Source organism: Platichthys flesus, chromosome 18 (genome assembly GCF_949316205.1).
Source record: "Platichthys flesus chromosome 18, fPlaFle2.1, whole genome shotgun sequence".
NCBI lineage: Eukaryota > Metazoa > Chordata > Actinopteri > Pleuronectiformes > Pleuronectidae > Platichthys > Platichthys flesus.
This window is the reverse complement of record NC_084962.1, coordinates 10,340,765-10,455,498: the sequence shown is the minus strand read 5'-3', so window position 1 is coordinate 10,455,498 and position 114,734 is coordinate 10,340,765. Positions and strand designations below refer to the sequence as shown.

General features: G+C 42.1%; 2 protein-coding genes and 1 non-coding gene across 3 annotated transcripts; 1 reads left to right on the top strand and 2 right to left on the bottom strand.

The window, feature by feature from the left end:
* Positions 1-5,956: 5,956 nt before the first annotated feature.
* rnf217 (ring finger protein 217) lies at positions 5,957-20,116 on the bottom strand. Its single transcript, XM_062410807.1, has 7 exons — positions 18,866-20,116; positions 14,325-14,546; positions 13,875-14,039; positions 12,789-12,886; positions 12,584-12,687; positions 11,586-11,657; positions 5,957-10,794 (listed from the first exon to the last, which is right to left on the bottom strand). Exons 1-7 carry the CDS (start codon positions 19,802-19,804, stop codon positions 10,718-10,720), a joined length of 1,677 nt encoding a protein of 558 aa, XP_062266791.1. The 5' UTR covers positions 19,805-20,116; the 3' UTR covers positions 5,957-10,717.
* A 1,832-nt stretch (positions 20,117-21,948) lies between these two features.
* nkain2 (sodium/potassium transporting ATPase interacting 2) lies at positions 21,949-98,207 on the bottom strand. The gene is made up of 7 exons (XM_062412125.1): positions 96,854-98,207; positions 62,556-62,693; positions 61,302-61,382; positions 42,183-42,383; positions 33,038-33,098; positions 28,560-28,641; positions 21,949-25,436 (listed from the first exon to the last, which is right to left on the bottom strand). The coding sequence occupies exons 1-7, from the start codon at positions 96,905-96,907 to the stop codon at positions 25,427-25,429; spliced, it is 627 nt and encodes a 208-aa protein (XP_062268109.1). The 5' UTR covers positions 96,908-98,207; the 3' UTR covers positions 21,949-25,426.
* Positions 47,970-48,042, top strand: trnat-agu (transfer RNA threonine (anticodon AGU)). The gene has a single exon. It is a non-coding gene; the product is annotated as a tRNA-Thr (tRNA).
* Positions 98,208-114,734: the final 16,527 nt, after the last annotated feature.

Here is a 114,734-nt window from a genome sequence, read left to right as displayed (position 1 = left end):
GTCAAATATAAATATAAGTTTAACATATATTGTTGTTGCAGCATAAGTTTGCTCTGAATTGTATTATAAAAAATGTGTAAGAGAATTGTTTTTTTATAGAATTTGGTGACTTTTAATCGTCATATTTTTTCTGCATTGTGGTACGCAGTCCTTATCTTTAATAAATATCGTTAAAAACTATAGCACTCAGTATTTTTATTTATTTTTTCAATTTATTAAATTTTTATTTTTATTTTTATGATTTATTCATTAACGTCCCTATTTATTGTTTTTACTAAATAAAATTATATTTTCATGTTAAATGTATATACTTGTAATGCACTCTTTGTTCACTCTAGAACTGAAGATGATGTGCTGCTGTGGTACGCTGGCGACCCCTGCTGGTATAAAACTGTAGTCACTACTGTGCTGGAGCCCCCCTAAAATGTTCTTCAGCCCCCCCAAATTATTTTTTTTAAAATTAAACTATTGTTTTACACATGGACAAGTTATTTATAACTCTAACATGCTACATATGTGAGTGCGTTTCTGGTTTGTATGTTTTCTTCCCCTTCAAATTAAGATCCAATAGCCTCTCATCATACTTAACAATAAAAGGCCGGGCACTAGGACCTTGGGGGTCTGCATCGCTGCTGCTCTGGCTTTCTCACTCTTCCAAGTAATGTCTCTCTTCAAGACAGCAGGATTACAGCCAAGGAGTTTAGCTCATAGTAAATGATGCACAGAGTGAAATTGTAAGTACAGGTAGTTACAAAATGTGTCTATCTGTAGTTGTTAACGATTGTTACCTGCTTAAATTTAGGTTTACTTGAGGCAAATGAAAGGGAATATTGTAATGAGCTATGTTAAATTCAAAGGAAATTTTCGATCTCAACTTTTTCAATTTTGGAGTAAAATGTCTTCTTACATATGGCATTTTTGTATGGAACTGCATTAGTTCCACTCAGTGTACCTACGCATTGGTTATGAAATTAGGCATTGCTGTTTTTCAAATAAACACATTTTCAAGGTAAAACTGGAATTGAAGATCTCTCACTTAAGATGGAGCACAAAAATAAGGGAGCATCTAAATTCTGTGATATATTTATATACAATTTCCATAGTTAGAGGGCCTCAAAATATGTTATATGAGAATATGAAACAAGGTTCGTCATCAGTATTGAGGTCTATTTCTTGAACCTAATTAGAAATTGAACACACTCATGTCAGATGCTCAAACCCCCCCAAAAAGGGCACCCATCGCCAACATTATTTACCAAATTAAAAATAATAATAATAAATAAATAAAAAACACAGTAGGATATTTACAACTTATATATTTATTTTGTTAACAAACTAACTCTAACTATCAATTTGAATAAATAAATGAATAACGGGCAAAAAAAGACAAAACAAGGCCATATTGAATAACCCAATAATATGTAAGGGTTAGGGTTAGTGATGTGATGGGCTCCTCTTGACCAGGTAGGGTTAGGTACTGCAGTACAAGGTCGATCCAAGTGGAAAGCGCAAGCACATGTATTGTCTGTGAAACAAAAGCCTAATACCAGACTAATGGATATAATAGTTCAATGGGTTATTATTGTGTAACAGTCAAAGTTGAGGGGCGTGGCTTATTGTCACATCAGAGTTTCCATTGATCTATTAGTCCCATTAGCTTCCTTTAACCCCCTTTGCTTCAATTCCTCTAACCCCCGTTTGTTTCAATTCCTCTGATCCCATTTGCTTCAATTCCTTTAACCCCCTTTGCTTCAATTCCTCTAACCCCCTTGGCTTCAATTCCTTTAATCCCCTTTGCTTCAATTCCTCTAATCCCCTTTGCTTCGATTCCTTTAACCCCCTTTGCTTCAATTCCTTTAATCCCCTTTGCCTCAATTCCTAGTATCCACTTTACTTCATTGAAGAATCAGTCTGCAGCAACCAGCCAGTTGGTAGAACAAAGAAGAACAAGAGATTTTTCATGCAAAACACATTTCGAACAGCGAAAAAAACAGTCACAATGGAGTTCACTCAGAAAGTTAAACAAATGGACATAAATGCAGAGACTGTTCGCCCGTACTTTGAAAGCTTTTTTACGAAGCTCACAGCAGAGCAGTGGGAGAGGTTGAAGTCATGCAATCCGGATGAAGCTACAACATTTATGTTGGCAGAACTTCTGCTGAACTTAATGACGTCTGTTTCAAATGCCATTGTAAAGCAGCGTCCCTATTCACCCGTGTCTGAGGATAAAGTTCGGTCCATTCTGGGCGACACTCTCAACAACAGTCTTTCACCAGGCAGCACAAGAACGTCTGAGAGTTTGGATAAGCTCACAGACTTGGTTGTAGAGGAGGTGACGGAGACTGTCAACTCCATCTTTTCTGCAAGCTCCAGCTGTGTGAGCTCTGAGAATCCTATCCCAACCCGCCTCATTAACCCCGCTAAAGTCCAGAAGATGATCTGTTATGCCTGCGAGTCGTTAAAGACAGATAGACGAATCAAACAGTTGGTCAAGCAAAGTCGGGCCATCTCCTCAGAGGAACATGACCCTTCAGATGATCCCATTCTGGTTTCTAGGACTTCTTCAAGCTCCTACTCTTCACGAGTAAGCTCCAAGTCAGGTAGTTCCTCAGAGGGAGGTTCAACAACAAGCAGTGTGGACAGTGTGAAGAGGCTTGTCCAGGAAACAATCAACGAGAGTTTGACTGACATCACAGACTTCTTCAGTGAGTTCAAAGACAGCCTCTCTCTCAGTTCCCCGTTTTCTTCAGAGATTGATAAGGCTTTAGATGAAATAATTGAGTCAATCAGTGAGGAAAGCATAAATGGAAAGGAATCTCCAGAGCCAAACTGCTCAAATGGTAAAGCGATGAGAAAGATCAACAGGCTTTTCATAAAGACTTTTGCCGCAGCAGGGACGCTCCAAATATTGTCAAAGGTCGCGAAAAAATTCAATCAGATTCCCAAAGTCACTAGCAGGAAGGCGATGCAGTCGTTGATTGCTAGTATTGATGCTGTGCTTCTGGAGAAGGAGAAGTCTGGAGGTGGAGATGAAAGTTCTGCATTCAAAACACTGGAAAAGCCTCGATCTGAAAAGGTTATTGTATTCACAAAACGGCTTTCAGATCTCATCTATTCGCACATTGCACCTGGCAAGAATTCAGACAGGGGTTCAGGTCTATTGAAGAAGGTTTGTGTTCCTACTTCACACAGGGGCATATATGCAGACATTCAGACCAGGGTGTTTTGTTTTCTGTCCTTGATAAGCTGGTGGCTGAACAACAAAGTTAACCGCCACACAAACAGAGTGTCAGTCGCTTTAATGACCATTGACTCATCGCAGTCATCATCATTAGAGGTCAACAGCCTCGAGGAGAAAAGATCAGAGCAGTCTTCACCACCAGCAGTGGTCACCAGCAGTGTGAGTAAAAGATCGAAACTGTCTTCATCCTCAGAAGTCAGTAGCGGGGGGAATGAAAGACTGAAGCGGTCAACCCCAGCAGTGGTCACCAGCAGTGGGAGTAAAAGTTCGAAGAAGTCTTCATCCTCAGAAGTCAGCAGCGGAGGGAATGAAGGACTGAAGCAGTCAACTCCAGGAGCGGTCACCAGCAGTTGGAGTAAAAGTTCGAAGCAGTCTTCATCCTCAGAAGTCAGCAGCGGAGGGAGTGAAAGACTGAAGCAGTCAACCCATGCAGTGGTCACCAGCAGAAGGAAGAACATATCTAAGCAGTCTTCATCCTCAGAAGTCAGCAGCGGAGGGAATGAAGGACTGAGGCAGTCAACCCATGCAGTGGTCACCAGCAGAAGGAAGAACATATCTAAGCAGTCTTCATCCTCAGAAGTCAGCAGCGGAGGGAATGAAGGACTGAGGCAGTCAACCCATGCAGTGGTCACCAGCAGAAGGAAGAACATATCTAAGCAGTCTTCATCCTCAGAAGTCAGCAGCGGAGGGAGTGAAAGACTGAAGCAGTCAACCCCAGCAGTGGTCACCAGCAAAAGGAAGAAAATATCTAAGCAGTCAACACCAGCAGTGGTCAGCAGCAGTGGGAGTAAAAGTTCGAAGCAGTCTTCATCCTCAGAAGTCAGCATCGGAGGGAATGAAAGACTGAAGCAGTCAACCCCAGCAGTGGTCACCAGCAGTGGGAAGAAAAGATCGAAGCAGTCTTCCTCATCAGAAGTCGGCAAAGAACCTGAGAACTCAGGATCATCAGACAGGCGGGCCAGGGAGAAGACTGAAAAGATCCAGGCAGAGGTCAAATATAAAACGTATGTCAGTGTTCTCTCGGACAAGCTCGTCACACGAATCTATAACAAGGCAAAGCTGACCTGTAATGATGATGACACAAGGCATCATCTGCTGGAGAGAATATGGGCCGAGGTCAAAGACATTGACTCACCTTACATCCCTAAAAGAATATTTGACATGGACATTTACAAGGAGCTGTGTAAGAAGTGGCCTTCTCCAGCGATGCTAATGTCTTCCCTTCTTGGAAGAGATCCTGAACTTGAGATATCAATAATCTCCATTTTGAGAAGACGCCTGTGCAAAAAGCCTGGCTTCTTCTCCTCTTTCAAAGCAGGCATCTCTTCCTTCTTCAGGAGATAAAAGGTGGATGATGTGGCGGTGGTGCATGCCACGGGGCTCTCCCACAAAAAGCCAGAAACGGAATGTTTGCTTGTTGATTTATTGTACACCAAACACGTGAACACACAAACTTAACACAAACTTAACACAAACACAAAGTGACTCGCCTTTCAGTGTGAGGACCAATCAGCTAACAGCTCTCACCTGCGCTGATTGATCCTCTGTGGTGCAGGTACCCTCATAATAATTTTCAGGCCAGGGATTTTCCGGCCTGACCTAGCTTTTACAAAGTCTAAAGTTTTGCAATGGGTTTTCTCAAGGTGCTCCTGTTATCCCCACATTTATAAAAATGAATAAAATTTCTAAAATGGAATTATTTGTTCTCAGTATTTATTCCACTCAGACTAAGGTTTTGCTGTTTTACAAGCTGAAAATTCACGGTTTCTCAAGTGCAAGTTTCTTCCTTTAATTCATCAGCCATCGGCACCTTCACCTGAACTTAGCTCCCAAAAGCTGTGTTATGCGGAGGAGGGTAACCTCATTATGGCTGGTGATCATATAGCAATAGTAAGCATCTAACTTCCAGATATTTTCCGAATAAGAGTCACAGTTGCTGCACAGAATCAGCATAAATGGATACTATGTTACTTGATTGTGTTTGTCTTAAACTAAGCTAGCTAGCTAGCTATTTTGTTAGAAAATGTCTCCAGTGAGCAAGAGTGATTATATTTTCTAAAAATCTCCTGTGCATTGGATTCTATTTTTGAAATAATTTGAATGTATTTTTGTGTATTGTGTATCTTATTCCCTTCTGCTCATTATACAACAAATAAACAACTCAGAAGTTCACACTGGCAGGTCCTTTCTCCATCCATTGTGTGTGGTCCCTTTAAGAATTAGGATTTGGGAGTGACGCAGATATGAAAACTAGTATATCCGTCTTTCCTTTACAAGCAGGAAAATTATTTCTCTCTATTTGAGAAAAGTTCATATTTGTGTTGTCAAATTACACAATGACCCTGAAATTCTGTCTCTGCTGTTATCTTATACTGAATGAATGCAAGCAAAGATACAGAGAAAAATCACATTCTTTCTGATTGAACCAATCTATGAACTGTCTGAAACAATGGATATCCGCAGCCCCAAATGAGCCCCCGTGCAAACATTCTGCATCCGTAGGGGCTAGGCCCCCCTTTCTTTCAATCCTAGAAACGCCCCGGCTGGTGACATACCAACAGATGTTTATCCTGAAAGCCACCAAATCTTAGAATCCTATATAATGTTATTAAACAATCATTAAATCAGACAGAGAAGATGTCAACAGTCAGAATTTGTTCTCTCTTTCTGGTGTCATATATTCACATCAAATAAGTCAGACTGAGACGTTTTCACTTTGGATCCAGTTGTATTTATTTTCTGTCAGATCTTTGTGCCTGGCTAAGTGAACAGTTATAATAATAACATCAGCAGACAGATTTATCAGGGGCAGCAGGTGGAAGAATGTGGGTTCTGGGTGCAAACAAGGAGCACTCACATCAAGTTTCAGTCATTTCTTTGAATAGAAACACCCTTGATAAAAAGTGTCGTACATGTACATTTAAGATGCTGTTGTTTTTCCAGCAAGTGCATATCTAGAGAGGGGGAGGGAGTACACTGAGTACTGCAGACTGAACACCCACAGGCCTCCTGAGATAAAAATCCCCCTGTGTGATTGTCTTGAAAAGGACATTTGATTTCCTGCAAATGACACACCTTTTTGTTTTAATCACCATGCTCACTTAGCACGTTAGTCCCATACCAGCCTCATGGCAACTATTAATATAGGGGGTGTTTCCTCCTTTTAATCCAAACAGTCAAAACAGTGAGGTTAGTATGAGCCAAAGGTGAAAGTCTCACTGGGAAGTGGCTGACACCCTGGATTGTGGTACCTGTAAAGATAATTCATCGTTTCACTTCTAGTTTAATTAATTTTCTCGTCAGCAATTTCAGAAAGTATAAATGTATACATTCTATACTAACTGTTTTGGGGCTTGATTGGCCAGCCAACCTGCCTGTATTACTGTATTACAAATCATTTTTTTGATTGATCTTAGAATTATTAGAGATTCTGGATTTTGGATGTAAATGAGCTGTGAGCCGCAATCATTGATATCAACAGACATATTTTGCTCTACGTCTAATGAATCTAGAATATATTATATGTAATGATAATAGTTTGAATTAAATAATGGGAAAAACTAACTTTTCCATGATTCAGATTTATTGAGATTCACCTGTACATACCCAATCACAACAACATGGTGGGTTTTGCTTTTGTCCTATGTGTATGTCTGTGTGTCATCTTTGGCAGCTGTTAAATGTCAGTGTGTCTGTTGACAGATTTTGTCACAAGCATCACAATTGCAGGCATGAAACTTTATCGGTGTGTTTAGATCAAAAGACAGAGTTTAAAGATTAGAGTGCTCCAACCCATTAGTACTGAGTAATCTGAGTAATCATTAAATATACTAAAATACTCATGGATTGGAACATCCGGTGTCTCATCACAAGACGGTCTTCAACTTTGCTTTTAAAACATCTGTTCAAAGCTGTAACTCCCATTTTCAATCTGAACCCCAGCTTGTCAAACCCTGATCTATTGTGGCTGTGAAGGCACCATTGCATATTTACAAAAACATCACTGGGACTGTAACACAAACTAAAAAAGTACCGGGGGCATCAGCCTGCCAACACACCCCGGCACAGAAAAGTAACAGGCTAAAACAACTCTCACGTCAATGAGAGAATAACATTGAGCTTTTTTCTGCTTTTTTTTTAAAGCATGTAAAGCTTCAACCAAACAGTTACTTATTGTTCAGGTAAATGTTGGTGATGAAGTCAGTAATATGTGGTAATCAGAGAGTAAAACAAAGCAAATCTATGTGGCGTCTTTACATTGCAACAGTGGGCAGCATTCTGAAGCATGAACAGACATGAACAGAGGAGAGGGACATCAGATATGGGTGGATGAACTGTGACAAAATACCAAGGTGTCAGAAAACCATATTCATTTCCATTTGTCCTGCAGCTAAACAGATGGAACACATTCGTAACTTCCATAACTGTGACAGTAAACCCATGCTCGTGTGAAGCTGCGGAGGAAATGATAAATTATGCGTTTCTTGCTAATTTTCTGGGGATGATCACAAGATTACATCCGTCATGCTCCACGCTTCAGTCACATGTCAGTCAAACCAACATGTCAGTGTGGTGCGAACTGAGCAGTTAGACATAACACATTAGGCGACAAAAACATTTCAAGTCAACAACAGTTTGGCGCACAAAACGTACACATTCGATTTTCCAAGTGCTGACTCATCAAAACACATTTTTTTCTAGTTCCCATTGTCAGTGCCGTATCACAACACGGCCCGGAAAAAAAAACGCTGAGTCAGGATGACTTTTTTTTTTTTTTTTTTTTTTTACTTCCTGGAATTCACATGGTTGCTAAGCAGCTCTGGGTAAATATATCAGTCAGCATATTTCAATCTCTGGGATTTTTGTGGCACAGCTCGAGTATGTGTGTGTGTGTGTGGAGTGTGAACAGAAAACAGACTCCCTGAGAGTTCGTTCAACCCACCAGATTCAGGACCTCTTGGGAAATCAGTGTGTAACAGTGCACTCTCTGTCCTTCAGGGACATTGAATGTCCCATGTGCACAACGTCATCGTCAACATCAACCCTGCTTTTCCTTCACACCTTAAATCCTGGATTACGTGAGGATTGAGAGATGAAACATTCTGTAACATATTCCACAGGTGACCGACGTTAGTGCCGCACCACTCTGGAAAAACTGAGAATTTCTAATCACGATTCTCTCCCGTTCATCAGCGGTCTCTTTGTCTATGCCACTGCCGGTTTACTTTTATTCTTCATCACGTGGGCGCAACACTGCATTGTCATTGGCTGAGGGAGAAAGGAGAGATAATGCAGCATTTCTGGGGCTCTTTAGATTCTTTGCGGGGGGGGGGGGGGGGGGGGTGAAACATAGAAGCACTCGTCTCTCCATTAAAATGTGCACAAAGACCTCTAATGAAATAGGGACATAAAAAAAGACAGCTCAATGAAGTGAGGGCATAAAAACAAACACCTCTTTGACTGATGGACTCGACCGCAGCGTGCACCACATGTAGCTCTGTGTTATCCCCACATACCAGAGCCTCCAGCCTTTCAGCCACTGCTCCAGTGGACGTGCACCTACCCTTGTGAATAGAGCCTTTTCGTAATGTAACTGTCAGTCTCCCCCGCCTCCTCTCACGGCCAAGGTCAGAGGGATGTAAATTCCAGGTGGACAATAGATGTTGAGTAAAGTGAGAGATCAGAGAAGAAGTAGAGATAAAGTGAAGGACAGAGAAGAGGCTGCTGCCAGGTGACGACCTTTAAAGGTTGAAGATCTCCTGATTCAAACCCGCAAGCAGAAAGAAATCCTATCACCGTTAAAACCTCGAGAAAATCCCAAACTTTGGATTCTTGAAAAGCTTGAAAGGCTGATCCCCCTCATAATTTAAAACCAGATATCCAGTGCACAGCAACCTGATGATGACCTCTCTACGCTATTAAATATATATGCATGTATTTTCTAAAAATCACCTGTTTACTGTTCAGCAAACCACCATCCACACTTAAATAAAAAGCTAATTAAAACCTCAAACACTGCATTCTGTGTTTCGACAGGCACCATTCGAAGCATTGCGATCAGTCATTTGAATTCTTTGCATAAGTGCGTCTGAATGGTTTCCAGCTGCCTCGTCCATAATCATGTCTCCGACCTGCGTGATCTTGTGCAGACGCCACAACACCGACAGCGACACCACCCGAACCTCTGCAAAGGGCAACCACCTAAAAAACGATAACAAAAACCTAAGCCAACAAAGAGACGGGTTCGACCGTCTGTCCTGCCACGTTCAGCGTTTTGTTTTGGCACAATCACCACACAGCAGCTTTTTTTTTTATGATGATGCAGATACTGGTATACAGCGTTTAGATTTGACAGAGATGAGCTGGCAAGCTGGGAGTGTGTGTGTGTGTGAGTCTGTGTGTACTTCTGTTACAGGCTACTTTGGGTCAAAAGCTGTGTCTATGCCAACAATTTGGAAAAAGCTGTTTTTTGTGTAAAGGAAAATAATTTAAGTCTATACTATAGTGATCTGTGTGTCTGTGTGTGTTTGAGCCACCATCCAGCGAGGAAGAATGAAAAGAATGTGAGGAAGACAGAGGCACATAAGAGGAAGGAGCTGATAGAAATCCTCAACAGAAAACAATGGAGTTTCACTAAAAATCCACAAATAATTGTGTTTTACAAAAAGCCACACAAAGCAAGTCTCACGTCTTCTAACAAGAGCGTGAGCTCAGGCAGAGTTAGTTTGATCCGGATTAGCCAATAACAAAAGCACCAGAGTCTAATCATCTCTCCATCCATCGGACTTTAGTTATTCTACCTTCCAGTGTGTGCTTCTTTTAGATATCCGTATCCAAACTCTGTCTCTAGCAGAGAAAGAGAGTCCAGTTCTCGGTGAATCAGTTAAAAGGAATTTCTCCATCATGGCTTGTTCCAAATTCACATTCCATTCTCACACTGTTTCCTCTCTATCTACATTATTCACCCGTGAGAGTCTCCGAACATTCACCAGTTGTTCCAGCAGTGAGTGTTCCTTGAAGACTTTTTTCCGGTATCCAAACATCTCCTCTTTCAGCACATTCTCACATGTGCGGGTGTAAACAAATCTGCCTCCGTCTGTTACCTGTGTGTTGATTCGCTCTCCAGAAAGACAGCTGTAAATGTGAGACTGGAAATGTGTGAAGTGCTGAGACCTACAGTGACGTGACCGGTAAAAGAGCAGCAAAGTCCTCTTGGCTGTGAAATGTTATGAAGCTGATTTGAACAGTTGTTCTCCGTTACGTGACCACACAGCGATTCCTCCAGAATTCGACTTACATTTGTGTGGGTCTCTTACGTCTTTTTCAGTTTGATTATCCTCGTTCTCATTTACTGCTCATTTTCCGATGTTCCTCTAAGTATTCTGCGATGACTCGGCATGGCACGTCTGTCCCTGAGGGAACTATGGGCGTTGTCGTTTCAAGCTCCTCGGTCTGGATGTAGTGCAGCGGCAGATTTCAGATCCACCGTCCAGAGCCCTGAGTGCGCTGCTTCTTCCTCTTACACACGTAGTAGACGGGGAAAGCCACCAAACCTGTGGACAAGCACAGTGTTTTCCCCCTGATACTTTCATTGTCTATCCATGTTAAACTCTCGTGACATTTCCAGATGGATTGGATTTGATTATTCAATAATGTGGTGCCCTGTAAACAGATTTGTCATATGTCAAATTAAGTGAGCTGAAAGAGAGAGAGGGATTGAAGAAGCTGATTCTATTAACGATGGAAATAAATATGAATCTGCCATCACGCCATGTTAGACCTCGGGAGAACATCTGTCAGACACAGGGAAGAGGTTCAGACTAATTACAGCTCAGCTGAGGCATCGATGGTTCTGAGAGAGCGAGAGAGAGAGAGAGAGAGAGAGGGAGAGGAGAGAGGAGAGAGAGAGACATTAAGAGAGAGAGATGAGAGAAGAGAGAGAGAGGAGAAGAATCAAAGAAGCAAAGAGAATGAAAGAGAGAAAGAAAAACAGAGAACGAGCAAGAAAGAAAAACAGAGAACGAGCAAGAAAGAAATACAGAGAGAGAAAAAGATAGAGAGAAAGAAAAACAGAGAAAGAGTGAGAAATAAATAAAAACAGAGAAAGAGAGAGAAAGAAAGATAGAGAGAGAGAGAGACAAAGATACAGAGAGAAAGAAAGAAAGACGGAGAGAGAGACAAAGAAAGAGAAAGAAAGACAGAGAGCCACTGCACTAGTCTCTAGTTTGAGTTGTCATCAACAGTGTTGCTGTGTCCCTGGTTGGAACAAAATGTCGCTGTTATCTGTTTACTGCTCTCCCCTCTGATGAATACTCATGTGTGTTCATGTGTGTGGTTGAGTTACCTATCACCAGTGCGAGAGCTCCCAGCACCACCACCAGCACAATGACCACTGGAGCTATCAGCACCTTAGTGCCTGCAGAGAGAAAACAGACAGAGGAGAAAAAGACTCATTCAGAATGATCTCCTGCTCTTTCGGCACAAACACTGCGTGGCTCAATTTTAATGATTTGTTTTGCTGTTGCAAAACAAATCTATTTTGCTGTTTTGCTATTTAAATCTTAATGCATCCCTGCAGAGTTTGTTAAATGTTTGGTCACCAGTGTGCAGTTACAGAAGCTGCAGAGTGCCGAGCATGTTTTAGTGAAAATGATCGGCTCGATTTACAGTGAAATCATTCATATGAAGTGTAAAATCCGTGGTGCTAAACCTCCGTGGCGCCTTGAGAGCTGTAATGGGTAAATTATTCTTGTTAGGGGGCAAATTAGCCGCCAGTCCGACAGGCTCCCGCTGGTATAACTAGCTGTAGCTGTCATGGAGAACAGAGTCAAACGGATCTATCAGAGGAGTTCAAACTCCTGCAGGCTCACTGCGCCAATCATTTGATAAACGTGAAAAGATAATTGTGGATGATATAATCCGAGAGAGTGTGTGATTCATTCACACGTCATTACAAAGCTTTACTCAGTGGCCTCCGCAAGTACAGTCAGATGTGAATGTGCTCTCTCACGATGCAGCTATAACATACAGTATGTTTTTTGTACAGTACATTTTGCAAATGGCTGTTTTCAGCTTGGCTCGAGCTTTGGCTCCAAGGAAAGAAATGTTGGTCTGTTTGATGAATACAATGGCTCATCAGCATCATATAATACATAATACATGTCAGACCATCTGTGTGTGTTACAAGTCTTTGTTTTTGTAAATCACTATCTCGATAATACTTCCTTACAATAAAGGGGAAATAGTAAGTTGTTGACAGAATGCTAACAAAAGAAAATCTTCTTTAATAAAAATCTTCTCACGGTGCAGATCCAGGATTCACAAAGCATAAAACCAACATACCACAGACGGAGCCTCTGATGAACCGTCTCAGATGAGGTTTATCGGGCAGATAGCGATACTTGCAGCCAAACACGCTGAGGTTGGATGTATGGTCCCCGAAAAACCTAAAAATAAAGATGGTGGAAATTTAAATCCGAGCCGCAGGAAAGAAAAGTGGAAGCAGAAGGAAGAAAGAAAAAAACAAGAAAGAAAGAAAGTTTCTAACCTGAGGTGTCGATAGCGCTCCCCACAGCGGTAACAGAAGTTTGTGTTACATTGTGTGCATGTCATGTGGTCACATCCCTCTGTACGCTGTATATGGATCTAGAAAAGCACAATGATAGTAAAATGAGAACACTTTCCGAATTTGACTGACATTTGAAATGCAACTCTGGCAGGCATGTCTCTCGTTTCCACATTTTAAACTAAAAGACTTTGGTCCCGTATCAAATGAAGGGCACGGCAGCATATTACAGCGGCTAAGCTAATGGACCTTCACCTCTCGGCTCCTGTATCGCTGAGCAGTTTTCCTGTAGCTGCTCGCAGCCTCCTCGTTCTCCTGACCAAACACAGCCTGACACCAATTTGTGGGCTTCACAGTCAAACCCTCTCTCGCTGCTTCCAGAGCAGCAATTCAGAGACATGGGAGCCGCAGTGTGACAAACACAGATGGAGGGCGTTTGCTCCTGTGAGCAAACATTTCCCATGTACCGGTAATGAGCTGTATTCATGTCTTCCTTTTCTCATCCCCTGACAGTCCCATTAGATACTGTAACGAGCCCGAGAGGTAAGACCCGGCTGACTTTATGACTGTGACAGGCGACCAGATGTGATTCTGTGCGGCACAGACGTGATTATTTTTTCCAATATGTACGTTATCTGTGTGTCTCTGATCTGTTGCAGCCCATGCACTTTAAGTCTCGAGCGCTACAGCGCCCCATCCATCACCCCCTTTCTGCTTTTAATGCTTCTTTACCTTCATCGATTTATTCATCTACTCTGATCCCACGCTCCATCAGTCTACTCCCTTTCCATTTACACACACGCCCACCTTCTGTTGCAGCAACAGCGAGCAACTGTAATACAGACTATGATGCTCTACAGCACAAAGAAAGACTCATACTAGCTATATAAATCCGGCACATGTCCAAGACACTCACAATCACAAGCATATCTTATCACTGGTACAGACAATGTAATGTGAAAATAATTCCCAGTGTGAAATCATTGAAATCATTTTATTTCCAATAGGTTGTATGAATTTTCATCTCCAACATCTGACGACCCCCCCAGACATGATCCTGGATCTTACCCTGCACTGTGGACACTTCTGGGCGTTTCTTTGTCCATGTTCTACGACACTAGCCCACGTTCGTAGCAGCTTGTCTCCTCTCCTGTAGTCGCGGCACTTGAGGCCATTGTGCCAGGGCGCGTGGCATCTAAAGCACCACACAAACTGGCAGTTCCCACACTGAATCTACAGTCAGGACAGAAGACAGGACACTCACTTAGATGGCTTTTTAAAAAGATATTTCTGGAGCTTTTTTTTTGCCTCTATTTGATATGACAGGTACAGTGTGAAAGGGGGAGAGGGGAGTGACACACTTCTATGTGGCACCAGTAGATTACTTTTATTACTTTAGTAGGTGATATATATCAGCTGTTAGTGTTTAATTTCATGTATTTCACTGAGTATTGCTTCTGAATGTTCTGCTCCTCCTCTGTGCAGCTGGTGGAGCGATTATTGTAACCGTCTTCTTACCTTGTACTTGTGCTCGGACTGGTTGTTGTCGTGCTTCTTCAGAGAGGTGAAGTCACTGCACTGGGGGCACGGCTTGGTGCTCGAATCCAGCTGATTCAACTCCAGGAAGTAACGGTACTTGGCCACGTCCTCATTGGCCAAGTGGGAAACCACCACGCTTTCCTTCAGGTAGCCACTGCACTCTGGGATCGGGCAGCTGATGTGTGGTTTGGCCACTCGCACCTGGGGGGGAAGGAAACAGAGAGGTTGACTGATAGCGACGGAATTTGAATCCCATCGCAGTCTGTACGTGCATTAACACTTAATTAAATAAATACGAGGACATAAGATAAAATACACGTTTGGAATCTGTGCCACACCAACTGCTCCATTGTGTGTTCGGGTTGGTGGTTTTCTCTGATAGAGAGACAGACTATCAGCACCAGAGATAAATGAACATGTTCACACCACTGATGGAAGATGGTTAATAATTTACCAAAGAATGGAGGGAATGATTTGCAGTTGAACAGAAGACGGGAGGAGGCAGTGGAGAAAAAGGAAGTATTTCACTCACACACAAACACAAACACAAACACACAAACACACACACACACACACACACACAGTCAATGAGTACCAAATAAAACCACTTTCTTTCACCTAAAAGAAGGAAGACCTTATCACACAGATGCTATAGAAATGTAGTAAAGCTTCATGATTGTTCGTGATTGTATCGATGGGAACTCGATACCATGGCACCAGCCCCCGATCGCTACTGCACAGACTCAGGTTACAATTGCGTAAGCGCCACAAGCAGCATTCAAATTCGGGATATTTAAGCTTCCTTTACGAACAGTGGAAGGAAGTGGAGACGCATTGTGCTTATTTACACACAGTCTATGGTTAGTCCTCGTCTAATGTTACCGATGATAAGTATTTATGGTAGGATGCTGAATCACTAGGTTCCACTGTGAACCTCTTATTCTTTTGTTTCCCTTTCACCATCTGTCTCTCGCTCTTATCATATTTTTTGGTTTCTGGGAATCTCTTCTTCTCTTTTCCTTCTTTCTATCTCTTCCTCATTTAAGATTGTCTTTTTCTCGCTCACCCCACACTTCATCATCAAAGCCAGAGCGACCGGTTGTGCTCACACATGATATGGCATCTTGTCAGTATGTGTGATGTGACAACAGAAAGCACCGCCCTCTGACGTTGTTGTATCTAATATCCCCTACGGCACGTGCACACACCCAAAGACTATTTATTACCGGATTATAAAAACATATCCTCTGCAGGCATGACAGCTGATGTGTTATCAATGTTGCCACAACACGCTGTGATATTTGATCGACAAAGCCTGACTGGTTGGACTGGTTTGGATAGCACCGCCACCCCCATTCTCTGTATGACACACTCACATCTGTGCAGCCAAACGAAAAACCTTAACCAAATTCAAATTCACTTCTTATCCCTAACCTTAACCTGGACCTCAGCAATTACGTTTTGCCAAATTAGTGACTGGACATTAGACCTCATATACCGATAATCCCCAAAATGTATTCATAGTATATTCCAGTCAGCATATGTTTTCTATTGTGTGTTTGTTCAGACCATAGCCTTTAAATAAAAAACCAAGTGACTGCTCCACAAAAGTGAAGCTAAAGCGTCTCAATCGCCACCTGGTGGATGGCTGCAGTATAGGTAAAAAATCCTGCCTCCTCTATGTTAGTGGATGGGACATGAAGCAAACTAAAGAGTCAAAGTACATGTCAAATACATTTTTCTCCAAGATAGTTTCTGTCATTGAGGGTAGCTCTTATCACATTAATGTGTGTTCAAGTGGTGATTATTATTAACTTTGGCTTGAACTAGTTATTTGATGCTATAAAAAAAAAACGGTGAAAGGTCACGATTTGACAGCTGTGATGGACTCATGACTCATCAAGCGCTTGTATCGACAGGACCTTGCTTCAATAGCTCCATCCCCGGATCGCAACTGTGCAGACTCTGGCTCCAAATGCACAAGATGGAAGGGGTTCAAAAAGCGTCGTCCATCTCTATATACAGTCTATAATCGAAAAGTGTAAAAAAAATTTGTGAACTGTAGTTTGTCACTTCAAATAAAAAGAAAAAACAACACCTACTTAATACCAAAAAAACAAGATTAACAACATGGACTTGATGTAAACAAGTTACTGATTTAACCTCTGGCAGAACAGTAAGAAGTAAACCAGTGCATTCAACCCTCCTACTGCATCCATTAACCCTGCCTGCCCTCCTTGCCAAAGTGCCCTGGGGCAAAGTGCTACATCCCCACTTCGGGTTCTTTCTCTGATCACACACTGTGATCTCTCTGACTTCACACTCACTGTACTTACCGAGTGTCGACACTGAGCGTGTCTGCCGCACATGAACAGAAGCAGATTCAACCCACACAGGAGAGTTTACATGACCCTTATCTCATCCTCACTGTACTTATCACAGTCTGCCCGTCTCTGCGTTTGTATGCATGATCACCCATGCATCGCTATCAAAGAAAGATAATAACAAGTATAGAGTAGTCCCCTGTTATATCGAAACAGATTACAGACGATTACAGCACCAGCTCACGAACAAGGCACTTAAATACAAAACATTGTTTTAATCCATCATGAGACACTTAAGCTGCAGTGGGAGGCAGCCGTTAGCAAAGTGCTTTTCAATGCTTAGACCCTTTTTCCATGGCAGCTACACTAAAGATTAATGGAGGTAAATGTTATATTTATCAATTATTAATTTTCCTGATGTATCAGTAAATCAACATCAGGATCAATGGATAAGATCTCTGAGCTGCCTCTTTACTCTGCACCAATATTCAAAAGTCATGCACAGTGGAAGAAACTGCTGAGTGCCTCCCCAGTGAACTATCTCCGCCAGAAGGCCATGTAGCTACAAGGCATGTTGTCTCCTTTGAACTGACCAAACAACTAGAATGTCACTCAGTAGAGTACATGCCTCCGCCACGGCCCAACAGTCCCCTTCATTTCATATTAAATCGCACCAAATTGCACACACATAAGCTGCTTTCACACATGTGCTCAACTCCAGATATCTCCTTTAAGTTTTTCTGGAGGGGCTTTATGGGAGAACCCATGTGTCAGTTGCTCTGGTCTTTTTCACGACCTTTTCCTGTCAAGTAAAATGTCTAGTAAAGTTCAGAATGTGAGAATGCAGCAGGAAAATGTCCAGAAAAAATGTACAGTGAGCAAGTGGGAAGGACGCAAAATTTAGAAAAACAGAAATAAAAAACAATATCTTAGGATGAAAAAGTGAGATTTAGAAGACGCAGACAAATATGTAAATTTGTACAGACAATGAGATTCGAGTGCGTTTGGTGATTAGGGCCGACGGGGAACATCTCCTGCTGCACTCTTCAGATATATGCATGCTTTATCTTCCAAGATTCATCCATAATTTCCTTACAAAAAAGTCCTGCCTCACAACGCTAAAGAAAATGAAAAAAATTTTTTCTCGATCTGCACCAAATTGCCATCGGTTCCTTCTCAGCCCCCTGTCCCATACTTCCACTAAGTTTTGTGGAAATCTGTTGAGTCGTTCTTTGCGCAATCCTGCTGATAGACCAACAAACAAACAAATGGACAGGGGTCAAAACATAACCTTGTGCATATTTTCAGCATTGTTTACATACTGCATTGACAGAAAACCTTTGGTCAATGCAGTAGTTAAGTAGGTAAGGCAGTAGGCCAGCCAAGACGAAGTACAAACGAAGAACAGTGTTGAATTTGAGTGGAAGGACCTTCCTCAAATAGTTGATCCTCAGCAAACTCTACTGATAGCCAAATATCAAACACACACAAGTGTGCAGTTGTGAGAAGAGTTCCTGCGAAGGTCCCAATTTTAGTGCAGAATGTGTCTGTGACCCAGATGCTGAGAAAACAACATTTATCACAAGATGAGGAGACCTGCAGATGTTGAGCGGTGGGATTAGAGTCAAATTTGTCCTGATTATCAGGGAGGAGTGAACTTCAAACTCTTAATCCTTGTGTTCTTTTCTTTAAGTAACTCAAACATGTGGTGTCGACTTGTTGCTGAGGGATCAGTATTTTTCCACACTTCTCTGAATTCGCAGTCATGCCCCTGCCTGGGGGCAAACAAGATGGCAAACACAAGACATGAAAGTCTGACTGAGATGAGTGTGTATATGTGTGTGTGTGTGTGTTACTTGCTGGTGAAGGACACCTCAATCTGGGACACACACACACACACTCATCAGTGTGACACCATGCTGTACTGCATGGTATACACCCCAGCCCTTTGCCTATCATCCCTCTCACCAACCTGGGGCACGCGCACGCACACACACACGCACATCCTGCTGCATGATATACTGTATTTATCCTCACTCAACAACTTTGCCCACCACACACACACACTGCTGCATTTTATACTGTATCATCCTCACTCCATAACTTTGCCCTCCCTCCCTCTCAACAACATGGAACACACACACACACATACACACACACACTCTCTCACACACACACACACACACACACACGGACCTGGGAGCTGACGTAGAGTTTCAAACACTCATCACACACGGCCATTCTGCAGCAGAGCAGGGGCTCGATGGTTTTGTCCTCCAGGCACACCCGGCAGCCCCGCACCGTGCTCCCCGCATCGTCCTGATCCTTGTACAGCTGGTTGGAAATGTCCCCGAAAGGGTCCACCAGGTCGTCCAGGGTATACAGCGGCGGCTCGGGACTCGAACCCGCTTCCGTCTCTGTCTCGGAGCCCGGGTCCGCAGGGTCAGGTGCGTCCGCCTCATCGTCGCGGCGGTGTGCGGCTTCAGTGCGGAGCACGTCGTTGGCAATGCAGTAAACAGTGCAGTAGACATGTTGTTTGACGCCATGTGACTCCTCTACACGCACAGTGTTACAGTCACTGTCGCATGTTCGATGCCGCTGATCCGCATCAGAAGCCGTCAACTCGCTCGGGGTTGGCTCGTTTCTGATCCCCGCGTCGCCCGTTTCAACGTCCGACTTTTTGTCGTCGCCACAGTCGCCTCCATGGCCGTCGTTGTTGACGCTGCTCTGGTTGTTGTCCTGCATCCGCCGGCCTGCGGTGAACCGGAGGGAGGGAGATTTCACGACCCCGAAATTCCTCCTCAGAATCTCCACGGCGCTCGCCCTCCTCCTCCTCTCTCCTCCTCCGTTGCAGTTGTTGTTGTTGTTGCCCCCCGCATCCTTCCCCCCCTCGCCGCCGCTCCTCCCGCCGCCTCCGTCGAGCGACAACCGGGAGTCTGTCCTGCCCACGTCCCGGTGCTTGTCTGCGACCCGCCGCTCAACTTTGCCGTCTGCGAAGGAAGTTTCCAGGCTGCGGGACAGTCTCGCCCTCCCCTTCACCTCCTCCTCCTCCTCGAAGCAGCCGATGAAGCTCGGCATCCCGCAGGCGTCAGCTACCGGTCCGTCATCTTCCATCCCCGGTTGGACTCTCCCCATGTGAAGAGCGTCCCTCTCCCGGGGCGACCTCCGCCTGTCGCTCGCTTACACAACTCCCGACAACCAAAACAAAACAAAGCAGCTGCAGCGGCGGCGGCACTTCCGGGTCTCGGCGTCAGCGTGCGGGCGAGCAGCGATAGGCAGAGGGGAGGCCTAGTGGTGGAGTCATGGTGACTGCAGCAGAGCCGAGGATCACTGAGGATGGACCCACAGCTGACCCGGGTCCACAGGGGCCCCACAAGACCCCATGCTCTGTATGTAAACTAGACTGTGATAAGGGCCTCAAAGGGATAGTTCACCCGAAGAATGAAAATTCCCCTCGTGATCTACTCACCACTAAGTCGATGGAGGAGTATAGGTGAAGTGTTGTGAGTCCACAAAACACTTTTGGGGTTTCTCTGTTAGAACAGCGTTGCATCCAAATCCAATACAATCAAAGTTAATCGTGACCACCGTACAAATTAAACAGTTTGTCAGAAAGTTAGGACCAGACGATATGTCCCCACTGTTCTTACTGTGAGGTCTGAGCTCAAACTGGTCCCTTTAAAGATATCTGTGCACTCACAAACAGACGTGTTTCCCTGACCTCAGAGGCCATTACATTAACTTACATCCATTTCCTGGAGATTCACTTTCAGCCTTAACCATAGTTATTGCTTGCCTAACCCTCACCTAAACCAAATTCTAACAAATGGTGATTGCCATTGTCCCTGGTAAAGGTTGTGATCTCATACTTAAACAACTTAGTGTTGGTGTGTTTTGGCTGTAGGTGGTGCGAGTATGACTTGGGCTGCGGTTCTAAAATGGTTGATAAGGTTTTTGTTGAGTCACATCAATGACACCATACGTTTGCCGTATGTGGCCCAGACATTAACCTGGAGCAATACACTGTGTTCCTCTATTTGAAGGACAGTCACATTTTGTACCTATTATTTTTAGCTGGTTTAATTATCCCAAGTGGTAGTAGTAGCAGCTAGACAATCGTATACGCACAGTACTTGAAAGGCTGGATTCTCATCTACTCTGTAACGTTCCCCTTTTAAACCAGATCACATTTTATAATTGATGGAAAAGTGACACTTGAACAGAGAACAATGAAAGTAATTAGGACTGACATACTTTTAGCTGAGGCGCTGTTGGCACAGCTTTCAAATAAACCTGACCGGGGCGCCTGTAAAATGGGTTGTTAGGTCCGCTACAACTCCTAATTAACGCCATAGGCCACACAACCACAGTAATTAGTTTGCTTGTACTGGCTGTCCCCACTTGGTTTTAGTGGAGAATGCCCGCAATGTTAAAAACAACCGTTACAAGTGCGAGTCTCTGCTTATTACATAATAATCCAAAAAGCCATCAGACGTTCTCGGGAGTGTGTAGTTCCTCGCTAAGCAGATCAAAAGAGGAGATTGTGTGCCGTCTACGAATAAATATTTAAACTACTTCCAACCGCGAGCGTTTACTCTTATCAGGCAACACAGCAGAAGGCATCTATATCGTTTTATACACACGCTCAAGAGGTTTTTAGTCTTAATTGGGTATTTGTGTCTTGTCTTATTTAAACACTCTATTCTCATAACAATGAATTTACCTCAGAGCACCAGCATATTTCCTCAGCAAAGGAAGGAAAGTGCTTCCTGGCAATGATCTGGCTGTGTGTTATAAAGGAGACACTGATGTCCTCGTCAGGATGTCTGTGATCAGGGTTTGGATTTTGCCTGCAGCAGTCTTTCAGGCTCTTGTTTCAGTGGGGGACAGGTTTGGCTTAATTTCATTCATTTTAGGAAGTGAATATTCCTCAGACCTGAAATACCTGGAAAACAACTGGCCGGACAACAAAGACGACCCCAACCACCCGAAATAATTGCAAACAGTCAATACTTTAGTCATTTGCATGCATAATGTAGCAGACATGAATCATTTGAGAACAAAATCTCCCTGCAAGGTGTCAGGAAACAGAGTACACAAGTGTAGACTTGACTTCTTCACTGTCTACTTTATTCCCAACTGTCTATTTTATGTACAGTCAGTCACTGGTGGGAAACCATCAGAAAAAGATGAGGTAAATCAACGTGGTTCTCGTCAGTGGTGAACGTTAACAAATCAACCCAGAGTCAGAGAGGAAGATTGGAGTTTTTTCCCCACTGGCAGTTAGTACCAGCAGCATAATCCTGCATTAGAGCACTGACAGTGGGGTTGTTTCTTGATGTATCAGGATTATGTGTTATTGCATTCTGAGAGCTGACTTATATTAATCGCAGATTAAATGAAAGCAAATGCACTTTTACAAAGCGTGAAACTCATGCATTTACACTCTCTACAATTAGCACCAGGTTGCTAAATTAAGAAGCTAAGCTGGTTGGAGTGCCTCAGGGTTCATTCGTGGGTACCAAACACTTATTTAGCTTGTGCGTAATCATGTAGTGCAAATTATTAACTTAATACATATTTCCCATTTACATCTATATTCCCATATAAACCAATTGAACAAGCACCATTGGCAATACTTTCAGTCCCTAAAAAGTAATCTTCTTTAATTAGGGATAGGGATGATGAAAGCTAACAAATCTGAATTCAATTCATAAAATGCTAATTTTGTTTTTAGTCATAATACAATCCTCAATGGGTTCTTCCTCGAGTTGAAATGTGTGTTGAGTTCAGAGCAGGTCATTACTCAGGAGTTTCTGGGTTAAGAGTCGTTGAGTTCACCAAGACACAATAAATAATATCCCGTGGTCTCACACACACACACACACCCACAAAGACACACACACACTTAGTGGGGTCACATCATAAATCTGAAATGCCTTCTGTTTAGGTCAATATTCCACAATGCCAAGTAATTTTTAATTGATCTAATCACATTAAGACAAATAAATTAACTACACTTTCAATTCAAATAGTGCAATTTGCTAATGACTTAAACAACCATCTTTTTCAATAAAGTCTCTTAATTACAGACGTGTGACCCTTTTCACAGTTGCTGATTTGAAATTTCCAAAAAGACATTACAGTTGAAGTGATTTAGTTTATTAAAAAGTAATGTGTGTTTATCAACTTTTATATAAATTAATACATGTTAATTATGGACTGACGTGACAGAACGTTTAATGAAAATATCGTAGACTATAGTGCAACTAATTCTCTTTCCTCCCATTCTCCTCTTACTCTCTCCTTTCAAATAACTGTACAATTAGAAGAAATTAAACATAGTAGTCCCACTTGTACACAACATCATACATTAGTAGTCAACTAGAAAAAACAGTAAACACGGCCACATGTTATTAAAAAACGTCTAGAAGTTCAAAGTTACATTTTGTGTGTGTTTTACACTGTCGTAGCTATTTTTCCTCCGTTACTCGACGGACATTTTACGACTGTTATTTATAGAAAAAAATCACAAAGTTCACATTTAGGACTCTTTGAAGAGAGCTGAGGAGCATTCGACAAACCAAACAGTTCCCATTTTTAAGTAGCTAGTTAGTCACACGCAGCATGAGATTAAATACGCGACAGTTTTGGAAACACCTCATGCAAACACACAACATGTTGTTTCTGTCCTCCAGAGCGACCGATAAAACCGCTCAAGATAACTGGCGGAGGAAGGTGGACGGTGGACTTTGATATCAGTTTGGAAAAGGGAAAAGCTCTGTTAGTCTGTCTTTTCGAGAGCAGCCGCTGTTTTCCCCACAAAAATGTTTCCTCTGTTGATGGAGAAGGCCTCAAATGTTTTGTCCAGTTATCGCAACACAAATGCAACATGTTTAGCCTTGTTTCTAGAAGGACTCCTTGATTTTCTGAATAGAACAAAACAGAAACAGAGGATCTACTTCTAATTTTAGATGTCCTTGTTTTTGGGGGGACCAGAGAAAACGGTGAACTCGAGGCCCATTATTTAAGGACCCAGTCTGTGATGTTCATAATCCAGGTGTTACAGATGTCCATGTGGTAATTCAGTTGGCACTTTCGACATTATAATATGAGTGGAGAGGGGAACGGGTTCAGCCGCAGTGTGTCTGACTTTTTTCCGGTACCGTTTTTGTCCTTGTGAGACTGCAGGGTTTGAGTTGCATTATTTATAAACAATGATAAATCAACAATTGAATAATTGTCAAAGTTGGAGGCCTCACTGTTCCCACATGACAATACCATTCAGCTTTTTCGTTCAATTTTTTAAGATAGAATTTCAAATCCATGACAAAACTCCAGCCGATTTGACTGTGATTGTCATTTGTGTAGAAGATGTGTTTTCCTCTATATGTGAGCATTGCCTGTGGATGATTTGAGCTGTTTTATAGCTATTTCTATTATTCAAAAGAGCTGGATGCTGCAGATGATACGGCTGAACAGTTGTATCTGGCTTCCAATGTCAATGTTGCTGAAAGAGCTAGGTGAGATGTCTCCAAGAGGGCCGGGGTGGAAGGAGAAACTACTGCCTGACCTTGGTTGCTCTTCAGCTGCTCTTACGGTTGGTCTCTATGTCCCTCTACCCGTCTGTCTTGGATGGAAGACAAAATCGGAAGACGTCTGGAGCAACGGCCCTGTCCTAACCACTGTGAGAGAAAACGTCCACTGGCCTTTATGGGATGCTGCAGCTAAAAAGTGTCTCTTCACCTGCTGCCTGTCTCTCAGTCGTTCTGTCCACTGTAAACATTAAGATTCACATTAAAAAAGTTAAGTGGTTGTATGTAAGTTGTATGTTATAAGCGTGTGTGTGCGCGTGTGTTAGTGTGTGTGTCTTCATGCATGTGTGTATTCACATATGCATCTCTTAAGGTCTATCTGTGTGTATGTGTCTGCTGTACACATGCACATACTGTGTGTGATGATATTTAACATTCAGAGCAAAATGTGTGGTGTGTACTGACGATCGTGAGTCCAGCCGACTCTCACATCAAGCCTCCATCTTTGCAGAAAGTCTTCTCCAAGTGCACCATGAAGTAATCATAGAAAAATGAAGTCTGACATTCCTTGATCGGTCGATCTTTTGACGGAGGTGCTCGGCCAGTGGAGTTGAAGTCCTGCAGTGTCTAATCTATGAGGCACAAAGAGTTCCAGAGATGGTTAAACAGGCTCTTTTGTGCACACAGGGATGGTTCTCTGTGTGTTTTTTTTACTCTTTGGTGACGCATATCTGCACTTGAGAGCTGCTAATATATCCCAATAGTAGTGTGAAGGAACAGGGCTCCATGTTAACGATTCTCTGACGGCAGAAATCCACGAGTTCTCACTGGAAGCCTGAGGAACACACGTCACCGGGGAGTTGTGCCCTCTTTGAATCCCTTTGGTTGCGCAGATATCCAACGGCAGAAGAGGAGAGACGAGTCATTGGCTCCGCATTGTGTCACCCAGAGACAGAAAAAAAACATTCGTCCTACAGTTACCACGTCCAACCACACGAGGCCAGTGTATCATCAGGAACATACATAACTGCAATTAAAAACAACAGGCAGGCAGATGAGGGAAGCCTTAGTACAGGGGAGGAGGGGGGGGGGTGTAAGTTGGATATTTAAGTGTCATTGTATCCCGGAGTGTGTTTCACTCTTAAAAACAGTTGGAGTAGTAAAAGCAGGATGTTGAGCGGTGGTGGTTGGTAAGGCAGCACTCCTGAAGTGTATCCTGGGTTTACTTTGACCTGGAGAGGAGGAGAAGAGAGGACATTGTTTGACAGAGTATTGACAGAAAGCCTTTTATTGCTTTAGTATAGATTCATGATAACATTTATGTTAACCTCTTAAAATGCAACGTCCTATATTTCCGGGTCGTCTACGTGTATGTCACCTTGTTTTCATTCTGAGATATTTGTATTCTTTCAGCTTCTGTGTTAAAAATGTCATCAACGCTGGTTATACTTCAGTGTGTGTGTGTGTGAAATCAGCTTATGTGAAGTTGTGACGTTGTTGTACGATACACCATGAGAAATATATTTTATCTAACTTAAAAAGTACTTGAAATTGTTGATGTATAATAGAAACCACTGAAGGTTCAGGAGTTTAGGATGAAATGTGAAGCCGTGGTTTGCTCAGTATTGTCCTTGATAAAGTAAGTGAAACACATAATAACACTTGAACTGTGTATTTTATGGAACAAAATATCTCTCAATAGGCCGATTAACACTCTGTAAATATACGGGCTCTCTGATACCTTCCATACAAAACGACACAGCTGAATACTACACAAGAAAAATAAAGCTTTGTCTGTTCGTTCGCCAAACAACCATAATCAGTGTTGACACAGTGTAAATGACGGAGCTTTGCAGACACTCGATGTACCTTTATTGTGAGGAAATTGTTTATTGTTCTTCTTATGAATGAAAAGTATGTTCAAGAGTGATAAACACGCTGCAGTGTTTTGTTTATTTATTTGAGTGTGTCATGAGATCGCGGCATTTACATCAATTGTAGACAAATAAATGTCAATAATAGGGTCAGTTAATTAGATGGTTAAATGATAATACTCCGGTAATCCAGTGCCTTTCAAATGATTATTACTACTACTGCTGATGATTATAATAATAATAATAATAATAATATACTAGAATAACATGTTTCATCTCTAAATTTTTAATACTGTCATTATGATTATGATTATTATCAGTAATATTAGTAGTAGTCGTACAATAATTAATTGTTTTCCTGCTTGGTTAAGTATATATAATAGCAGTAGACAATGTATGTGTTTATAAATTAGGGTTGTTTTACTATCACAAAAAAGGGATGGGGCCTAGGAAATGGAATGACAAAGAAATAAAAATAAAAACATTTATATGAGCTATGAATTATTCTTCACTGCAAAGAAATGCATATCTCTACAATAATCTGGATGTGGTGATTGCTGTGCCGTTATTTATGTGATGTGTGTGTTTGTGTGTGTGTGAGAGGTGAGGTGGTAACACAGCTGATGCCCTTTTATTGGTCCTTGTGGCCTCAGCCAATAAACACCAAAGTAGGGACAACAGCTGGAGAACAATGATAGCGTATTGATGATCTTTGTGTTGGTGTGTGTGTGTGCGCATATTCATGTGTGTGTACATTAATGTGTGTATAAGCACACCCCGTCAGTGTGTGTGTGTGCATACTGTAGACATGTATATCCGTACTCCAGCTCTTGTGTGAGTGTGTGTTTGTGTTGGCAGCCATTATCTTGGGGGTCGATGATTTATGATCTATGTTATAGCTTCCACTGGGGACGTATAAAAGTACAGAATGGCCCTTTATTGCCTTTCTTCTTTGGTTAGTCCTATGGTTCATCCATCACTCTGTGTTTCCCCATCATCCTGTCTCCCCTCTTTCTCCTTCTCCCTCCCTCTTTCTGCTATTCTTTCTTGACCGTCTTGATCTCAATTGCTCTTTGTCTGTCTCTCTCTCTCTCTTTCTACACGTTCACCCATATCTCTCTCTCTAATTCGCCCCGGCTTTTCTTTCTAATAAAAGCAGGTATCGATGACCTGTCGGACGCACATCAATGGAATCACCATTATTCTGCCGTGTTGTTTGTTACAGTGGGGAAGCTTTTCTCCGTATTGTTTGCTCTGCACAGGACAAAGCGAGATTGAGAGATTGATGCAGGGCCGTCGGAGCCCGGACTCAGACTGATTTCGTGTTGTCCTACTGGATCCTTGGGCTTAGAGTAACTGCGGATCTTGTCGAAACTGGCATCCGAGGTTTGACCGTCAGGAAATCCCCGTATTGGATACAAAATCAAACCCATCTGAACCACAATCCATTTCACAACGCAAGACTTAATCCCCTGGCGGATACCTTTCCAGTCACTGTGGGGTAAAGTAGTTAACGGACGATTATGAAAAACAGCTTGAGCGAGATCGAGGATACTCCGGTTTTCCTCACACACCCCACCGTTATTGGCGACGTGTGAGGGGAGTGCTAAAAGCGCTACAGCAGTGATAAGTGATGGGACCTTGGGCTGATAAATGGTGAGACCTTGTGCTGACGCAGTGAAAATGTGCTTAAAACTTCTTATTCAGACCTCATGGTATCAAACACTGGTACAAATTAGTCTCTAAACACAGTTCACTGTTGATGGCAGGGTTTGATTTAAGAAGGAGAGATTTGTCAGCCTCCCACACTCAAAAACTTCAATCAACTTCTTTGCTCAGTGGGACAACTGGATTTAGGTTTGTTAACATTCAGCATAATTAATGCAGCATAAAGGTTCCCTGTTTGGATAGATCAGCCTGGGGTCTTTCTGTGGGGAGTGTGCATCCTCGTGTATGTGGGGGTTTTCTCTGGATACTTCACCTTCATACCCACAGTCCAAGACATGTAGAATGGGGTAAGGTTACTTGGAGACTCGGACACAACTGCAGATATTTTTTCGTATGGATATTTTCTCGTTCCAGGCTGTGACCACTAGATCAAGCGTCTCGGGCCAGTAGGTGGTGATAAAGTCCACAGCAACGATCAGTCAAATACCAGAGAAGAACATAGTGAGCCGGCTCTGTGAGCTTTTTATTTGTTTTATTATAATATAATATTTTTCTGGGGCATTTTTGCCATTATTCCATAATTGAGGGTGAACAGGAGAGAGAGAGGGTAAGCACCATGTACTTATAAGGACCTGTAAAAGTCTTAAAACAGTGTTTTCAATGGGATTGACTCCAGTTCCCCCACGCCCCTCAAGAGGATACGCGATTAATATAATGAATGTAAGGATAACGTGTCCATGTATTAAAACCACCAGTGAAGTTTTCACACTGAGCACTTACACAGACTTGCTGATGGAGTGTAACCAAACTTACATGTACATGGGCTGTAGCTGGAGGTGGGAGGTCTTCTGAGGCCCCTGGTAACCGTACGAGTCGAACCCGCCTATAAAATCAACTTCACGAAACAAACAAACAAGAAGAAACAAACAAAATTAATTAGAGAGGACGTGTATACTCATGTGGGAGCCTCCCACCACAGATGATTCACTGCATTAGGCCTCCCACGCCTACACGGATCTCAACAGTTGTTTGTACAAGAATCACCGCCTCTGCCTCTGTGCTAATCAGATTTGTCGGGCATGAAACAGCTTCTGGTGAAAATCTGGCTTCATCATCGTACAAATCCCGCACTGAAAATCTGATTCCATTTAAAGAAGATAGACTGTATATTTATGCCTCGAGAATACCCTTTACTCCTAAATTATCCAGGATAACGGCACATATTTCCCCGCGCTGTGGAGCTGCCAGCAGGTGGTTGCCTCCCACCGACTGAGGCTGAGAGTCTGGACTTTTGAAGAGAGGCAGCCGTGATATGATTTTTTTTTTTAAACTTTGATGTTGTAGAGCTCAGAAAAAGGGCACTTCCTCGCCTTGATCAGCAGCATACACTCTTATTTATTCAGTGAGATTTCATAACTTTAAGTACAATGTGGAAGCTGGCTGAGATGAGAGTCACTGTTAATGCAATAGTAATCTAAAAAGGTGCACGATTTACCCAGATTAGTTTGTAAAAACCTATATTGAAAACATCATACCTTATATAAATTTAAAATATATATAATGTATCCTTTAAAAGGGGTAGTTTAACATTTTGGGAAACATGTGTTTTCATTTTGAATATTTAGATGAGAAGACCAATAACACTCTATTTACTTTTCAGCAAGACAGCAAATAAACATGTTTATCGTAAAAAATGCAAACAAGTAGATGTTTTATTAAATTCCATCATACAACTGAAGAAACATTTCATGGAAATGTATGTGGAAATTTAGCATAAAGATGATTTGTCTTGTTTCATCAAAGTGTTGGAGGTGTATCTACAATCATAATTTATTTTTTCTTCTGAATTATGTTGGATTTTTTTAAATAATTTTGTAATATAAGTAAGACCATCTTATCTGTTTGCTTTCACACTTGTCTATTAGCAGTTTTTCTGCACTGCTGCAGAAGAGTGGTAGTTTATGACCACCAGGCTAATAATTGTTGTTTAAACAGAGAGTGCAGAGCCATTGTCATCTTTACGTATTGCTTCTTTGTGCTGTGACATCCTTGATTTGACCTGTTTCTGCTTCCCTCCTTCAGGCTGCTCCTGATCACCTGACTTCCTCCCACCTCACCGAAGGACATCACCTGTTTTCCAGCCTAAACCAACTATGTTTGTTTAACATTGCTCCTTTACTTTTTTAACTTATACCACTACCGGCCAATAACTCTGCACTGGTTATTGCCCTTGCATAGTTTCAGATCTGGTTTGTAGTGAATTAGAAATTGGGTGTCTGTTGCTTGCTGGCAATTCAAAGGGAACAAATTATCCTGGGAAATGACTTGGCTGCAGTGACGAGGGTGCGGAAAAAAGGTGGATGTGAGTTCACCTTAACTGGAATGTGAAGAACCAGATGAAAGTGGCAAACGGCCCCCTGAAGTACAAGGAGCAGAGCTAGGTGGGACGAGTTTAATGTCTCGGTACAGAGTCCGATGCATCAGTAAGAAAACTTCCAAGTGAAAGGAGCATTTTTAATTGCTTTCAATCCTGATCGCCTTCTCGAAGAGTGTATTAAAGAACAATCTGTGGATCCTTCATTGATATTCTGACTAATAGGTGAATGTTATTTTCATATGTTGTGTTATCCTTAGTATTTTCTCATTTGCTTAAATGGTCGTTTTGTGGACCCCCTTTCGTTGTTATTTTCCTCAACGAGTCGGGCGTAACTGTATGAATCCCTGGGTGGAAGAAATTACCCTGTGTGAACGGTAAGCGTTTCCTGCTGAGTCATGCTGCTGTGAAATAGTCTCAGCAGAGTTTCTGACACACATGACCCTTTGAACACAAGCGGAAAGGAAGTCCCTTTACCTTTTACCTTTTCTGTGTGCTGCAAAGCAAGCTGTAGTTTAAAATATTTGTTCCTTTATAGTGGTGTTCTTTGTCTCTGTGTGTGTGTGTGTGTCTGTGTGTAATTCATACACAGATTTGCTGATTTGCACCAGACCTGGTAGGAAAACTACTTTAGAGGTTATCTCCTGATGATTAACTTTTAGAACTGATAAGTCAAAGGTCAAGGTCATAGGCCAGCCAAAACATGATCCAAAAACACATTATCTGAGATATCTCAGCAAAATAAAGGGTTCAGAGACAATCTGCAGCTTATGAAGATCAGAAAATGGTTCCTCATTAAATGATGTGACATAATAAGTGACGTCAAAAAGAAGCCACATAGAAAATTATGTCATGCCTTGGTCTATATGAAGCTCGATGCCATTTCATTTTTAAATTGTGAATTTTTGCCATTGGCTTAAGATCCAAAACACATCTGTTTACACAAGGATTGATTGCTTTAGTAATCTCAGGGTGAGCGTGCGTCGTGTATGTGCTCACGAGAGTGTGTGAGACTGTCTGACACCTTTGAGTAGCTGTGAGACATAAGATTGAATATAATGATTAATCTCCCCACACAGACAGACTCACCCTTGCACATGCACAGAATAATTATCAGAGTAATTAGCTTTCTCAGCAATTTAAAGTCTTCATCGGTCCTCAGTGAGTACTTGCTTCTTCGCCCAAGGCTCTTTTCCCTACTGAGCTCCCTGCTTATTGTTTAGTCTCCCACACTGCATTATTGCTCGGCCACTGTCCACAGACACATTCAGAGGGTAACACTCGGCAGCAGGAAGCTTACAATGGATCGCAAAATAATTCGGGAGAAAACGATCCTTATCATTATGTGAAAATTACTCGTCTGACATGATGCTACCATTGTGTGTGTATTCATTAGGCCTCATTAGTGGCCCAAAACCTCAATTTGAGTCCTGATTCCTTTTGATAACATTCGTCCCATGAGGGGAGGAAGGAAAATGACTCATGTGGCTTATTATCGCTCATCGGTGTGTGAATGTTTTTCCCAAAGTCTCATTGTGTGGTCTTGGTTACTCCCGTTGACTCGATGTAAAGATGGATGACATGACAGCTCCCCTAAAGTGAAGCCAAAGTTTTGTGATCGCCCCCTAGTGGCTTGCTGCAGTCTAGGGATAACATTATGCCTCCTCCATGTTAGTGGATGGGACATGGAACAACCTAAAAGTCAAATCAAATTCTCTCAAAGATGTCATAATAAATAACCGAAATAAAACCATTAAAGAAAATAACATAATAATAACTGTTAGTTACTAATTATTTAGGCAAGTGGCAGTTGAGTTTTTTTGTCATCAAAAAGCCCATTCAAATGCAGTGTTCAAAATCTCTCCATCTTCCCTGAATCTCAATAAGTCATAAATAACTGATAAAAGTGGAATATATTTAGTGTTTTGAATTGCTCTTTAACGATCAGAAACTTAATATTTTACTGTGACCTGGATGAACACAGAGGTTGTTTGTCACATGAAGAGCCTTTAGAAAGTAGATGCTCTTCTATCCAGTGTAGTTTTACACCTCCGTAACAGCTGCTGCTCAGGAAATAAATGTAAATCCTTCGACAGAGTCAACCCTCCATTTGCTTTAAGCAGGATAACTTGTCTACCCTCAGTCTGCTTATATTACCTTATCAATATTTCTGTGATCGTAAAGAGCAACTTCAATCCAGTGTTGAATGAGACATGCTTAGGTATTGATCCCCTGCAGAATAGCGGCAAGTACTTAAGTTGAATAACTAACGGGCTCAGGTAAAAGGGGCCCTTTAAGACCTCACACACGCACGTATGAATGCACAAACACACACACACACACACTGCGACTGCATCAAGGATACAACATGTTGATTTGCCTCACTTTCCTCACCGCACTTCAAAAGCGATTCATTTAGGCTGTCAAAATGCCTCCAATTAACTCAATGAATCCTTTCACTACAAAAACTGCACACTTCCCATTCCACACTCTCGAATTGATGAACTGATCCACGGATAAAAGGCTGAATAAAGGTAAATGATGAGTGTATAGGTGTGTGAATATATTTTATTGCTCTTTGAGGCTCTACTCTATGTTTGATGGTAGTTGAACGTTGACTGTGTTTGAGCTTGAATCTAAGCAGCTCTAATAGTCCTCCACTCTCACATTCTTTTCTTTTATCCCTCCGTTTATTTCTGAAAATGAATGAGCGCAGCTGTGAAACCTGGAGGCTGTAAGTGTAACACTGAATAGAAGTATCCATAAAGGCTGTCAGTCCGGGACGGCTTCATTCAAACCTGCTGCTCTATTACAAAGAGAATGAAGAACACGGCGATCCAGGGTGGACGGATGGAGAGAAAGAGGAGCTGCAGATTAATTGGTATTTAATTGTCCATGTTTATGACTGTTTACTTACAGCTATCCTCTTCTTCAGAAATGAGCTTGACCACATAGCAGGCGTAGATGAACCCCACCAGCTAGAAACAACACAGAGAGCAGAGGAGACAAGGCATTATTTGGAGAATGGATGAATGGATGGAGAGAGAGAGAGATAGAGAGAGAGAGAGAGAGAGAGAGGGAGAGATAGAGAGAGAGAGAGAGAGAGAGAGCATGGATACTGAACATTTACTTGGAACACACAGAGAAAACATTTGTTGGTGTAAGTGGAGCAGAACAACACAGTGGTATTCTGCTCTGAAATTGAGCACTTGAATCAGTGGCTACACACACACAAAAAAAACAAAAAAACACACATACACACATGACGCCAATCACGACTACTACTTGCCTCTTTTAAATCCAAACTTGAACCTATGGACCAAACTTCAGAACACCATGACTTGGATCTAGGGAACTTTCTTTTGGTCTCATAAGAACGACAAGTCCCCATAATGATACCATGTTAACAGATTAAGGTCCCTACAACATGAGTAATACCTAAACACACACACACTGAATGTCCGGCGTCGGCAAAGACAAACACAAGGTTGCGGTTTTCAGGCTGCACTGACAAATACCCATCCTGCAAAACCAAAAGAGAGAATCGTCGAAACCTCCTCTCTGTTGTGGCACTGTGGGTAAACACGAGTGAGATTGTGATCACTGAAATTCAATTTTCATCATCCCTCTGTTGCTGTGGTATTCCGATGTCAGGGCGAGATAGTTCCATGTTCGCCGCTTTTGTGGAGACCTAAAGCCTTGCACACCGCCACACACTCCGAAAGGGCTTTGTTGTGTCGGCCTCACGTTGTTCTACCTCATGGTCTCACATCTGTTTGAGGCCATTGAGAAACCTGAGAGCAATGCTCGGCGGCAGAGAGAACCAGCAAAGAGGAGGGTACAGTGCTGCTATTCTGTGTGCTGTACTCGTTCAACACGTGTGTCTGTGTGTTTGTTATTTAGACAGTGACATGGCAGTCCATATTAGCTGAACACCTTTGGTCTCTGATCCACTCTATCATTGGTTGTCTGTTACCAGGGCAACGGTAAGAGGCAGCTGATTGGAGCAAAGATGCAGGAAGGTGCAGTCAACTTAGGGTAGGCAATTTTATGACTTTATTACCCCGCATTGATAAAGGAGGAAAGAGGGGGAAAGCTATGTGGGAAGAGAGGAGGATACGGGCAGAAAGTGATGGAGGTAAAGTGTGTGTGTGTGTGTGTGTGTGTGCGTGAGGCATTGAGCTAACATGTTATACTGAATACATTAAGCCTTATTGCTGCTGTGTAGGAAAAATGACATTGACTTTGTTGGTATTCCATTGACTACACTCACACACACACACAGACACACACACACCAGCAAGAAAACGCACAGCGAGCCGCAAATGCAGCATTTGAGATTCAGTGTATATCTCAAGGTCTTGACCTCATTTAGTCTAAATAATGTTCCGCTCCCGAAGCACATCTCTCCTCCATCCTTTTCTCTACTCTCTCCCTCGCCCACTTCCAGCTTCCTACATTTCTTCTGTTCTCCCCCCCCCCCCCCCCCCCCTATACATCCCTGATTTCCTTCCTGCACCTTTTCTTCTCATTTCCCTTGATCTCTTCTCTCCAGTCTCTGACAAGTAAATGAAATATAGTGCTTTTCTTAGTGGGGGGATGAATTTACCTTAAACTGAGCCAAATGCTCGCAGCCGACAATGCTGCCAGCAGCACGGTGATCGGCGATAATGACAAAATCAATTTGGATAAAACAGGAGACTTTATGTTGCAGAAATGCCTTTGAGAAATTACCAGTGGTCAAAGAGGGCAATAAACCTTCCAGGCTACAACATCTTTGATGCCAGAATTGTTGAGAGGAATTTAGCACAACACATTCATTGTGAGAGTTAAAGGAGACGTATTAGGCTTTTTAGTTTTTTTTCTCCTCTAGTGTGTTGTTTGTGTATTAAAGCCCATAGTCCGCGGTAGAGGGACCTCCTCCTGCCCACAGAAAACTCCGCTTCTGACATCACAATGCTCCACATTTGCATAATGCACAGCTAGCGGCTAGTCTTACATGCCCTCTAACAAAGCCAGGTAAGGCAAGAGCCGAGTCCCACTATAGGCTGTGATGGATGGCACGACTCCATGTCCTCCCACTATCCAGAAATGAAGCTTAAATACCCAGGATACGAGCGCCACCATTTTGTAGCAGGAGCCTGTGCAGTAGGGGCCGTAAAGCAGTGAGGTGTAAGTGATCTGTCATGTCGTCCATCTTTATCTTTTATGAGTGGGCTAACTGGCCAATTGGAGCAGCCTGAACTTCTTCAGGAGGGGGGTCTGAAAGAGACATGAGCTAAAACCATATTCAGACAGATGATGAAAAGAGGAGCTGCGGCAATGGACACTATGATCGAATTGATGTGTTGACTGAACATTACAGCCTTTAACATTGGAGTGTAAGTCTTTCCATGTAATAACCCAAATCAAAATTACGATCATGAACCTGTCTCGTTAAAGATGGCCTCACTCGAGCTTCAGACTGCCTCCCCTTGTCCACTGCCACTCCAGCTAAAAGGAGTACGACCATTCATTCTGAAGGAGACGTTAACTGGTACAAAGTCAAAACATTGTTTAAAGGACTTTCAAGAGTCGTGAGACTTTTCAGTCACACGGGGTGAGAGCGGATCCAGAGCTCATTCTGGCTTCTGCAGGCTCATTGCCCCTGAAAATGGCTTTTGGGTGCAGTTTCACTAGCACCAGTGAACAGAGAGCAGGGAGCTGCGTCCACACTGCAATAGAGAACATCTGATCAGCTGTGACAGAGCGTGTTCCTAGGCACATCAATATCCTGTTAATATTCAGGATAGTCAGGAATTCAGTTTTGGTGTTGATGCATGTAAACCTAATATCCTGTTTACAATAACCCAGATTACATCTTCTGCCAATAACTAGGCTGCACCAGTATAAGCTATGACGTGTGCGCTCTGTCCCGTGCTTATTGCTGGAGTTCCGGCTCTGGGTTGGTTAGGCGCCTGCAGTCATATCTGGACAATCTCGCTCATGACAGGCCGTGACAAGTATTTAGCATTTTGAGCAAAAAAGTTCCCCAAAACATATCTCACATCTAAACGACATAACACCATCTCCTGGAACAAGTGCTGTTGCAAATGAGATTCAGATCGAAATTCATCCAAACAACGATCCGCAGCTCTTTGCCCACAGCGCTGTTTCCAGACGACATTGACATTCTCCTTGAAGGTAACTTAATTTATTTATTCTCGTGTCTATTTCACTCCCAGTGACTCATACATTGAAGCTCACAGCATTCAGACCTTTATATATTGCTGCGGAGTCAAATAAGAAAACAAGAAAGAGGGGGAGTGAAGGTTTTTTATCAGGGTTTATGCTCGGGGGGAAAAAATGCAGTAGGGTGAATTAACTGAAAGGCTCATCCGCTTTAGAAGGATATGCTTCAGCTTTGGGTGTATTTGAACTTCGACTGCTGCAAACTTCCTTTTAGTCTCAAACTATTTCTGTCGAGTAAGTGAACGATTGACGACTACAGAGTGGCAACAATGGCGACTGACTGACGATAAAAGGTGTTTGTTGTTCCAAACATTTCATCAGACAGAAGGAATTCAAGTTTCTCAGACAGAAACTGGTCCTTTTTCACATTTTGTCCGTGGGACAAAAGGATGTGGTGGTGCGAAGATCAGGAATGAAAATAGCACAACTTCAGCATGAACTCAGACAGGATCCCTGACCCGACGGGCCTGACAAGCAATAACTTGTATAGGTTCACTACCTCACCTCACAGACACACTTACCTAATTCACCGTTTTTATGGGGCTTTATGTGCACAGTGTCACACTCTATCCCAGGAGGCAGGAAGACCGTCTTTATCCCATTTCTTTAACACCCTGTTCAGTCGGTGCTTGTTGCCATGGCAAACACAGCAAATGTAGATAGTTATGCAACAACAATCCAGCCAGAACCAAGTGCCATTTTCTTAAGGCAACAGGAGGGTAATGGTATGGAAAATCATCCGTCAAGTGTTCATGTTCGTGCCGCTCGACAACAGACCGCAACATCTTTCCCATTCAGAGCTTCAGAACAGAATGTTCCGGGCAAATGTTTGGAGGGATGATGGCTGCAAATTGGGCTTCCTGCACTTCAGTTACACTTTATCAACGTCTTCACGCTGTCTTCTTCAATTTTACACTGAGGCATAGTCACTGTTTTCAGCCTACACCAATTGGCAACTCACTGTGACGTGACCCATTGATTTACCCTGAATTTGGTATTTTGGGCAGCACCATCTTGGAGCTCAAGGATAATGCAAACCCACCTGGACCAGCACCCATTGGATGGTGCTAGCTGTCAATCACACAATATCCACTCCCCGATGCCCAAGGTGCCTTAGTGTCTGTTTTACTCTTAATGGGACCATAACAAAAACAATTACATCATACTTTATTAAAGAGGACTTGAAACTAGGGATTTAGACCTTAATCTCCAGATGAGAACATACTGATATTGTATATATCAGACATTGCAGGTTTCAGGCACTCCCTCATTGGCTTCACTTTCCAGAACCGGACTACATCCATTTATGGTGCCACACCCCAAAGTTAGGAATGGCTCCCATTTGTTTTAATTCCCCTTTTTTGTATGCTATAATGGTCATTTGATAAAGTGAGTGTGTATATATATATATATACAAAATCAAAGATAAGGATTTAGGCAATAGTGCCAGGATACCTGCTCAGATTTATTACTAGCTTTAACTACCGTCTTGCAGGTACAAACACTCCTAAAAAAACCTTACAGATAACAAGGTGCCCGAAATGATCAAGAGGCCCATAAAAGCGTAGGGCTACATTACCCAAGTAGAGAGGAAATGTCATTAAAGTAGAAAAAGATAACTGAATCATCATTCTCTCCTACAATAATCAAGTCCCAAATAGTCCCTGAGCAGAGATCCCGAGAACACCTGGAAGTTCGGCAAAAAGGAGCTAAGGGAGAAATTAGTTGAATGTCAAACAGCTGGTGTTTGATAAGGAAGGGAAAACCTGCCCTCTGCATAGCCTCAGACCAATGAACCCGGGGAACACACCAGGGGAGGAGACCTTTCAGAAGAGCAAGGACAGATGCCAGGGGAAGGCAGCTATAGGTCAGTCACCCAGTGACGCAGTGTGTCCTTTGCCGAGGAGGAAGGTGAGGTGACGCATTTTGCCAAAACAATCATGGTACAAAGTGCTGACGCCGCGGAATCGTCTCCCTCAAGGTCTGTAAAACTTGTAAAACGTAATCATCTCCCAGGTTGATCTACGATGAACATTTCCGTAGATCGTGATGTTATTTAGATCCATAATTAATTCTGTCCCATGTCCGTCCTTCTTTCTCCAGGAAATGTAGACTTCTTGTCTTTCTGTATGACAATCTTGCTTTGTATCAAAAGCATTGTTTTCATCTCAAGTGAAAGAATCCATTACTGCTGCATCATTCTGCACCAAATTGTGCAGTGATGAAGGTGTCACCTCCATTAGATCAGAACTGTTTGTGCTGATGACGCCCAGTTAACGGACCAGTATGTGGGATTCAGGGGATTTATCAGAAATGGAATACAATATTCATAATGATGTTCTAATAAGCGTATAATCACCCAAAACTAAGAAACATTGTGATTCATATCTACATGAGGAGTTGACCCTCTTCTATGTCGTTTGCCATGTTGCACCACCATGTTTCTACTGTAGCTCAGAACAGATAAACCCAACGCTGATTCTAGAGAGCCTCTTTTGCATCTGTATGCAACCTGCAGGCCCCTGTGGGTTCTCCCACACACTTGAAAAAGGAGAGGTGAGGGGAGGGGTATCAATCGGATGCAATCAACAACTAGAAAAAACTAGAACCCATTTATCGTTCATAAACACTGACATATCTGTATCTGTTTTTGATGTTTGCCGATATGCTCAGAGTTGAACTATTAAAACTATAAAAAAAATAAACACTGCAGAAATCATGTATGTTTACAATTTTCGTAAAATAAATCTTGACTAAACTTGTATATATTTGGTAATTTATGTGTTTAAATCTGAGTTTATGCTATTGGATGCAAGTACACACATATTACAGCAACAAGTATCAACCTCACTCACCCGAGAAGGATGTTTATTTTCAAAGTATGTCACAACGCTAATGTACAACAATTTTGCAGCTGACATGTAGCCTCCCTGGTTGCACTCCTCTGTTTAATTGATTTAAGAATTGCAGGGTTACCTGTCTTAATTTAGAAAAGAAACACACAAACAAAGGAGAGGTTTTACTTATTCAGCAGATATGGGATTAGTGCTGTAGAGCACAGCGGTGGCCTCGGCTGACTGACATTCAATTCTCATACATTGTTCTTTTCCCTGAGCAACAACAGCTATGAAAACCAATCTGGTCCCAGTGCTGCCTCCCTGAATACAATTTGAACCTTGCATGACATCACTGTGCGGTGTCAATGACAACAATGTCACATTCAATTCAGGCAATAAAAATGATAATAGAAACAACGCTTCATATGCTAATGACTCAATTTCTAACTTCACCGATGATGAATGAGAAAATTATAGAACAGGTCTCAGTCACCTTTTCCCTAGATTTAAAAAAAACTGCAATTTGTGAAATGTTTATCTGTTGATATAATTTGAGATGGATTAACTGACAGAATGCGGAGTGTGTTTCCTTTTCGTTCAGGACCCGAGAAACCACTGCCACCACAGACCTCAGGTTGCCTAAAGCTTTTCCCTGGATTCTTCTAAATGTGCGTCACACCTGAAGCTTCATAGTTTCCTCTGAAATCAAATCATTAAATGAACAATGTAAGTGTGTCCCATTTCTTTTAAATCTTCAGAGACCTAAGAAAAGAGACCTAATAACGTTTTTACCGACAGCTGGTTACAGCCTATTCTGACAGAACTATCTCAACATTTTGGATTTGACACCAGAAATATGTCAAGGACGTGAGCCCATTTGGAGCACAATGTATGTGATGATGGATGTTGAAATTGTAAAGTAGTTCACAGGGACTGTAATCGGTGCTTGTTCTCTGAGCCAGTCAGCTCGCTCGGTGTGGATACCAGGTGTAGAATGCTAACAAGCAGGCGTAGCTAATGCTCATTTCCTTCACGTGAACCTGTGGCGTTTCAGCTTCGAGGTTATGTGGACTGCGTGCTTTAGAAGGCTGAGTGTATCCCGGTTTTCCTTCCTACCAAAAACAACATTAGGTGATTTCACTGATTAGTTTTTCCACTCTAGTTGAAGTTATGTAAATTACTGTAATTACTTACTGCCATGCACTCTAGACCACTGTGCAAGCAGGAAGCCTAATCATTGATGTTTTTTATGAAATACCATTTAATTATCAGTCGATCTGAGCTATTAGCAGATAGAATAAATTGGAAGAAACTGTAATTGCAGAAATAACTGCGCATTCCCCCACTTTCCTAGACGGAGGATTCTGTATCTCTATGCTTGGCTTGAGCTTAGATAATCATACTGTGCACCAAACTGAAAACAGCAGAGATTGTATATAAAGCTGAATGATCGACTCCACTTCATCCCAGTATCCAGAAATGAAGCCAAAGTATCCCAAACGCTGCCATCTTGCAACAATGACGCCATTCAGCTAACAATTCAACATGTATCCCTTATGAAATACAAGTTTCATTTTTACCTATTGTCTGTAGAACCCAAGTGTGATTTCCTCTAAAGATAGATGTTCTTATCTCATGTAAAAATAACAAAAAAAGATTTGGTAGTAGTGAGACCTGTACTCCTGCAACATATGAATTTGTAAATCAGTCAGGCAGAAACACAATCACCCGGTCAGTGACCCAGTAAGACAGACAAACCAGTCCATCACAAACACAACTGACCACCCGACCAAACAAAAGCATGCTCTGCTGAGGACTTTGACAGCTGCAGATGCCTCAGAGCTTGTTTTGACTTTATGACACATCTTCATTTGAGATTCTTTTTTAATCACGCCAATGCAAAAGATATTTCTCGTATTGTAACTACCCCACCAGTCAGAACTGGCTGATCACCCTTCATCTCTTCACTAGAGGAAGCAGTTAACCAAAAAAAGCCATAAAACCAGCCACTTTACATCCCAACCCACCCAAACCCTCATTTAGTCAGCCAGTTGCCTGGCTGGATGACGTATGTTACTAAGCACCCTGACATTGTTTCCACCAATTACAGTAAAACCAGGCAGCCAGGCAGCCAGTGAACCAGTCAGACTGCGGTGTGTGTGCTCATGGGGCATGACAGTGTTTCCACACACCAATTACAGCGACGCCGTGGTACAGCTGTGTGGTGGCTTGGCTCTACGCCACACTAGAAGTACCACTATCGATTGACAGAGAGACGCGGCGAGTGGATGAGGAGAGTGGGTGAGAGAATGCTAAGTGAGGAGGGGAAGATGCAGAGTGAACAATAAAGGAGACAGGCAGACAAAAACTCCCAAACTCCTTTCTCTCTGTTTTCTGTTATGGTATAATGATGCATGCATTCACATTTAAGTGTCAGTTTGTTTATTGCGTCTGCATTCTATGTGTAAACCCGGAATAAACTACAGTGCAGAGACGACTGGAATGAAAGTGACAGGCCTCCCTCACTCGGGCTCTTTATTTCCCATCCGCTGTCTCTCTCTGATCCTGCTAATTATCACAGTTTGACAGTGCAGTGGAGGAGGGAATTCGAGGGCGAGGGTAAATGACAGGCTGAGGAAAACAGAGAGAAAGAAATATTGTTTGCGAAAAATGAAATGAGACGAAGAGAGAAAGAGAGAGACACATTTGTTCCTGAATATTAGATTATGTCATTCAATATGATTCATCAGTCTTAATGACTAGTATGAGTGAAAAAGCAAAAAAGAGTATATGTAAAAAGTGGTACTATTTTTTTTCAACAAATTCACATTTGCAACATACATTGTATTAACAATGGCAGCGACTGTGACCAACAGGCACTCCGATTTGTCAGAAGGACATTTAAAGCCGTGAGCCCATTTTTTCCACAATCGGGTACTTGAGTTTGAAATTACAGTGCATACCAGTAGGTACTCATTCAGCTTAAGTACTTACAGCCAAGAGTATCTGCAGCGAGGAGTGGGCCACCTCTATGAACTGGAAATCCATCAGACAGCCAGCTATTGATATATACCGGTGGTCCTCAGGTGCCCAGGACGGCGGAGGGGTGATGGGAGTCACCCTGCACCCGGGGCCGTTCTCCATCCACCAGGAGCGATGCATGGAGAGGTTAAAAGTCAGCACAAGGTCAGAGTCCTGGCAAGAGAGACAAAGAGAGAGAGAGAGAGAGAGAGAGAGTCAGAGTGAGTTGAATTACGTCCTCTGAGGAACAAGCCCGGGGGTTGAATATCAGGGCGGCTTCTAACCAAGTTTTAATTAAAACCAAAGTGTTTGTCATACCCCGGTCTGAGAGCTAGAGAGAAGGCTAGAGCCAGGACTAAATATAGATCTTAGATTTATGATCCCAGTGATCTGGGATTCCTCAGATTAGATCTGAATCATACACATGCAGGGTAATGATGAGGACAACGAGGGAGGGAGAGAGAGTAGGCTAGACAAAGAAAGGAACAGAGGGAAGGATTGGGAGATGTAGTTTGTACGATGCTTCCCGCCTGAGAAAGAGAGAGAATTGTGTTGTGGTGTCATTGAAGGGTCAGTTACTAAAGTGTTGATGTTGCGGTTTTATGCCACATAATTATAATCAGTTCTTCTTTATTTCTCATTAAGCAGGAAAACCCAAAAACTATGGGAGCTATAAAAAAAGACTGGGAGGTAACATTACCAATGGGGTTTAGAACCAACTCAGTTAATCTACCTCCTTGGAGATTGAGATTTAAAAAAATTCAAGAAATAAATTACCATAGAAGCTTGTGAAGTAAGTGACTGTTCCCAGAAGATGAATCTTTGTTAATCCCTCCACTTTTTCTTTAATGCTGACGTGATGCTGACGTTTCTGGTCTATTACACAATAGTTTACATTTAGTTCCGGCCATAGATTATGTATAAAGATAATTATGGCGGGACCTTGATGCAGCGGCTCCACACCACCATCACTGTAGAATTTGAGTTCTCCTTAAAAACTTTGCTTTTGTATACTTTTACACAAATATGAAGACATTTTATTTGCTCACATTGGCCACCACAGCATGAACAACCCCATCGCAGAGAGAGACAACTTCAAGTTACAACCAGAGGCTGCAAAAACTAGCACAACAGACAACCAGTAAATAAATCAACACTTTCTGTTCCTCAGTGTTTGAGTTCTACTTCGCAGCAGCACAGAGAGACCCCCATGCAGTAGCATAGGCCCCTGCAGTTACAGTGTCTGCTTTGGTTCCTCCTCAATCTTTTGAACTCTCAAAGAGGAGAAATGCACAGTAAATCAGTTACGACAGTCGTCCTGGTTTCAATAATGCACATATTAATGACTCCACTTAGCAAGGAGAGACGCAGATCATCCATCAGACGTCCATGCAAATCAGAATGGCAGTACATAGATGCCTTAATACACAGGTCCACATATTCAATCACACACACATGTTTGTTGCTTTGGAATGTGTCAACAGAAGAAATTATTTTTAAGTGGGCAGAATGAAGAAAGTAACTTATACAGTACAAAAGTATTGGTAAATGTTTGATTTTACTGCCTTTGTCCACCAAAAGTTTAAAAATCTTGTTTTTCGGAGTCGACATCTTCGTTGGTGCTTCCAAGTGTATGAGATATATGTTTTATATACGTCAGTTACACATTACAAATATCATTAATACGCCCACTCGCTCGATGTGATTTTTCCTGCTGTACTCTCACATGGGAACTGGAAGTTAAAGATCCCTAAAATGTGAATTCCACATTTGGGTCGTCACGTAGAGCCCTTCTGGAGAATTTCAGGAAAACGTCAGGACTCCAGTGTGCGTCGGAAAAGCAGCTTTACTGAAACTTAACATTGAAGAAAAAACCTTTTTAATGGGAGTGACTGGTAACAACTACAGCATACTAGGATTAATGGGCAAATGGTCCCTTGAACGGAGGGCAGATCACTTATTTTCATCCGGAACCACGTCGTCAGTTCCTCACTTAATCACGTGACGGACACAAATCTTTAAATAGAGCTTTATATAGAGACGCTGCTCTTCCATCAACACTGAGTCAATATGGTCTGTTTCCACACTGTATAGCCCGCTTCATCTTTGTCTTTACCTCGTCTTCCCACCACATCCACCCTGCACTCTGTCACCTCCCTCCACATTGATGGTTAATCCCCCCCCCCGTTCTCCACTGTTAATTTATATTGTGCTCTCTCTCTCTCTCTTTCTCAGTCTCTTACTCTCTCTCTCTCTCTCTCCCCCTCCTTTATTCTCCCCTCTTTTTCTTCCTTGGCCTCTCTCTATTCCAGCGTAATGAGTAAATGCCTCATTAGCACAGAGCTTTGATTAATGCCATCTCCCCTTGTTGTGCTCCTCGTTTTAATGAGTGAAATCTCCTTAAATTTCTCTCTCGCTCCCTCTCTGCCATCACTCTCCCGCCGTCTGCCTCGTGCTGTTACCCTCCTACTTTCTCTCTCCTTTTATTATATTTCTTCACCTCTTCTCTTTATCGCTCTTGTTTCTCCGCAGTCTTTCACCGCTCTTGCCATGTGATCGGGAGAGAGGGGTAATAATTATTTCGGTGCAGTGTGTATCAGTACTCTCCTAATGAGGCTCCCGAACAAACATAGTTTTGGACATTTTTCTGTTCCCGAATGCTAATCCGAGCTTTGCGTCTCCTCTGAACTTTATGTACCTGCCCTGAAACAACGTCAAGGGGATGGCAAGCTGTCCTTGTGGTTACACTGATCAACTTCAATACAAAAAGCCACCGTATCGAACAACAGATGAGACCTATAAGAGCAGGACAGAAGATTTTCTTTTCCATTCCACTGGCTGTGAAGAGTTCGCTGAGGTTACATGGTGTGTTATCAGAAATAGGCTGGTGCTAATTTGAAGAAAACGCTTATCTCCTTTCTATTCATCCAGCGGCAGCACAATAAGCCTCCACCAGCACAGATAGAGACAATGTGATAAAAAAAACAACAGAAAAAACACTTGGAAATTAACCCTATTTTTCTAAAAAGCACAAGTGTTTAGAGGAAGTTGTTTTCGCATCAACAAATAACCCAAATACAGGGAGTTGTAGGATTTGTGGACCAAACTGAAATTACTCACGAGTGGAATGATAAAACTTTAATTAAATTGCTGCTGTGAAGAGGAGTTGATGCTTTGAATCCAAACCACCAGGATGATGAAGCCATGGCGCCAAAAAAATTTTGAGATATTAATCTGCCTGGTGATGAATGGCCTGTTTGGATTGTAGGCTTAAATAAGAACGGTCAGTGAGACTTGTGTTAATACTTCTCACTCTGTCTGTGTCTGTGTTTTGTAATTTTTGAGTCTCTCCACATCTTTCTTTCATATATTTCCTCTCCTTTTGCCTCTGTTTACCTTACTTGCTTTCTCTTTACCCCCCCCCCCCCCCCTCTCTCTCTCTCTCTCTGACTCTCTCTCACACACACACAGTGTAATTTCGAGTGTGCTAGTTGAGGATCATGCACTCATGCTCTCAGGTCTTTGTCTCTGGCTGTGGGCTAGTGACGCTTCACTGAACCACGTCTGCTTTTCCTCTGCCTCTCCCCTCCTTCTGCTGCTTCCATCCTTCTCTCTCTCTCTCTCTCTCTCTCAATTTCCCACATCTCTATTTTCCTTTGTCTTCCACTCCCAAGAGATACAGGGATGGAAGGAAGGGAAAAGACCACTCCTCTGATGATATCATCAGCTCAGGAGGAGGTGATGCCATTGTGAAGCTACCTGAAGCAAAATTAGAGGCTAATTTAACAGTTAAAAAATACACAGACAATTTGGGGAAAAGTTGCTTAAAACCAAAAATAAATGAAGCTAAAAACCTCTGCTGTATAAGAAAAGGGGCACTGGGAAATAAAAGATTAAGCTACATGGTGTTTCGAATTATATATATGTGTGTGTCTGTGTGTGTCTGTGTTTAAAAAGTCCATCCTAGTCTGAAGTAATAATTTAATAACTTAAGAAACAATGTTTAAGTCAATATATTTCTCGGCCTCCAAGGATGGATGCATGAATGGATGGATGCATGGGTGGATGGATGCATGGATGGATGGATGGATGGATGGATAAATGCATGGGTGGATGGATGCATGGATGCATGGATGCATGGATGGATGGATGGATGGATGAATGCATGGATGAATGCATGGATGAATGCATGGATGGATTGTTGCCAGAAGGGTGAAAGTGCTGGATTTTCCCCATGAGTAGCTTCAGCTAGCATCTGCTCCCTGGACACACAATGCTCACATTTTTTAACACAGAGACAATCTAGCAGCTTTTTACCCACAACCCTAGCTCCGTCAGTCATTTAGTGAACCAAACAGACAGTATATTCAACATACAGACTGAAATGCAGACAGACAACAGTGGTTTTGGTCCGTCCAATTGGCTCCCACAGAGATCATCAAACTAAAAGGCAGAGAGTCAGTGAGGGGACAATATTAGCTTTATTCTCTCTAAAGTCAATTTTTCACTCTATTTAACTAAACCTCTATCTGTGTCTTCACCTCCTTTCCTATTACTTTCTCTCTCTCGGCCCCCTTTCTCTGTGTCGCTCTGTCTGTGTTATTTCACACCAATATCATCAGTCACGGTGCATCTCCCTACATTGTTTTGCTGTGATTTCCCATGGGTGTTAGATGAAGCCTTAACCCATAATGCCTAAAGCACTTCTCCTATCAGATTGGTTGGGGGTATGTTAGGGAATTGCCTGTCTGTGTGTGTGGTTGTGTGTGTGTGTGTGTCTTCATGGTGCATAGAGATGAAGTCCACATCCTAACCCTGACCGTAACCACAATAAACCCATTACCAATTCTCAGCAAATGCCTCCTCACAACATTTTAACCCCTTCGATCTTGCGGTTGGCAACTACAAGGTTTCTCCCCACAACCCAGGTTGGATCCACAAATTGCATAAGGGGTGGGGGGAGGTATTGATTGCAATAAATCAGAACCCTAGTGCATTGGTGTTTATTTGTTACATTGAAAAATTAACAAGACTCACACACGTGTTAATGTTGTGCACATACAATATAACACATATTAACATGAAACAAATCACACATAACTCAAAATTTTAACAGATTGCGTGTGCATGTGCGTATGAACCAGTCGTTAAGGCTTCACTTGCATGTCTGGGAATGTCAGAGAGGGCGTGGAGTATGGATAAAGAACCCGGTATAGCAGGTATGACCTGCCCCATTAAGGAAGGTTGTAGTGTGTGACGTAGTGCACCATGGGTATTGTGGGTAAGGCGGTAGATTGTGTGGAATAACGAGAAGTGAAAGACCACCTAGAGGTGATGAGCATGTTTCTCCTGCTGTATAGCCAAGAAATAAAGTGGCGGTGTTGAAACTATAGAAACGTCTCCTCCTCCTTTTTCACGGAGTGGTGCGGACGGCTGGTTACTGGCCAGACAGCGATCCAAAATAACCAGTGAGCTTCCAACTACGGTTGGGAGCTGAGATACTGGCCAGAGAAGGTGACACTGGCAACATTCAACCAGTGATGTCAGGTGCATGAAAGTTTAGTCATGGGAAAAAGGTCGTTAACGAATATTTTTGGTCATAGTTTTCGTCTAAAAAATTCACACTGCTCCCTATAACGTAAAAAGCTCAAGATGGGGGCACCCGTACCAAGGTGTTTTGTCTTAAGTTACTCTCAACAGAAGAGGTAGTGTAGTTTTGATACATACTTAATCAATTCCAGTTACATGTATATCACATCAGGTGCTGTGGCTTAGTTGGTAAAGCGCCTGTCTAGTAAACAGGAGATCCTGGGTTCAAATCCCAGCAGTGCCTTATTGTTACCCAATTGTATCTTTTATGCAAGTTTCATCTTGTCTTAACTTTCATGTTCTTCTCAACAACTGCTATTTCGCTGACCAATAAAATGTGAAACGTCACGGCTGACAGCTGAGGCTGGCTCACATTTGGTCACGGGTGTGTATCAGCAGGAACTTGCTATACACGTTGGATTCAAACGCACAAGGTGAAGGCTTTCGTATCTGGGATATTTGAGCTTCATATGTGGATATTGTGAGGAAGCTCTTTATATACACTTTATGGTTCACCCTTTCCGCTAGCATCAAATGTGTATGCAGCCAAAGCAGGCAGCTCTGAAAGAAACAGTGTTAAACTACTTGTGCTACATCTCCTTCTTGTGTAGAATGAGATAAAACTGCCGCCACGTGTCCAGACTCCAGCAAAGCAGCGATGCCAATGATGGATAAAACTTTAAAAAGGGAGCCACATTGTAATGAAACCGAATTTTATCCTCCTCAGCTCAGAGGAAGCTCATAAGACCCAAACCCTCAGAAAATACACATTAAACAGGTTTTACTGTATCAGCAGTTCAGCCGTTTCCTCTGGCTTGTACAATAAAAACATTACTGTGATCACAGCCAGGCTAAATCATCACAATCAAGCCTTGACATGAATACCAGCTTTCATCCAGAAACCTGGAGGAAGTATATAACTGTAGCAGTCAAGTCAATCAAATCTATTATGTACTGCGGAAACACAGACAATCTCTGTTAAATCACCTCGTTCCATTTTGGACAAGTAAAAAGTATTAAAACGGTGCTCGTTGCACATGAATCTATAAATGATAACAACGAAAAATCCATAACGACTTATCAGTAATAACAGCTCAGGGCTAATGTGATCAGATTGGCTGATGGGAATGTCCCACTGGAGACGTGTTGAAGGGGAAAAAAAAGACAATTTCATGCCATGATTTCAACAAATGCATCCATTGATCAAACACAGTCAGAGTTGATGCACTCATGTCTCAGTCGTTGGCGGATGAATACTGGGGCTAGTCAAATTAAGTGACTATTAGAATTCAGACTGGCCCCAGCAATCTGTTTTTGTTTTTGCTTTTTCTTCGGGGATGAATTGGGTGGTTTGCAGTTTGATTTACTGTCATATTTCTCCTACAATTTATCCCGCAGTAAAAGCGCGCCCTGCGTCGACATCAGCGACTATTGATGTTGATGTGAAGTTGATATGAAAGGGATATTTTTTTTTTCTCTCCCGTCAGATAAGCAATCCTATCTTCCCGCAAGGCTTTGTCATTCTAACTTTCTCTGTTTCTTCCACCTCTTTCTTTTCCCCCTGTCCCCTTTCCCCCTCTCTTCTCTCTTTCCTATGTTGAAAGCAAGACAGATTCCGCGGTGGGTCCATCCCACGGCACATCATCCTCTGAAGCTGCTATCATACCTTTACCTGTCGAAACCTCTCTCTCTCGTCTCCCTGTCCGCCCCTGACGCCTCGTTCTCCACCTCCAATCGTTCAATATTCTAAAGTTTCTCCCTCTTTCCTCTTTCCACTTTTCTGCTCTGTCGCGGTTCCATTGTGGATGTGCGGAGTGAGATGAGATGCGTGGACAGACGTGGGAATTGTTTTGAGACTGTCTAGATTTGGTGCGTGTGTATATTTCAGCATGTGTAGGTTCTCTTGTCACAAATATCATGATTGACAGGTGCTCTCACCTCCGACAGAGCAAACAGACACCAACGCATGCACACTCACACTTACAGACACACATTTTCACACATACAGTATGCCAAACGGCTTTCGGGATCTCCCGTGCCGCACAACCCGCAATAAATGACTGACGTTAGTGTGTATTTGTGTCTGTATCTGTGCATCATCCGACGCCCAGGAGGTGGGTTGCATCTTTTATATGACACAGTGGACTCCCGACCGAGAGCTGTCTAAGACTGTGAGAGAGTTGATGTGAATATCCAAGTGTGTTTGTGTGTTTGCGTGTGTGTGTGTGTGTGTCTGCATGTTTTGCACCATAGTGACAGTTCTCTCTCCACAGGCTCCTCTCCAGATCTGTCAGGAATGGCACATCAGAAATCTTTTAAAAGATTCATTCTGTGGCATCGCTGCTGTATTAGATAGCAGCGGCAGCGACAGACAGGGAGGTTGGGAGTGTGACAGACTGGTGGTATATAAGACTCTGGCCTTAACTCAAATTACTGTCAAGTAAAGGATGTACACCTTATCTTGCCTCCGTGGCTCTACAGGAGTTGGATGGAAGGCAAAGATACAAATTTAAAAGAAAATGTCTACTCAACAGAAACGAATGGGAAGACAAACACATCACAACAAGTCTGATGTTGACAGGACTTAGCTAAAACTTGTTTGTGAGAAAATCTATGTTTCAGTATCAGTATTTTTCAGTTCTTTTAATGAGTTGACTCAGAGATAAAGACGGACCATGAACCTCCATTTTCACCAGCTATGCAGAAATTAACCCAAAATATTCCGGATCCATAACACTGTCATGAGTCTGTGCAGTATGGATCCGGGATGGAGCCTCGGTATTGAAGTCCATCAGGCGGGGCATTTCACCCTTTGTTATAGTATCAAATATCTTATTTAATCCAAACTTACCCCAAAAATTAACGCATTTATTTGACATGTACTTTGACCTTTTTATTTTGTCCCTTTTGTGAAAGAGCTCCTGATAACACTGATGAAGGTCTGGTACCAAAACGTTGCATAAAACCTTTCTGATTTCGAGTAAGACAGTGTGCAGCTCTTTCACAAGTTTTGATCTGCATGATCTACTTGGCCTCACTTTTGGGGAGGTCTCATGTCTTCCATTTTTAACTACAGTCGATGGTGGAACTCTTGAAACTCCTAAAATAGGTAAAAGCTTCAAACACAAAGAAATTATTTTATTCTGTCATCACAAAAGCTGTTTTTGTCGCTGGTCACAGCACATTAGCAATTCCAATGGATTAATGAGTTATGCTTGAAACAAACTAGTTCTTATACGTGTGGTCTGAAAATAACTGCTCTGAGGGGTGGGATTCAAAGGCACAGTGAAAAGCTTTAACTTTCAAATGAGGATTCGCAGTGCACAGCTTTGGTCTCTTCTCAACAACACATATGAGAATGGAACAATAAAAGTTCGGGTCCAGTGTAATGTCACACCTCCACACACCGGGTCAATCTCTGCCTGGAGTGGGCCTTCGTGTTGGACTGTCACTTTCCAAAAGATTTTCTGACTCCAGAGCCAACGCTGAGAGGCTGGAGGGGCTTTTATAAGATTTCTGACAGTGAATTTCATTCCTTTCTTATACTGTGTACATGTCTAGCAGATGGAATGAGATTCTTAAAATATATGTATGATAATACATACAATAAATACAGTGATTATACTGCATGGATATTCTTAAGATGGGAGGGTTTATTGTGTTGAAATGGGTCATTGGTTTCTCTGTGCTGAACTGGCCGAGAAAACAAAACTAAGTCTTAAACTAAGATTAGGGCTGCCATTAACGATTACTTTCATTACTGATTAATCTGTTGATTACTTTCTTGAGTAATCGATTAGTTGTTTGGTCCATAAAATGTCTGAACATTTAAAAAAATGACAATCTTTGTTTTCTGATTCCCAAGATGGCCTCTTCAAATGTGTCGTCCAAAAAACAAAGATATTATAGGTTATTATAGGGATATAAAAATTCCTGTCATTATAGGAGCAAAGAAACAATAAAATATTAAATATAGTTGATTATGAATTACTGATTGATATATTCGGTTATTGTTGCCACTGTAGTTAAGATCTCTATAATGTTGGTCTATAAATCTTGTATTTTGTCTTTTTATACACAAATAACCCTCAAACAATCGCGCAATGCAATGACATATATGAATGTGAACATTAAATTCGTCTCATACTTCAGTTTTCGGTAACGATATAAAGTGTTGGAGATGCATAATGTGTCTATCGAGTGTCTGTTATAGACGGAGCAGTGAATTAGTGAATGAGGGAGTATTGTTGGAGACAGATGCTCAGAATTATGGACAGTCTGGACATCTGCATGTCTGTGGCAAATGACAGACGCAATCTGCTGAAGAGAACAATGAGCTATGGTGAGAGCGGATCTCGAGATGAGGTCCTCGTCGACTGCTGCTTCTCATCTCAACAACAACCTGTCAAGCTCAAAATAATTGACGAATGAAAAAAAAGTGAGAACATCAAACTTTCAGTTCGAGCCCCTCTACATGCGTGGGACACTGTCAGTGAGTCATCGCTGACATGCCACACGCTCCCCGCTGCGTCTCCTTACCTCAGTGTCACAATGTCTCATCGAACCATTATCTCAACCGTCAACAAACGTCCATCTGCTCCACGCTGACGTGTGGACTTCAAACAGCGCTGACAAACTCTGACACATTCCCCCCCCTTCCTCGCTGCCTCCGCCAACTTTCCTCTCGCCGCCCGGGATTTACTTTCTTTATCAAGAAGAAATGTTAAAGTGGAAGTGTTTGGCAAACCTTTACAAACCTAATCTTTCTGGATTTCCGGCTGCTGTGGCGCCCGGTGTGCTCAGCACACTTAAATTGATGCATTGCACCACAAACACGTCTGCCACTGCGCATTAAATGGGATGGATTTGTTGTCTTTGCCTGCAAAATGTCCTCGTCTTTTAATACAATACAAATGTTATCGCATTGATTTTTAGTCCGAGCCTCCACTTACTAGCCTGACAGTGTGATCATTGTTCTAATGAACGTATACTGCTGGCAGTTGGGATGCACAGTGTGGATATCATGTCTATTCATGGATAATACAGGACTGGAAAATCCTATCAAAGCTGCAGAACAAATCCAAATCACAGATAAAAAGTAATAAATCAATAGAGGGTGATTTTCCGCCTCTTTCACAGAATGGCATATGCAAATGTCTTCCCTGTGACCCCAGAGTAAATTGCCTGAGAGTGTAAAGTAATGCATTGAACTGGCCCATAGCCCTCAACTATGAATTCCTATTGACTATAAATATAGCAGCGCCTTCTCAACAGGGACACATTTCCTCAAGTCCTCACATTGAAAGTATTGAGGAAGTGAGTGAATGGAAAAGGAGGCGAGAAGGTGAAGAAGAGCGCGGGACGGATTCGTGCTGCACTTTGCAGAGCGACACAAAAAAAGTCTTGATTACAGGCTGAGCAGAGTGAAAGAAGGGATGAATTACATGGAGATGAAGAGGGTGAGACACAGGGGGGAGGGCGAGGGACCAGAGAAAGAGGAAGCAACGGAGAGGGAGACATGAGAAATTTCTATCTTGAGGCGGAGAGCACGCCATCATCTCCCTTCTGAACGACAGCGAGTTATTCTGATCCAGGGAGGGCGATACATAGGAAGAGGAGAGACAGGGAAAACATGCCACCGTGGTCATGGTTAAAAAGGAGCACCTGCCATTTGTCAAATGAAAGTGAAATTATCCTCCACGGGCAGGTTGATGAAATAGGCTGACGGTACAGCTCGAAACGTGACAAGGTGAAAGTGTCATTTCTGGGACCGGGGGTTAGCAGCGAGCGCTAATCGGTAAGAGGGCTCACAATTATGTGGCAGCACATTACCAGTCTCTCATCACGGTTAGGGCAAAACCTTAGAAAATCAATCAAGCCGATCGATGACTTGCCCAAGCAGGCGTTTAGTTCAGTGGGAGGTGACGACACGTCTCTCTCCTCGGCCTCTCAGGGTTAGCTGAGCTCTTATCCCGGATTTATTCCCCGTCAGTCACAAGTCTACAACCACCTGAGCTAATCGACACACTTTACGGCTGACTGAAGTAACGTAGCAATGGGATCAACGTGCTTGCTATGTTGTTGAGTGAAGCTGTGGAGACAATGGTCATATCTATCCACTATTCATTCACAATTTACCCCCATAGAGAGAGAGGCAGATTAGGTTCTCTTAAGAATGGACAGATGAGGAGAGAGACGAGAGGAGAGAAGGCGAGCAGAAGAGATGAGAGAAAGATGAGAGAAAAATAAAATCTCAAAATATAGAAGATATGGGTTGGGCCCGAATCGCTGATTTTTCCATTTTTTGTTCAAGCGGTTTTCATTTTGACAAATCTTGAGAGAAGCTGTGGATGAATATAAGTCTTTATATAAGTTTAATTTCTCCTTCAAAGAAGTTGGCTAACATTACTGACAGCCTCGTTACTCTGATAACATTTAAATGGCAAACAATATTACGACTTTTGACCTTATTCTAGATAAGATATTATTTTGAACATGGTATTTACATGAGTTCCTAATTGAATATTTCATTCATATTCCTGTTCACGTTGATTATGACTCAGGTCAACATTAAGACCTACTACTTGTTTACACTTGGAATCAGGGCATGTGTGGTCAGGCAGATGGTAATTGCCATATGTCGATTGTGTGAAATGCTGTAAAAAAAAAAAAGTCTACATAATGTGCTTAAGGTCAGACTACTCCACATGTCTTCATTAGATTATTGCTTATTCTGGGTATGACTTTATTCGGGTTAAGTTAATCAGAAAATGCTGTTAACAAGATATCAGTAGCCAATGTTTTTGTTATTATTGTAATTGTAGAATGTTAGTGTCGTTGTAAATGTGTCTAGTCCTACAGTCTATGGTCTAGTCCTGGAATAAAATGCTTCTTATTATTAAATAAATCCTATCAACCCTAATTTTCAAAGTAATATTTATTTATTCATCTGGTTTTGAACTTGGTATAATTTAGATTCTTGTTTTCGGAGGTGACTTTTGTTAACTTTAATCTTGTTTTTGGTGCAAACAAGAATTTAATTCTTTCATCATAAAATTAATACTGCAATAACATGGTGCTAAACTGAACACAGGCACAAAACTAACAACAGCAAATTAACCTTTCTAATTTGTGTACATCTGGTTTTGTTCATATTTTGCAGGGAATTTTTGTTGTTGATTTTGAGTTGAGTGACAGGCATGCTTGTTTTACATGTGAAAAAAAAAAGGCCCTTGAAAGGCAGGTGACGGATTTGTATCTTAACATCAGCTGGAGAGAGAGAGAGAGAGAGAGAGAGAGAGAAAGGGGAGGGGGCATTTGTGGCTCCCGTCTCCCTCAGTAACTGGGTCAAGGTTGATTTGCCCTTGAGCGAGGAGCCCACTAACTGTTCCGGTCATAAAACAAGCTGTGCAGCATCTGGTTCGAGCCTGCTCCTCTCTGATTGGCCAGCAGTTAATTGACAATGGTGTCGTTAATTAACTGGCCGAAAAACCAGATGTGTTGAATTCGGTCGGGGGAAAATGAGACCTTCAAAGCAAATGAGGAGAAATATTACACTCAAACTGTTTTGTAATGAGATTTGATTTCCGATTGTGGTGCTATTATCAATGCCATTCGGTTTAATTAACCTGTGACCAATCGTAAAGCTGATTTTCCAGATGTTACCGGCTTGTTCTCCGACTTCCTCCCAAAAATGGCAGACAGTTGTACTTTTAGTGTGAAAGAGATAAAAACCGAAACAGCACTTTCCAGCTGTGGCGGCTGCTGTAACTGCTAATGCTCGTCCTCAGGGGCAGTGAAAGATGACGATGTATCATTCGAATGAGAGTTCAGCGAAGGTGGAGAGCGGTAAACAGAAGGTGGATGGGTTTAATATATGAGATATGACTGTTGACTCGCTGTAAAACTTTTGGCGATAGCTTGTAGGGCAACAAAACTTTAACAAGGCTCACTGTCAACGTGTGGGTGTGTGTGTGTGTGTGTGTGTGTGTGTGTGTGTGTGTGTGTGTGTGTGTGCGTGCAAAGAGCCAGAGGAAACAGAGAATCGAGCTGAAGATTATGCACCACATTACGCTTCAGTCCAAACTAGCGCTGATGAAGATCGAAAAGCTGCTGATACCAATGAGATGAGGATAAGTGATGATGATATGTGGTGCTGCTACTGTTGTGAAATGGATAGAAGGTATGTTACATAACTGTCCAATAGAAAGAGTAATTACCAGCAAACTGTGGTGGGAAAACACTACGCCACAGACTGTAATCATCCACAATCAGCTCCCCCATCAACTGAATTATTCTGTTTATAATAGCACTGATTGGCCCTGATTAATTTTCCAAGTTGGTATAATTGACAAAGTTGACTTCAGAACAGCAACACGACTGTTGAGACTTTAACAACCTTTGTGCTGATGTGTAATGCCAATGCAAAGAACTGACATGCTTATACATCAGTGCAAATCATATGGTGACACACTAAAGCTGCTTACAGGCACGCTCTGAACTCCGGATAATCTCCTGACATTCTCCGTAGGGGCTGCAGGTTAGAACCCAAATGCCAGATAATGTCCAGATCCTCCACAGGATTCAGTGCGAGCAAGTGGTTATGTTGATGATGTTTTTGAATACGAAGATGAAGAATAAGCCTTACATGTTAAGATTAAGATTAGTTGCATTTATTTGTCCCAAACACATGCACAGACATGCACAGGCACACTCATGCAGGGAGGGAAATGTAACCTCTGCTTTTAACCCATCTGGTGCAGGACACACAGAGCAGTGAGCAGCCATGTACGGCGCACGGGGAGCAGATGTTGGGGGAGTAAGGTGCCTTGCTCAGGGACACTAGGCAGGGTAGGGAGAATCCTCTTGGATTTTTGGACAGATCAATCCAGGTTTGTCTTTTTGTTGTTCCTCCAAGGAGTCGAACCAGAGACCTTTTCTGCCACTAGTGCACCGCCTCTGAAGACACCTTTGAAGCTGTCAGAATTGTTTTGATGGTAGCAGTATTGATGTGCAGGAACAAAGACACATGATATCCGCAGTGGAATTAATACTGTCTCCTGCTACACCCCTCCCCTAAAGGCTCAGATTTCTTAGTTGTTGTGAACACGTCTGAGCAGAGAATCTCCTGCTGGATTGTTCATATGTGAGTGCAAAACTGAAACTGCTGCAGTTGATTCATGTGAATCACACTGCTTTCTGGTGGCAAAAAAGTAAATCTGTATTACACCGGAGAAACGCAGCGATCAAACTGCTCAAATGACCAGATTTCCACTAGATGTTGCACATGCTCAAAGGAATCCATCTTTCCGAGCTGCGCACCTCTTCCTTACTCCTCTCTTATGTAACCATGTCAGCGAGTGGTCTTTGGAAGTCGCCCCTGACAGGGTCTTGCTCCCATGATTATAGTCGCTGAAGTCCCTCTAAAATTGCTCTGGAATTATGTGACCCTCGCTGTCAGAGGAGACAGGAAGAAAAGCCGTTTCAGAGATTTCAGCACTCGCGGTCAAAGTAGGGGCATCACGCCACAGTCTTATATAGAGAGAGGTCTGTGGAGGACAGAAACACACACCCTGCACCTGCAATTGTTTTGCGAGTGAGAGTAGGTGAAGACACATCCCTTGCAAAAATTACATTGCAAAAGGGCGTAATGTGTCGCATCACTCTGCTAAAGCCTCAGATGCAATCAAGCTGCTCCAAAGACACACACTCATAGATATCAGCCATCTATTGATGCCAAGAGATCCTTAAATCATCATTTCTTTGAGTCCTTGCAAAAACGGAGTGGGTTCCTCCTTGACCCATCCTTGATTCTTCCGACAACTAGGGATGTCGACGGGTAATGAAACCCATGACAACCCCGGTGTTACCGATTACATTGGACATTTTACAAGAGTAGATTGTATTAGATTTCACTGCGAGCAGCTTCACTATTCTGTTATATTGGAATTCCCATTAACATTCTACCCTGTGCAAGTCGAGTTAATAATATATCTAAGAAGTTTTGCTCTGTTGCTTCGTTGAGGAGTGTGTGGCGCTTTGCACAGCTGTCTCTTGATCACTCACTTGCTCGCTCTTTCTCTTACACTCTCCTGTGAGCCGGTGGACCTTTAGAACATATTTACCTCCTTTCATCACTAAAATCCTTCCCCATAATTATCCTTGTCATGTCGGGAAATACACAACGTGCAACTTTTAATCTAAAAATTATTTTGTGATTTTGCATCTTAGCAAGTGGATCAATACATAGGATCGCGTATATTGAGGGTGCGTACTGGCGCACTGACTGCATCCAAACTTTAAATAAGATAAAAAATGTAACTGTACAGTCATAGTCACATAAATGCCACAACCTTTAACTTTGCCAGCCCGCCCACCTAACGTTAGCTCGCTGATCGCTGGAGTGAAAAAAAAATTATTTCATTACTGACAATGTTGCTGTGTGAAAAGAGGATGCTGACAGCTCGTGGACAGACAACAGATCAGCACAGCAACCGCCAGTTATTTGAGTCCATCGGGGGGAAAGTTAGAAATATCAACAAATCTGTTAAATTGTAATTTCTGCCCGTACATGCAGCCCAGAGCGGTCAGCAGTGCCTCACTCTCTCACTCACTAACAGGCAGGTGTGTGAGTCAGCTACCATGGTTACTGGGATGCTCGTGATTCCCAATAACAGATTACAGAATAAAGAGATGAATGATTGTGACTGTTTTTCATTAATCTAGTTATTGATAAGATAAGATAACACTACAGAACATACCAGAACATAGCATTGCATAGCATAATATAACATAACATAATATAACATAACATAACATAACATAACATAACATAACATAACATAACATAACATAACATAACATAACATAACATAAAATAACATAACATGATGTAACATGACAGTTGGATTAGCTTATCTACGACACTAGAAACACAATCATAAGTTTGAAGTTTCATCTAGCATTTAGTGTCAGAAGATGAGTTACCTACCTATAATCTATTCAGCGAATGTTGTGCCAGCTCAGATAAAATCAATACCCATTCAGCTAGGCCCTTATCTATTTCTATTTCTAGGCTGGTTTTCCAGTTTAATAAAAACAAGTTTGTTTGTCAAAACTGTCCTGTGGGATCCAATGTCTTCAAATAATGTGGATTTTTTTTTTTTTTTAGCAGACACAAGAAGATGCAACAAGGCTGAGGGCAGAGGTCCATTGGAAATTTTACAAAACCTATTGTCCTTGTTATATTCAATCAAGCGAGAGAGACGGGAGGAGCCGCAGAGAGTGAGGTGAGGGCAGAGACCAGCGGGAAATGAACAAATGCAACTGGGTGATATTTGAAAAAAGCTGCCGTATTGCCCTGAAAAAAATCAGGACCACCACACAGTGACCAAAAGCCATTGTTTTCAAATGCTCTGAGTCAACCTCCATTATAAGATCTTGAATGTTCACACTCCAGAGATCTCCGTGCACATCAGCCCCTGTTGCTTTCAATACATCGAAGACGACAGCAGAGCAGAGCGGGGAGTCAAATGAGATGCTGCTGTTAAGTGCAGGGTAACTGCATTGAGGCTTGAGGCGGAAGCTTCAGGCTCATTCCTACACCTAGTCTAAAGTATGATCTCTCTACCTCTCTCTCTCTCCCCCTCTCTCTCTCCTACTGCATGATTTCATTACACACAGTGCTGTTGTGGATGATGTAGAAACGTTGCCTCGAAATGCCCCAGTAGCTTTGTGCTGTGTTATTACAGCTCAACAGTTCATTATTGAAGTCATCTCTGTGCTCATCAACACTGTTGCATTCACTACATTCACTACAGCAGAGGAGGGAGAGTTCAGGGCCAAGTGTTTCATTTTAAAGCACATCGACTGTGGCGGGAGAGGGAGCTACTGACTCAGCCCCAAATAATTGGAGCATTTGGACGTATCTGCAGAATCAACAAGGGTCGTGAGTGATCTGCAGGCAGGCAGAAAGGAGCAAGAGCAGCGACACTATGTGCAAATGTTGCATGTTAGGAATGTCATCAACACACCTACTTGTGTGCTGCGGACGTTACGGACATTTTACTGTGTCCCAAAAGTTTGCGTTGTCACATACAGCCCCTCAGGGACACTGCATGCAAGTGTCTGTACTTCAGTGGATGTCTGAAAGCAACTAAGTGCAGTGTATGGATGCTTGGTTTGAATTGTTTTTCATAGCTCCCTTAATCTTTCCAATCTAGAAGAGTGACTGATTCGTATCTCAATCCAAGAGACTTGGGAGTGTAAACATGTAGAATATTCATATTTTCCCCCTATTTCAAAACATATCCAGGTGCCATGGATGAGCTGGTTTAAATTATGAAATTAGAAATCTACACAGACACTGTACGATTTGTCATCTGGCTAAGGAAGAAAGCAATAATGTGGATGAATGTATATAAAAGCAGATTTAAAGGGATAGTTCTCTGAAAAATGAAAATGCATTATCTACTCACCACTATGCCAATGGAGGGGTGGCTGAAGTGTTTGAGTCCACAAAACACTTCTATAATATTAAGGGTTAAACAGTGTTTTAGCCCAGGCGGCCTCTCCTTCAGACATAATAAAACCACAGAAAAAACCATAACATGCCTCCTGACTGCTCCTGTGGTGTCATCTAAGTGTTCACATGCGCAGATAATCATATATTCGACTCAAACAAGGTAATTTAAACCATCTTTTAAGCATAAATGTCCTCTATGGGAAGCGGTGATGCTAACGGGCGTAGCCACAAGATGGTGTGCCCGAGGTCCCTCTGGTGTACCCCTGAGATTCCAGAAGTGTTTTGTGGACTCAAACCCTTCGCCCTCCATCGGCATACTGGTGAGGAGATAATGAGTGAATTTTTCGGTGAACTATCCCTTTTTATAATTTGGCTATTTGAACTGTCTTTTCCTTCTCCTTTTAGAAGGAGACAAATAAACTTTTATGGACGACGTGACTCTTAAAACAGATATAATCTAACAGGCTGGAGCAGCTGGGCCCTGAAGATTTTAATACATATTATTCAAACAGCAGTGAACGCATGAGTGCACATTTGGGTTAAAATTTTTTCGCTGCAGATTAATACACATCAGACTTGCTAATGAGTATTAATGACAGCAGGACAGCGAATGTGGGATCGACTCAAAATACATTGCAGCTCCCACACTCATAGTAATGAGGGGACAAGTCACTCGGTGTAACCGTTTGGCTCACTGGAGAGTATTTCATAGTTTTGGGACTATAATTGGGGGCATAGTTGGGGCATAGTTACCTTTATTAGGCTTTAGCTCAGTTTTTGGACTTATAAAGGGATTTGTGGACCAGAGAGACAATACCGATTGTTGCCAGCCTGGATTTAGACACTTGGAATGCAGGTGGGAATGACAGCCTTGGAGATCGAAAACACCTAAACTCCTTCCAGAGGTTGTATTTACTCTTGACATGTACAGCAGAAAAAGTTGACAAGGATGCAGAAATTGCAAGAAAATGTTTTCTTACTCTGGACAGATCCCCAACCTCCAGGTAAAAACAGATGATGAAAACATTCCAGGTCATCCACGCTACGAGCCAGGCTGCGTACTGCCGAGAGACACACAGGGAGAGAGAGAGAGAGAGGAGGAAGTGAGAGGCAGACAAGGTTTGACAGGCCTTTGCTGGAGAATTATAAGAGCATGTTCATGTCTTGCATTCGGAGCGAGAGAGACGGAGAGGGCAGACAAGGGGAGGCTTCACTTTTGATGTTGTTAATATGTAGGGAAACAGAAACAACGGCGGGGAGAGCAACCAATCACCTGAATCAAACCAGACAGGGAGAGAAAATGGATAGCAGGATAACAAGAGTGTGTACGGGCATCAAAAAGGCAGGAAAGAATGAATGAATGGTGTAAGGAAGGAGGCAAGGCCGAGTTTATAAACTATACAACTTTCATTATCTGAAGCTTATAAATTATAATTCAATGTGCGCACGTGTGTGCATGTGAGGGTCCTCAGCAGGGGGTCTTTGGACTGCATGTAGCCCTGCATCCACTACGGGAACCTAAGATTATCTCAAACGTAAATAATTTTATCGACAAGCCCCAGAAACAGAAAAGTGCAACCCATAACTCCCCTTGGTAAAATATTCCTACTCCCACTCTGTATGCTCCTTTATATTCAAATTGACTTTGTCTTCTTTCAAGACTTGGACCCACCAGTCGGAAACAAATCAATAATTAATGAAGACAGGCTCGTATTCCTTGTTATGTATGAACAGCTTTGCTCTAGGTATGAATGAAGTGCTTCCAGCATTGAGGAGAGGATCAGTTGTTTAGCTGTTGCACTGTATAAACGTGTTCTATACACACAGTGCAGTTCAAGATATGAGAATGATACAGGTTTCATGAAAACCATGAAAAGGACAGATGCACCCTCTGAATATAATAAGTACTTTCCAAACAGTCGATTTTCAGAACCTCCAGTGTGTCAGCGTAAAATGGAGCATTTAAGGTCGATGACGCTATTAGTTGATTTGTGTATTTACCAGATAAATTTCACTCTCTGATATTTGATGGATTGTTAATGTTGACTTTATTTCCACCTACTGGCACGGCACGCTTGTGTATCCCCAGTAGTGTAGACTAGGCCTGAATACAGTGAGAAAAGGGCTGTTGCTAAATCTAGTGCACGACATATGGAAAATGGTTGCGCCCGCAGAGAGAGAGAAAGCAAGAGAGTGTGTGTGTATTTCAGTGTGTGTGTGTGTGTTCAACTCACCCCAGTGACATATCTCGGCCTGAACTGAATCGTGCCGAATAGGCCCAGGATGACGACGATAATGTGGAGGAAGTTGGTCAGGATGGGAGCCCACTGGTAGCCCAGGAAGTCTATCACCTGACGCTCCAACACGCTGACCTGAGGGGAGAAGAGGTGGTGGAGGAGGAGGAGGAGGAGGAGGAGGAGGAGGAGGAGGAGGAGGAGGAGGAGGAGAACAGATCAGTGGCAAGCAAACATCAAGTTTCTTTCAACAGTTGTGGGTTTGTATTATATCATTACTATACTTTAATAATAATAATAATAAAAACATGAGAACATACACATTTATCCAGTTGAAGACAACCCTGTTCACAACAACATATATTCATTTCTTATTTTAAACCTATTTAGGATCTTCAGAAACCTCAGGGTTAATTAGAATTCACACAACGTGATAAGTATATATTCTATAGCAGTAGACCTAGTAAAGAGTATGTGAGGTTAAAGAGGATGTATTTACAATTAGGCCTTTAATCATAAGGAAGTACAATGTAATCAGTTATCTATTCATTTGTGTCAATATACCAGTGCTCTGAGTGTGTGTGTGTGTGTGTGTGTGTGTGTGTGGTGTGTGTGTGTGTGTGTGTGTGTGTGTGTGTGTGTGTGTGTGTGTGTGCGTTAGATCATTATCATTCAGGCTCTGGCGCTTCATGCTGAGATGGTTAATGAAGTCAGTGCAGCATATGATATGGCACTGCTAAATATATTAACACCAGGGCTGACCCAAATGCTTCCAAGCCTCCATGGTTGCTATGGGGACAGCTGTGCGATTCAGTGCTCGGATTATGCATTATTGGTTTATTAAGGAAGGAAAGAAAAAACGAAGAGACATATACATTTAGAGATATTAACTGTTCACAAGTAGAAGTGTTTAAACACCAACAGCTCAAATCAAGACCATTGTTTCCTGTTAGTCTTACAGATTCACTCTCTCTCTCCACACTCTCTCAGACACACACACACACACACACACACACACACACGCAAACACACACACACACACACACACATGGCTAAGTTTTGTGTGTCCTAATGTGAGACCATATGGCAGCACTACAGCCCTTCGCAGCCAGATACAGATACAGGGTACACACACATTAAGACACACACTGACTAACACAGGAAACAAACACATTGCCTGTAACCTTGTATTTAACTCGACTAGACTTTTGCAACATTAAGTTTTAAAGAGGAAGCTGAAAGAAAGGGCGTGAGGTGTGATGACATATGTGCATGCATGCATGTGTGTGTGTGTGTGTGTGTGTGTGTGTGTGTGTGTGTTTCCGTGTCATGACAGGTCGTCTGGGCGTGCACTTGACAGCACCTGCTGTTATTGGACACACATGGGCTCAGCTGGCACCACAATGTTCGAGTGTGAGACACACATTGTGTTTCTTTGTGTTTGATAGGCCCCATCTCTCTCTCTCTGTCTGTGTGTGTTTGTGTGTGTGTGTGTGTGTGTTTCTTTGTTTCTTTCAGTTTATTATGTAAAAGTGTGTCCTCCTTTTGACAATTACAGAGTGCCGCAATTGCGCCGCTCTCACAAACACACACACACGCGCTCACATAGAGAAGCCATTATAAGAAGTCAGAGGCCTCCCAGTCCATTACTAAGGCCCCTGGGGGCCCCTTTTCCTTCACCAATAATATAAACAGTCTTCACTCCAGCTGGGACACACACACACATGCACACACACACACACACACACCACCCCCCATAATACACAATAAATCACATGAACACAATTGGAGGAAAGGAAATGTGATACAAGGATAAAGAACTAGTTTGTGCAGTACAGGTTATAACCATATTGATTTCTCCAGGTCGTTACAACACACATCCTTAATGATCAGTCAGCAAAAATCTCTTTTTAGCTGGAGTGTGAGTTCAAACTGGAGTTAATATGGAGGCCAATAAAGAGCAATATCCAAAGCCGGACCATCTGTTCCTTCACACCACTCTCAGCTTTTGATGCGGAATTCTCATTACATGGCTCGGCTGCAAAACAACTAACCTCAGCTGCTTCAGTACATCACCCCTGGTAATTAAGTCTCAGAGTTCTCCTGACATACAGAACACAGAGCATGCGTGCAGCCCCCACTGCCGTGAACCCAGCCTCCTCTGCACGGGTCAAACTTGGAATAAAGGTGTGAAATCGGCCAGCCTTTCAACAGCTCTGACTCTTGGGGGGGGGGGGGGGGGGGGAGATGCGCGCTGGGGAAAGTTGCGAGCAGCAGCCATGTTAGCAGAAATGGCAGTTTTGTGATATGTGCGGCTGATGAAAGCCTCAGCGTCGTACAGGTGGAGCTTCAAGCTGGCGAGCCGGGTCCTCTGGGATCTGCAGCGACAGGCTTTGATGCTGCTGACAGAGACGTTCATTTCAGTTCCGCTGCTTAGAGCACAGGAGCAGAGGGATGTTCACACTCAGCTCGTCGATCTTGGTATATACTGTGCAGTGCATCCACCTGTGGACATGGTGAGGCTTTTTAAAATTTTTAATTTATCCGTCACGAAGTTGGCAAGGCTACGGTGGCAAGATAGAAGTATATTAGAGATAAACAAATACAATGAATGTCTGTAAAGCATCTAGAGCGCCCACTCTGTCGAACTCACTCCCTGAGGAGATCACACTGACTGGCTCCTTATCCTCTTTAAATCATGCTGAAAAACTAATTTTTGTAAAAGTGCTGTAACTGGGCGTGTTGTCATTTATCTTATTTGATTATTGTCTGTTATTCTCTTTTTCTCCCTTTCCTTCTTTCTACATTTGACATTAAAGCCATTGTTAAATAGCTTGTAGCCCCATTTCTTGTTAAGAACTTTGTACATTTGTTTTTAAAAGTCTGATATTAATGAAGAGTTTTCCTATTGTTATTGTTATTATTATTAATAATAAAGATGACATGATAACAACAATGAATTATCTATGAATTCATGTAGTGCAGTATGGAGGCCTCTGTGTGTGTGTGTATACATTTTATAAAAACACAGAAGAGGTTTGCAGCCTTCTGTCAATCTGTCTATTGCCAAAACAGAATCCCTCTGGGGACCAAGTGTGTTTGTTCCTCCCACGGCTTTGTTAGCATGCACTGCTGCTACTGCTCTTGTTAGCATGGCTTTCTAAAATGCAATAGTTAGCTGAGGGACTTAATGAAGAGCTGCAGTGGAATCCATAACTGTGTCATCACCTGCTGTGTTGTCTTTTTTCACAGCCAACCCCCTGAATTGGTTTAGTTTGTATCAAGTCTAATTGCAATAAAGAAGAAAAAAAACCTGCTCCATTTAAAGGGAAAAAGAGTAATAATCTTCTTCTTTTTTAGCTACATCTGACTAATGATTTTTTTCTCATCGCAAGAGCTTCAAATTTATTAACACAATTAAAAGTGTGTTAACATTCTGTAGGGTGAAAGGTTTGGTCATTAACAATTTTTTCAGTCGCTGTAATGACATATTTAGTCATCTGTTGCTAATTTGATTGTATTGTTCTATGATGATCACCTTAAAAGCTCTGAATCAAGACATCAACAGCTCAGGGCTATGACACAGTAAGATAATGTGAGCTTCAGTCTCTCTGTCATTGTTATCTCCGCTCATACTGTATACATAAGGATGGATGACGCTTCTCCACTTTCTCCCACTATCCAGAAATGAAGCCAAAATAAACTGGAAACAAAAGCTGCCATCTTCTGCCAGGGTCGGCAATCACCAGTCAGTCTCAGTTGTCAATCATGATGCTTGAACTAGTTTGTATGATATTAAATTACTAATTGAAACACAAGTTTCCATAAAAATGAACATTTGAACACATATCAGTTTGAAAATGTTATTATGGACCTATGTATTTTGACTATTTAGAGTGTCCAATGTCCCATCCACTAACATGGAGGAAGCAGAATTTGTGACCGATGCTGCCACCAGCCACCAGGGGGTGATTGTTAGATTTTGGCTTCCCTTTCGGGGGGCAGTCATGTCTTCCATCTTAATACTTAATATACAGTTGAAGTCCTAACTGAACAATTACACTGCTGTTACCAATACATATGACACTGCACCTGACTGTCACAATAACATTTAAATAATACTGAGTAATCTTTCTAGTTTGGTTGGTCTGTGTTTTGTGGGTACTAAAGACAATAGCGCAAATGATTACAGGTGCAAAGATGGTAGAGGCAGTAGTATTTAAAAGAGTGTTTCGCTTCTGGTTTAGTTACTGGTTTTCGCCATGGAACGAAGAGAAACGGAGGGCAGAGTGACCGCAAGTGCAAAGGGACATTTTATGCCATGGAATTGGAGGTGTTGGTGGAAGAGGCAAACAAACTACAGCAAAGACATATTAATATAACTCAAAGAAACGCGATATGGGAGAGTATCTGCAGGAAAGTAAATGCTGCGGGTTAAACAAAAAGATCAACCGATGAAATAAAGAGAAGATGGCAGGACATTAGAAGAATAATAAAATAAAAAAATAGCTCATAATAAAACCTGAGTAAATAAAACAGGTGGGGGGGCCGGTGGAAGGGATGCCTATGACCAATATTGAGCAGCAGACGCAGTTCAATTTCTAGGATGAGCAGAAAAAAACTGTTATCCCCTTCTTCAATTCCGTCTCCTTCTAACCACAATAAGAAAAAAACCCGATAATGCATTTTAATTAAGGCAAACATACTACATTGTCAATGTGTGTTATTCTGCACGCAATCCTCAGTGCGCACCCCCAGTAAATCAACTTGCATGTTGTTTTCTCAAGTTTGCCCACATTTTTACACGTGCTAACCTTTAGAGGCTCAGGCCCTAAGAAACAGTGAAACACACCTGTAGCCTGGAGTGCCTAAAAAGGTTTCAGGTGAAAATCTAAATAAACAAGATGCAAAGAGAGACAGGGAATGTCGTTTATAGCATAGAAGCAATGGAGCGTGAGCCAACACATTCACACATACACAGACACCTTCAGTGAGACATAGAGCTGAAGTGATAAAATAAGACACTCAAACACTTAGGGAATAGATTGGCAGCAGAGAGTTGAGGGTGATGAAAGGGACAGTGCAGCGAGCCAGAGGAAACCGAGTTTGGGAAAAGATTTTGATCTATTTGATAATGAAAGCTCAAATGATATCACAGAGATATTATTGGAGATAGTATCGCTGCAGACAGGGGGACAGCTGCCCTGTGTGACCATTATGAGACACTGCCGAGTGATAAAAGTGTCTTTTTATCTTAAACAGGACAAGTGGACAGAGAAGAGGGGGTGGGGGGGAGGTGGAGTGAAGGAGAGTCGGGCCGAGAGATCTTATGAGCGAGATGGAGAGGCGATTCTGATCTGAGTGTTACTCAGCAGAGTGAAGAAGATGACAGAGAGACAGTGGCGGAGAGAAGTGAACATGTCTCATCTTCCTGTCCCGCTGTCGATCCATTCCTCCCTCCTTACCTTCTCCCCTCTCTTCCTCCTCCTCCCACGCTTTTCTCCTCACTCCACTAATCTTCTCACGTCTTCTCATTTCCTCCCTACTACTTCTCCCCTCCGCTTCATTGTCACCCCCTGTTCCCTGTCCTCCCCTCCCTATTTGATATGCATCCATTTGTCACCAAATCTGTTGTGTCGTAAAAAAGCAAATTACCTCATCTTCCTCCCCCTCATCTTTACTGCACTTCCCTGTAATGTCTTTTTTTCCTCTTCTTCTTCTCTGCCACCACCATCTCCCTCATCCACCTCCTGCTTCCCTCTGTCCCTCCCTCTCCTTCCCTCTCTCGGTCGGACTGATATCTCTCTTCGGCGTGACTCCTCCCTTCCTCGATCTCATCCTTCCCTCCCTCGTTCCCTCTGCGCTGTGGCTGCGACTTTTCGCTGGGTTCTGTGACCTTTAAAAAACTGCTGATCAAATTTTGCTGCTCATCCCATTATAGGCGACAGGGAGGGAGGGATGAAGGGGAGGAAATGCAGGTCAGATGGGGTAGGGTGAGATAGACAGTGAGGAGAAGTGAGGAGAAAGGGTTGGTGGAGGAGAGGAGGGCAAACATTCAACAAACGCTTTCACTCAGATGAGGAGCAGGACGAGTGAGCAGCGACAACAGGCAAATCACACATGGACGGAAGCAAGAACCTATTTTCCCTCCTTGGAGTTCATTCTGAAGCCATATTTTTTTGCTGTCTCTGTAATCGTCCTAAACTTTATTGTCCCAATAAAACTCAGAAGCGATCGTGGTTTTACTGTTAACTTAATTAAGGCCACCTGCCTGTGCAGTATCCCACTGTGTACAGCAAAAGCAATCTCCTATCGATTCAGTTGGCACAACGATCAATTCATCTCCATTGGAGGCTATTAGGGACCATTTGTGGCTACTTAGGGCTCGGAGAAAGAGGAAAGACGGCGGGGAAGATGGGGCGAGCGGAGCAAGAGGGGGGCAAAGATAAAAGGATGTAGGGAAGAGGAGACGTGGGAGGGAGAGCGAAGGAGGGGAAGCAAATGGCGGAGAAGGAAAGGAGGAGATGGAAGAAGGGCTGAGATGGAAAGAGACAATGATGATCAAGGGTGAAAATCTCTCCATTAAATATCCAATTTCCTCCATCCAGGCCCACTCATCGTCATCGCAAATGTTCAGTCATATCTGTAATAGCCATAATGCCCTAAGTCACTCTGCTATAGATAGACTACACAACTCCCAGTGAGAGTCCGACTTATTAAATTAACATCACAGGAAGGCCATTAGGCTGGTTTACGCCTGCTTGTGGTAATAAACCTTAAAACAGGGCTTTCACTGGAACTGGCACTGGCATAATAGCTCTGACTCATACAGCTGATGAGTTACCTTTGCATGAGTCGGCTGAACTTTTCAGAAAGTTGTGTTAAGTTCCCTCTGAACCTGGTGGTGCGCACCTTTCAAATTCCTTATCTCAAGGGCTTCTTGGGCTGGTGGAGGAGATGTTAGGATAGAGCTTAACATTTTGTTCTCTGCTTGCATTTCATCGTATAGCTCAACATGTTAAAAAAACATACCCACACTAATATGGGTGTTTACAAGCAACGATGTTTCATGGCAGCAACAAAATTAAGTACAAAATTGTGTAGTCTTGATCAGAGGACCAAAGAAATCTACCATCATATGGCTGAGGGGAAAATGCTGTTTATAATACTACTCCCAAGAAAATTTAAGAGATCTCTTAATTTGATGGGAAGACAATGTAAATGCATCACGATCAGTGTGACACGTTAAACTAAGATTCATTTGTATGCGAAAAATTCTGAAACACCAAAGATTTAATTATGTCTTCAAATATTTGTTTACAGTTTAATGCTTAGCTAAGTTAGAACAGTTGTGTGGATAAAAGTCACATGCAAGAAAAAACGTTTTCCCTACTTCGTAAGGCAGGTAGGAGAGCTGTGGTAGGTTGTAGGTCACATGATTGTGGTCACTCATCTCAATACCATGGATTTACTTGGAAATATGATAAATATCTACTAGCCCACAGGCAAAACCCAGTTTCTCATCTCATTCCCAATAACAACCTAAAGCCCCTAAACAAATTGTAATTACAATTTGAGTCCCACGGACAATCAACATTCTTAAAGGAAATCTCATTGGAAAAACAGACCATCTGCAAGACTTATTTCTACTTCCAAACCAGAAATGCCAGAGAGGGAACTTCCTTCCTCTGTGTCTGTTTTATTTGGGGGGGGCTTTAGAATTTTTTAATTTCAACTTGAAAAGTAATTCAATTTTAGATCTCACAGTACATTTTTGTCATGGTACAAGATATTGTTAAGGCGTTTCAGCCCAGTAGTCACCATGAGGGAGTTGCAAGGTAGACAACATGATTTCACCTATTAAATCGATGAGCTGTGCCGTGTTCGGACCATTGACTAAAAAGATGCCAGTGCTTTCAGTTGAAACTGAAGCAGCCTCCTGTCTGCTCAAACGTTTACATTACCACTACTTGGAAAAAGCCCTAAAATAAATGGTATGTCCTATGTATTGCTGGTCCTGTCCTGGTATCTCGAACCCCACTGGGTTTTGAGGGTCAATAAAAGAGGATGAGACTTAGAAGTCAACTAACATCTCAAAATACTGTAGTTCCTATGCCGTTAACTCCAATACCACACCACGCTTCCAATGCCAAGAGCACCATGGATTCATCTCACATCTCCTTGGAAATGAACTATAATGATTAATATTCCTAGGAAACATTCCTTTATGTAAACGTGGCATTTAAATGTCAGAAACACTGGCTAATCAGTTTGGTATTTCGACAGATCTTCCCTCTCTGTCTGTGACTGCCCCCCCCCTGTCTCTATCTATTTCTGCCACTTTTGTTCTGTGTCAGTTGGATGCGGCTCTCTATGCTGAGAGACAACAATGAAAAGGAAGTCTGGCTAGAATGTGATTCTTTAACTTGAAATAATTGGTTGTGTCTTTTTAACTTCTTTCTCTCGACCTAATTTCTTGTTTTACTCGGCACGAGTGGCATTTGGTTAGGATTGATATTTGTCATGTCAAGTTCCGCAGGAGTTGAGCAAAAAGCTTTGCAGAAGGAAAGGTTTGATACAGTTACAAAAATCCAAAACAAATTAATGATACTAAAATTGAAGGGGACTAAAGAGCAGTTTTTTAAAGGTTAGTCTTTCTTCAGATTTTTGAGAGAGAAAGAAAAGCTTTATATCAACTTTATGTTAGATGGGTAATCGTTGGAGGGAAGTCGGTACAAAGGAGCTATAGTCTCTCTTCTGGGTACCTGTGAGAAGTGCTATATCTACACCTGCTCTTTCTATGACAAGGGCCGTGTCAAAACTGAGGTTATAATTTGGTGCTATATAAAAAAACGGACTTGTCTTAACTTGACAAGACAGGGAGAACTCACAGACTCCCGTGAAACAGGAGCTGCAGTTGTCGAGCCAAGAGTTAACAAGAGCATATAAAACAGTTTTCAAGAGGAAAAGGAAAAAGTAGTTTGGAATATCAGTGTCGATGAGAAGTACAAATTCATGTCATCAGTGAAGAAGGGATAAAGAATATTGAATTTCATAAAGACAGACCATAGTTGAAAAATATATAATCCATAATAGAGTTGATGTTTTGAAGGAGAATGGTATTATAACGATACTAAAGCTTTGTGCAATTTTTAAAGAATAAAACCTGTTTTTGGACATATGTGTGTGTGTGTTTTATCTTACTAACACATTTAGTAACCTGCAAATATTATCGGACCAATCATATTTTCAGTAGAGGGTATCGTAACAGACTCAAAGTTCATCAACCCATTCCAATTAGCTGTAGCACGTCAAATTAGAACTGAGTAAACCCTCAAACTCTGAAACACACATAATGACACGTCCCCTTCCCAAATTACAAATAAAACAGTTTCATCTGAATGGTGCACACGCAACAGTACACACATGCACACAAATCCAAATGCACACAGTTGAGCATGCACACCGAATAAAACCAGACAACTTGAATACGTAGGAAGACACACTCGCACAGGGTTGGAGGACATTCTTTCTCTGCAGACTATCAATCAGACGAGAGTGTGAGTGTGTGTGTGTTTGTGTGTGTGTGTGTGTATGTGTGTGTGCAGACACCGAGCTGAATGTGTCATTAGTAATAATTGCGGGTTGCAGCAGAAGCTCTTTACAGTTATTTAGCATGATTGACTAACTGATGATGATTACAAAGGAACGCACCTGCCCTCCTCACACCGTCTCTCTTTTTCCACCGCTTCTCTCCTTTCCTCCTCTTTTTCCAATTCTTTGTCTCCCTTACCCGGGTCATCCTCGATCTGACGCTCTGTCTCTGCCTTGTTAATCAAACTATGCAGCAGCAAATTTATGTCTTTGATGGTAAGCTTGTCCATCTGTTTGTCTCCCCACTGCTGCCTTTGATAGCTTCCTCCGTCTGTCTGTCAGATTTGCTTTTTTTTTTTTTCTCCATCCGTGATCCGACCAAAGAATCGCTGACATTATCACAGCAAAGCGGAGAGAGTGAAATGCTCGGCTTTGTCTCGATATGTTCTATCTGCTTTGAAGTGAACTGGACTGAGAGCACGTATGCGTGGAGAGGACAGCAGAGATGGAGAAGTTGCTGTTGTTATGTTTTTTTTTTCCCTGTCTTTATTTAAGAGCCTTTTGAGAGCAGTACTTCAAGTTCAGATGTTGTAATGCTTTAACTCAAATCCCTGCGCTCACACTCAAATATGCCCTGCTTGTGCTTCGATCGCCAGCTCTTCTCGTACTATATCTTTTCTTTGCTATTCCTTTTTTCTCCTGCATCAAGTCTGTCAACATTCCCCAACCAATAGGATGCAATGTTTAGAGTTGGCGAATGACATTATTCGCACAGAAGCAGCGTGAGTGCAAGGAGAAGAGCTGAAGCTGGATCCCAGGAAATCTAAGCACAAACAGGGCATATTTGAGTGTGAGCGCTGCCTTACCCTCTTAATTGCAGTTAGAATAAAAATAAGATTTTGTCCGAATGAGATAACTTGGACACGAATCATGTTTCTAAATCAAAAAGAAAAAACCTTGTGATAGGCTTCTGATCTCTCAGGGGTGAATACTTGTGGTTGTATATTAAAGAGTTTGCAGTAAAGCCACAGTGAATTCAATCAGGAGCTGAGCGAACGGCTTTGTTCTTTTGCTTTTCCTTTGCCAGCTCCTTAATGACTCAGGCTCCCTCTGCTTGTTGCCTCTTCCCTCCGTTTTTATCTCCCAACCCTCCAGTGGTGCTCCCTTTCTCTCCTCTCACTCATTTTTTCTTCCCTTTATCAAAAACCTCTCCCTCATCTTGTGTCTTGCTTGTCTTTCTTTTTCCTTTATCCCTCTCTTCTTGTGCCATCATTTCTCCTCTTCCGCCTCCTTTTCTGTTGCTTTCATTCCTTTTCCTCCCCTCTCTCCTTCTTGCCCCCACTTCCATTATCTCTCCTTCCATGTCTCCTCTCACCCCATGCTTCCATTCTTCCCTCACTCACTTAATCAGCTTCTGTGTTACTATTCGCCACACACGCACAGAGAGACAGACACACACACACAGACACACACCTCAATGAGTGAGTTTTCTGTGTATACACAGTCTGTTTGATAGAGAGCGCGAGTGAGAGAGAGGGTGTGTGTGTGTGTGTGTGTTAGAATAAGTGGGGTTCAACTGCTGAATGAGAGATAATAAGTATTAGGAGGCACCTCTATTGTACCCAGGGGCTCTTGTTTTGTGTTGAGCAACTGTGTCTTTGTGAGGGGGTGTGCATTCAATTATGTGTGTGTGTGTGTTTATTCGTTTCTGGGAGGACCTTTTCCAGCATAGACACTGACCTTGACAGGACCCGGACATAGCCCAGTCATAATGAAACAAAACATCATGTTGGAGGTCCTGGTTAAGGTTCAGGGTAAGATTTGATTTGTGGTTAGGTTACGGTTAGTAATGGAAATCAATGCAAAGTCCTAATAAGAATAGTTGCGCAAACATGTGTGTGTGTGTGTGTGTGTGTGTGTGTGTGTGTGTGTGACCACAGCACTGCACAGTGTGTGAAGTAGTGGGACATGAAAAGTGGAAATGACACCAGACAAACCCACAGATGGAGGCCCAGCAGGCTAAGAAACATTACAGCAGCACAAACACATTAACACAAATTAATACACACACACACACACACACTGACACACACACATACATACACATAAAATGGTAATCAGACACTGGCCTCTCCCTCTCCCTTAACAACCTCATGGGAACCAAATGAAATCAAGCACATCATTGGTGGTTGTGGTGTCTGCTTCTGCGTCTATGTACAAGAGCAGAATGAAAGTGAGGGTGTGGTGAATAATGTGAGCGTTTCGTTGGGAATACTTTGAAAACATGTACGGCTGCGTCTCCCATGTAGGTTTGTTGGGTGAGGACCGACTGCAGCCTGGAAACAACACAAGCGGCTTTCCCAAAACGTTTCATCTCCCTTCAGTTAGTCTGAAAAACAATGGAGTTATTGTGTCTGATTCCTGGGCCAAGCTTAAATTAACTTTGTGTCCCGGGCTGAATGGGAGACATGAAAAGAACCTGTGGTGCTGACAATAAACTGCCGGCCAACTTTGTCACCTCATTCAAATGAGCTCCATTGTGCTTGTGTACAGCTCATAGCATCAATGGGCGCCGGGCACTTTATTTTCTCCTGCCTACTGTTGTGAAGCAGAAAATGTGGCCATATTTCCATAATATTACTCCGGGTGCTATCAGTGAGACCACATTGCTGATCGCCGGGTCAGTGGTGTACACGCAGCCAGCACTTGCTCCCTGTGCATGTGGACAGAAAGGCCCGTCTGTGTGTTTACTGTACGAAACACCCACGAACACATTGCACTTAAGTCAATAATGAGGGCGTGAATCTGGAAGCCTCTGCATCTTCCCCATCGGCAGGCTACCTACCAGACAAACAGCCCTTTCCAATAAGGCAAGACATGTTCTCAGTTCAGTGCTGAGCTCAACCCGCCTGATCTCTGCCTCCTTGACACATTTGGCCTGGTTTCCAGTGCCTGGGCCAAAGTGGGTCACCCTCAGCTCCACCCATTATGTCTGCAAATCCTTAATTTACCTCTGATTTATTTTGTACATGGTTGCCAGCATATATTCACAGAAACTGATTTATAGTATTTGTAGGACCGAGTAAGGCTGGGTGCTTACTGAGCCATGACTAAAGACTGTATACAAAACGGATGTGGCCTCCGGGGTCTGGAAAGTGAGGCCAATGCGGAAATGCCAGAAATCTGTAGTCTCTCAAATAACCAGCACAGGGCAACTTCACTGGTGGCAAAAAAAAAAAGTATTTCATGTATTATAAGTATCTTACTTCTTTACACGGTTTATGGTCTCAACGGCTTGGTTAAAGTTTTCACCAAACAGCATGGTGTTTATTTAATAAATGATTATACATTAAAGTACTTTATACATAAGGTATTTTGTGATTAACAGCTAGTGTGGTCTATTAGGTGTAGGTGAGCAGTGTCCTAGAGCTTTCAGTGAGGCTCCACCTTCATGCCCCTCCAAATATGGTTACCTGTGGTTTCAAAAACCTAAGATGGCGCTGGACAAAATGCCAAACACTGGGTGAATTTCCATTGGTTTGCCACTTGGTCATGACAAATTCAAAGCAAAGCACCAATAAAAACATTTAATTGACCGATAAGTTTTTACTGTTGGTTAGTGATTTGATTTACTGAATGTCATTTAGCTAATAAAATGCTTGAACAATAGCCAAACACAACTGTGCCAGAGCTCAAGGTGATGTCTTTATGTTGCTTGATTTGTCTCACCAACAGTTCAAATCACTAAAGTGTTCAATTTCATTTACAAAAATATGCAATGGAATAAAGCCAGTACAAAGAGAGCAGGTGTGACCTTTTTTCAAATAAATTACGCTCAATTAATAATATTGTTAGTTTTCTCTCAGTTATCTGAATAAATTAATTGATGTGTGTGAGAGTATGTGGCTTCATGCATATGATGCCAGAGCTGCTTGTGTGGTCCTCCAAATGTAATTAGATTTAACAGCCAATTCAATCCATCAAGTGTGTGTGTGTGTGTGCGTGTGTGTGCGTGTGTGCGTGTGTGTGTGTGTGTTTATGCATCTGTGCCCGTGTTCATCCTTCCAAAGCCAACGTGCCACTCCGGCTCTCACACTACTTACAGATATTGCAAAGACAAAAATCTCAGCTTCAGCATCGTCCGCCTGCACCAAACAAAAGCTCTTAGAAATTCTCTTCGCCTTTTTTCCCTCTCTCAGAAACAGAGAAATAACCGAAATGACAAAGTGTATACGTTAGCATTTGTGTGTGTGTGTGTGAGTGTGTGTGTGTGTGTGTTTGTGTGTCTGTGTTTGTTTTTCATTAAGTTAATGGCATGACAGCATTTCCGCTTGGTGGCCTTTGGGGATAAGAACAATACGGGAGTGATGTGATATTAAACTTTGCTGATTTAAAATGAATGCGGTTATCCTGATTAAATTCTCTGCTTTTTGAGGGGGCTTTGGCACAGCCTTTGTTTCCACTCCCCCTGCTATCTCTGCCATCGCACAGATCACTGCGCCCGCTAACTGCTCAGTTTCCTCTATAGCCGATCATAACGAGACTAAATCACTAATGTGTAATACCACTCAGGATGTTTATCAAGGAAATGTCATGCGTATGGGTGGAACATGCATCTGAGGGTTGTAATAAGCTCAGTGGAAATCTTTAAGTCTTCCATTAGACTGTTTGTTGTGCTCGTTTTTCCCGTTCACTATCTAATTAAAAAGAAAACATCACAGCCAATATAAACTCACACCAGCTTGCGGCCAATACAAGGAGTCGGAAGGACAATCTTTAGCCTGATTGCTGCATGAATATTTAGGTACATAAATTACATACAATACACACAAATCACTTTCCTGTAATGGGCACTTGTCGTGTTGAGCTATGGATTGTATGCTAGCACTGGTCCACTGGTTCCTAATGTTTCATGTTTCCCATGTTAGTAATGATAGGGAAAAACTGCACAGCAAAGCAAACCTCAGCAAAGTCGCTTTGGTATGAATATATAATGAAAGGGTGCAGAATCTGGGGCTCGACTTTTGCGAAAAATGTTTCAAAAAGATCTCATTTCATCTCCTGAAAATTGAAAGCTGAAAAAGTAATGAAATGAATCCTGCCTGAGCCCTGACAGCCTGATATAAAATAAAAGAGGAAAGAAAGTTGTGCAATGTTTTTGTCCCCAATATGCAAATGTCTTGCTTCTTGTGCACCAACAAGAAGTGGAGCTACTAAAGACCTCGGACTTTGCACGGTGAAAGTTTTAGGAGCGCATTGACAAGTACTGATGCAATGATTTTTTGTTTTCTTCTAAGCTTTTAAATAAATGTGTATTTCCTTAAAGATGAGGAAAAGATGAGATATATACAAGAAAAATAACTTGAATAGAATGGGAAAACATTCACAGTAATTAGTTCTGCTTCAAAATAAATGTATTAGTATTTATTGTCTTTATGAATTTATCGTGGGGGGGGTCTGCATTTTTATTAGCAGATGTATTTTTGATATATGATATCTTATTAGCACAGTTTTGCCATTCACACACACTCACGCTCACATTCATACAGTGCACCGTTCTATCACTCATCACTCACACACTGCCGGTAGAGCCATCAGGGGCCCTTTGGGGTTAGGTATCTTCGGCTTGCAGAATGGAGGAGCCTGGGATCAAACCACTCACCTTTTAATTAGTTGACGATCCGCTGTTCTACCTGAGCCACAGCCGCACTAAAATATGGTAGTGAAACTGAATAAGTTCCACTGAATCCTTACTGATATTTAAAGTGTTACTTAACACACTGGAATAAGACACGGTGTGCAGAGACACACAAACCAACGCTAGCTAAGTTTAATAAGTTAATTGGTTTGTTTTAACCAATAACGCTTTCAAACAGCTGACATGTTTTCCACTGACCGACCAATGATTATCTCTCGTTGGAACTAAGTGAATCTGTGGATCTTTCCAACCCCAGGGTCTGAACCCAGTCAGTCAATGCAACAGCAAAATATTTCACATTTGCTCATTTTAACTAATGCAGCAGGATGCATTACTGTATACAACATTATAAACTGCATGATCACCACTATTATAAAAGAGCTAGTCCTAGTTCTAGATGCCACAAATCTTGTCACTGTGTCAACAAACTTAGAGAAGCAAATATTTCAATAGATGCAGATTAATTCCGCAGCATCATTGTCCGGTGTTTTTGGACCTTTAGTTGTTTTTGCCTGGATGTCTGCTCTGTGTTTGCTCAGTTACAAAAAGGGGGGGGGGAAATAGCCGAACACCCATAACTGCAATGTACATCATCAATAACTCGTTAATCAGAACAGAGCTGCAGAAGGGTTTTGTCCCTTGGTTTGAACACAGATGGCCCTGGGACCTGGGGCGTCAATGACACGACAGACTCACTTACCGCTCACGCTCACACACACACACACAGACACACAAAGATACACACTAGTTAAGTGGCGTCTCACCTATCCTGCTGTGTCCTCTTGACTGCTGAAAACCATACCACACACACTCACAGGCCTCAATTAGCCCTGTGTTTGCCCTGTCACATACCCTTCATCTGAAACCACAGTCAGGGACGAACACACACACACACACACACACATACACACACACACATGCAAAGTATCTGAGGAACTAATGCACATACACAATCACACTGAGGGTTCAAATTAGCATACTTTTATAATACAAAAAGAGAATCTAACAAATGTTGTGAGCTTGTGTGTTTAAAGTCACTAATAATTCCATAATTTTTCAAGGAAACATCTGTAATGACACAAAACAACAAAGCTTGAAATGGTTAAATATGCAGTTTTAAACAGTCTCACATTAATGAAGTTCAAGAACGAGTGTATGTCGGACTTCAAACAAAACAACTTTATGACAATAGAGATGTGTTAAATAGAGGGAACCTTTTCGTTGAGCCGTATTATGATTTATCTTGCTTTTCTTAGATCGTGACATAAGAGATAGACGGAGAACACGGAGAGAAACAGGAATTGGATGAGATGCAGGTGGTGGTTCCGCCCGCCAGGCGCCTGCGCCAGGCCATTGGGCATAAACAACGTAATCTGTTGGCAGGTTGAGCCCTTATATACAATACTAGGGCATACACAAAGTATTTTGTAAAGACATTGTTTACTTTAAAACAAAAGTGTTTTAGTTTCAAGTATTGAAGTGGGCGAATTCTTTACCGCACTTTAACAGCTATAAGTTGGTGTGAATAAATGGGTCACCAAATCCCACAGGAGACAAGTGTTTGTTTCTTGTTTCAAACTAACTAACAAACTAACTTTGTTATTCCATAATCTCAACTATGAATTACAAATAATAATAAATAATATAAATAAAAGCTGTCGTTTCAGCTTGTATCATGTCAATACAAATATGTCTGCATATTAAAGGCCACGCTTGGTCACGCTCTACTTGTCATATCATAAATCGTATGTTTGTCTCTACAGTGGTTTGTAATTTGTTTTGGTGGCACATGTGCAGATAATAAAACAATAACAAAACTTTCAGCCGAAATCTTATTTACTCACTTTTTGTGACCAAACAGGAGGTTAACTACACAAGCCGCAGTTAAGGCAACTCTAACACTTCCCAACCATGAGCACATATCCCATCTCCTCCCCTGCCTATCTCAATCTCAACTTCTCACTCCCTTCTGTCACTCCTTAATGAGTCCTTCACTCCTTCCTGTACATTCATTCCACCTCCCTCTGTGACCCATCTCTGCTCCAACATTACTCCTTCCCTCTCTTTCCTTCCTCCCCGTATACTTCTGTCCTTATCCCATTTGTTCTATCCTCCTCCCCTTCACACCACCTTGTCTCTCGTTCACCATCTGCTGCAGCTTTATTTAACCATCCATCCATCTCCCACACCTTACAGTTCTTCTTCGGATTCGCGCACTTCCTCCAGATTCCTCCCACAGTCACCGACTTGCTCCTCCCTCCATCATCACTGTAGCACTCAGGTTTCCACAGCAACACACACACACACAAGGACAGACTGCATCATCACCTTTACACACACACTCGCCACCATAATCAACCCCTCACTCTCAGACTCACACACACAAACACCATTGCTCGATTCCTCTTGTTCCTACGTCTCTCGTACACTCGCTTTGACACGCACACACACACACACACATACACACATGCACAATCACTCTAAGATGTAATCACAGTGAGTGCTGAGAGTGCAGTGCAGAGGTGTGAGACTTCTAAATGCTACTGCCTGCCATCAATCATAAAATCCTTTCTTGGGATTCGGACAGCTGACAGTGTCAGCATTACACATCGTCTCCCTTTGTTTCGATCGATCATGTCGTCCGCGCTGCAAACGGCCTACAGATTGCAAAATGATATTGGCTTGCTTTCATCAGACTCAGTGAATGATTCAGAGGAGAGACCCGCTTTGTGTTAATGTTTGTTCAGATACTGTCTTTTTTTTTATAAAAAGTTTTTAGATCGGCTGCCTCCGTCATGCACAGTGTTATTACGACTGCTCCCGCTGCGATATGGATTGAACTGCACAGTCTGTGTCAGTATAGGATGGATTTCAAATGTCACGCCGCAAACTGCAGCTGCTAATGTAATCAACGTCACTGATAGGTCAATAAAAACAGGCAGCGATACACACACACAGACACAAACACAGACTTGTATCGCCCATGTATCTGCAGACTAGGCAGGCAGTTGTTACGATGCAACAGCATAACCAACCTGAAAATGAAACACTGCTGAGAGTAAGAGGGAAGTTTAATAAAGCTCCAGCACATTCTAAAAGGTGAAAAAAAATAAAAAAATCCAGACATTGCCATCTGAGCCAGTGAGTAGCTGCTGCCCTTATGTCCCCAAGAAATACCAGGATGAGCATTGGTGTTTTTGATTTCAAAAGCTTTAATTTGAGAAGTTCCAAATGCTTTCTCCTGAATTCTAACGGTCTGAATCTCTGCAGGTCTTCTTATGAAAGCTGACATTTGGCAAAATTGAGGTGGAAGCACAAAATAACCCTCCCACTTACACCTCAATGACATCATGTCACCCTCCCTGTCATCAACTTTGTGGTCTCAGCGGCAAAGTTGGAACGTAGAATTACACTGTCACCAGCAGAAGTCTTCAGAAGATGGATGACATGACAGCTCCACAGAAGTAAAGCAAATTCTTATTGATTGATAGGTCATAAACCCAGACTCCTCCAAGTTAGTGGATGGGATATGCACAAAACGAAAGAGTCAAATTATGCATCAAAGAAGATTTCCTTCATTTAAGGGTACTTCATTTCACACTGATGTTTCTCCACTTGTTAATTTTCCAGTTAGTTTGCTTATAAGTAGCTTATTGTTGCTATAAAAATGGGTGAATCATCGCGATTGAAGGCTGAGGCTGCCTCGTGGTTGGTCGAGCGTTTGTTCTAATGGTTGATCAGTGCATATTCATATACAGTACATCGTCATTTATGGTATTTTTGCCTTGAGCATCTCTCCACGATTAATGGCATGGAGCACCGTGTTGTTCTATACATAAGACAATGTGTGGACATACATTCACACACACACACAAACACACACAGAAGAAACCACCGTGTCTCCCACATTCCAAAACATTCTGTGCTTCTATTTTGGTTTGACGTGACTACAGTTTGGATGATATGCTGATACCGAGGAGAGCTGAAAGCTGAGACTGTATCTGTATCTCACTTTAGCTGCTGTATTCAAAAATACAAGAGATTGCCAGATCTGATTACCGTGTCTGTGTGTGTGTGTGTGTTTGTGAGAGTGTAACAGAGGGAGCAGGGCAAGAAAATAGAAGATGGTATTGTGTGATTGTGTGTGTTTGTGTGTCTGTAGGTGTGTTTGTCGATGTAAAAGAGGGAGAAAAGAGTGGAGCCAAACCGGAGAGCAGGTGTGTAAGGTAATAAGACTGAATCAATTCATACTGAGAGGAGAGGAGAGGGAGAGGAGAGGAGAGGAGAGGAGGATGAGTGGTGGAGGGAAACTGATTACAGGTTAAGATGAATGTATAATGTTGAACTCTTGAGTCTCTAGTCCTTAAGGCTTTCTCCATGCAATGATATGTCAGTGTGCCTGGAAAATAAATTGTGGATTGCATGACAATGTGTGTTCACTTTTGTGTGTGCGTGTCAGGGAACAAATACCCAAGTCATATATTTTTGGATCAAAATATTAATGGAAGCTTTTGGCAAAGCGACAGGAGACCACCGGAGGCAGCCGTTTTGCCATCTTTGTGATTGCCATTTTAAACTTATCCCTGACACTTAGATCCAACTATTTGGAGAGGAAAGTTCTTGGAAGCTGTTGGAATTCAAAGTAAAGGCCAAAAATGGACAGTTAAAAAAAGGACATGTTTTCACAGGGAAAGTCTTTAAGTGTTTCACGCAGCGTGTCTCTCTGTGGATGTTCCTGTAAACACGTTGAGTCTGCCATTTATTGTGCCAGCGGACTAAAATGTGTTGGTCACAAACAGTCTCAGCATTCATAATTTATTCTATAGTCCCACTTCAGGGTGTTTTTGGCCTAGTTAAGAAAAGTTTATTTGTAAAATGACAACTCCAGCTCACTCTGGTCCAGTTGTTTGAGGCGCTCAGGCCAGAAACAGGTGACATAGATATGAAGCAAGCGTGGGAACTGGAGGAACTCTGTGAGGTGTTTTTTATAATGGCGATACAGAGGCTTATTAAACCTCCCATATTTGCAAGTTGAAGGTTCTGTGCAGAATGTAATCGTGCCATAATGAACCCATCTGAGAAAATAGTTTCCACTTAAATGCACCTTCTCACCGCTGCTTCACACACAAATTGAAATAAGAGGGCAGTCCAATACAGCCAAAATATGAAGTAATAAGCATGAGAAGCATCAGATTTTAAATTACCCTGCAAAGTAAAGTCATGATTATTACTTTTTAAGCATGAATTGTTTTAAAAAAAGATGTATGAGGTACAAAGAGAGAGTGATGGGTAATGCAACATTAGGGGGTGTTGCTACACTACCTTGAGATTACATGCAAACCATCTGTTGTGTTGCTGCACTGAAGCCCATAGAAATGCCAAAAATAACCGAGACGCTGAAACATCTTGACGTTTAAAGTAGCACGAGGAGGAATGTGATTTAATTGTGTTAAACTGCATCTCAAGAGAGCACACGCATGGATGGTGCATCTTCAGCAGATAGAAAGGGTCGGCCTCCCTGAATCATATGATTCCACTTAATACTAAAATATAGAACTACGCCGGGGACAAGGACGTATCAGAGTGTTTAGTTTCTTCAACAGCCTGGGGATGGATGTAGTGGAGGCTCAAAATGAGATCTTTGATCCTTGTGTGAATCGATCGATCCTCTGAACCTGAAGAATAGTCCGTATTGACCAACTGAGGGTAAATCTTTAATAGGTAAAAATCAATAAAGGTCACACACACCGTTTTGGCCAGTAACTTTTTTCAGACAATAACGCTCGGTCTTGGCCCGTTCTCAAAACGTTGTCACTTTTTCTGGCTTCCATCCACTGCCCCTGACTGTCAGCCAATCACATCAAAGCGCAGGAGAGGCTTCACATCGCATGGGAGAGAGTTTTTTGAGCGATGGAGTGGTGTGAATAAATAAACAGCTGAAGGCATCATGAGGACACATCCTGTGGTCTGGCTCAGTGGTTCTTAACCTCTTTTAAGTCGTGACCCACCAGCAGAATCAGGCCTTTGCACAAAGTCTTGCCTCTCCATAATTCTTAAACCGAAGATCAACTTGGACCATTTGATGATTGTTTTCATGAGTGTTGTGTGGTTCCTCAGTTTTAATGTAAACCATTTTAATGCATACGTTTAATTTGATTTTGAATTAGCAGGTGTAGATTTTGTTTATCTCCTTTCCCCATTGCCAGTGGTGAGTCATGTTACATATCACAAAAGCGCCAGAAACTGAGAATCTCTCTCACACCTCTCTGTCTTGCATAATACGAAGAAAACAATCCACTATTGTACATTATTCCCTAGGTGTAAAAAAAACCATGAACAAAAATGAATGGGTATATACACCCAGAAGTACAATACGCATAATATAACTGGAAAAAACAGACACAGCTAGACTAAACTGCCAAAATGAAGAAGACATAGAAAAAAAGGGCAAGTGAATCAATTCCCATTGCAGACAAAAAACAGATGTTACAGTGTGCTGATGGGGGGTTTTGGCCAGTGCAAAGAGGCCTTTTGATCGTAAGGGTCAGTGGTTCAATCTCTGGCTCCTCCAGTCCAGATGTCGAAGTATCCTTGGGCAGAAACAGTGAATCTTTGACTGCTGGGATAAAAACTATATATAGAGGCACAGCATGAATATGTGTGTGAATGTGACTCGTAGTGTAAAAGTGCTTTGAGTGGTCGTTAAGACTGAAAAAAGCACTATATGGATGCAGTCCATCCATTAGTGATTGAAGTACTTAACGTATCTGTCTCCGCAAAAATCAGCACCGCTTGCCACAGCGGAGGGTAAAATGAGGTAAAGCTTGTTAATCAACCAGACGTGTTTCTCCTCTCTGTCACCTCTATTCAGTACGGCCACTGTTAAAACCCTGTCACTGTCATTTCAGCAATATAAGCATCACTTTCCAAACGTATTAATATGATTAGAAAACAAACAATCCCCTCAATGTAAGTGAGTCACCAATTTATTACAGTCTGTTACCCAGCCAAATACTTCCAAGAGGGTTCTATTCATCTGCCTGGAGGGAAATCTGAATATGAAGAGGTCATTTTCAAATAAAATCTCATCATGAAACATTGTCAAACCCACGGTGTAAATCTATTAAGGCTATTAAATAAGATAAATTCAAAAGATGTGGCTTGAAGCTTTGACGAGGCAGCGTGATTGCACAGTCACAGTTTGAGTTTGTGCACAACATTGTGGAAATGGAGAATGGACAAAGTAAGCATCATGCACAACCTTTAAGCCATGTGGATAGGCTTGCCCTAATAATAACAATAACAATAATTAGGACTAGCATCTAGATAGCACCTTTCAAGAGCCACAAGTTAGGAAAATGAAAAATGAAACAAACAAAGGACAGGTAATCAAAGTAGAAATACTAATTGGGGATAACGAAAGAAGAGGTGACATGAACTTGTTTCTGAACAGGTGGGTTTTGAGAAGACTTTTAAAGGTGTCCAGAAATGGGACATTGCAGATCTTTGAGTGGAGAGTTCAAGAGGGTGAGGGCAACCACACCGGATTCCCTGACAATATGGATTCTCAGGCTGGTACAGGGGACGGTGAGCAGACTCATACCTGACAATGGTATGTTTCATGGAATGGAGTATAGCGGGGGAGGAGGGGGCCAGGGCATGGAGAATGAAAATATGTCTGTTTTCCATTCAATTTTTATTTCCCTTGACTTCAACCCAAACCCAAACATATCCCTACGTCCAACCACCGCTATCACAAAGCCAAGACCCGCCTCAACCCATTGGCTCTTACCACTGCCAACCATCCACGCCCATTTCTGAAGACTCAACGACCCATTCGTCTATTAGTCATCTGTTCATCCATACATCTTCAGTATCTATCCGTCATCGATGCATCCTCTCTCGTTATCCTCTCTTCCTCCGCTGCTTCCCCAAATCCTCTTCCCCAGACCTCTCTCTCCATTGATTCGTCCAAACTCTCGATCCCTCCATCCCAATATCGATCCACGCACAGACATTCATCTATCCTCTTAGAGTACATCTATCCGACCATCCTTTCTTCCCTTCCTCCCTCGGCTCCTCGTCCCAGTTGAAGGGCTTCTACAGCGAGACGTACCACGCTCCGCTACCTTCGCTGTCGCAGACACACAGACACGAGGGCCCTCCCAACAGGATTCGGACGCGAAGGCACACAGACATCGTTTTCACGGCTCTTCACAGCTCCCTGACCAACTCAAATGGCCCGGGAGAGACTGTGCACCGCAGCGAAAGAGAGAATAAAAGAGAGCGCGAGCCCGAGAGAAAGATTGAGAGGCACAGAAAGAAAAATTACAAAGCAACAATGATAGAGAAAGAAGACGACACGGTGGAACAGCGGAAGAAAGACGATGCATTTTATATAGCAATACATTAGAGACATTTACAAGTTTCTGACCATGTTTATCTCACTATGGACAATGTGACGATCTTTATGGAATATCTACGAGGACAAGAATACTCGACTTAATGAGAGCATAACTACATTGTTTGAATGTAATTCCTTTCTGTCCGAAAAAGCGAGACGAATGAAATTGAAAGAAATGCAAAATATTATCACTGCTCCCAAATGACAACCCTGTGACTCCCTTTTCTTGACCTTTCAGCTAAATTTAAAGTGTCAGTCACGTCATTCTGTGCTAAGCAAATTTTCCCCCACCCCCCGAAACCTGCCCAACAAAACATCAGTGTCAATCAGAGAACGCAGTTGTTTTCGCTCCAGATAGCAGGTTTATCGTCTGACACCAGTCATTTCTCCGTCTCGTGATTATGTGTAATGAAGCTCGAGGCATTGCTTTGCAGTCGCTCGTCATTATAATTCCAGCACCCCTTTGATGTAAGAAGATCAAATTGTCTGCGCAGGCGGAATATCAGAATTCGCGGCAAAAACAACAACGGCAACAACTACATCAACAGGATATGAGTTCTCTGAGAACAATGGAGGAGGGTTTCACCTTGAGGGGTAAATAATAATACAGGAGCCAGCAAGGAAAAGGAAGTCAGCACCGCAGCTTAAAGTGTATTAAAATAAAACAGAGGGTGTCTGTCGATGTGTCTATCTGTCCACCCTTTTTGTCAGTCCGCCTGTCAGCCTTGTGTGTAAATATTGAGGCAGCAGTCTTTGGCCAAACATCATCCCGGCTCATCCATCAGCAGTGGTCACGGACAAGGTCGGCTTCCACCGCCGCTGATGCACATTTTAGCAGCTCGGCGGGGACATGCACACACTCCCCTGATGTGACCTTTGTCGCATGTCATCCCCTCACTTTCCTCGCGCTCGCTGCTGCCGAGTGTCGATACGAAGCCGGCGGCGATTTTTAAAGATGGGGTCAGGACTCGGGGATTGTGATGCAGGAAGATTGAAATAGGCCACCAGATTGCTCTGAAGCAACAAGCCACTGAGAATAAGACCGGCTGCAAAAGGGAAGTGAGTCTCCCCCACAGCTGCAGCTGAAGATGAAAGCATCTGAAGATTTTGGGGACGTCGTGAACATTACTTTGAAAATTTACATCAACAAAAACTCTCGTTAATGACATGAAATAAAGGCTTGGAAGGATTCAAAAAATTGTTTATTTCCAATGCTTCATTGCTTGGTTGTTTTTTCCTCTTTAGATAAACACATACGTTGATGTGTTTGCTGCCTCTTTGTTTCTTGTATTACAGATAAAAGAAAGATGAACTTCCTGCATCTGAAATGCAGAATCTTGCGAGACTGTTAACACTAATGAACTGCTACTCATTTTGGGAAAGTCTCATTAATTTTCTAGACAATAAGAAGGGACTCGCATTAGTCATGTCTATGGTATTCATTAATAACATAGACATGACTGCTGCCCGAAAGTGAGACCAAAGCATATCGCTTGGCAGCCTCATCCACGTTACTGGACGGGACATAGACCAAACACAAAACTCAAAAAACATGTTGAATTAATTTTTCTCATAGATGGTTTCTATCTTTTTCTTATCACACTGACTGATTCAGGATTGTTCGAGCGTGTTTATCAGCAGGGATTAAATATTGTGGGTTCCATTCCTCGTTCGGGATTTTGCTCCAAATAACATCAATGGCTCAAGATGGCAGCGTTCTTATTGAGGATATCCTTGCTAAATTTCTGGAAAATGGGGGGAAATGTTGATGCATCGTCCATCTTAATTTATGGTTTATGATCAAATGTCACAAGTTAACTGCAACTCCCAAGGTGCATATTCCTTTTTATCATGAAAACAAATCTTTAACCAAACCTTATCACTTTTCTAACATCACTTCATGACATCAGTGGTGGAGGATTAGATCAGTCATAGCTTATCAACGTTGCCTCTATAATAAACTGAAAATGAAAGGTTTGGCTGTTCTCTGCAGCTGGTGTCTGTATCTGAAGAATGTTTGTCATAAAAACGATGCCTCAGAGTGTAACACCGCTGCATGAACTGGGGCAGGGAAAAATATTTTCAGAAACAGCTGCAACATTGATTTGTACTTTGTAAGAAGAAAACCGCAGCAACTGAGGTTTGAAAGAATATAGTTAAAGTCCAGCCTGCCCTAAATCAAAGCCTGAACAAAACCTGCATCCACACTATTTAATGATAACTAACAGTATTTGCTGTTGGATAACACTGTGTTCTAAAGTCCAGATTCGTGCCACTGCCACATGGAGTCACAACAGTGATGTGATTTCACACCATGTGTGTCAGTATCACTGAGACTACATAACAAATAATCCAACTGTGTAAGGGCTCAGTTTACAGCCTCCACTGAGCTGTGGAGGAGTGTAGATTGAGTCAGCTTCTCCAACTCAAATAAAAAGATTTCGTTTTTTACCGATTCTCACTCTTCCACACACTGTTTTCAAAATAACAGTGTGAGATGATACAGTTTCGGGAGTTTGCACCCGCGCCGTGAGCCTGAGTGCTTTGACAACACATCCCACAACCTCAACCGAGAAAGAAAGCATTGTTGTGGTTTTTCAATAAAAACATCTAGAATGGAAAACTGGAGTTTGTGTGAAAACGTTCAACAATACTAGTAAAGTTGGGAGTCTGGTGCTGTTGATCCAGTCTTGTGGTAAGAGTTCTTCAAAGTTTTCATACAACCACATCTCACAAACTCCACTTTTCATTCACCAGTCATGACCACAAGACTCCAGAGAATATGGACCGGCACTCCAACAAGAATCTCAACTCACAGTGCAGTATTTGTGCTTACCTATTTGCTTTCTCGCTGAGTTTACTGCTCCTTTGTTCATCCTAATATCAACATGTGTTTTTCTTTGCCTGCACCCAGGATCACCTGCCAGCCCTGACATAACCGCCACGCTCAGCCACCCACCAGCACCGCATGTACTCACTCCGACTCCAGTCTGCCTCTGGATTTACATCCACTGAACTTACAGATTTTTACATCACAACACTAGACTCAGTGCATATTCCTGATTCATTCAATCTGTGTTCATGAAACCTTGAAATCCTATCTCCTAATGTCCAGCCCTTACAGTCCAGCCTTTTCCTAAAGACCTCATAGAAAGACAGGGACACCAATCTACACATCTTATATTGGAGGCAACCAGGAAAACAAACATTTCTTGTGTTACGCTATATGGTAACTCGTACAGTAAGTTATTGCAATCAAAATTAAAATTGCACAATTTCAGCCATATAGCAGTATTAACAGGGTGTCTTAATAAAATATATTGGCATTCATAATTCCTATTGACATGGGTGGTCCTTTTACTTTAACTCTAGTGCTGAGAGGTTGATACAACCATTAGATAATTAGTCATTAAATCTCTTAGAGCTGCTAGCTTAACTGTAACTTGTTTTAAGGGGCAACGGATGTAAATTAGCACTCTTAGCATTCTTACATTTGTTTTTTCATATCAATGTTTCTTAATGTGCTCTGTCCCTATCGAGTTAACATATAAATACATAGTCTTGTAAGGAATTATATCCTTTAGGCCTGGCTCTGAGGAACCCACACTGAAAATACCTTTCTTGACAAACCCTTTGTCATGAGATAACATGACATTGGCAAATTTAAATAATGTTCATGTAAAAAAGATATTATGTTAAACAGACAAAAAACGCAGCGACATGTTTAGGTCTTTAAGATAAGGCTAACGTAAGGAAATCTCCACACGTTAAAAGATATTGAATAACAGATGCTAATGGACCACACACTAAGACATGTGAAGGGTCTGCAGTTCTCAGGGGGCACAAGCGACTAATTGACTTAAATATGACACCGTGAGCAAAGGAGTAGACGCACAAATACTGGACAACCACACACTTCCGTTACTCTATCTGGGATATCAGAGATCAATTGGTGAAGGGTCACGGGAGAGAAGCTTTGTCACCTCTAGATGTTCTGTGATGCACCTTGTGATCAGGCTGCTGCAGTCAAACATCCAGACTGGGAGGCTCTAACTGTCCCCTGCACGTCCCTTGGACACATTCCAGCATAGAAAAAATACTCTCTACCACATATTTTCCATTTCAAAAGTTGGTCTTTTTCCAAACTCTAATATATTGACTTAGTTTAAGGAGTCCAGGTTGTGAAGAAGTCTGCACTGTTTGCTGACAGCTTTATGATGGATTTCCTTAGACTGATTGATTTTTTTTTTTCAGCACAACAAGTATGGTATTACATTTACAACCACACAGCATGAGTAGTGCCGGTAAGATTTCACATTGTACAGCATTATTTGCTAGCTATGTGTCACAACTCCCTAATTTTTTAGATGTAAGAAGATTTCATTTTTGACGGCTTCAGTTAAAGTTGTTGGATACCGCCTAGAAAGGACCTCCAGGTTGAGTAGAGAATTAATTATTTTCATCTTATATCGTTTTTTTCTGTGGTTTTCCAGACACAGTCACTTTTGTTTATGCCAAACTCAAACTTTAGTTTAAAGCAAGTTTGTTGCGCCGCATAATTTTGGTGTGAACTGCCACCATTAGTATTCACAGTTACCTGAAGGAGTTTGCTTTAGCTTACTATCCGTACCTGATAGAAATCCAAAAGCAACGGCCTAGATTTCCGCCACCAAAGGCATACACCTACTTTGGTCTGATTCTATGTGAAATGAAGGTCTCAATGTTTAAAATTACATTGCTTTTTGTTAAAAGTTGAAAGGCTTTTAAGTCCAATTCCCCCTTATTCGCCATAAAACAACCAGGACAACATGTCTGCAGCTTGCACGGATCTGCCTGAGGTCTGACGTTAGACTAAGTTGGCAAAATGGAACTACCTGAACAGGACCATTAGGTGAAAGCTTGTTTTGTGCACAGACCTTATTGAACACGTTGGATGAATTGCTAAAGAAGTCTGTGTTGCCAAGGTGTGATGACTGCATTCCTCCAAGCAAAAACATAAAGAAACAAGAAGTGGATCCGATTAAGACTGAAAAAGGCCCAAAAAAAGACAAACACAGAGAAAAGGGGGCATACATAAAAAAATAAAAAAAATAAGAGACCTGGGGGTAGAGAGACTGACAAATTAGAGACTGCGTAAAAGACAGCGCGACAGAAAATCTATAGACGCGGAGCCGAGATTGTGTGTGTCCCTCGTTGAAAGCGGCATTTTCTATAAAGGATAGCAAAGCCTTTTTATCTCACAGAGTTGAGCTGATGAGGACGGAGGTCTGAAGATTATGTTCCCTGTCAGAGTGCAGGAGCCGCCTTAGCTTTCAACTGAAACTACCCCCACATGGATTTGCTTCAAAACGCTGAAAAACCGACAGCATGTGATGGAAGTGTTTTGCAAAAATAACAGAGCCTGAACATTGCTAATAAAATGATACAGAATCAGACCGCGAGGGAGAGCATTTTTTTGCAATACAGCAATGATAATGGACAATTAATTCCAGGGGAAACTGATTCAACAGATATTATTAAACCAGTGTCACCAGTGGATGTTTTTAATTCAATTTTTTTGATTTGGAAATAGATGAGTTGTTGATTATTTCCAAGTCAAAATAAGTTCAAACTGTGGTTCTTGAAAATCCAACACGTCTTCATCGATTGATCCTCCTCCTCCTTCCCCCCGTAACACCATCATGATCGGTATTGACTTCTGGGTGTCAATGTCTGCACAGTCACTGTTTTGCAATCAGGTACCACGCGGCACACATGCAGAGGTGCGATTTCTGTATTCATGTCACAGCCTCCATGTGGTAAATTATTCATTATGTCCCTCAGTGGTGGAAATGTCACAGGAACCTACTGCCACAGACAGACAAACACTAGGTCTCAGATAGCCTATGGCTGCTGTATGGTCAACCTGTTTGGTCAAACATGTCTCGTGTATACACCCTTTGCCTTGTACACTTGTACAAAGATCGGTATTGTCAACAATTTGTCTCATGATTGATGTTTCTGAACATGTCCTTTTGGAAGATTACCAAAATTGTATTTTTGCTCCACTGGATAATTGATTATCATCTCCCCATGATTGTGCGCCACATTGAATCATGAGGCTTTTCTTCTGTTCCAATCCATTCAATTAACTTACACACCAACAACATAATGAACATTGCATCAACATTAACACCCACCTACCGTCTGCACGGGCTCCTCCGAACCAGCCAATGGAGCGAGGACACCAGTTGCCATCCAGTTACCTATCACACCATTGGATTATTTAGTCATCATCTTTGTGACAGCAGCCAGTGGGTGTACGGACTGATATAGCAACAAGGACCACAACCATTGCCACAGCAAGTGAGTCACCAGTGACATATGTGTATCTATATGTGTGCGTGTGTGTGTGTGGGTGTGTGCAAAGGTGTTGATAACAACATCTGACAGGCTGCCATCATCATGCTCTCGTCTTTTCTGTGCCTGTTCCAACTTTCTAACCTCCCCCTCTGTTCTGCTCACCGCACCACAACACACTTTGACATGACACACTGGGTATGTGTGTCATCTTTCTCACCATAATATCACTGTTGCTGCCTCGGAGGTTGAACTGAAGTCAAATTAGTGTTGAAGAAAATTGCCACTGCTATTTTCCAACTCACGCTGACTTCAATATCCCCTTTTTCAAAAGGACTTTTTCAGAAAATGTTCCAAATTCTGGGACCCACCCTTGTTGACTTTGTTGTCAAGAGTGACTGTAAACAACAAGATGGACACCACTGATTTTTGTTTCATATCTTTTTGGGTCAACTGTATGGGAAAAAAATTTTGGACAGATACAGGGACTTACTGGTATTGTTTGCTGGTTGCCTAGTCACCCCACATTGACAAAAAGACTGATGTCATTGCCAAAAAATATTCAACTGGTAGTCAAACTGCAACTTGTCATTTTAAACAAACTAGACTTGTTGTGTGTGTGAGCTTTAGAGGTTTTGTTTTCAGTTTTCATGCTACGCAAAGCTAACTGGCAGTAACTATGTATTTGCAGTAGCATACAGATACAAGAGTTGTATCGATCTTCTCATCTAACTCTTGACAAGAAAACAAATAAGTGCATTTCTCAAAATGTCAACAATTTTTATATTTGGTCAACATGTCCTTTGAGATACTGACATTGAGGGCTCTATTTTTACAATCTGAGTGCACAAGCTGATATACATTAGGAGCGTGTACAAATTGTTAAATGGCAGAAAACTCCAAGCTCGTGGTTCTACAGGGTTATAATTGTGTATGAGTGCGTTTGGGATGTAACATGCAATAAACCAATCAAAGTGTCATCTGCTGTTGCCTTTAAAAGCCAGGTATGCTCGCACCTTGACAGATTGCAATTAAAATGGAAGATTTCCCAGATGGGAGAGGGAATTTGTTCTTTAACATGGTCACTGGACGGGAAAATTACAAATGCGTCAGTGTGAAACTAGCAAAGATACTTGCATCGGTTCTTTGGGGCCTGAGTCAAATTGTCATGAACTATGTAAATTCATAAACTTTACAACAATGTAAAGTATTAGTCTTAAATATATATATATATATCGTTGAACGACGATGACGAAAATCATTCATTGTTTTTAAATATCTATAGCAACAAGGGGGCAAGTCAAAGTCTATAAATAACCAACACCAATAGCTATTGTAGCAAAGCAGACACAAGGCTTTAACATTGACTGGTGACCTAATTAAGCTAGCTCATGCTCCTCATACACGGGAATACACAACATTTGATCTAATTTGAATTACAACCTGGCACTATTTCCTCTGGCGGGACTAATTGACTTGGCCCATGGTGACGTCAACTATGAAGTAGACGTACTTCTTCTCCAACCTGGATCATTGATCCCTGTTCAGCTATGGTGACATCAGATACCTCCGCAATTAACTCGGCTAATGAAGCAGGAGAAAAACTGCTGTTAGAAGTGACATTAGATATCAGTTCCACTACATAAGACGCCGCACTGACCTGCATTGTCTTCTACACCGTGAGGTCAATTATTAATGTGGGAGCTCACGTGGCAAAACCAGTCAGCTCCAACTGGGGGTTTCAAGCAGAGAAAAGAGCTGCATTCCAATTTGTGGTGAAAATTGTTTGACTGTTGGACGGGGGGCGGGGGGTTTCCTTTGAGTAATAACAGCAATGACGGACATAGATCTTGGGAAAACAATTTAACAGTATCTGTAAAATTGCATCTTCACAGTCTGCGTTATGTGAAGACCCCATCAGGAGGCCTGTGTCTAAATGGTTTCAGCCATAACCGAGCTAACTGTGCATGGCCAAACTGTAAAATACAGTAGTGTTAGACCTCCGGCTCAGCCAGCGGTGGTATCAGCTGGCTTCGCTATTACAACAGTTAGCAGAGCAAAACATGTTGTTGACTATGGCATAGCATTAGTTCCACCACATTAGACACAATGACTATCACTATGACAGCATCTCATTCACAAGCACACACACACAAACACACACACACACAAACAGAGACACACAAACACACTCCCTCTATTTTCGCTTATGGAAAAACCCAGCATCTCCATTTACAGCACAATGGTGTGTTTCATGGCTGCACACACATGTGGAAAATCTCATTTTCATTGGAGCTGTGGACATGTTGACTTAAACAGACGTTTTTCCATTTGAACTTTTTATGAAAATGTGCGTAGCAATGTCCCATTTCATAGCACAATGGGCCTTCCACAAGCGTTCACTTCCACAGAAAGGGTCATTCACAGTAAATTTGGTGCCTTTCATGGATCTGTTGCACTGAATGCAAACACACATGCGTGCACACACACACACAGGGTGTTGTGTCGGCTACAGTGCCCTATTCAACATGACAATAGGTCATAAGTTTGCACACACTTACTGTACATGACTCCACGAGCTAAGAATGCTACAGCATAAGCACTCTCATGAATGAGAGTCAGTGCACATGCATAGTATAGTCCCAATCTACTTTCTAAAACACAATCCGTTGCTGTGCCACTTGGTTTGAAGAAATTCAGGATCTATTTTGACATGAGTGGCCCCTCTCTGAAAAAACCTCTTTCCTCTTCGTCCAATTGAGGCAGCGATTTCCTTTATTTCCCAGGGTAATCCTCCAGAGAATCCTGCCTGGACTGATTGCTCTCCAGTCCCAGTTATTGGTCTCGGTCAATGTTCAGCAATAATGCTAATTTGTTTACAGGTATTCAAGGAGAAGAGCTTCGCCGTGATCGAAGAAGCAACAGCAGGCAAGCAACTTCTCACAGCCGGGACACAAGTACCAGTCATGTATCTTAATCTAAGTGTCTTGTGTGTCCTAGATATTTTTGGTTTATTAAAGCTGCACGGACTCAAATATGTATATGAATAATGGGGCAAATTACTGCATGTAATGTGAAAGCTGTTGCTCATAGTGACAAATCTGAACAAATGTATAACCCGACCCCACAGACACAGCGTTCTGAGCCAGTGAGCGCTACCTGCCCGCCCAGCAGCCCATTCATTAAATTATGGTCCCATTTAGAGTAAAATAGACAATAAAGGACAGTATGCAGTGGGGCATGGATATCATGTGACTAACTGACAGCGAGTGCCGTGCAATGGCTGCAAGTCGCACATGGCATCTGCTCCTGCAGATAGGATTACTTATGGTTTTCAAAAGACAAAGATGGCGTTGGACAAAACACCAAACTTGAGGCTTTCAAATGACAAATGAGAGCAACTCAGCAACTGCTAGTAGATTTGTCTATATTTGAATGAGAACTTTCTTCGGCCATAATATATTAGGGTTGTTTTTTTTCACCTACCCTAACCACAAATATCTACTTATGCTGCTGAGCACAGATGAAGAGTTATCCATTACTCACATCCACTGAACTACATATGTCCCTGAAAATTATTAATCTGACTCACCTACATTACATTTGGTCACTTTTCTTCGATAAGACCAAAAGGGACTCGCCATCGTTTACTGAGAATTCACAGGACTAAATAACCGTGAAATCATTGTCGTTCCTTCTCGCCCATCCTCACATGCACCTACAGACCCATCCCTCCCTCCCTGTTGTCTTGCCTGGCACCAGTTGCCATTGACACAGATGGCGAAGGGAGACAGAAAGATACAAAGGGAGACAGGCACACAGACAGAATGGCCGCAGTTGATAGCATCAGTAAATATCGAGTCTATTCCTCCTGTTCCCTTAATCCATACATTTCTATCCACCAATCACATGTACCCGCTCCGTACATCTACCTGCCACCATAGCTCTTTTTTCTCCAGCGTCTCCATTCATCACTCCATGCCTCCTCCATCTATCTTTTGCTCCCAACAACAGCCATTCATCCGTTCACGCCTCCTATTCGTCAATCTATCCCTCAACACAGATCCTACCTTGTATCATGAGTTCTTACACGCCTATTAAGTTCTGAAATATGACCCCTCACTCATCCATTCTTCCTCTCATGATTCTTTTCCAGTTGAATTCTTACCAGATTTCTTTAAAAAAAAAGAACTTTTCTTTCTCTTGATCAATTTTCCTGAATAGCGACCCTCCTAAAGAATCAATAGTCTTCTTAACACTTACCAGCTGCATGCCACAGATGAAGGCCAAGGTACACCTGCCACTACAGCACCCCATGGTGTCCGCCTCCTTCTGCTCTCCCGTGGCCCACGTGGTGAGGAAACTCTGGGTAACTCCCAAATCTCCAGCAGGACGTTCGAGCTCCAAGCCCCCGGAGGGCCCTGTCTGGTTGGCCGGCGGCCCAGGTGAGAGGCGCTGAGCAGAGCACAGCCCCTGTACTCTCGCTGGAGCTCAGGGGAACCAAATGCTACCACTTCATTCAAACAGAGGAGCCGCTTGACAGGTTAACAGGCTGAAATGTGGTCCCCTGGATTACCAACACCCGTGGGGTCAGTGATCAAAGATGGGAGGTGGGCGATTCGAGTGCACAAATTGTTCAACGCTGCAAATCTACAGAGATGGGCTCTGTGGGCAAACCCTTCCCAAACCTCTGCAACTGAAGGGGGTCTAGCAGCCAGATAAATCAGGTGGCGTGGTGCAATTCCACTGATTGGCTTAAGCACTTAATTAATTCAGATTTCTGATAATGTGGATTTAGAATATAACTGCCTCGGATTAGGAAGGACTCCAGCATCGAACAAAGGTTCCAGTGACTCGGTTATGTCCACATAGGCTCCACTTGTCCAGGCATCACCTAGTGGACTACAAAGTCCGGTCGACGGTGACCTCCATGAGTAGCATCCTTGACACGGTCCTGGACAGAGGCCACTTAGCGAAAGACAGAAAACAACAGACAGAGATGGTGAGATTAACTGGATGTGTTAACCTGATTATATAATCTCCTCTCCAGTAATCCGATTGAGCATCACTTGGATTGAAGGAGCCTCATTGGTCTCAGGGTGGGGAAAACAAGTGAAAGTGGCCCCTGCCTCCTTTCAAGGACCAGATCCTGTCCTCTCCTGGGAAGTCATGAAGACACGATCATCTACTGTTCATTCGCACCAGCGCAATTTTTTCTTTCTTAACCTCCAAACCTGCCGCTGCGATCCAGTATCTCTCTGGGAGACGATGGGTCAAATTGTTGCTGGGATGTTGAGTCAAAAGCCCCTGGAAGCTGATCTCTGCGTCTCAGCGGGGTGATAAGTCCTCCTCCTCCGGACGATCTCAGCTCATCAGCTCCGCAACACAGCCGCCGTTGTGTCAGCCGTCGCTCGGTTCATTCGCCGCCTCTCCTTCGGTCCATCCCTCCAGAATGTTGGACAAGAAAGCGAAGACAGAGAAGCGTGTCCACGGGGACAGGCTGGGTTCTGAGTCTCTGGATGTGACGCACAGGCGGAGACAGGCAGCGGAGAAACGAGGGCTAAGTTTAGTTTGTCTTCAAGGAGCGAGAGGGGGAGACAATGGGAACCGGGATGGACAGAGAGAGGGAGCGAGAGAGAGAGAGGGAGAGCGAGAGAGAGAGGAGCGTCTCTCCCGCCTGCCAGCTGTCAAGTCAACACCGCGTAACCACGTGGCTCATCCGGTTTGGATTGTTAAAATAAAACGCCCAGTTTTAGTATTTTAAAATCTAACAAGCTAATAATAATAATAACAGATAATAATAATCTTTATTTATACAGCAATTTACGATTAGAAAGTGCTTTGACCACGAAGCAAGAAAAATATAATTAAACTTGAAAATGGGTTAAAAGCAGGAAAAATAACAATAAAAATGGTAAAAAAAAAGAAACCAATAGAATCACATGATAGCAAGTCTATAAAAGTGTGTTGTAAGAAGTGAATAAAATAAGTCACGGACACTGCAAGCCTTATCTCCTCAGTTCCTAAGCCGAGTGGCCCTGATGGACTTTCAATCTGATGAATTGCTGCGAGCAAGCACATAAGGGGTCAGTAATTCTGTGATGTAGCTTGGAGTCAGACCCTGGCGTGCTTTAAAAGTGATCAGTTAAATCGTAAAAATCAATTCCATAACAGACAGGGAGCCAATAAAGATATGCAAGGATCATAGCGACAAAGACATCCCTCTAAAATAAAGAAAACTCAACGAACAACAGTGACAATCGTAATCGACTGTGTGAAAGTACAATATAAAACTTGATCAAACTTAGAAAAAAAAACGGGAGTGGAAGAGGGGAGTGCCATCTGAAATGGGCGCCAATGGCATGTCAATACGCCAGACTACAGGTGAAGTACTTCTTCTTCTTCTGCTTCTTCTTCTTGGTATTTTATGCTGTTCTGCAAAGGTAAATCCAAACAATAGTGCCTCTCAAGTCCCCAGTTGAACTTCTAATTGCCTTTTAGCTATTTGTTATTTTCTTGTTACAGATGGGGGAAATTGACTTAATTCAGGAAGCAAGTGCAGCATAAAATGTTATGTATATAGCTGCAGCCGGCATTACCGTACCCGACCAAAAACCTGAACATTGTGTCAAATTGTTTGTCGGAACCCGGCCTGACTCATCCTTCCAGTACTGGGGGGTCCTGACAGGATCACTCTTTTTACTTGGCCTGTGGTGATGCTGTTTGCAGCTTTCTCTCTAAAACTGTAAAAAGACCTAGTTTGATCCGTGGTGAGTAAAGACCGGCTGCTGTACTCATCACTCTGAAGCCACCACTGACGCTCCACTCGGTACACAGAACCCAGAATTGGGAAATCAGTAGTCGCTGCCATGAACACACCGGTTCCTGTGACTGATAACGTTACAGACAGACAGAGAGAGAGAGAGGCGGACAGAGCGAAACAGACCGACAGAGACACAAACAGACAGACAGACAGACAGACAGGTAGACAGGTAGACAGGTAGACAGATAGATAGATAGATAGATAGATAGATAGATAGATAGATAGACAGATAGACAGATAGACAGGTAGACAGATAGACAGATAGACAGATAGACAGATAGATAGATAGATAGATAGATAGATAGAGGCATGTTGTGTGCTTTTATTCTGAAGGCGGTTGGTCCTGACTTCCATCCCTACCCTGGCTGCCTCTGGCTGCCTTGATGAGGCTGATGTTCCGCTCGGCAGGGGAGCGACGAGGCTCTTTTCACTCTCTGAGACACACAAACACACAGACGCAGGGAGATGGAGCTTTTGGGTCGGGGTGCAGCTGCTCCAGAACATGGCCTTCAACCATCCAGCGTCATAATGAATGAGACCATGTGCTCTCCCTCCCTCCCTCCCTCCCTCTCTCTCTCTCCGTCTGTCCGACTTGTCAAGATGATCATTTTATCCTCATTTCTCATGCACTTAATTAAAGGCTAAGGGTTTCCTGATAACCTGCTATCAAGAGTGAATATTAAAAAAAAGGGAGTGAGGCGGTGGGGGGTGTGCAGTGTGTTTTAAAATTCCATGTGGTCTACTATCCACCAGTTATTTGAAGGAGCCTTTGGGGTAACACTTCAGAGGGTGATTGCCTAGTTTGTGAATGACACCTAATTCCTCTCTGTGTATTTGCCACTGTGGCCTGAGTTCAGCGGCGGATTAAGAAACAAAATGCTGCTGAAAAACAAGTCCCTCCAATTAAAGGTGGAGTAATTTGTGTGTTGTGAGGGTCAGCGGGGCCACGCCTTTCGGAGGGCCGGCAGTTTAAACAGACATGGATGTGCAGAGGCTATCGCTCCTTCGGCTCTGCAATGTAATGGCCTGCTTTCCCCCACACATCAATCTCTGTCACAGATTACTCCTCCCACACACACACACAAACACACGCAGGCCCAAGAAAACAACACACAGATTCACACTCACGCGCACAAACACACACACACACATTCGAACCACATGCAGTGCAGTTAATTATGCCGCTAATCTTGAGTGACAGTTGCATGTATAATGGCTGATTCCCCGGGGCCATGTGTCAAAGCAGCCACCCATTCATCCATCCATCCCGCCTTCTATTTATCATCTCACCTACTTTGCCATCCACCCATCGCCCCGTCCATATTTCCACTCTTTATTTTCCATCGTCAACATCCTCCATCTTTTCTTTTGCGTCACTCCCTTCTTCTCTCCTTCCTTTCAGCCACCGTCTTTGTCATTCATGTGGCCTTTTTCTAACAGTCGCTCAGAAACCCCACCTCTCTAATTTTACCTTTGTCATACATCATCTGCTCTTTCACGAAGGTCAGTGACGGGGTCAGTGGGGCCTGTGCCCGCAGGGGTTTTCTGACCATTTGGACCCGGGCCCTGGTTCACCTCAGGGTGAGGTCCCCATGGATCCGACGCTTGTTGTCTTGAAGGTAAATATTTCAAATATTAACTGTGTGTAGCTTACATGTGAATGTGAGTGAGCATATGGATATAACAAAACTTAATTTATGAACTCAATCAACCCAAAATTCACTGCTTTAAATTTCTAACATTTCAATATCATTTCATCTGGTTTTGTCTGTTCTCTATATGATGGTTCACTGAATATCTGCTGCTCGGACAAAACAAGCAATTTGATGTGGTCGCCATTAATTATTGATGAAAGTAACCATTAGTCGCTGCCTAAGGAGTAAGTAAAATCAAAAGATTACAATGTGCCTACTGTATAAAATCACACCAAGCTAAACTGATGAGTCCAGAATGCAGATCAGTCAGAAAAGTGTCTTTGCTTTTTTTCAATTTGGTGAATCCTTTGTTCTGCCTGATGCACTTGTGATTATACATTATATATAATTTTATAATTTATAGTTTGTAACCATTATATCCCTTTTAACCCCCGGGGAGGTTATGTTCTGTTTGTTTGTTCGTTCGTTAGCAGGATGAGAGCAAAGAAGCCATTCAATGTGAGTGTGGATCCAGATCAAGGGGCCCCATCCAGAATCTTCGTTTTCCCACCACCTTCCTTTTGTACATTTTCCTGGATTTCCAAGAGAATAATTGATGAAAACATTGGGCATGTTTAGGGTACTGTTATTTATGAGTGTGAGAAATTTGGTGCAGCTTGACTGAAGGGGACTTTTGGGCCTTGGCGAAGTTAGAGCTGTTAAAATCTTTAAAAGTATTAAGGTGCTGTTCTTAGCAATTTGGGGTCCCTATTGTACCACTTAGATTCAATTGAACAATTTGGGGCAGATCCAATTAAATCCCGGTAGGGGGATTTTTCTTATATGAATTCCTTTCTAGTTCTAAAATTCTACTTTCCACACAAATTTTACAACCCATCACCAGCACTGTGCCCCATTGCATATCACTGCAGATAATTTGGTATGTGTCAAAAGAACCTTTAAATACTTAATATAGGCTTAACACAGGAGTAATGTGAAGCATCAAGTATAAAAAATTATGAAGAATCAAGAACAGTATAATGTATAATGCTAATTCTTGGGAAAAGCATTTGACAAAAAATCTTGCCTGGGTTTTTAGCTGTTTGAGGTAATATTCCCTGGCTGATGTTGTTCTGCCAACTTTGAAATATATACACTCACATTTTCTGTTTAGTGAAATACAAACTACATTCAGTAGAAAATACAAATTGCAACGGACTGCGAAAGAAAGAAAAGGAAACTACCAAAGCAAAAGGATGGAGGGAAATAAGGGAACAACACATTGGAAAGACGTGAGGGCAAAGGAAGGAACATGACTGTGTTGTTCTAAATATATATTAGGTCCGTATTTATCCATTGATGCTAGTAATTTGTTATTGTCACTTATCTCATCTGAGGCTTTGTGCTTCTTTATCAACGCACGCTGCTTTCCTGTCATGTCAATGACTGAGATATAAGGCATATTTTAATTTTATTTTCACAGAGAGAAAAATGTTACAGAGAGAGTGAGAGAGTGACTGACAGATAGAGAGAGAGAGAGAGAGAGAGAGAGAGAGAGAGAGAGAGAGAGAGAGAGAGAGAGAGAGAGAGAGAGAGAGGTAGAAAGAGAAAAAGAGATAGGGTACACCACCTTCCAGATAGTGAGATAGTACGTGTTTGGTACTTTATCTGTCTGGACCAGATGTCACCAGATGCCTGCGTCTGCCAGCCTATCTCAGCCCACACACGCACACACAAGCACGCACGCACACACATGCGCACACACACGCACATACACACACATACACCAACACAATAGGAAAACACGCCAACCTTCTGCCATTTCTGACGTGCTACACCTCCCACACCTTGTCCTATCTGAAACAATCTAACTGCGCAGCCCGATTTTTGAAAATAACTTAAAGCAAAGCAGAATAGCAGGTAGACTGACTGAACCACTGAAGATTCATATACCGTCTGTAGAGCGGAGGGAAAGTAAGACGCTGAACGAAATGAAAGACAGAGAGAGAAGAAGGGCTCACAGGGCGAGGGAAACACAGCGGGATAATGTGCTGTTGAGCCTCCATGTTAAAAGGTTCTGTCGTGAAAAACACAGATCAGAGCAGCAAAGGTGTAGACTGAGTCATATTCTAGTGACTGGGAAGTTTTCTGAAGACAACTGCGGAAAACAGTCAAAGATAAAACCTTAAGTGAAGAATTTCACTCACAGACAAGTAATGAAAATTATGATGAGCATATCAGACCTAACCAGATCTACTTTGTTTGACTCTAAATACTATAAAATTATATTTTGATGACTTTAAGGAGACATATTATTCTCATATTCATGATTTTGATTTGGGTCGTTAGTTGAAAACACTTACATCCCCTAATGTTCAGAGAACTTCTCTCAAACTGTCCGTTGCTGCAGCTCTTCTTTTCAGCCTCTGGCTGAAACTCTTTTTTAATCTTAATTAGTTATTTGATGGCGTAAAAACAGCTTGAATGGTCATGATTGACAGCTGATACTGACTCACGATTGGTAAAGCTTTGCATCAGAGGGACCTTGCTACTACGGCTCCATGGCTCTTATTGCACATTATGGTAGCGTTCAATCCGCAATATTTTGGCTTCATTTCTGAATAGTGGGAGGAAGTGGAGACATGTTGTCAATATTTATGTCCAGTCTATTGTTTGACTCAATGCTGAATATGCTTATTTGCTGGATGATGAGATCAATACCACTCACACGTCACTGCTTTGATTCGTATATATATATATAAAAACAATATAACGATATAACTGGTTAATTAGCTTGTGCTTTAAAGTTGCTGACAGATGGATTTTGTTCCATAAACCACACAGGTTTGCTTACCTAAGCTAACTGCTTGCTGGTGGTCGCTTGATATTTCAGAGTGGTATCGATCTTCTCATCCAACTCTCGGCAACAAAGCTAGTGAGCTTGTTTCCCAAAATGTCAAACTATTTATTAGTGCAGAGGTTGTTTGACTTGATAAATAGGTGCCATCGTAGTTGATGCAATAGTTTGGCAGCATGTCTAAATGCAATGTTGATGTCACCTGTTGCTGCAGCTTTCACCTTTCCCACATTTTCAAACTATTTGAACATCTTTGCAGGGAACTCCTGGTGACCTTTAATGTTTTTCACAAGGGGTACTCTGAGGGCAAAAAGATAGGAAGTCGTTAGAGAGCTTCATTGTCTGGTTAGAGCCAAACAATGTGTCAACAAGATTTCACTGAGAGCTGCAGATGCTGTCAGCACCCAGGCTGAGAGGGTGGAGATGGCACAGACTCCCATTTTAGATTGATATCCACAGCATGGCAGGTCTGACAATGTAAATTCACAGGTAAGTATTCAATGCGTGCAACAAATAATAATGTCAAGTTGAGGCCTGTGCACTGTTCTGCTGCTGCAAACTTCAATATCAAGCCTCATATGACTTACGTAAATGTAGCTGCCTTATGACTGAGCTTTGACTGATGTGTAAATGATGGTCGAGGGGAGAATGAGGTCCAATCTGAGTCACATCTTGGCAAATATCTGTTAATCTCTTGATGTGCTTGTGCAGCCTGAGAGCAGCTTTTAGCTGCTGGCTCAGCACCTCCAAAGTGGTTAGAAAAAAAAGAAAAGACGTATTCGAGTCTACTTTCAGACAGAGTCATTGGCACTGACAGAATCACGCACTTTAAAGGTCATCTTGCTTTCCAACAGTAGATACAAGCACCTTAACTTTTATTCTATGAAAATCAGTACAACGCATATCTAGGGTTAATTCAGATGTTTATTCAGCCTGGGTGGATTCACATTAGAATATTTTGAGTTGGTCCCATCCACTAACATGGAGGGGGCAGGATTTATAACCTATACTCCAGCCAGCCATCAGGAAGTGTAGAAAACTCTCGAGAGGGGCAGTCGTGCCATCTTTTACAGGTTTCCCAAACTTTCCAACATCTGATTAAAAAACTAGCCATGCCAGAGACTCACAGCCCCCATTTTAACCCTTTCTAAAAAATATGTTTTTTATCTTCTTTTATCTTTTTGCTTATTATGGTTAAAAGACCTGAGACCCACCCTCATTGTCTCACATGGCTGTGTTTGCCCTTGAGATTGAAGATCGTTCAATAGCTGCTAAATACTTTATTCACTTCTATTATTTTCCTTTAACAGAAAATTTGTTCAGTTCCCAGAAGATTTTTCAGTGCCACCCATTAAATATAAAAGGTCAGATTAATCCCCTCAAAGTCTAAACACACTTTTTTTTTCTCAGTCATGCATTTATTAAAACCCTGTAATGAATCTACTGAATCAATCTTAACCCGTAACGAAGTTCACGGGTAAATAAAGATCCATGCTAACTAAAGGTTTCCAGACAACAACACCGATGACAGTAGCTGTGACCTCGATGATAAAAGACGGAAATATTCTCTGTGGACATGTTTTGATCAGACTTGTTCCAAAAAGACTGGGTTGTTGTTTTTTGTGCTCGGTAGAAAACCCAGATGCAACGAGCAGATAATTACACTTGTAGGAACATCCTGTACATCAATGTGTTTATAATTAAACATGTCGGTTGATTCCTAAATAACGGCGTGAACAGTTATGTTAGCAAAATACAAAACAGCCTACTAGTGCTGTAATGTAACACAATTTCCATAAAAACCCTTTGTAAAGCCAGAAGCACATTTTACATCCATAACTCTTCAGGTAAAAACACATAGGGAATAAATATTAATAATCCCCGTATTAGATTTACACACTAGAAATGCAATCTGATTAACATCCTATTTAAAGCATCGAGGAATTTAATCCTCAGCCATGGTAAAGCATTGCTCCAGGTTTTGCGACATGATTATCAGTAATTTCCCAATTAGAATTATTTAATTTGCCTTCAAGCGATTTTCTGAGTGATCCAACAGTCAAGGCATATTTACCCCTGTAATTATTACAGCAATGAGATTACAGTAGTAGCATCCCTCCATCTTCCTTTACCCCCAATTGTGCTTTTCTTTCCAGCAATCAAATAAGTCATTTATTTCTCTTTGACTTTGATACATGAGCGAAATAATTTTATCCAATTACACAATGGCCCTCAATATCTTCTTCAGTTTACCTTGGCAAAGGACGTTGAAATAACACAACCGACCTCACGAAACACCACAAGACGTCTCCTTGAGAAATTCATTTTTAATCGTTTTACAAGACACCAATAATACACCAGTATTTTGGAAGAGAAAACAAAATCAGGGCCTGTAAAATGCTACCACAGGTTATCATGCAAAAACAAAGACAACCTTTGTGTGTGTATTTGTGTTTAAGTGTGTGTTTCTCTGTTTTCTGGATATAGACAGTTACACCATGAATCATACACTAATTCAGTTTTATTTTGGTTCCTTGTCTGAGAAAACATTTTACCTTCTTAAGAGCCTTTGTGTGTGTATGTGTATATGTTTGTGTGTGTGTGTGTGTGTGTGTGTGTGTGTGTGTGTGTGTGTGTGTGTTTGTGTGTGTGCCTGCAGGCGGAACTGTAAGTGCCATTAGACGTGGATATTGCAGCAGTAGCTCACAGCAGCTCAATAAAATTCAATGCATTTGTCATTTTTATCAAGAGCAGAGTCCAAATGTATAACGTAAATCACAACAAGCTTTAAGTCCCATTATCAAATTAAGCCCCAAGTGTATTTCTATTCGGTATATTTAAATCTACAGCTTCTGCATATTTTTCTTTGAGACAGAAAATGTTGTCAAGGTCACACTCAGTCACGTCAATATTAGTTACCTGCTGTTCCTCCTCTTAAAAGCATAGTAGAAATACCTTTAAGAACATGTTCTACTTTGGTATTTCTTTCCTCAAAAGTATTTTCCCCAAATTGATATATTTTTGAGTTCAGCGAATCAAAAGGTGTGTGTGTGTGTGTGTGTGTGTGTGTGTGTGTGTTTAAGTGTGTTTACACCTACCGAGGTCAACAAAAAATGTTATCAACACAACTGTAAGACGGATGACATGAAGGCTCCTCCAAAAGTGAAGCATCCTGATCGCCCCCTGGTGGCTGGCTGTAGTATTTGTCATGAGCCTTTTCTCCTCTGTGTTAGCGAATGGGACATGGGCCAGACTAAAAAGTAAAAGTGCACGTCAAAAACATTTTTTTCTTTTCACACTGTCTAAAGTTTTTGTAAGACGGTGGAGAGTAAGATCTGTGTAATTACATTATTTGTTATTATTATTACATTTATATTAAAGAACCCTTTCATATTTTCTGTAATAGTGTCTTTTCAGCGGAGGCTACATAAACCTCTGCATACCCTGGCTCTTATTCTAAGTGAAACAAAGTAAACAGGGACAGATCATTTCCAAAGTTAGTCAAATGGAGAAGGCGTTTACAGCCCAAGTTTTAAATCAATACAGTGAAAGAGAGCAACAAGAAAGGAGAGAGAGAAAAGAGAGAGAGAGAGAGAGAGAGAGAGAGAGAGAGAGATAGAGAGAGATAGCAGAGAAAGGACAACAGACTGAGATTAGAAAGATAGCGTGGCCCGAGATGGACTGAGAGATCAGACGGGGTGAGATGAGAGAGACGAGACAAATTAATAAACTTTACAGCCGTTCAAGGAGAAAAGGTAACGGAGAGAGAAAAGAAATGACAGCTACAGTCCACAGAACACAACAGAGGGGGGGGGGGGGAGAGAGAGGAAGAGAAAAAGGGAGAGAGAGAAAGAGACGTAGAAAAGCGGATATTGATTGGTTAAAAATGCATGAGGGGTCTGGGGTGCAGCTCCTCATTTCTAATGCCTCCTGACCAGACAGTCTGAGGCTTAATGGTGTCTCCCTCCCGAAAATCTGGGTTTCATAGCTGCTTTTATATAATTTCCTGCTGAATAAAGTCAGTCAGTCAGACGGAAACATGATGAGTAATTTAATTAGTGTAGTTTTCAGTCCCTAATATAATCAGTCAGTAAATATGTGTGTCAATCCCTAATCTAGGAGGCTAATATTGCTAATACATGATAACATTAATTAAACTGGTCGACTACAGCTGTCATTTAACCATCCATGGCTAAGCAATTTTCTCTTTTTTAAATCAAACATATGAGAAAAGTGCCAACAATGGCTGCCTTTCTCTCCGTATCTCAGCTCAGGGTTGTAAACAACGTGGATACCGTTTAAACAGGGACTGAAGATGTTAAATTAGATGCCTTGAGACGTGGTTTTGTCTCTTAGCTTTGTTTCTATTCAGCCCTGCTCACATAAGCTACTTTACGACTTGTGACCTATATTTCTAGTCTCTGAAAAGTACTTTGCAGCCTGTAGCGCCACAGTGAGGCTGAACACTACATGGCAGTGCTTTGAGTTAATCGCTATGCTAACATAGGTAGCATCACACCAAGTACTTTTTTAAAACAGTCCATCTATTTACCATAATTGAAGAAGTACAATGTTGATAATGAAATTTGATACGAATATTTGCCAACCTGCTGGTGTCACTGGAAACAAATGTCAAGGAAATCAAAAAAGGTAATTCGGCTTCATCCTCTGGAAATCATGAAAGTTCTATAATTTCTTCCAGTTTAGTAATTTTAATATTTCAGTCTGTGCCAACATGTGCACCAATTCTCAGAATATATTCACAGAAAATGAAAATGAAAATTAAAAAAAATGATAAATAACATTCAGTCAGGCAGTCTATGAAATATCCACTCTAACTGCTCTTCCTGACACTGTGACTTTAATTTCCACTTCCCCCCTGCTCTCTGCCGTCTCTCCATCTGTCCGCTCTGCGTCTGCCAGCACCCGGTTTGATAGTGTCTGTGTGTGTGCATGTGCGTGCATGTGTGTTTACTGTTTACTCTCCGGTGCATTTCCGTGTGTGTTAACTGCTATCAAAACACAGCGTGATCTGGCAACTGTGACCGGCGAGTGTCAGTTTGATGGAGAGAACCGCGGGGCCGGCAGATCAGAGCGAAGATGAGAGGACTCTCACTTCCTGGCCGAGCCACAGAGACAAGAATTAGTCCTGGAGTTTGCAGTCCATTCAGGTACTCGCTGGGTACATCTACCTGGCCCGCTCCTCCATCAGTCTAGTTCCTGTGAAGAGCTCTACACAGACAAATGTGTTCTTTAAAGCTGGCAAATGTTAAATTACTTTTTTATTTTTCTGAATATTCTATTAGATTTGGGCAAGCAGGAGTCAAATGTTATTTTTTCTTGCATTGAAATGTTACTGACTCTACAAAGCCTTCCCTGCCAGATACCACGGAACTTGGCGGACGGATACGTTGTGTGATCCAGGATTATTCTTCACCTTCTTTGACGATTTGAAAAGGTTCTTCAACATTGTTGCGCTGATATCTCAGAGAGTAGTTGATGGATCTAAATGAAAAAGGCCTATTTGGGGAACTATATTCTTTATGAGTGTGTGAAATTTGGTGCATATCCAAATAAAAATCTGGATGTAGTGAATTTAAATGGAGACTTGCCAGATGAATGCACTAAACTGTGGGGTTTGGGCCAGGGAAGAACCCATTAACCTTTGGAGCAGATTCAATTAATATTTCATTCTCCAGAAATGGCATATGACGAATGCGAATATATATGAAGAGGTAACATTTGCTGTAGCCAAGCGGCCTTGATGAAGGTATCTGCTCTCCTAGTTTAAAAAAGCCCTATACAGTATAGTGATTTCATTAAAATAATGAAATGGTCTGAATTCAACACATTTATTAACCAATACTTTTTTTCTCTAACATACATTTGGAAATTAGTTTGATGCCCAAGGACAGTTTGACATTCGGACAATGTAGGTTCCAAAACACAAAACTTTTCAGGTACAGGTCATGTCAATAAATTATTTTTTTACCAATTTCTATTATAGTCTATTCTATTCTTTTCTATCCCAGCATCACTCCAAGGCACCGGATACAAGGCGCCCCAGGCCCATTGGATTTAGCAGATTCCCTGCTAATATACACGTCAACTCTACTGGTTGACATAATTATCTGAAACAGCAAGATTTTTTTCCTGGCCAACACACTCAGCCAACAAACACTGTGTGAATGTGTGTGTTTGTGTGTGTGCGTGTGTGTGCGTGTGTGTCTTATCCCATCAGCAGTATAGCTTTCGGCTGGTTCACATTTGCATAATGAAGTCAATAACACTTGCCTCATGGGAGAGAGCATGGCAACATTATTACTAATTTAATAAGAAGAGTTTGTGTGTGTGTGTGTGTGTGTGTGTGTGTGTATGTGGGTTGTGTGTGTGTGTGCATGTGTTTGTGGGTGTGTGTACATTTGAGGAAAGAGTGACAGGGCGCGGTGTAGAGAGAGATAGAGGTATGGAAGTGGTGAAAAGAGAAAGAGAGATGAAAGCGAGGGAAGAAAGTTCAAGAGCAGAGGAAAGGAGAGGAGAGGTGAGGGGAGGGGAGGGGTGTAATGCAGGCCAGATGAAAGGAACGAAAGGAGCAGAGAGAGAGTGATGGAGGGAAAAGATGAGAAGGAGAGAGAAGCCCGGGAGGTGATGGTGAAAGGGGGACATCAAGTTAGAGTGAGGAAGAGGAGAAAGGCACAGGAAAGAGAAGAAGAGAAAGTATGAGGGTTGGTGAGACAGTGCAGCAGCAGAGAGTGTCATGGAGAGATTGAGATGTATGGTTGATGCGTGACTTTTTAATCACAGACTGGCCGTCCTGTGCCGGTTAAAGGCCTCCAGCCATCTGCGAGCTGAAAACTGTGATTTCAGGGTTTCACCCTGCGGCAGCATCAATAACCAGCCTGTAGTACCAATGATAATTAACGTCACATCAACATTATGAATACTAAGCCTTTGCCAGCACATCCTATAATATTTTGTCTAAATTATAAAAGTGAAAACAGATATAGGTGCTATTGCCTTAAGTGACACAACAGGAAATTACTTATTTTCATCATTTCTTCTCTTGTTCTAATGTCATTGTGATTTATTCTTGCTCACTGTCTCTTCTGTCTTCTTGCATTTGACTAGTCAAATCAAGAAAAGTACAGGTGTTATGAATAATATAATTTATAATTATTAGTGTCCATTCTAAACCTGCCTGTTTGAAGTGGGCTGTTTGTTTGTCCTGTGGTGGTGTTGGTTGCAGTTTTCTTTCTGAAGCTGTAAAAGCAACCTGCAGTAATTGAGCTGTGGTGAGTAAAGACCTGCTACGTGACTGAGTACAGAGACCTGTAGAGAAACAAATTAATATAGAAAGCTCGATCGAATTCATTAAATTTATGTTCACAAATTACAATTTGCCTTATTGGGCCTAACAAATATCCTCTGCTCGTAAGCCTTTGACAAGAGTGAGGGAAAAAAACATAGAAAACACCTTTTAACAGGGGAATATATCATGTTTAACAAAATGTGAATATTTAAAAAACATTCATGAGATAACAGGGTAAAAGGGTTGTGTCAATGTTTCAAGTATTTAAACAAAAGAAAAAGTCTGACAGAGATGATTGGAGCAGAAGTGACGATTGTAATGATATCGGTAATGATAGAACGTGTGAGTTGACATAATGTTTATCTAAGCAATCTAGTTGTAATCACAATTTACGAAACAATTGCCACCGCAATCCATGACCATGATCACATTGTACCCGCATCCGTGATTGTGGATATCAAACGGTAAGGCACAAGGAAGCTGGGGAGACGCCAAGTCAGTAACATGAGCCAATGAGGAATGAATGTGATAAAGAGGGAGAGGAATGAAGAGAAGCTCCATCTGTCATTTGTCCCTCGACAACAGAGGCCCATTTCACTTTTCCAGTTAGCACAACTCACGTCCTATGCTTATAATGTTGTGTTCTTTTTTTGAGGTGTTAATATGTTGCGTGCTTGTATGTTCAGTTAATTTATAGATTTACATCTGGGATTAGAGAGAGATGTCATTTCAATCCTGTCTTTGTCTTGTACGTATGGCAGATTTTTACAATAACGTCAACTTTGACTCTGATAAGAGCTGTTCAAAGAGGGACCTGAACCGGCTCTAACTATAAGCTTCATCACAAAAGAAGGCATTAAGCCAACTCTTTAACATAAAACTGTATCTGGGAGATGATTCCACAGGGGAGGAGCTTGTCTGCTGAAATTCCAATTAGCTCCAATGTTCTTTCAGGGTTAAGCCACATAATAAATGTCTAATGTGACCTTGTTTTGATTTGTATTCTTGATTTCCGTTATTTCTGTCATTTTAATATTTTCCGTCAGATAGCTGCTGTGCTGCATGCATAACATGCTCAAACCCATAAGGAGTAACCTGATGAAACCAACCAGCCACTGTAAATCTGATGAAACTAACAGCAATCAACAAGCACTGCGATCATGTCGGCGCCACAGTTCTATGCGTCACAGTGTGTGAGTGTGTGTGTGTGTGTGTGTGTGTGTGTTGGTTTGACAGAGAGATGCAAAGACGTACCTTGAAAAAGTTGTCATTCTAAGTGTAAAGCTAGACCTTAAAGAGTCACACACGTCCTGAGAGTTTTTCAGAGACTTTACTTCTTAGCATCACGCTCACAGATATTATTGGCATTAGAGAAATTCTCAGGGACGACGCCTGAAGAATGTCACAGGTTCTCGAGGGCTGCTGAGGCTTCAGAACCACGGACAGCGACCAAGGTGTCACGCTGCTGCCGGCACCAGTTCAGAACCTCGGACAGCGATGGAGTACAGCGTCAAACCCCTGGCTGCTGGAGGACACATCTGGAGCTGATCACCACCGACAAGTTGTTTCACATCCAGCTCACACAGTCTCAAACCTCTGAGGCTCTGCATAGTGTTACTGTTACTTTCTGCTCAATTTATCTCTTTGCGGTGTATCAAATTGGAAGGTTTTAAACACCTGTCCTGCACTAGCATGACCTGAAACAATATCTTTAACCCTTCTGTTAGTTAGAAATCAGAATATCACTTTTAAAATACTGTTACTCTCCAAAAGGCCAGGACCGAATTAGATCTCCGACATGTTTTGTTTACATGTGACCCCTCGAGAACTTTTATTTCTTCTGACTGGAAGCTGCTGCTGACTGGAACAACTTCCTCAGAAATATTAGGTACTGTCTAAGATGTTGTCTGACTGTAACCATTTGTAAGAATATAAAGGTTCACTCCTTCCTATAACTAAACTTCTGTAATTCTTATTTCCTACTAATCTTTCAAGTGTGTCTTTTATGTCTTATGTTTTGAATTTTATACAACTAGTAAAATACTTTGAACTGATTTTGTTTAAGAAATGTGGACAGAGCCCCCGAACGGACAGCAAGAACTTTGTGAGGATGACATTTGAGTTTCCTCGCAATATGTTTTGCCCTTTCTCAAAATACTTTTGTGTAACCTCCCAATACTGCTTCTCTCCCTTCTGGGGCAAAATGTAGCAGAGTGTCATAGTTTTCTGGTTGAACCTTACTTAGCCTGAGAGAAAACGGACCAAGCCCGACCCGAACCCGACATTTAGTTTTTTTTCTGTCCCAACCCAACCAAGGCCAATGTAGTTAATGTAAGCTGCACTGTTTGTGTTGACATGTCCCTGAGACACATGGTTATTGTTTGGAAAGAGTAAAATAATCAGCCCAACTAACATGAGTGACCCCGACCTTATTATATTACAAAATTTTTGTCCATATCTGGTTCGGCCTTTGTGGTTCCGGCATGCTCATAGTTTTTTGTACAAAATCTGAAAGAAAACAGCTTAAATATGTAGCCCATTTAAAATTAGACATATATTTAGCTGTAAGAAGGCCTAATTATTTCTTAAAGTAGATTAACTCTGTAGTGTTTATTAAATGGGAGTTGAAGTTTAGTAATTGTGTATTTGCTTCACATGTTTAATACACATTTGGTGTTATAGTGAATATTTAGAGCAGCAGGATGGAGTATGGGGGTTTGACTCAGAGTAAGCTACAACGGCCATGTTCATAGGGATTAGGGAATATGTCACTCAGTGTGGCTCAGTGTGGCTCAGTGTTTGGACAATAATGGGGAGACATGGCTCAGACGAGGGTTTGCAGAACCATTAAATGGACCAGAGCCATCGTTAAGATTATAAATTAATATCAATCTAATTCCAGAAATCCCTGTCTGTGGCTCTCGTGTCTCAAGAACCGTGCATGTTATTGGCTTCACACTGGGGTTGTGTGTTGTTCAAGGCCCAAGTAGAGCAGAGACAAAATCTGGAGCAATTTGGACGAACGGTCACTATTGATAAACATTGAATAAGAAGACAACAGCGCTCTGTCGCTGCAGTAGGAGACAAACATATGGAGGAGGAGTGGGAGGAGGAGCAGAGGGACTACATACACAAGGGAGTCGGTGGTAATTGGTGAAACATATTAAGTAGGTGTAGAAATAGGAAGGGGAAACGTGACAAAAAACAGAATGTAAAACAGGCAAAAGGTGAGTGACTACAAAATAAAACAGGAAATAGGTTTGAAAGGTCATTTTAGTCCCTAAGTCCCCGAGTCCCTAAATTACATTACATGAAGTCCAGCATAACTTGTGTCCAGTTCTTTATAATAATTACATCTTGATATCTTAAATTGTTTTAATTTTTTCCCGAGTTATATATTAATCACAATAGTGGGTCACTAGCTATTTTAATAAGTTGAACATAAATGCCCCAATGTCTCTTATACATCCTCTTTTGGACTATAGAATAGGACCTGACTTGTTTGTGTGTGTGTGTGTGTG

Coding starts and splice junctions, on each gene's coding strand:
- nkain2 (XM_062412125.1), bottom strand. CDS start 96,907: ATGGGGTGCTGTAGTGGCAGGTGTACCTTGGCCTTCATCTGTGGCATG. Junction 62,694..96,853: donor TCATCTGTGGCATGCAGCTG/GTAAGTGTTAAG, acceptor TTCTCCCCTCAG/GTCAGCGTGTTGGAGCGTCA. Junction 42,384..61,301: donor AGGTTGGGGATCTGTCCAGA/GTAAGAAAACAT, acceptor CTCTCTTGCCAG/GACTCTGACCTTGTGCTGAC.
- rnf217 (XM_062410807.1), bottom strand. CDS start 19,804: ATGGGGAGAGTCCAACCGGGGATGGAAGATGACGGACCGGTAGCTGAC. Junction 12,688..12,788: donor GAGCGCTATCGACACCTCAG/GTTAGAAACTTT, acceptor CTTTATTTTTAG/GTTTTTCGGGGACCATACAT. Junction 11,658..12,583: donor CATCAGAGGCTCCGTCTGTG/GTATGTTGGTTT, acceptor TTCTCTCTGCAG/GCACTAAGGTGCTGATAGCT.